The sequence below is a fragment of the Zea mays genome, chromosome 3, assembly GCF_902167145.1.
Source record: "Zea mays cultivar B73 chromosome 3, Zm-B73-REFERENCE-NAM-5.0, whole genome shotgun sequence".
NCBI classification, from domain to species: Eukaryota; Viridiplantae; Streptophyta; class Magnoliopsida; order Poales; family Poaceae; genus Zea; species Zea mays.
This window is the reverse complement of record NC_050098.1, coordinates 116,997,903-117,142,081: the sequence shown is the minus strand read 5'-3', so window position 1 is coordinate 117,142,081 and position 144,179 is coordinate 116,997,903.

The following is a 144,179-nucleotide window of genomic DNA, read 5'->3' as shown; positions in this document are numbered from 1 at the left end:
TTCGGATACTTCAGCTCCTGGGCATAGTGTTTGGCTTCAAAATTTTCTTCTTTGGATAATATTTTTCCCGAAGCATGTCGAATAATATAATCAAAATCTTCGGAGAGTGCTTCGGGAGCAAGGGATTCGGCTTCTTTGGCCACACTTTTCTCAAAAGCTATATTACTATCTGGAGTTATTCCTTTGGCCCTCTGCTCGGTTGTGGCAAGCTTCGTCTCAGCAGGCACTATGGGCCCTGCCTCGGTTTTAGCCTTGGTTATTATAGCTTCAACTTCTATTTGCTTAGTATCAGCTTTGGGTTGCGTTTTGTCAGCTTCGGCAACCTTCCCTGTGGGAGCGAGACTTATGGAGTCGATTGTTTCCAACACATCTAATACGTTTACCATTCTCCTCCTCTTAGGAGTTACGACAAAACCCATTTGTACCTTCGGTACTTTTGCCTTTATTGGAGGACTCAAAACCTCTGGCATCTTCGTTATTTCTTCAGTTTCTGGCTTTTCAGCCTTATCAACCTTCGTTTCAGCTACCTTGACTGTAGGCACCTTCGGCATTATAACCGGCCCTTCAGTCCTCTGCACGGGAGGAATAGTTTCTTTTGTTTTGGCAGCCGAGGAGGTCCCTTCGCCGAATTCAGGTATCGCGGCCGGTTCGATGTATCGCGGCCGGTGAGTTAGGATCTTCAACTTTTTCCCCTTCGACACAGGTTCGTCTGGGGTGGCCGAAGTAGCAGTTTTCCTCTTTTTCCCTTGACCCCGCAGCGGGTAGCGGTAGTCGGGGTAAACGAAGCCAATGGCATCAAAAACTCTATTCAATCTCTTTTTTCCCCGACTTCCGAAGGCTGTGGATAATGCATTATCTTCTGCCTTGGAATATGATCCAAGCAGTTCATCACTTGTAGCCTCGATGCATTTTAACCAGTCATCGTTTGGCTCATCGAACTTATCCCCATACCTGAATGTATACTTCAGCCGGACTAGTTCACCTTCGCTAGACTTGGTGATGGTCTCCTTTGGCATTTCCCAGCTCTCTACAAGCGACCACACTCTGAATGTTATATGCTCTTGAATTAAATCTCTTGTACCAATAAAGAATCAGATAGTACTAAACGCCTTCTGACACGCTTCGGCGGCATCATCAATTTCAACCTTCGACTTTCGGAGACCGAAGCGAGACCATATGGGCGCATGATAATCTCCTTAATGTCCTCCCTCGCCGTCAAGTCGTTCTTCACATAAAACCATTCTTCCATCCAAGTTCCGGGCCATCTCTTCCGAAATGTTGGCACTCGGTGGCTTGCATTGGGATGGGCGATAAATCCATAACAACCGAAGTTGTTGTGATACTGTTCTTTACCCATGGCCTTCGTCTCATACAGAAGTTTGTGCATGCTGCAGAAACACTTCGCACTTGGCTCTATCCCTTGGCTTCTTACTGCCCAGACGAAGACTCCCATCCTCAATATGGCTTCGGGGGTCATCTGATGAAGGAAGATTTGGTAGGTTTTCAACACTTCAACTACAAAGCTGCTCAGTGGGAACCGAAGCCCAGCCTTGAAGAAGCTTCGGTATATCACAACTTCGTTTTCCTCGGGGGCAGGGATGTTGTTGTCTCCACCAGCCCTTACAATAGACATATCCTGAAAGTATCTTCCTCTCATGTTCTCAAGGCGACTTTGTTTGATGGTCGATTTTCCGAAAATCGAATGACTTGGCCTCCAGGGCTGATCCTCAGAATCTTCGCCTCTGCTTTCCGCATCATAACTATCATTGTCACCAGTATCTTCAGATAGGCCTTCCAGTATCTCCTTAGTAATCTTCTCTGTATTTGTTTTTGCCATTGACTCGATAAATCCAGCAATGTAAGGATTCACAACCTTCTTCTCCTCAAAAAGCTTCTCCTCTTCAGTTAGCTTCGTCTCAGTAGCAACCTTTTTATCTTGAGACATTTCTCCTTCAGAAATGATGAAAATGCGTCTTTTAAACTGAAGCTCAGAAAGCTTGAAAAACTAGCAAGCGTTAGTGAGCAAGAGCTATGAAATTGAGAAAAAAAAGCAAGTGGCACAAGCAGTGTATCAAATGTGGTTGGTGTGAGTTCTTATTTATACGCTCAGCACACTCCAAATTGGGGGGCTCCGTCCGTCATTGACTGTTGTTATTCTAGCAAAGGGAAGGTGTTTTCTCGGACCTTTGGCTTAAGGCCTTTGTCCATATCGCAGTTTGAATTCGTTACCTTGAACAAATTAATACTGCGAGGGGCTACTGTTGGGGGCCTTCGTCCTTTGAAGGTCCTCAAAAATGTAATTTAACAATATCTTCCAAGTGTGACATATGTACAGGTACCTTCGGACTCGGGTTAAAAGCATATACGACGTGAAAAGCATGATCGTGACGAAGGTTGGAGTTGCTTCGAAGCTATGCGCAAGGGAGCTTTGGCTAAATAGCGGAAAAAGGAACCAACTTAAAGGGGAAAAGGCTATCTAGTCCTCATAGATTTGTCTATAAGTCAATAGTAAATGTAAAGGGCATGAATGTAATTTCTCACAGGCTGCATCCTGTGCCTATAAATAGATGAACAGTACCCTCGTACTGTTCACGCTGATTTGTACTCGCTCGTGCATCACGCTTGTACTATTTTCTTCCGTCAAGACGAAGGTACATATGTAATTCAATATTGTCTCTATTTTTCCATATTAATATAATGAGGATAAATTGATATGTTATGTGATCGTTCATGTTGTCTTTTATGTTTCATATACTTCTTCTCTTATTAACATATACTACGATTATGAAGGTATGTCCTTCATAACCTTCGTCTGAAGATCATTATATCCCAAGGGAGATAATGCTTTGAAGGACGAAGGGCATTAACGTTTAACATTCTATGTTTCCTTGTTCTTAATTCATAGCATTTGAGAACAAGTCCCCAACAAGCTTGTATGAACTTGTGAGCCTGAGCTGGGTCTAAGTGAGCTTGAGTGAGCCTGAGTTGTAACGTTGAGTGCCTCCCCTTTTATAGCTGAAGGGGGCACGTACAAGGGTGCTGAGCCCTGACATGCGGGCCCAGGGACATAACGGATGTAATACTTGGAGCAACTAATGCTGGTCGCTAGTGCAATCTCCTTGCGCCCTGATATCCGCAGCCTGCGTAGTATCGGCGTGCAGCGGAAGCTTCACGAGTGATGATGAGCACAGTGTATGCCATTGTACGGGTGTACTACCTGCCACCGGAGCGGACGAGCACGCCGCCTGCAGGATGGCCTGGTCGCCGCCCGTCAGCAGAGTGGACAGAGCACATTAAATGCTTAGACGGCACATCGCTCGTCAGTGGAGTAGACAGGGCGTATTTAATGCTGAAGCGGCACATCACCTGTCAGCTTGACAGGCGGTGCGCCTGTTCCGCAATAAATGCAGAGGTCACGCGGCCTAGAGGCCTTACGTCTGGCTCCGCCCGCTGGTTTACGTCACGGGTAGTAGGCCACATGGCAGCATCGGGTCTCCGCCTGAGCGGGGAGTGGGAGCGCTCGCGGTATGGTCCGGATACGTGTGAGCACCGGACCCCCGCCTGGCCTTGATACTTAGAGTAGCTCGGACCCCTCCTGAGGGGTCCGGGACCCGTCCCAGGGGTCTGGTTTGTACTTGTGGAGGTCTTGAACCTCGCCCGGAGGTCCGGGCTGTGCATCCAGGGGTTCGGCACTTTCCCGTGGGGGTCCGGACCCACTGTCGCCACCTTGGAGTATATCATCTCTTCTGGCCACATGGCGGCCCCGGAGCCGCCCATGTGGAGGGGTCAGGTGTTGTTCATCGTGCGACTAGAGATAGTCGTGTGGGCACCGTGTCTTCATACTGTAGTAAGGGGTACCCCTGATTCAGGGTACCGACAGTGGCCCCCGGGTCCGCCTCAGGGGAGGATACGAGCCTGCAGGTGGGGCCAAAGCTTGACCGGCGATTGGCGCGCTGCTTCCATGCGCTTGCTGGCGTAATCCAGTCCGCCTTCGGTCACATCAACTGCCACGCCTATCCCCGCGGCTGACTGACCTGTGGTCTCCGCACTTGATGGCTTTACTGGGCCATGCGCGGGGTGCCTTGATACCGCTGCGTTGGTTTTGAAAATTCACCTTCTTTGTCTTCTGCGGCGGCCCCGAGGAGGCACAGTACTGGCACGAGCGGCGGTTTAACTTCTCTACACCCAGGAACCGGTGCCCAAGGAGGATGACTCGTGGGTCCGGGCCCCCGCGTCAGAGACTGGGTTGTTGGTTTCGACGGAGGTGAAGAGGTGCACTACCGCAGGCGGTGGCGTGCTCCTCACGCGGCGGTTCGCCTTCTCCGCACACGGAGGCCGATGCCCGAAGAGTATGACTCGTGGGCCCGGGCCCCCGTGTCAGAGACTGGTCCGCTGCTTTCAGCGAAGATGAAGAGGCGCACTACCGCAGGCGGTGGCGTGCTCTTCACGCGGCGGTTCGCCTTCTCCGCACACGGAGGCCGATGCCCAAGGAGTATGACTCGTGGGCCCGGCCCCCCTCGCCAGAGGCTGGGTCACCCTGGCGCGCGTCGGGCGAGATCTTCTGTGGCGTCTCAGGATGTCAGTTGGGGGGATCTCTCTTTAAAAAGGGGACTCCCCCGAGTGCGGTAGCCATTCTCATCACTCGCAGCGCCCTATTGCCCTCGAGTTCTCCGCGCTCTTCTGCCGTCGTAGCCGCCATGGCCTTGCTAGACCCTCCCGAGCGCTTCCAGCCCGAGGTGGCACTCAACTTGGTGCGCAATCTGCTTGGATGGGGTGTGCTGGCATTTGCCGGAAGGATCCGAGTCGGCGCCTCTCCTCACGGCGACCTCGTCGCCGGGGACTTCGTGCCCTTCGTCTCCAACCTCTCTTGCGAGTTGGTGCTGCTGATCCCGTCTTTCTTTGTGCTGCTGCTGGAGGGGCTTGGCCTCCAGCCTTAACACTTTACGCCCTGCTTCATCCTTCAGGTGGCCATCATCGCCTACCTATGCAAGATGTCCGCGGGGGCGATGCTTCTTCCCGCTTCTTCCTCTAGCATTCGGAGGAAAGGATGTTCACTAGCCTTATGAAGGCGGGAAGCGAGCTGAGCTGCGACTCCATCTTTCGCGCCTCCATCTCCATGGGGTGGGAAGTGAGCCGTGCTGCGGCTCCATCTCTTTGGCTTTGATGGCTTCAGTGCCACCTCCAACGGTGACCGCTGGCCTGGTTGCTGAAGACGCCGCCCGGGAGGTCGTACAAGACGTCGTACGTCGTGGAGATGGCGGCCGCGCGCTTTCAGCGTGGCCCTACTGATGTTGAGTAGGTCATACCTATAGACATAAGGCTAGGGCCCCGCTTGAAGGCGGATGTAATAACTTTGTTTTTGTAAGGTACTTTTGAGTACTATTTATCGAGCAATATTAGCACTTATCTTCATACTATTTGTCCCTGTTGTGTGTGGCGTTGCCAACTCCTCCCTAATACCTGGCCCCCTGGGATGTAGGCTCGACGTGTCGAGACTGGATACCAGCATACCTAGAAGATTTGGGAATGGCCCCCAGGAGGCAGCCTTGACTGGGACCTAGACCTAAACACAGCTTCGGCTAGGGAGCGTTAGTAGTACACCCATAGGACCCATCGTCTGTCATTAGCCATCCTTTGATACATGCACGGGACCTGCAGGTTTTAGTCTGGGAAGCCAAGTTGTGTGTCTGGACCCCCTGGACCGCGGTTCCAGATACCAGGACACCCGTCGCAGAGCGGTGGAGCGTCTAGGCTTACGGTACGGGACCAGGCTAAGTGGCTACACGGCTCCGGACCACCCCAGGAGACAAGTATCCATTCTCTAGAGCTGGACCCCAGGTTGTCGGACCCACAGGACTATAGCTCCAAATACTAGGGTGCCTGTCACAGAGTGGTGGAGTGTGCAGGCTTTGGGTACGGAACCAGGCTAAGCGGCTACACTGCTCCGGACCACCCCATGGAACAAGCTCCCGTTCTTTAGGATCGCCCCCCAGGCTACCGGACCCCCTGCTTTCGTAGAGGGGTCCTAAACTACAGGCCTGACTGCTCAATTCAGATATCATCATACCGGAACAGATGGGAACTGCACGGGTGGGTTAGATAAAAAATAATATCCAGAAACTGTAGGATAAAACCATGGAGGCAGAAGGATAAAACTGTCATAGGAGTATATCTGAGGGGGTAAGTCTTCTCTTTATAACTTGACATGCATGGGTGCAGACCAACAGGCCGGGCTTATGAGGGCGGACCTCACCGGGCTGGCGTACACGTATGCACTACCTAGTTACAAAAGGGAGAGAAACTCAACCCCTCAGACTTGCTTCTATGGATAGAACTTACAGAGGTGCTCCAGCTGTAGCAAGGTGTTTTTCCCCCGGATCGGCATATTTCCGTCACCTTGAAGGGTCCTTCCCAACTGGGGGAGAGATTGCAGATCCCTTCTTGGTTCTGTACTCGCCGTAGGACTAGGTCCCGACCCGGAGCTCCCTACTATGCACGGACCGTTGGTGGTAACGCCTGAGCGCCTGGTCGCAATGTGCATTTTGGGTCACTGCTTGCCATCTGCGTTCGTCGATGGAGTCCACATCCTTACGCTGTGGCCGCTCCTGCACAGACTTATCAAAAGACTGGACCCGTGGTGAGTCCATAAGGGTTTTCGGGGAAAGACAGGCTTCAGCCCCGTAGACCAGGGAGTACGGGGTCCCCCTGGCGGTCTGTCTAGCTGTCGTCACCGGAGACAGAGCCTCCGGCGAAAACATCCTTCAGGTCCCCCTTGGGTGATTGATACCCGAGGTCTCGTTCAGCCGCGGCCACCTCATCGTCATCGACCCTTTCCTTGCCAGGTCGGTGGCGAGGTGGGGAGCCGTCCTTGGAAGACTGCTCGCACCGCCCGCTGACGCGCTTCGCGAGCTCAATGATCTCGCGACACTCTGCGGCGCTATGGCGACTGTTGGGGTGTACAGGGCATGAGCCGCTGTTACCCCTCTACGACCGTGGGCGCTTGTTGTGGTCGCCCCGACCCCCAGTCACAGCTGCGACGACTAGAGCGGTGGACTGCGGCTTCTTGTGGCCGTGGCCCTTCTTTTTCTTTTCCTCGGGGGACGACACCCGAGCCACCTGTCTGGGCGACCCCAGTGTGTGGAGCCAAGTGCCATGCCCGGCCCTCGGTGGCCCTGGCGCACTTGTCGGCCAGAGCGAAGAGTATGGTGACAGTCTCCACGTCATGCGTGGCCAGCTTCTCCAACATCTTCTCATCGCGTACTCCCTAACGGAAGGCCGTGATGATTGAAGCATCTGAAATACGAGGTATGGTGCCTCGTACCTTGGTGAAGCGGGAGATAAACATCCAAAGAGTATCTCCGGGTTCCTGCCTCACTACGTGGAGGTGGGCCTCCACGCCGTGTTGTTGGTAAGCGCTGGTGAAGTTCGTGAACCATGCACAAAGCTCTTCCTAGGAATAGATTGATCCTGAGGTAAGGTTCATGAGACAAGTCCGGGCAGGCCCAGACAAGGCAACATGAAAATACGTTGCCATTACGGCAGTGTCTCCACCCGCTGCTGTAATGGCAGTGACATACACCTGCAGGAATTCTGACAGGTTGGACGTACCGTCGTACTTTTCCGGCAGGTGCGACCGGAACTTGGATGGCCAGGTCACTGCGTGGAGATTATCCACGAGTGCGGAGCAGCCCACGCCGACCAAGGGGATACCCGCCTGGAATCGGGCGCCCACTGGGGGTTGCGGTACTACCGCAGCAAAGTCTTGATCGAGGTTGCGACCCTCGATGTTTTGCCGGCACTCACGCGCCCTTTCTAGAGAGACTCGAGCGTTTTCGCGACCCTCGAAGTTTTGTCGGTGCTCCCGCGCCCTCTCCAGAAAGACCCGGGCATCCTCTCCCGCACGCCTGCGGTTGAGCTCTGCCCGGAGGACGTCGGTCTGCGCGCCCCTCACAGAGGGTGAGCGCACAGACGCCGTCGCCTCATGTTGGCGCCGCGATGACCGTGGCCTCGATCTGGTCGAGCTAGAGTGCGCCATGCCGAGCAGTCGGTCGACATCGTCCCGCCACTGCTTCATGGCCCTGGTGAGGCCATGGAGCTTGGAGGGTGACGTTGCAACTCCCTGGCCGTAGACAATGCCCCCGGAGCCGCCCTCGACGGAGTCCGGGATGTCTGCGCAGTTGTATGCTGCTGTGCAGCGTGCGCAGCAGCAGCGCCCAGCACAGGGCGGTTGGGAACCTGTGGCGTGAAAGAGGCAGCTTCCTCCTCCACCAGGAAATCCACCGAAATCTCAGCGTGGTGCTCAACGATTTGCACCATCATGCTGAGCAAAAAAACAAGCAAAACCTAAAGCCTAGCCCCCTACTTGGCGTGCCAAATGTCGGAGAGGAAATTCTCCGGCCGGGTGGCGGAATGCACCCGCCCTAAATCCTAAGATGAGGAGGGGCCTAAGCGTTTTGCCTGTTTGCTAAGCGATGAACGAACACAAGAACACACAAGGGTTTAGAGTGGTTTGGGCCGCCGGAGCGTAATACCCTACTCCACTGTGTGATGTATTGAGCTTAAGTGAGCTTGTATGAACTTGTGAGCCTGAGCTGGGTCTAAGTGAGCTTGAGTGAGCCTGAGTTGTAACGTTGCGTGCCTCCCCTTTTTATAGCTGAAGGGGGGCACGTACAAGGGTGCTGAGCCCCGACATGCGGGCCCAGGGACATAACAGATGTAATACTTGAAGCAACTAATGCAGGTCACCAGTGCAATCTCCTTGCGCCCTAATATCTGCAGCCTGCGTAGTATCGGCGTGCAGCGGAAGATTCACGAGTGATGATGAGCATAGTGTATGCCGCTGTACGGGCGTACTACCTGCCACCGGAGCGGATGGGCATGCCGCCTGCAGGATGGCCTGGTCACCGCCCATCAGTAGAGTGGACAGAGCACATTAAATGTTGGGACGGCACATCGCTCATCAGTGGATCAGACAGGGCGTATTTAATGCTAGGGCGGCACATCACCTGTAAGCTTGACAAGCGGCACGCCTCTTCCACAATAAATGCAGAGGCCGCGCGGCCCAGAGGCCTTACGTCTGGCTCCGCCCGTTGGCTTACGTCATGGGCAGTAGGCCACGTGGCAGCATCGGGTCTCCGCCTGAGCGGGGAGTGGGAGCGCTCGTAGTATGGTCCGGATACGTGTCAGCACCGGACCCCTCCTGAGGGGTCCGGGACCCATCCCAAGGGTCTAGTTTGTACCTGTGGAGGTCTTGAACCTCGCCTGGAGGTCCGGGCTGTGCATCCAGGGGTCCGACGCTTTACCGTGGGGGTCCGGACCCACTGTCGCCACCTTGGAGTATATCGTCTCCTCTGGCCATGTGGCGGCCCCGGAGCCACCCATGTGGAGGGGTCAGGTGTTGTTCATCATGCGACTAGAGATAGCCGCGTGGGCACTGTGTCTTCATACTGTAGTAAAGGGTACCCCTAATTTAGGGTACCGACAAAGGACTTTGAGGAGTTTCAAGACTACGACGAGTTCTAGTTATCTTAGTGGCCCACCAATTGAACTAACCCTCATAGGTGGATACATGGGTGCTACTGTTATTGTGTGATTCTACCCATGATGCATTCACAAAAGAATGCATTGCTCCAGTATCAAATAACACATTTGCAGAATGGTACTCGACTGAGAACGTACCTAGTGCCACTCCTGGGGTCTTTTGGACTGTCGGCCTCCAGGTGGTTCACCTTTCCGTACTGGGTATGAGGCTGCCCACGATTGTTGTCTCCTTGTTGCAATGCATTCTGCCTGTTAGGGGCATTGGGAGTTGGCTGCTGCTGAGCTGCTTTCTTTAGGCAATGATTCGCCCAATGGCCTTGTTCCCCATAGTGGAATCATGCGCGACCTCCTCCTTGCGCTGGAACTGCTTGGTTGTTCTGGTTGGTTGCTAGGGCAGGAAGGCGAGGTGCCTGGTTCTTCTGACGCTGGTATGAATTTCCTCCTTGTGGGTTGTTCTGACGGTACTACTGCTGCTGCTGAGGAAACTGCCTCTGATACTGCTACTGCTGGTTCTAGCGCTGATGCTGGTGCTGGTGACCTTGCTTGAATTGCTGATGTGGGTTGCTTGAGTAGCAGGGACGACTGCTACTCCCGGCCTGAGGTCCACCAATCTTGTGCTTCCTATCCTCCATCTCCCGACGCTTCCTTTCAGTCATGATTGCTCTGTCTATCAAATGCTGGAAGGTGGGAAAAGTGTGGTTCATGAGCTAGTAATGGAGGGGATCAACCAATCCTCTCAGAAAGCGGTATTGCCTCTTGACATCCGTGTTGACGTCTTCTGGGGCATAACGCGATAGCTGCAGAAACTTGTCCATGTACTCACTGACGGACATGGGACCTTGCTTCAGGGCGAGAAACTCCTCCTTCCTCACTATCATCAGTCCCTCGGGCACATGGTAGCGACGAAAGTTATCCCTGAACTCCTCCCAAGTAATGGCTTCAGGGTTGGCATGGGTGGCGAGGTAGGACTCCCACCAAGACTGTGCTGCTCCACTCAGCTGTCGGGGACCATACAACACCTTCTCGCGGTCGTTGCACTGGGCAATGTGCAACTCACGCTCCACGGTACGCATCCAATCTTCCATGTCCATGGGATCAGCAGAGTGGGCAAAGACAGGGGGATGACCCCTCAAGAATTCTGCCCGCTTGTCTCTGGGCACTTGTGGCATCTAAACTTGCACTGGAGGCTGTGGTGGTGGTGGCTGCTGCTGAGCCTATTGCATCGCTGCTAATGTCTGACCAATTGCCTGAACTGCCTGGGTCTGCATCAGAAACATCTGCTCAATGGTCATCGTGGGTGGTGGTGGCAACTGCTGCTGCTGGGCCACTTCCTCTTGCGGTGCCTGCTGTTCTGGCTGAGCACGCCTCGCTCCTCTGCGCCTGTTCTCAGACATCTAAAGAAACGACACACATATCAGATCTGACTCTGCAGTCTTTCAGCATAAGAAGAGATGTATAGAAAATCTTCACAGCACTGAACAATTGACCATCTTCACTGACAGCTTCTCAGATAAAGAGGAAAGTGGAAATAAATGGATTACCCCATTAAATAACTTACTTTATTAATAACTACACCAAGTTGCAGAGTGTGGCGGAACCGCCCGAATTATTCCAACTTAAGTGCCTGAGCCCTGCCTTAGAGGCTAGACCACACTTAAATGGGAATAATCCGTCAATCCCTCGGATCTAGTCCGACACGGCCACTGACAGGATCAAGTACCACAATCTCACTCGAAGGTGAGTCACAGAGCAAATACAATAAAGCATAAAACCATACATGAAGGAGTATTAAATTATTACATCACCATCGGAGTTTTGCAAAAGTAGTCATCATTGTTCGAAGTGCAGCGGAATAAAACTAACGATAAATAAACAGAGAGATGGGGAAGCCTGTCCCATCACTCCTCATGCTCCTCCTCAGCCGAGGTAGGGTCCCACTTGACAGTCCAACCCGGTGGCAAGATGGACAGCCAAGTCACTCCAGCAACCATGTCCTCTAGAGAACCTGTAAAATTATGCCACAAGCAAGGCTGAGTATACTAATACTCAGCTAGACTTACCCGGTGTGAGGAGTCTACTCCTCTACCTCTAGACATGCAACTGTTTGGCTGTGGGGTTTGGTTGCCAAAAGCACTAGCTGAGTTTCTAAATCAAGTTTTTAACTTTGTCAAAATTACGTGTGACTCTCTTAAGGCTAAAGATGTACTAACTATTCAAACATAGTAGCAAACATTTTTAGCAATCAACATCTTGTATCATCTCAGCACAATTCCACTTGTTACTCAATGTAGCAGCATGGTTCAAGCAGTCTCATTAGCTGCGAGAAGCAGACGATTCGAATCGAGTTTTTATCCTTGCAAGGTAAACCTAAACACACGACATGTAGGGGCACTCCGTCCCCACACATATCAACCGTCCCCATCGATTCCCTGGCAACAGAAAGGGGCTCACCGCCTTGGCGTACAATGCCTCACTGACCCCGACTGCCGTCGTGCAGTGACCGCACTTGTACCCACCATAACCGGAATGGGAGACCACGTCTCAGGTCGCGTGAGGAGGGCAATCTGCGGGCAGGTTCACTCAGGTACTAGGCTTACCGATTTACCATATTTCTCGGTATGTGTTTAGTACGTTTAAACGCTTGACACACGGTACCACACCTTAATCCTTATTCCAATTTTTATCCCATGGACAACCAATCCCCATGGATTGTTGTCCACAAACCAGCACCATTATGATAGAAAGTGGATACAACCAATTTCCTGACCTCGTGCGAGTGCTAGAAAAATCACTCGACTTCTACCGAGATCCTACTTAATAAAGCAGCTACTCGACCTAGCATACTAGTATTCATCTCAACAGGATTCCTGAGATCATGCAACTAGGGTTTCAAACAATTCCTACACCTAAGTGCACAATCAATCCTACAATCATTAAGTGAAGTAAAATAGCATAAATAACAGGTTATGCATAAAACCGGGGCTTGCCTTCCAAAGCAGTGGCAGGCAGGTCCTCTGGTGCAGACTCTGGTGCTGGATCCGGGGCTACCTCCTGAGCAGCTCCTTGCTCCGGCACGAGGACGTACTCTCCGTCAGCAAGGTTACAGTCTATCGAATGCAATGAACATGTATGTCATGATCCCTGTTTTCTTAGATGGAAAACGGTAGACGGACGGTGAGGAGCTGTCTAAGGTTTAGACGTGTTTAGACGTGTTTAGACGGAATTAAACGGCCTAAACGGTATGTTACTGTAGCATAGTTTCAGCAGGATAAAAAGATTTTTTCCTAACCTTTTTTGAAGCAAACAGCAAACAAAGGATGGGGAGTCCCTGGCAACAAACATGAACTACTATGCATAATCTCAAACATGAACTACTATGCATAATCAGGAGCAAACAACAAACTATAAAATAGAGGAAGCAAGAGGCATCCATACCTGGCAACAAACAAAGGATGGGGAGTCCCTACTTCAGCTTCCTGCTAGTGCGCCCCCTCTATCCCTGGGCGTGTGTGCCTCTCTTCCACTGCAGAACCACTGCTGAGATGAGAGGAGATTGAGAGGAGAGGAGAAGGAGGAGCCCTGGGCGAGCAGAGGAGAGGAGGGAGGAGCCCTACCTGGGCGGCTGGGTGAGCAGAGGAGAGGATGGAGGAGGCAGCGCCGGCGGCTGGGCGCGCAGAGGAGAGGAAGCAGCGCCAGCGGCTGTCCCTGGCGGCCGTGCGTCGTGCAGATGGAAAAGACACCAGGGAACCCTAGCATTCGGCCAGAGGAGATGGATAAGGGTGCAGAGGCAAAAAAAAACACGAGGGAACCCTAGCTTTGGCGCGAAAAAGGCCCGCCAAAGAGGCCTGGTTTCAGTTTCCCCGCGTAAAATAACACCATACTCTAAACGGGCCTTAAAACGGCCTGAACGCCGTCCAAAAACGTCTACAAGCCGTCCCGTTCAGCCCGTTCAGGCCGTTTAGACGCCGAGTTGACCGTTTAGACGGTTGACCCGTTTAGGAAACCGCCCAGGCCCTAAACTGGACGGTGGGGTGCCGTTCACCGTTTAGACCGGTCTAAACGTCCGTTTAATACCGTTTAGGATAAAAGGGGTCATGATTATGCAGGATTTAATAACATTATGCTAAGAAGAAAACTAAGTTAAGGAGTAACTTAGGGTTTCTTAATCATGCGGGGCTTCCAGTGGGTTATGCTTATTACCTTTCAGGCTTAGGTTTTTATTGAGGATAAACATAGTGGATTTGTATTGTCTTTATACATTTCAGTGGGTAATTTACAACGGTTTTAGGATGACACTAATTACCCTTATTTATTTTCCTTTCTTTATTTTCCACTTATGGTTTCTAGTGTAGGTTTGAACTATGACAGTGGTTTACAAATTTCCAAAAATTTTGTAAAAATTACAGTGGGTTGCCATTTGCTATTCTAGCTTGTTTTAAGAATTTGAGGCTTAAAATATAAAGGCTATGCTTTAGATAAAAATAACAAGAGTGGTGTAAAATGGGCCATTTTACACTACACCTCTTAATTAGAGGTGGGGTCTGTCTTAAAGGTTATTTTTGTTGGCATCTAACAGTAATAATAGGCTTCTGTGTCAAAAACCACAGAAGGCTAAGGAGTGATTATTTAGTTATGATTTTCTAAAGTTTAATGTCAAAAAGGCACTTTCTACTACATTGTTATTTGAAAAATGTCAAACAGCAGATCTCATATTTTTCCTAAGTTCTTAATAACAAAACATTAGCTGTCCCAAGGGTGGGGGTGTTTTCACCTTGGGGTTATTTTTGTAGGGTTTTTCTAAGTTTCCCTTGTTTTATTAAAACAAAAGGTATCCCACTTATTTTATACTAAAACAGGGCATGACAAATTTTTCCAGTGAACTACATTGAATAAGTATCCTAACAAAAATAAGGGTGCCCTCTGGTTCACTATTTAACTCACATTTTCTATTTTCTTTAACCTTAAGCATATTGCAAAATAAGGGGCAAAAACTAACTTAATGGGGTGGACAGAGAGATTTAGCATTTTTAATTGGGTTAGTAGGTAGATATAAACTTCTCCAAATTTTGCTAACCCTAGTCAAACAATATTTCTATTTTTCCTTCTAATATTAAGTTTTTAGCAGTTTTCTTATTTAATTCGAAACTTCAGAAAAGAATACAGGAACTATGGGTTTTACTATTTTTATCTGATAGTTCATAATTCCCAGAGTCTAGCAAAATTGGTTTGACAATTTTTGGATGATTATTCTTCAAGTTATGCATTTATTAAGTTATCTGCCATATTAAAAGAAAAATAAATTCGAAAATGGAAAAGAAAACAGGTTTGCGCTGAGGCCCCTGGGTTTTATCTCCTTCTTCTCTCACAAAACAGTCCTCGGTCTACTATTGGCATGGGTCACTGACATTGCATAAAACCCCCTGGACCTAACCGAAATCTAACCCGCGCTCCCTGGCTGACTTAAACAGTACCCACGGCATAGATTACGGCGGCAAGGCTTACTGGCGGCAGTAGAGCTCCGGCGGGGTGGTCAGTGACGTCCGGGAGGTCACGACGGTCACGTCGGTGTGTGGGTCGGCGTCGGAGGTGGTCGGAGCTACCCTGGCCACGAACACAGGTGGCGGGGGTCGTCGGCGGCTCCTGTTCCGGCCAAACCATGACGATATAGCTCAATTAAGGTGCACGAGGAGCTCCACGGGGTGATGTAGAGGCCATGCACGCAACGAATTGGAAAATGGTGCAGAGGCTTACCCGGTCCACGTGCGCCGGCGGGTTTTTGAACTCCGGCGAGCACGATTGCGCTATTCCAGTGACGCGGGTCCTCGGTTCAAGCTTGGGTAAGCTTCACGGCCTCACCAGGAAGCTATCTGAGGGCTTGGATTGAACGGAGGAGGACGGGAAAGGGGCTGGCCACGGTGGTTGCTCTTGGGCGGCACTGGCGGGTCGCGGGGAGGTCGCCGGAGCTAAGGGCTGGCTCGGGAAAGTCAGGCGAGGTACAGAGGAGGCAACGGGGAAGGCAGCCGAGCACTGGGGCGGGCTTTATAGCCGTGGCACGGGCGTGGTCATGGGCGGCCGCGGGCGCGCGGGGGTTCGCGCACGGGCGTGCTCTGAGCGTGCCCCCGGATGTCAGCCCGCGTCGAACACGTGGAAGCTCGCTTCTGCCATGGTTCAACGGCGGATTTGAGCACCATAGCGTGCGTATCTTGGCAAAGTCACTGTGTACGGTCGCTTCCCTGCTCCATATCCTACCTTTTTGCTGTGAGTTCCAAGCCAAGATATGGTCGGGGTAGGGAGATAGAGGGGGGAGAAGTTGGCTGTGTCAACTAGGTCCAAGCCGAGACAAAAATGGTGTCAAGTCATGTCTAACGTCCTAGGGTAGGTGTCACCTCTCTCCAGGGTATTCTAGGGTTAATTTGGCGCCACTTTGTCAATTGGGTCGAAGTGTTTTGAAATTTGGATTAAGGTGAACATGTGGAATCTTTGTTCAAGGGTTAGTTTTTATACTTAGGCAAATTCTGAATTCTCCCTTGTGCTGAACCTTAGGTGAACTTTTTGGGGCTTTTCTGAAAACTTTTTGGGGGTACTTCCTTACTATTAATTGTAGGTCATGAAGTATATTACAACTTTTATATTTGGCCCAAGCCATGATCACAAGATTTACATAACCTTTTGATCCTAGCTTCAATTAGGGTTCCTATTGCCCAAGAGGGGTTTGCTTTAGGGTTTTGGGAAATTCCCCACTTAGATGTGCATGACAAGCTAGGGCATGATATTCAATATGGTTTGCACTTGCTTAGGACCTTGAATTCCAAGTTTGATGCACATTGCCCAAATAAATCCTCATGTGATAAGAGGTTAAAAGGGGTAGTCCTGGGTGGACACCCAGAGTAACACCTGGGGTGTTACACAGAGGATACCCACACCTTGGTGACAATCACTACAAAGATCCAACTTCATTACATGTTCATCATAACAAGCATCCAACAAAAGATAACCAAACTAACTCTAACTAAGACCGATTAGACTAAGACACTGAATTTAAGCATTATTACAGACTCGTACTCCATCGATCTATGGATCTAAATCTATGCGGGTCCTGCAGTCTGGGGTACCATAGTCGAAGCGACCACGGGGCGGTGAACGGTAAGGGTGCTGAATCCCAACAGGGGCGGGAGAACCACCATCAAGATAGTGGCGTGCCGCGCATTCAGCACGCAATTCCGGAACCTCCACCCGAACCTTGCCCAACTCGTCAAGGGCGTGGTCCAACTCTGTGTTGAGCACGACGACCAAGTTGACCATGCTGCTCAGCCTGGGATTGCCCTCACCTACTGGCGAGACAATCACACCTCCAGCACTGCCGGTCGAACGACGAGGGTAGTACTTCAGGTCAAGGCCATCAGCTACCCCGCTGAACAACGAGTAATACTAGGAAAGTGCTCATCGTGCTGCATCTTGCATGGCTGCCTCAGCAGTATCCCTCTCAGTGATAGAATAGTGCTCTGAGAAGGCCTCTACACCATGGAGATCATCGTCCGGACGGCGCACCAAGCAAGTAGCCTCCCACTGGTCCGGGTATAGCCCTCGACGATGCTGGTAGATTACACAACGATACTCGATAGACCAAGTGTGTCGGTCGAAGGCCCAGCTGTGAATCATCTAGGCCCCTTGGTGATGTTTTGGTAATTAATGACAACTGGTTGTGGGCTAACGATTCTTGGAGAAATAAGAATGCAGGGTTGGACCACATAGAACAGGAAATATTGGAGATTCATAAGCATTGGTTGTGGATCAAGTGAAGGCAAAGGTATAACATAGGTTTCGTTTTTGCCGGTCTTGAGGAGTTTAGAGAAGATACTTGACCGTATTAGTAGGCTAGATAGCCATACTATTAAGAGGGGTCAATGACTTTGATCTGTGTAAAACTTAGTGCCTCATAGAGCATCTAGTGATTGCATTTGCATGAGGACTAACAACGCTTCAAATTTTATGAATTAAAAATTCTTTCAAAAGCTTGTTTGAAAAGTGCAAAGTCTTGGATGCGCGGACCGTCCGGGTCTTGAGGGCGGACCGTCCGCGATCCACTAGGGGGGTCTGAAGTCTGACCACTTCGGACCTATCTTATTCCTTTGCACTGTGGACCGTCCGGGCCTTAGGGCCGGACCGTCCGCAGTCCTGACCAGAGAAGGCTGCTTTCGGGACAGTCCCTGAATTATAGTGCGGACCGTCCGGCTTTGATGGGCGGACAGTCCGCAGGTGCCAAATATGGTTTGGGCAGGGATTGTGTGATTTTTAGGATTTGTACTACGGACTGTCCGGAGGATAAGTCCAGACAGTACTGTCTCAGGTCTCGGACCGTCTGACCTTATAGGCGGACGGTCCGCCCGTGTTAACTACTCTTGGTCAGAGGTCCGGGTGCTTCAAGTTGCCAGGTCGCGGACGGTCCGGCCATGGTGGGCGGACTGTTTGGACCTAACTTTTCTGACAACTCTGACAGATTTCAAACGGGAATTATAGCCGTTATGCGTACGGCGGACCGTCCGGCCCTAGGGCGCGGACCGTCCGCGTGTGCGCAGAACTGGTGCTTTTTACTCATAACGGTTGGAATTTGGTGGGGGACTATAAATAGAAGGGTATCTCGTGTGTGGGAGGTCTCTTGGCCATTGCTTGCACACATTGAGCTCATTTGTGATCCTCTAACTCACTCTCTCACACTCTTTGCTTGAGATTGCATTCTAGTGAGAGATTGAGGGTTCCTAGTGCATTTGCATCCTTCGATGATTCTTGAGGCACTAGGTGATACACCGAGCAAGCGTCATCGGCTTGTTACTCTTGGAGGTTGCCGCCTCCTAGACGGCTCGGGTGATTGTCTCCGTCGAGCTCTCCAAGAAGATTGTGGAGAAGCCGCAGTGTTGATTGTGAGGGGTTCACGCCTACCTCGCCGGAGCGGCAAAGGTGACATTAGTGGAATCGAGGTATTGAGTGATTTCTTGTCCACTTGGCTCAAAGATCAAGCCGTGTCTTGATAGAGGAGTAAGTGAGAGCTTGAAGTCCACCTCAACGTGGATTAGGGGTGATCGACAAATCATCGATACCACGAGATAAAATTCAGTGTCTTTACTTTCTTGCATTACTTATTGCCGTGCAAGTGATTAGTGTTTTGCATATTGTTCTTCAAGTATTCAATCACCTTAGTTGATTCTCATAGATTATTTACTTGTTATCACTAGAGAATTTATTCCTCTTGTTATATTGATTAAATTTCCCTAGTGTTTTTTTATTTTAGTCAAAACCGTCTATTCACCCCCCTCTAGCCGGTGTCCTAGATCCTACAAGTGGTATCAAAGCCGAGGACTCCATTGTTTGTGGATCTAATCATCCCGGAGTGGGACAAAATGGCTAGTAACAACAATGTGCACATTGGGAAGCCACCACATTTTGATGGGAATAACTACGACTATTGGAAAATAAGAATGTCAATGCATCTTAGAGCAATGGGTGGAAAAATTTGGCCAATTGTCAGGGATGGATTTGTTGTGTTGAAAGAAGATGAACCATCCGTTAGTGACAATGAGAATATCCTTACAAATGATCAAGCCATGAATGTCTTCTATGATGCTCTTGATATAAATGAGTTCAATCGCATCAAGAATCTCACCACTGCTCATGAGATTTGGATCAAGCTAATGGAAATTCATGAAGGAACTACAATTGTGAAGAGTGCCAAACTATATGTGTGCAAAGGGAAGTTTGAGCAGTTTATTATGAAAGAAGATGAGAGTGTATCCGATATGTTCAACCGGTTAAATGAGATAGTGAATGAACTCAAGGGACTTGGTTTTAATGTACCGGATGTGGATTTCACTCACAAGTTCCTTAGATCACTTCCGGAGAAATATGAGACCATTATGACAATGTTAGTAAGGAGTGATCTATCTACAACTTCTCCAACCAAAGTATTGGGAGAAATTCTTACTCAAGATATATTCAAGAAGTCTCAAGCCGATGCTTTAAGTTTGGCAAAGAAAGTGAAAATAAATTAATTGCTCTCAAAGCTAAAGCCTCAAAGGCAATTGAAAAAGAAGATAGTAATGATGAAGAAAATGAAAGTGAGAGTGATGGTGATATGGCTCTATTTGTAAGGAAATTCAATAAATTCATGAAGATGAAGAGAGGTCAACCTAGAAGAGGTCAAACATCAAGAAGAAATGCTTTCAATGATAGAAAGTGTTTTGAGTGTGGGGAACCCGGTCACATTGCCATGAATTGCCCAAGCAAGAAGAAGAAGGGCAAAGATGAAAGCGACAAGAAGAAAAAGAAATTCTACAACAAGAAGAAAGATGGCAAAGCCTACCTAGTTGAATGGGACTCGGATGATAGCTCGGATGATGATGATGATGACACCTCATCCAAGCTTAATGCCGGAATTGCCATCAAGGAAGCTCCCTCGCTCTTCTCATCCCCCCATTGTCTTATGGCAAAGGGAGATGCTAAGGTGAACTACAAGGCGGGAGGGAATCATTGGGTGTTAGATAGTGGATGCACTCAACACATGACAGGAGATATGAAAATGTTCACCCAAATGAGTGAGGAAGATTGCTCAAATTATGATAGTATCACATTTGGAGATAATCGCAAAGGAAAGGTTAAAGGATTGGGTAAAATTGCTATTTCAAATGATCATTCCATATCAAATGTGCTCTTGGTTGAGTCTTTGAATTTTAATTTACTATTCGTAGCTCAATTATGTGATTTAGGATTTAGTTGCAATTTCACGGTTGAAGATGTTATTATCTCTAGTGTTGATGGTAGCAATCTTAAGTTTAAAGGTTTTAGACATGAAAATCTTTATCTTGTTGATTTCTCATCTAATGAGGCAAAGCTCACAACTTGCTTATTCTCGAGGGCTTCACTAGGTTGGTTATGGCATAGAAGACTTGGTCATGTTGGAATGAAGCAACTAAATCGGTTAACCAAGCATGACTTAGTTCGAGGCTTAAAAGATGTGAAGTTTGAGAAGAACAAATTGTGTAGCTCTTGTCAAGCCGGGAAGCAAGTGGCAAATACTCATCCAAATAAAAGTCAAATGTCCACTCATCGACCTTTGGAATTACTTCACATGGATTTATTTGGGCCCACATCTTTTGTGAGTATTGGTGGTAATTCTTATTGTCTTGTGATTGTGGATGATTATTCAAGATTTACTTGGGTTTATTTTCTTCGAAATAAATCTAATGTGTTTGAAACATTCAAGTCATTTGCTATATTGGCTCAAAATCAATTTAATTTTGATATCAAGAAAGTTAGAAGTGATAATGGGTCGGAATTCAAAAATGCAAGAATTGATGAATATTGTGATGACAAGGGTATTAAACATGAACTCTCTTCCAAATATACCCCGGAACAAAATGGTATTGTTGAAAGAAAGAATAGGACTCTCATTGATATGGCTAGGTCTATGTTAGCGGAATATAATATATCAGATTCTTATTGGGCCGAGGCAATAAACACCGCTTGTCATTCATCAAATAGACTATATTGTCACAAGCTTTTGAAGAAAACTCCATATGAATTGCTCATTGGTAGAAAGCCAAATATCTCATATTTTAGGGTATTCGATTGCAAATGTTATATTTTGAGAAAGGGAAGCCGGCTTTCTAAATTTGAGAAGAAATGTGATGAGGGTTTTCTTCTTGGATATTCATCAAATAGTAAGGCTTATAGAGTCTTCAACAAAACTCATGGTATTATTGAAGAAGCATATGATATTGAGTTTTATGAAACAAATGGGTCTCAAGATGAGAGTGATAATCTTGATGATGTTGGTGGAACTCAATTGATAAATGCAATGAAATCAATGGCCATTGGTGAAATAAAGCCAAAGGAAGATGATGATGAAAATAGTGTGGTTGTCATTCCTTCATCTTCAACTCTAAATGAAGAAGATCACCAAAGCCAACAAAATGATGAAACTATGGATACTCATAATCAAGGTACTTCAAGACATTCGGTTCCTCCTAATGCTTCAACTAGCAATTATCAAACAGTATCAAGAATTCATCATTCTATTGTGAAGGATCACCCGGTTGATCAAATTGTGGGTGATATTAGTAAGGGTGTTCAAACTCGCTCTCGCATAGCTTCATTTTGTGAACATTTCTCTTTTGTATCTTGTATGGAACCTAACCGTGTAGATGAAGCTCTACTTGATGTTGATTGGGTGAATGTAATGCATGAAGAATTAAATAACTTCACTCGAAATGAAGTTTGGGAGCTTGTTGAGAGACCAAAGAACCACAATGTTATTGGTACAAAATGGGTGTTTCGCTACAAGCAAAATGAAGATGGTGTAGTAGTAAGAAACAAGGCAAGATTAGTGGCACAAGGATATACTCAAATTGAGGGATTGGATTTTGGGGAGACATTTGCTCCCGTGGCAAGATTAGAAGCAATCCGGATTCTTCTTGCTTATGCTTGTGAACATAATATTAAGCTCTACCAAATGGATGTAAAGAGTGCCTTTCTAAATGGTAAGATTAGTGAACTAGTGTATGTTGAACAACCTCCCGGTTTTGAGGACCCCAAAAGACCTAACCATGTATTCAAGCTTTCTAAAGCTCTCTATGGGCTTAAGCAAGCTCCACGCTCTTGGTATGAAAGGCTTAGGGATTTCTTGCTTTCCAAAGACTTTAAAATTGGGAAGGTTGACACTATTCTATTCACTAAAAGAATTGACAAAGACTTATTTGTTTGTCAAATCTATGTTGATGATAATATTTTTGGATCTACTAATGAATTATTTTGTGAGGAATTTGGAAAAATGATGTCAAAAGAATTTGAAATGTCTATGATAGGAGAATTGAGCTTCTTTCTTGGTCTTCAAATCAAACAATTGAAAGATGGAATTTTTATAAGTCAATCAAAATATTTGAAGGACATGCTCAAGAAGTTTGGTTTAGAAAATGCAAAGCCTATCAAGACTCCAATGGCAACAAATGGTCATCTAGACTTAGATGAAGGAGGTACTATGGTTGATCAAAAACTTTATCATTCAATAATTGGTAGTTTGCTTTATATTACCGCATCTAGGCCCGATGTTATGTTTAGTGTTTGCATGTGTGCTCGATTTCAAGCTTCACCTAGAGAGATTCACTTGAAGGCCTCAAAAAGAATTCTAAGATATTTGAAGTATACTCCCAATATTGGTCTATGGTATCCCAAAGGTGCTCAATTTGAATTAATTGGATATTCGGACTCGGACTATGCGGGGTGCAAAGTTGATAGAAAAAGCACCTCCGGTTGTTGTCAATTTCTTGGTAGATCTCTTGTTTCATGGTCTTCTAAAAAACAAAATTCAGTTGCTCTCTCTACCGCCGAGGCGGAATATATATCGGCTGGAAATTGTTGTGCTCAACTATTATGGATGAAACAAACTCTATTGGATTATGGGATTATTTTCAAGAATGTGCCTCTCATGTGTGAAATGAGAGTGCGGTAAAATTGGCTACAAATCCGGTCCAACACTCAAGAACTAAGCATATTGATATACGACATCACTTCTTAAGGGATCATGTTGGAAAGGGAGGTATCTCTATTTATTCCATTGGTATGGATGATCAATTAGCCGACATTTTTACAAAGCCATTGGATGAAACGAGATTTTGTACTCTAAGAAGTGAAATGAATGTGATCGATCTCTCAAATGTGGCTTGAAGTTGATCGCACATGTGTAGTATTGCATTTCGGTTCTAAATATGCTCTCTATGCTATTTATTTGGTATTTTTGATGCATTTTTCATCTTAAATTGATCTAAGTAGTTTGATATGAAAAAATTGCATTACTCAATTACATAATGTGTATATGCATGCATACTAACCCTTGGATTGGTCGAAATGTCCATATATGAGCACCAATTCGGATTTGAAATTCAAAATCAGAAAGTGGTCAGACATTGGAAAACTGAGTATCAGGCCGTGTTGGGGGCCTTCGGCTTCTGAAGGTCTTCAAAAACATGTTTTAACAATGTTTCTGGAGTACAATGTGTGAATAGGTATCTTCGGACCTGAGTTAAAATCACAACGTGAAGAAGCACAGAAGGGGTACGAAGGATGGCGCGAAGCCGAAGCTGTTTGTAGAAGAGCTTCGGCATGATAGCGGAAAGGGAAACCGACTTAAAGATGAAAAGGCTATTTAGACCTCGATGAATTATTTTGCTTTTGATGATGCTTCTCCTCCGTCAGCAGAACTGCAGGCTACACCTTGGCCTCCGTCTTACAAGCCACCCCAGCTCCCCATGTATGATGGACACTCAAATCCGAAGTAGTTTCTGATGAGTTATGAAGCAACAATATCTTCCTATGGCGGCAACACAACGGTCATGGCGAAATCTTTCGTCATGGCAGTCAAAAATGTTGCACAAACCTGGTACTGCTCTCTTCGGCCAGGAACAACCACATCATGGCAAAAGCTGAAGGACATGCTGGTCACCAGTTTTCAAGGGTTTCAGATGAAGTCAGTTACCACTCAAGCTTTGTTCCAGTGCACGCAAGATCAAGAAGAATACCTCCAAGCCTATGTCCGAAGGTTCTTGCGCCTGAGGGCACAAGCGCCAACAGTGCCCAATGAAATTTTCATTGAGGCCATGATTAAGGGGCTTCGGCTAGGACCTTCAGCCCAATACTTCACCAAGAAGCCCCCTCAGACCCTGGAGAAACTGCTTCAGAAGATGGATGAATACATCCACGCTGACAATGACTTTCGACAGAGAAGGGAGGAAGCTTACAGGTTCTCCGAAATGGCCAGGGGCTTCGGAGGGAGAATCCATCCTAGGCATGTCAGATCAATTCATTTCACTCAGAATGACGACAGGGGAAGTCAGCAGCAGAGGCCGCAATATTCCTCCCAGGCTTCGGGGCAGCAACAGAGTTATCCTTGGCCCCCAGCTCCAAGAGGCAGAGGCGCTAGGGGCTTCAGAGGAAGGTTTGGGGATCAACCCAGAAAAATTTATTGCCTATTCTGTGGTGAGGACAAGGGCCACACTACCAGGATGTGCCATGTCACCATCCAGAAACAGAAAGAGATAGCAGAAGCTGCAGCCCAACAGAGCCAGCCGAAGCAAGTTATGCATACTGCTTCGTACCACTCACCGTATATTCCAGAGTATGTGGGTAACCACCCTGCAGCTTCTGTTGCTTCGGCAAGCCAACCTCAGGCATCTTGGCAACAGCCTCCACCTCCACCACCAATGCAACGAGGCCAGCAACCAGAAGGGAGTCAGCACACTCACCACCAACGAGACTTCAGAGAGGAGTCCGAAGCTCGCACAGTCAATAGTACTGTGCCAGAATCGAAGCATATCTACTAGCAGATATCCTACCTCGGCAACAATTTTCGCATTCAGTATCATTTTCTTTTTAATAAGGAGCAATTATTGAAAGCCTAAGTGTTTTTTGTCGTTTTCAATTTCTTGTAATAGCTTCGTTTTTGCCATAGTAAAAATATACATTCTCCACAGAATAACGAAGTTCAAAAAAAAGTTGCCGAAGCATAAGAACTTATGGTTACAAGGAGAATCTCCGAAATAACAAAAAGTCGTTCTAAGGAACGCAGCGTAAGTTTCCTGAAGCAACAAAAAGTCGTTCCTAAGGGAGCGCAGCGTAAGTTTTCTGCTCAAAAGTCGTTCCAAAGGGAATGCAGAGCTTACAGCGAAAAATAAATGCTGATACCGCCGAAATAGAAGGTGAAGAAGCTCCTAAGGGAGGCTTACAGCGAAAAATAAACGCTGATACCGCCGAAATAGAAGGCGAAGAAGCTCCTAAGGGAGGCTTACAGCGAAAAATAAACGCTGATACCGCTGAAATAGAAGGCGAAGAAGCTCCTAAGGGAGGCTTGCAGCGAAAAGTCAGCGCTGATCTTCGGCACAAATATCATTTTGCATAACATCACATCATCACATCATTTGCATAGCATAACATCATACATCATATTGCATCAATGACGCAAGAAGGGGGTTCAATGTTGATCTTCGGAGATTGTTTCGAAGAAGCAGTGCCAAGGCACAAAATAATTATTGAAGAAGCATACCTTCGTCATGAAAAAAATCTATTGCTTACTGATTTTACGAAGATTGGATGTTTTTATGAAATATGGATATTCTTCACGAAGCATGAAAAGAAGGGAAGGTGTTTTTTTTCGCCGAAGGCTCAAAAACGGTATGTACGTAAAGTTTCATGCATCGTAAAGAATTAAGTTACAAGCAACTTATATATTACATTCAAAATTATAAAAATATTATACACTTTGTTCAGCAAATATTACATTCCAAATGTTTTTACATTAACAGCTATTCTTCTTTCAAAACTGCTTCCGCAGCTTCGTTCAACAGTTAGGAAACAACTTCATCTAAAATAGCTTCGGCCATTTTAGTGATTTCTTCCTCTCTCTTTGCTTCTGGGTCGGCCATTGGCTCGAAGGGCTCTGGGGAAGGAGATAGCTCAGCTGTGATAGAAACCGTAAATAAGTTCGGAGTGGCACAAAATAAAACATAAAGTTAGAAGTTATTAAGCAATACCTATCCTCCTTTCTAGTTCCGCAGTTTTTTCAGCTGCCTTCATCGCTTCTTTTGCATCATGAGAATCTTTTTCACTCTTTTTTATTATCTCGTGCGCCATCTTTCGGCCACCATTCTCCCAGATGTCAGTAAAGAATTTTCCGCCCACTAAGCTGGCTTCAGCCAAAGGGTCTTTTGTATCTTCAATACTTAAAGTAGCTTCGGCTTGAGCCAAAGTTTTCACATGGTCGCAGCCTAATTTCTCCAAAATAGCCACGATTCCTCTGGCACCTGAGAACGCGCAGATATCCCCGCGACCACTCAAAACTTCCTCAAAAGCTTCAGCTTCGTTGCCGATCCAATCAATTGGGCCTTCAGGATCACCTCTTACGAAGTTGTCTTCATTAGAGAGTGCGCCAACATTGGCGAAGCTGGTTTTTATTTTCTTAACACACTCTATAGACTTTTCATAACACCTTTCCTTGGATGCACGAAGTTCTTCAACGTTTTTCTGTAAATGATTTGTCCATTGTTCACTAATTTCTCGTTTAGCTTCTGCAACTGCGCATTTTTCTTTAGCTTCGGCTAGCTGTTTCCGAAGATCCTCAATTTCGCGCTTCTGGGCCTCAGCTTGTGCTTTGGAAGCAGCTTCGTCTTCTTTTATTTTATTCACCAATGAATTTAATATTTTATCTTTCTCAAGACCTTTGTTCCTTAGCTCAATCACTTCAGAACGAAGGTTGTTTAAAGCTATGGTGCACCCTTCATCTTCGGCACTTTTTTGCGCTCTGAGGGCATTGCTGAGAATAAGGCCCTGCAAAAGGAATGTAATATTAAGAAATAAACACATGAATTTTTAACCACGCAAAAAATGTATTTTCTCACCTTTAAGCTGTTGTATGCTAAGCTGTCAGCCAATTCATCTTTTGACAAAACTGAAAGCCCATCTTCTAGAGTTGGGAATCCGAAGCTTCTTGCCATCTCCCGGTAGACAGAGATCTCCTTGTTGTCTGGGAGACAATACAAGAAGTCTTCTTCTCCGCTGCCATTGAATATCAACACCCCTTTCGGATATTTTAATTTCCGGGCATAATGATGAGCTTCTCGTTTTTCTTCTTCAGATAGTATTTTGCCCGAAGCATGTCGCACAATATAATCAGGCAATTTGGAAGGTGCTTCGGGGGTTGAAGAAAGAGTTTTTTCAAACAGAATTTGCTCTAAAGTTTCCTTTCTACTTTCTCCTTCGGTTTCCAAGGATTTTTCTTTGGCAAACTCTGAAGGTCCAGTTTTGATTTCAGTCTGGTGCTTTGTAGTTTTGCCTCCAGAGGCTGTTGTTTCAATTTGTGCTTTTTGAGCTTCGACAACTTTTTTCGGCGTAGAGCTTGAAGACTTTATTGTCTCCAGTACATCCAAAACATTAACCATCCTTTTCCTTTTGGGGGTCACAGCCGGACCCTTCTGGGCTTGTGGCACTCCAACTTCTGCCGAAGGGCTTAAAATTTCTGATATTTTTGTCCCTTCAGCTTTCGACTCTTCAGTTCTTTCAGCCTTCGGTGTTGCAGATAGCTCTTCAGCTTTCTGCGCAGGTATAGGTTTTTTGGCTTCAGCAGCCGAAGAAGCCTCGCCGACAAACTCGGGCACTGTGGCCGGCTCAATATAGCGTGGCCGGTGTGTAAGAACCTTCATCTTTTTTCTCTTCGGCGTTGGCTCACTAGGAGCGGCCGAAGCAACTTCCTTCACAGAAGCTGTACCTTTTCTTTTTTGACCCCGTATTGGGTAACGGTAGTCAGGATAGACAAATCCGATAGCATCGAAAACTCTGTTCAGTCTCTTCTTTTTCCGGCCTCCGAAGGCCGCTGATAGCGCAGTATCTTCTGCCTTTGAGTACGGGCCGAGCACTTCATCACTTGTAGCTTCAACGCATTTCAACCAATCGTCGTCTGGCTCGATAAATTGGTCTACGAACCTGAAGGTATATTTTAGTCGAACCAGACCACCTTCGTGTGGGTTGCTGATGGTTTCCTTCGGCATTTCCCAGTTAGCTACCAATGGCCATATCCTGTAGGCCACGTGCTCTTGAACTAAGTCCCTAGTCCCGATGAAAGAGCAGACTATGCCGAAGGCCCTCTGGCATTCTTCGGCTGCTTCATCCATTTCCACCTTCGGTTTCCGGAGGCCAAAGCGTTGCCAAATAGGACACATGATGATATCTTTAATATCTTCTCGTGCCTTTAAATCATTTTTCACATAGAACCATTCCTTCATCCAGTCTCCAGGCCATCTCTTCCGAAATGTTGGCACGGGACAGCTCAACCCAGAGCAGGCACCGAAGCTATAGCAGCCAAAATTGTTATGATATTGCTCTTTACCCTAGGGTTTCGTCTCATATACTAGCTCATGTAAATTACAAAAGCTTTTTGCATTTGGCTCCAAGCCTTGGCTCCTCACGGCCCAGACAAAGATTCCCATTCTTATGATTGCTTCGGGCGTAATTTGATGTAGGTAGATTTGATAAATCTTTAAAACCTCAACCACAAATTTGCTTAATGGAAACCGAAGCCCAGCCTTAAAAAAGCTTCGGAAGATCACAACTTCATTCTCTTCGGGAGTAGGCATAGTCCTCTCTCCGTCATCAGCCCTTACAATAGACATGTCCCGAAAATATCTTCCCCTCATATTATCAAGATGACTCTGTTTAATAGTTGATTTTCCAAAAACTGTATGGCTTGGTCGCCAGGGTCGATCTTCGGAGTCTTCTCCACCACTTTCCACATCATAACTGTCGCTATCACCAGTATCTTCAGACAAGCCTTCCAAAATCTCCCTGGTAATCTTCTCTGTATTTGTCTTTGCCATTAATTCAAGAAAACCAAGATTCTTCTCTTCAGAAAGGCTCAGTTTCGCTTCAGCAACAACTTTTTTTATCTTCAGACATCTTCGGAGGTGCTGAAAAACTGGTCTCGAATATGAAGCTTAAAAACTTAGAGCCAGGAAAGTGTTGGTGCGCAAGGGCTAAAAATTGGGCAAGCAAAAGCATACGGCAAGGGAGTGTGTCAAATGAATCCACGATGTGCTCTTATTTATATGCCGAGTACGTCGAAAACTGAAGGGTCCCGCTTGTCAGTGGTTGTTGCTATTCTAGCAAAGGGAAGGTGTTTTTTCGGACCTTCGGCTCGGGGCCTTCGTCCATATCGCTATCTGAATTTATCATTCTAACAAATTAATATTGCGCGGGGCTACTGTTGGGGGCCTTCGGCTTCCGAAGGTCCTCAAAAACATGATTTAACAATGTTTTTGGAGTACAATGTGTGAACAGGTATCTTCGGACCTGAGTTAAAATCACAATGTGAAGAAGCACAGAAGGGGTACGAAGGATGGCGCGGAGCCGAAGCTGTCTGTAGAAGAGCTTCGGCATGATAGCGGAAAGGGAAACCGACTTAAAGATGAAAAGGCTATTTAGACCTCGATGAATTATTATAGAGTTATTAGCAGATGTAAAGGGCATAGGTGTAATTTTACATGGGTTGCGTCCCGTGCCTATAAATAGATGAACAGTAACCCTGTACTGTTCACGCTGACTTGACATTTGCTTTTGCATCACGCTTGTACTTTTACCTTCTTTCAAGTCAAAGGTATATTTGTAACCCGATATCATTTCTATTTTTCCATAGCAATAAAATAGAAATGAGTTGATAATAATACATCACTATTTATGTTATCTTTTATATTCCATGTAATTCCTTCTTTATCATGATATGTAATGTTTATGAAGGTATGTCCTTCATAACCTCCGTCCGAAAATCATTATATCTCAAGGGAAATAATGCTTCGAAGGACGAAGGACTTTAACGTTTAACATTTTATGTGTTGCCTTGTTCTTAACTCTTAGCATTTGAGAACAAGTCCCCAACAGGCCGCGGACCGTCCGCCCATGGACCGCGGACCGTCCGCCGTATCAGGAACTGGACAGTCCGGTTAGCAATGCAGACAATCTGAATTCATCAGGCTGCAGACCGTCCGCCGCCCCTGCGCGGACCGTCCGCGACAGACAGTAAAAGTCGGGCAGAGGCAGCAGACTTGTTATTTCCGCTCTTTGCAACTCCTCTCTCGCTCTCCACTCGCCAAAAAGGTCTCTTTTGTCGATTGTGCGCGGACGGAGAAGGGAAGTTACGCACGGACAGTCCGACAGCTTGTGAAAAGTTCAACCAACATGTCGTCATCACGGTATTTCATAATCTTTTGGATTTCATCAAATCTCTTCAATTTTGGGATTATTCGGATTTCCTCTCTGATCTAGAATTGAGCAATAGTTTTACAAATCTGATTGGTGGGATTGTTAGTGCTACTCGCTATGAATGTTGTGCAAAAATTTGAATGCGTTTGGATGGATATTCTATGTGGAATCATCATTGCAACGATTGAGGCGACTAGGGTTCTAGGGAGTCGCCCCTGGCCAGTCGCGGACCATCCGCCTGGTGGGCGCGGACCGTCCGGACCTGTGGCGCGGACAGTCCGGCCCCCTAGCGCGGACAGTCCGGACCCTGACAGAGCAATGCACTTCTTTTCTCTTTGATTGTGGTGATTGGTATCAACTATTCATCTCTGGTTGTCTGTCACACTTATTGCAGTGGTTTGGGTGGTCTCCGCAAGAAGCTTGCAGGTCGCTTCAAATCAAAGCGCCCTTGTGTAGATAGGGATGTTCCTAAAACATCCGACTTGTATCACAAATCTAATATTTTAGCATAGATATACATAGAATTTAAAGCTAATTTTTGGCAATATTATTAAGAATATTATGAAGTATTTAAATTAATTTGTATATAATTTTTTATGTATATTATTTTTTTCCTACAACAAAAAAGGTGAAAAAACATCCGAATCCGTATTCGAATAGACATCCGAAGTCTATATCAATTATTTAAAAATATATAGAATGAATTTAATGTTTATTTTTTGTGAAGATTAATAGCCTCAATGCTAAAAACAAGAATATAAGTTTACATAGCAAATTCTATATGTTATTTGTTCATAATAAAAAAAGACCAAAAATTTGACATCCGAATAAATATCCGGATCCATCCCTACGTGCAGATGATGCTGACTACACTCCAACTACTGATTCTGAGGCCCAATCTTCAGCTAGGGGCACTGAATCTATGGACACAGAAGACATTCCTCATATACATCCTGACTACCCAATTGATATCACAGGATGGACATTTCCAAAGAGGAGGTTTTCTATGGCTGAATACTGCTCAAGGAGAACTGTGAATCAATACACTTTGCCATCTGACACCAATGTTCAATTTTTGCACACTCAGCTCCAATTTGATGTTTTTTGGGGCACATTGATGGATACCAATTTTCGTAAACATCAGGTGATTGATTGGTCCTTCATGCTGGGACAATCAGTCATGGAGGATCTGATTCCTAAGTTTGAGACATGTGGTCTGTATCAATTTATGGGGCAGAGAACTGACTTCAGTGAGATGACAGTCAAGCAATTCCTGGCCACAGCAGACATTGATATAGAAGAGGAATCCATCACTTGGATGACTAGATTCAAGAGATATTCTGCAACTTTTGCTGATTTTGCTGCTGCCAACAGTCTGAATTATGGCATCATTTCAGCTGGGCTAGATCTCTACACTGAAGATAATTTTGAGGACTTTGTGCAATTCTATGAGCCAGCAAGGCTGGGCATACCTAGGAGGTTTGGAGAGACAGCAGGACTGAGGCATCATCCTGCAGTGATCAACAAGATTGCAAGAGTCACTATTCTTCCCAAGAGTGGGGATAAGAGCAAAATTCGAGACAAATTTTGGAACATTATCCACCATGTCATGAATGGTGAGGTAATGAATATTGTGCTCTTCATGATGAGACAACTCAATGATTTGAAAATGGACAAAAACCAGAACCTAGCCTATGCGCCTTATATTATGGCTCTCATCAAAGCAAAGACAAGATTTGAGGGACCCTGCGAGATAGTTCATACACCGTTCAGACCCTTTAAGAATGAAATTGGGTTCCTCACCAGGCCACTCACTCCCTTCCCAGATGATGAGGAAGACCCTGGTTATGATGCAGCAGCAGCTCATGATGCTGAGGCAGAGCAGATGCCTCCTCCTCCCCCTCCCCCTCAGCCTCAGCAGTATTGGCAGCCTGGTCCAAGCTACTTTGACCCATATTTTCAAAATATGCAGCAAGGGCTTTAGACCCATCTTGATACTCGTTTTGAGGGAATGATGACACATATGGATCAACGTCTGGATGTCATGCAATCCAGTTTTGACAGTAACTGGGATGCGCTCAACGCTGAGTATTCTGAATTTCGTGATCACATTCAAACTAATGTCACTGATCCTATCATGACCAGACTTAACAATATGCAACAGAGTTTTCAGGATAACATGGGAGCTCTGTCTAGTCAATTTGACAACCTCTCTACCAATGACAGCATGCATGAGATCAGTCAGAGGCAGCAACAACTCCAGCAAGACTTTGGCCAGTTCTCCTATCTTTTTGACACCTTCAGCACTCACTACTATAACATGCATCCTCCACCAAGTGATCAGTGAAGCCTCTCCTCTGTGGCAATTGATGCCAAAGGGGGAGAGAAGTGAAGAAAGAGAAGAGCAGTTGTCACATTCAGGGTATTCAGGGGGAGTTGGTCTATGTGGACATTGAAACCGTGCATGTGCATGTTTACCATTTTATGTCGCATGCATTGTTTTATGTCTTATGCACTTAGTAGTGGCTACTACTATTTGAACTTTGAACTCTATGTCTCATGCCTGTGGACAATTATTTGTAATATTCCGTGGGTTGAACTATGTTTAGTTCAAATTACTCTATGTATGGTTAATCAAGGAGTGATTATAATTGCTGCGCTTACTCTACATATCATCTCTTGTACGCCTCGATAACCATGACTGTAGGAAGGTCTCCATCAAAACTCCGATCTATTATGTGTGTTATATCTTCAGCTTCAAATAATCCTGCACACACATAGGGAGAGCCTTTCTTACATTCTGAGTTTTAATTGGGATTTATCTATCTCTCGGACAGAACTTCAAATCAAGATAGGTCCTACGAAACTCATCTCCAAAATCCATCTTATACCTAAGGTATGAGGGATATTTGGAAAAACTAAACTTCTCTTTTGTCGGCGTTTCGAGACCGGGGGGTCCCTAAGCCGACGAGTGAGTGTGCTGCGTGCCCCAGCCCAGATGGGTCGAGCGCGTGGGCGAGCGCGAAGGGGGGAGAGGCGAGGTGGCCGGAGACGGGCGTGAGAGAGGTGGAAGTCCCGCGGCCTTCGTGTTCGTCCCGCGCCCAGGTCGGGTGCGCTTGCAGTAGGGGGGTTACAAGCGTCCACGCGGGTGAGGGAAGCGAGCGGCCCCAAGAGAGCGCCTGTCCCGTCCTCGGTCCCACGCGGCCAACCTTCTCTGAGAAGGCCCTGGTCCTTCCTTTTATAGGCGTAAGGAGAGGATCCAGGTGTACAATGGGGGTGTAGCAGAGTGCTACGTGTCTAGCGGAGGGAGAGCTAGCGCCCTAAGTACATGCCAATGTGGCAGCCGGAGAGATCTTGGCACCCTGCTGGTGTGATGTCGTGGCTGTCGGAGGAGCAACGGAGCTTGGCGGAAGGACAGCTGTCGGAGCGGTCGAGTCCTTGCTGACGTCCACCTGCTTCCGTAAGAGAGCTGAGAGCCGCCGCCGTCATAGAGCTTGGGAGGCGCCATCATTGCCTATCTGGCGAAGCTGGTCAGATGGGACACCGGTCTTGTTCTCTGCGGCCCGAGTCGGCTCGGGGTAGAGTGATGATGGCGCTCCCTGTTGACGTGGCGGGCCCGCGCCCGAGGCCGGGCGACGTGGGGGCTCCTCCGAAGCTGGGGTCGAATCTGTCTTCCATTGCCGAGGCCGAGCCCGAGCCCCTGGGTCGGGCGAGGCGGAAGTCGTTCGGCAGAGGCCAGGGCGGAGTCCGAGCCCTGGGGTCGGGCGGAGCGGAGTTCGCCGTCTTCCGGGTCTTAGCCCGAGTCCGAGCCCTGGGGTCGGGCGGAGCGGAGTTCGCCGTCTTCCGAATCTTAGCCCGAGTCCGAGCCCTGGGGTCGGGCGGAGCGGAGTTCGCCGTCTTCCGGGTCTTAGCCCGAGTCCGAGCCCTGGGGTCGGGCGGAGCGGAGTTCGCCGTCTTCCGGGTCTTAGCCCAAGTCCGAGCCCTGGGGTCGGGCGGAGCGGAGTTCCCTATGGTGCCCCTGGCGAGGCCTGACTGCCTGTCAGACTCACTCTGTCGAGTGGCACTGCAGTCGGAGTGGCGCAGGCGGCGCTGTCCTTCTGTCAGACCGGTCAGTGGAGCAGCGGAGTGACGGCGGTCACTTCGGCTCTGCCAGGGGGCGCGCGTCAGGATAGAGGTGTCAGGCCACCTTTGCGTTAAATGCCCCTACAACTCGGTCAGTCGGTGCGGCGATTTAGTCAGGGTTGCTTCTTAGCGAAGCCAAGGCCTCGGGCGAGCCGGAGATGTGTCCGCCGTTAAAAGGGGGGCCTCGGGCGAGACGGAAGTCCCTCGAGGTCGGCTGCCCGAGTCCGAGGCTAGGCTCGGGTGAAGCGTGATCGAGTCACTCGTATGGACTGATCCCTGACTTAATCGCACCCATCAGGCCTCTGCAGCTTTGTGCTGATGGGGGTTACCAGCTGAGAATTAGGCGTCTTGAGGGTACCCCTAATTATGGTCCCCAACAGTAGCCCCCGAGCCTCGAAGGGAGTGTTAGCACTCGCTTGGAGGCTTTCGTCGCACTTTTTTGCAAGGGGACCAGCCTTCCTCGGTTGCATTTTATTCCGGTGGGTGCGCGCGAGCGCACCCGCCGGGTGTAGCCCCCGAGGCCTCGGAGGAGTGGTTTCACTCCTTCGAGGTCTTAATGCCTTGCGTAACGCTTCGGCTGGTCTGGTCGTTCCCTCATGTGAACTGGCCGTAGCCCGGGTGCACGGTCGGGGTCCAAGTTCTCGGGCTGGTATGTTGACGCTGTCAACGGTTCGGCCGGAGCCGGGTTTGCGAGAGCAGCCCCCGAGCCTCCGCACAGGGCGAGAGGACGATCAGGGACAGACTCGACTTTTTGCATACGCCCCTACGTCGCCTTTCCGCAAGGAGGAGGGGGGGAGTGCGCCATGTTACCCTCGATGGGCACCGAACATGGTGTCTCCGGTGAGCTGCAAGCGGGTAATCCGAGTGGACGTCCGTGCCCCGTTCGTTGGGGGTCGGCTAGGGGCCCAGAGGCACGCCCAAAAGTACCTGCGGGTGATCTGCCGGACCCGGTCCCCTGGCGACGCGGTCCGAGGGCTCGATGCCTCCCTCCGATGGGATTCCATTACAAGATCGCTCCCGCTGGTCTCGGAAATGTCCTAGGGTACCTCGGGAGCGCAGCCCGAGCCTCGGTTATGTATCGAACGTACCCCTGGTCATCCCTCGCTCGGCGTCTGAGGCGACTGTGAACCCTTCGGGGGCCAGCCTTCGAACCTCTGATCAGTAATGGGCGCGGAGCCCGAGTAGCCTGAGGCGGCCATGGAGCCCTTCGGGGGGCTGGCCTTCGAACCTCTGACCAGTAGTGGGTGTCGGACCCACGCGATCTGAGGCGACTGTTGAACCCTTCGGAGGGCCAGCCTTCGAACCTCTGATCAGTAGGGGGGGCTCGGAGCCCGGTTCCTTCACAGGGAAGGATCCTTTTCGGGGTATCCCCCTTTCCCGGTCCCTGTTGCAAGAGATGGAGAAAGAGGAAAAAAGGAAAAGGATACGAAATCGAACGACGTGGCGTACCTTTTTTGGCGCGGTTATTACGGCGAAGGCGAAGCGTCGTCCGCTTCTCCTGCCAGAAGCGCCGCCTGTCCCGCCGCGGAGTTAATGCGACGGGGCGAGTGGTTGGCGGGGCGGCCGTTGCGCGTGCGTGAGCCGTTCGAGGAACGGATCACGGGCGCACCGTCTTCACGCCGTGGGAGGAGGCTCTCTTGCTGTCCCTGGATGGGACGTGAGCCTGGCTAACGACGTGACTGCTGCTCCCGTCCGCCTGCCACCGTCATTACTGCCGGCCCACTTTCGGCCGCATTGACCGTCGCGCCAGGCTGGCGCCGCTGGGTCGTGCGCTGGGTCGCCTCGAGTCGTGGCATAGGCTCCGCAACCGAAGAGGTGCGACGGTGGCACAAGTGGTGGCGCGGTTGCTTGCATGCAGCAACTGGCGCGCTGGTTGCGTGACGCGTGGGCCTGGGCCTCCAAGCTGGCGTGTCAGAAGTCGGAGAAGCGCGTCCACCTGCCGCGGTTGCATGCCGCCTGCATGGCTGCCCGCCCCTCCCGCCCGTTGGTCTGGGCAAAAGTGGGGGGTCGCTTGTAACCGCTAGGCGGTTGTGCGCACCACGCGCGGCGGTTTGGCTTCTTCTGCTCTGAGCCGGTCTGCATGACATGCGGGACCCAGCCCCCGAGTCGCAGGGGTGGGCCTTGGAGCGTGTTGGAGAAGACTCAGCCCGCGGCGTTTGGGGGCGCACGTAGGGAGAGTTGCCTTTAAAAGGAGGACGACCCCTTTCGGAAGGCAACCATGTCTTCTTCCTCCCTCATGCGTCGTGTCTTTCCATCTTCCAAGCCCCCGGATGGGGGGTACCCACCGTCTTTCTGCCTCCTCGTTGGAGGAACGCAACTCCGTGGGAGTTGGTACCTTTCAGCCATCGTTCGGCTTCAAGGATTTTCATCACGCAGCCCGGCCGCAACCCTCGACCGGCGGTCACCCAAGATGGTGACCTCCAGTTCGACGGTGGGGAGAGCGAGCCAGGCTGCGGCCTCTACCCCTCCCTCGGCCTCAAGGATTTTCGTCATCCAGGCCAAGATGAAGGATGAGGCGAGTCGGGGGGCTGCCCCCGCATGGGTCGGCTGCCTTTTTCTTCCCCCGCGCCTGGGGGAGAATGGCATCCTTCCGTCCCACGGGGACTTCCTCCAGCCATGCCGGGATAGGTAGGGCGCTAGTAGCCCTGGGTCTCCGTCTCCCGGCCTGAATGGCTGGTTCTCGTCCTCTGTGGGTGAGAGCCCTCCTGTCGTAACACCTGCCCCGAAGCTGCTGCCTAAGCCGCTTCGCCGCCCGGGGCGGGGGTGGTTGTTGTCGTAGTCAGAACGGGCGGCGGCGAGCCGCTCGTCAGTCTTCTGTTGCTCCGCAGGCCTTCCCCCATGGAGTGGGGTTGTTCGTACCTGCGGAGGGGGAACCAGAGTTCCATTTGTAACGGCACTTCGAATGCCAGGGTTTTTGTTCATTGTGGCTGTCGAGGCCTGAACATGTATGTAATTTCGGCACGGAGCCGTGTTTTTTCCTCATTTTCGAGCACTAAGTCTCGCCTGTTGATTATCTGTACCGCTTCACCAAGCATGAGTCGCCCCGTGTCAAGGTGACGAGTGAGGTATCCGTATCCCGGAGGCGTAGGAATCCCTCGGCTCGATCGACCTTGTTGTCTGAGGCTCCTCTAGCTTAGTTAAAGAGACCCCTCGGCCGCTCTTCGATGAGCCGAGGCCAGGGGTAGCGATATCAGTACGAACAGAGGCGGAGTTGGCTCGAAAATGGGAACCTGGTTGGCCGAAGCCTAGCCGGGTTGTCCGTCAGTGGATCCGACGCCGGAGTCGATCAGTCGAGGCCTCGGGTCGGGCTAGCGCCCTTGGAAGATGGTTGGCCGAGGCCCCGGGGGTAGCCGGCCGAGCCGCCTGCTCGGGCCGGATTCTCGGAGAAGTCCCTGGACCGCGCTGCCGTCCGAGGCTGGGTCGGACCTTGCTGAAGACGTCGTCGATGCCGAGGGTGCTACGGCCCCCTTCAGCGTGAAGACCCGAGCCTGTAGGATCAGATCGTCTTGTAGCGTGTGCCTTCTGCGGCCGCTGAGGCCAGAAAACACACCCTCGCTGCGCTTGTAAAGCTGCGTCTCTTTTCCTCTTATTCCGAGCATCTGGACTTTTTTGTCGGTAACAGGGATGTTTGTGCGGGCGAGAGTTGCTTCTCGCGGAAGGTGATGAGTGAGGTATCCGTATCCCGGAGGCGTAGGAGTCCCTCGGCTCGGCCGGCCTTGCCGTTTACGCGTACTTTCGCCCGTCCATGAGGCCCTGTTTCCGACTTAGTCGAGAAAGCTTGAAGGACCGCTTTGGCAGAAGAGCTTCCGAACGTGAAGACTTGTTCGGTCCACGGAGTCGCTTTATCCGAACGCGAGTTACTTATCGCAGAAGGTGATGAGTGAGGTATCCGTATCCCAGAGGCGTAGGAGTCCCTCGGCTCGGTCAGCCTTGGCTGCTTACGTGTACTCCGTCGTTTCCAGGATCCGCTTTTCGAAGTAGTCAAAAAGCACGAAAGAAATTCTGCTAAAAAGAGATCTTTTTTCGAGGAAAAATTCGACGTAGAGGGGGTCTCCCCCCTTTTAGCCCCCGAGGGAGGGTTGGGCTCTGCCGAGGCGAGGCCGACCCTTCCTTGATGACTAAACTTTGCGTGGGTGCGAGGTATACGAACAACTTGAAAACATCTTAAGGGTAGAAGCGACGTAGCTGTTTGATGTTCCAGGCGTTGCCGTAGATCTCGCCTTGATTGTTGGCCAGCTTGTATGTTCCGGGCTTCAGGACTTTGGCGATGACGAATGGCCCCTCCCAGGGGGGCATGAGCTTGTGCCTCCCTCGGGCGCCTTGCCGCAGCCGAAGCACCAGATCGCCCACCTGGAGGTCTCGGGACCGGACCCCTTGGGCGTGGTAGCGTCGCAGGGACTGCTGGTACCGCGCCGAGTGTAGTAAGGCCTTGTCCCGAGCCTCCTCCAGCTGGTCCAGCGATTCTTCTCGGCTAGCTTGGTTGCTTTGATCGTTGTAGGCCCTCGTCCTCGGGGAGCCGTATTCCAGGTCAGTGGGCAAGATGGCCTCGGCCCCGTAGACCAGGAAGAACGGCGTGAAACCCGTGGCCCGGCTTGGCGTTGTCCTTAGGCTCCAGATCACCGAGGGCAGTTCCTTCATCCACCGCTTGCCGAACTTGTTGAGGTCGTTGTAAATCCGAGGCTTGAGCCCTTGTAGAATCATGCCGTTGGCACGCTCCACTTGCCCATTCGACATGGGATGAGCCACGGCGGCCCAGTCCACCCGGATGTGGTGATCTTCGCAAAAATCCAAGAATTTTTTGCCGGTGAACTGGGTACCGTTGTCGGTGGTGATGGAGTTTGGGACCCCAAAGCGATGGATGATGTTGGTGAAGAACGCCACCGCCTGCTCGGACCTGATGCTGTTCAGGGGTCGGACCTCGATCCACTTGGAGAATTTGTCGATGGCGACCAGCAGGTGCGTGTAGCCCCCGGGCGCCTTCTGCAAGGGACCGACGAGGTCCAGACCCCATACAGCAAAGGGCCAGGTGATGGGTATCGTCTGTAGAGCCTGAGCGGGCAGGCGGGTCTGCTTCGCATAGAATTGGCACCCTTCGCAGGTGCGGACAATTCTAGTGGCGTCAGCCACCGCCGTTGGCCAGTAGAAGCCTTGCCGGGAAGCATTCCCGACAAGGGTTCGGGGTGCTGCATGATGGCCGCAAGCCCCCGAGTGTATTTCTTGCAGGAGTTCCTGACCTTCGGCGATGGAGATGCATCGCTGGAGGACGCCCGAGGGGCTGCGGTGGTAGAGTTCCTCCTCGTCGCCCAGCAAGACGAACGACTTGGCGCGTCGCGCTACCCGCCGAGCCTCGGCTTGGTAGAGGGGTAGCTCTCCTCGGCGGAGATATTGCAGGTACGGGGCCTGCCAATCTCGATCAGGCGTGGCCCCACTCTGCCCTTCCTCGACGTCCAGTGCCTCGCCCTCGGGGGCCGAGGGTACCTCGGGCTGTGCCGAGGGTGCCTCGGGCTCGGGAGCGTCGTCGATCTTGACAGAGGGTTGATGCAGATCCCGGGAGAAGATGTCCGGGGGAACCGTCGTTCGCCCCGAGGCTATTTTAGCCAGCTCGTCCGCAGTTTCGTTGTAGCGCCGAGCGATGTGGTTGAGCTCGAGCCCGAAGAACTTGTCTTCCAAGCACCGAACCTCATCGCAGTAGGCCTCCATCTTCGGGTCGCGGCAGTGGGAGTTCTTCATGACTTGGTCGATGACGAGCTGTGAGTCACCGCGGGCATCGAGGCGTCTGACCCCTAGCTCGATGGCGATCCGCAACCCGTTGACCAGAGCCTCATACTCGGCCACATTGTTGGACGCCGGGAAATGGAGGCGGAGCACGTAGCATAGGTGCTTCCTAAGGGGTGAGATGAAGAGCAGGCCCGCGCCGGCTCCCGTCTTCATCAGCGACCCGTCGAAAAACATGGTCCAGAGCTCCAGTTGGATCGGAGCCGTCGACAGCTGGGTGTCGACCCATTCGGCCACGAAGTCCGCCAACACCTGGGACTTGATGGCCTTCCGAGGGGCGAACGAGATTGTTTCGCCCATGATTTCCACCGCCCACTTTGCGATCCTGCCCGAAGCCTCTCGGCACTGGATGATCTCCCCCAGGGGGAAGGATGACACCACAGTTACCGGATGAGACTCGAAGTAGTGTCGTAACTTCCGCCTTGTCAGGATCACAGCATACAGCAGCTTCTGAACTTGCGGGTAGCGGATCTTGGTCTCGGACAGTACTTCGCTGACGAAGTAGACTGGCCTCTGAATGGGCAACGCATGCCCTTCTTCTTGCCTCTCGACTACAATCGCGGCGCTAACCACCTGAGTGGTAGCGGCGACGTAGACCAAGAGGGCTTCTCCATCAGCTGGGGGCACCAAGATAGGCGCCTTTGTAAGGAGCGCCTTCAGGTTCCCGAGGGCTTCCTCGGCCTCAGGGGTCCAAGCGAAACACTCGGCCTTCCTTAAGAGGCGGTACAGAGGCAGACCTCTTTCGCCGAGGCGTGAGATGAAGCGGCTCAGGGCCGCAAGACATCCCATGACCCTCTGTACGCCTTTTAAGTCCTTGATGGGTCCCATGCTGGTGATGGCTGCGATCTTCTCTGGGTTGGCTTCGATGCCTCGCTCGGAGACGATGAACCCCAGGAGCATGCCTCGGGGCACCCCGAAGACACACTTCTCGGGATTGAGCTTGACTCCTTTCGCCTTGAGACATTGGAATGTCACTTCAAGGTCGGAGAAGAGGTCGGAAGCCTTCCTTGTCTTGACTACGATGTCATCGACGTAGGCCTCGACTGTGCGACCGATGTGTTCGCCGAACACATGGTTCATGCACCGCTGGTACGTCGCGCCCGCATTCCTCAAACCGAACGGCATGGTGACATAGCAGTACATGCCGAACGGCGTGATGAAAGAAGTCACGAGCTGGTCGGACTCTCTCATCCGGATTTGGTGATACCCTGAGTAGGCATCAAGGAAGGACAGGGTTTCGCACCCAGCAGTGGAATCCACGATTTGATCGATGCGAGGTAGAGGGTAGGGAACCTTCGGACATGCTTTGTTGAGACCAGTGTAGTCTACACACATCCGCCATTTCCCCCCTTTCTTCCTCACAAGCACAGGGTTGGCAAGCCATTCGGGATAGAATACCTCTTTGATGAACCCTGCTGCCATTAGCTTGTGGATCTCCTCGCCTATCGCTCTGCGCTTCTCCTCGTCGAATCGGCGTAGAGGCTGCCTGACGGGTCGGGCTCCGGCCCGAATATCCAGCGAGTGCTCGGCGACATCCCTCGGTATGCCGGGCATGTCCGAGGGACTCCACGCAAAGACGTCGGCGTTTGCACGGAGAAAGTCGACGAGCACTGCTTCCTATTTGAGGTCGAGCCCGGAACCGATCCGGATCTGCTTGGAGGTGTCGCCACGGGGGTCGAGAGGGACGGCCTTAACCGTCTCCGCTGACTCGAAGTTGCCGGCATGACGCTTCACATCTGGCACCTCTTTGGAGAGGTTCTCCAGGTCGGCGATGAGGGCCTCGGACTCGGCGAGGGCCTCGGCGTACTCCACGCACTCCACGTCGCATTCGAACGCGTGTTTGTACGTGGGACCGACGGAGATGACCCCGTTGGGGCCCGGCATCTTGAGCTTCAGGTAGGTGTAGTTGGGGACGGCCATGAACTTCGCGTAGCATGGCCTTCCCAGTACCGCGTGGTAGGTTCCTCGAAACCCGACCACCTCGAACGTCAAGGTCTCCCTTCGGAAGTTGGAGGGCGTTCCGAAGCAGACGGGGAGGTCGAGTCGTCCGAGGGGCTGGACGCGCTTCCCAGGGATGATCCCGTGGAAGGGCGCAGCGCCTGCTCGGACGGAGGACAGATCTACGCGCAGGAGCTTGAGGGTCTCGGCGTAGATGATGTTGAGGCAGCTGCCCCCATCCATCAGGACCTTGGTGAGCCTGACGTCGCCGATGACGGGGTCGACGACGAGCGGGTATTTTCCCGGGCTCGGCACGTGGTCGGGGTGGTCAGCCTGGTCGAAGGTGATGGGCTTGTCGGACCAGTCTAGGTAGACTGGCGCCGCCACCTTCACCGAGCAGACCTCCCGACGCTCTTGCTTGCGATGCCGAGCCGAGGCATTCGCCGCATGCCCACCGTAGATCATGAAGCAGTCGCGGACCTCGGGGTACTCTCCTGCTTGGTGATCTTCTTTCTTGTCGTCGTCGTGGGCCCTGCCACCCTCCGCGGGTGGCCCGGCCCTGTGGAAGTGGCGCCGAAGCATGACGCACCCCTCGAGAGTGTGCTTGACGGCCCCCTGATGGTAGGGGCACGACTCCTTGAGCATCTTGTCGAAGAGGTTTGCACCTCCGGGGGGCTTCCGAGGGTTCTTGTACTCGGCGGCGGCGACAAGGTCCGCGTCAACGGCGTCGCGTTTCGATTGCGACTTCTTCTTGCCCTTCTTCTTGGCGCCGCGCGGAGTAGACGCCTCGGGAGCCTCTTCCGATGGGCGGCCCTGGGGCTGCTTGTCCTTTCGGAAGATAGCCTCAACCGCCTCCTGGCCAGAGGCGAACTTGGTGGCGATGTCCATCAGCTCGCTCGCCCTGGTGGGGGTTTTACGACCCAACTTGCTCACCAGGTCACGGCAGGTAGTGCCGGCAAGGAACGCGCCGATGACATCCGAGTCGGTGATGTTGGGCAGCTCGGTGCGCTGCTTCGAGAATCGCCGGATGTAGTCCCGGAGCGACTCTCCCGGCTGTTGCCGGCAGCTCCAAAGGTCCCAGGAATTCCCGGGGCGCACGTATGTGCCCTGGAAATTGCCAGCGAAGGCTTGGACCAAGTCGTCCCAGTTGGAGATCTGCCCCGGAGGCAGGTGCTCCAACCAGGCGCGAGCAGTGTCGGAGAGGAACAGGGGGAGGTTACGGATGATGAGGTTGTCGTCGTCCGTTCCACCCAGTTGGCAGGCCAGGCGGTAGTCCGCGAGCCACAGTTCCGGTCTCGTTTCCCCCGAGTACTTCGTGATAGTAGTCGGGGGTCGGAACCGGGTCGGGAATGGCGCCCGTCGGATGGCCCGACTGAAGGCCTGCGGACCGGGTGGATCGGGCGAGGGACTCCGATCCTCCCCGCTGTCGTAGCGCCCCCCACGCCTGGGGTGGTAGCCTCGTCGCACCCTTTCGTCGAGGTGGGCCCGACGGTCGCGTCGATGGTGCTCGTTGCCGAGGTGGCCCGGGGCCGCAGGCGCGGTGTTGCGCGTGCGTCCGGTGTAGACCGAGGCTTCCCGCATGAATCGGGAAGTCGCGGCATGAGGTTCCGAGGTGTATCCCTGCCTTCGGGAGGCAGTGCTCTCGGCCCGTCGGGCCGCAGCGCCTTCCAGGAGATTCTTGAGCTCTCCCTGGATCCGCCGACCCTCGGTAGTTGATGGCTCCGGCATCGCGCGGAGGAGCATCGCTGCGGTTGCCAGGATCTGACCAACCCCGCTGGATGCGGGCGGCGGCCTGACCCTGACATCGTTGGCGACGCGGTGCTGGAGACCTTGGGGCAGGTGACGTATTTCTCCGGCCGGGGGTTGGCCCGCCCATACCTGCCCGACGTCCCGTCGGATCGGCTCAAGCGCTCCTGTTCCCTCGTCGAGCCTGGCCTGCGCCCCGCGGACTTGCTCGAGCTGTGGGTCGTGACCCCCCGCCGGAACGGGGACCACAGCTAGCTCCCGCGGGATGTCGGCGCGAGGCACCGGCCTAGGAAGATCACCGTCCACCGGCATGCCGAGATGGTTGCCTTCGGAGGGACCCCCTAGCTCGATGTGGAAACATTCGCGGCTTGGGCCGCAGCCCTCGTCGTCAAGGCTACGGCTACCGTCGGAACAGTCGGAGAGGCAGTAGTCACATGCGGTCATGAAGTCCCGCATGGCACTGGGGTTGCCAAGTCCAGAGAAATCCCAACAGATGCTGGGATCGTCATCTTCCTCGGACCCAGAGGGCCCGTAGGTCGAGACGTCCGTCAACCGGTCCCAAGGCGACCGCATATGAAACCCCAGTGGGGTTGCACTCGCCTCAATGAGAGCGCCCGCCAAAGCAAGGTTGCTAGGCGGGTTGAGGCCGAGTTGAAATGACGTAAGATGGGAATTAGTCAGTACCTTTTGGTCGACACGGAGCGACGTAGTCACATCGGGGACTGGTTGCGCCGTCATCTCAGGTACAAGGGCGACGTCCTGCAAGCTCTCCGCGAGCGCGCTGGCGTCGTCTTCTCGCTCGGGATCGGCGTGTCGCGGGGGGACGGCGCTTGCCTTCGTCTCGAACGCGAGGTCGACGCCCGGCGTGCCTTCCGTCGGGGCGTCGGGGGCGTCGATTCGCTCGACGGCCGACGAAGCGCGGCCTCCTGCTTGGCCTTGGTTGCCCCGCCTCCTCCTCCGTTGGCGGGGGAGAGGACGGAGCGAGCTCGAATGTTGTTCTTCCACCACGCGGGGAAGATGTCATCGATTCCGCCGCCGGCGGGCGGGTTGTCGGCCGCCATTGTCGTTGTCGCACGGCGGTGGAAGGAGTATCATGTCGTAGCTGCCGTCGAAGGACATGAACTCAAGACCCCCGAAACGGAGCACCGTCCTGGGCCGGAGAGGTTGCTGGAGACTGCCCATCTGGAGCTTGACGGGAAGCTGTTCGTCAGCACGCAGCAGGCCCCTACCTGGCGCGCCAACTGTCGGCGTTTCGAGACCGGGGGGGTCCCTAAGCCGACGAGTGAGTGTGCTGCGTGCCCCAGCCTAGATGGGTCGAGCGCGTGGGCGAGCGCGAAGGGGGGAGAGGCGAGGTGGCCGGAGACGGGCGTGAGAGAGGTGGAAGTCCCGCGGCCTTCGTGTTCGTCCCGCGCCCAGGTCGGGTGCGCTTGCAGTAGGGGGGTTACAAGCGTCCACGCGGGTGAGGGAAGCGAGCGGCCCCAAGAGAGCGCCTGTCCCGTCCTCGGTCCCGCGCGACCAACCTTCTCTGAGAAGGCCCTGGTCCTTCCTTTTATAGGCGTAAGGAGAGGATCCAGGTGTACAATGGGGGTGTAGCAGAGTGCTACGTGTCTAGCGGAGGGAGAGCTAGCGCCCTAAGTACATGCCAATGTGGCAGCCGGAGAGATCTTGGCACCCTGCTGGTGTGATGTCGTGGCTGTCGGAGGAGCAACGGAGCTTGGCGGAAGGACAGCTATCGGAGCGGTCGAGTCCTTGCTGACGTCCACCTGCTTCCGTAAGAGAGCTGAGAGCCGCCGCCGTCATAGAGCTTGGGAGGCGCCATCATTGCCTATCTGGCGGAGCTGGTCAGATGGGACACCGGTCTTGTTCTCTGCGGCCCGAGTCGACTCGGGGTAGAGTGATGATGGCGCTCCCTGTTGACGTGGCGGGCCCGCGCCCGAGGCCGGGCGACGTGGGGGCTCCTCCGAAGCCGGGGTCGAATCTGTCTTTCGTTGCCGAGGCCGAGCCCGAGCCCCTGGGTCGGGCGAGGCGGAAGTCATTCGGCAGAGGCCAGGGCGGAGTCCGAGCCCTGGGGTCGGGCGGAGCGGAGTTCGCCGTCTTCCGGGTCTTAGCCCGAGTCCGAGCCCTGGGGTCGGGCGGAGCGGAGTTCGCCGTCTTTCGGGTCTTAGCCCGAGTCCGAGCCCTGGGGTCGGGCGGAGCGGAGTTCGCCGTCTTCCGGGTCTTAGCCCGAGTCCGAGCCCTGGGGTCGGGCGGAGCGGAGTTCGCCGTCTTCCGGGTCTTAGCCCGAGTCCGAGCCCTGGGGTCGGGCGGAGCGGAGTTCCCTATGGCGCCCCTGGCGAGGCCTGACTGCCTGTCAGACTCACTCTGTCGAGTGGCACTGCAGTCGGAGTGGCGCAGGCGGCGCTGTCCTTCTGTCAGACCGGTCAGTGGAGCAGCGGAGTGACGGCGGTCACTTCGGCTCTGCCGGGGGGCGCGCGTCAGGATAGAGGTGTCAGGCCGCCTTTGCGTTAAATGCCCCTGCAACTCGGTCAGTCGGTGCGGCGATTTAGTCAGGGTTGCTTCTTAGCGAAGCCAAGGCCTCGGGCGAGCCGGAGATGTGTCCGCCGTTAAAAGGGGGGCCTCGGGCGAGATGGAAGTCCCTCGAGGTCGGCTGCCCGAGTCCGAGGCTAGGCTCGGGTGAAGCGTGATCGAGTCACTCGTATGGACTGATCCCTGACTTAATCGCACCCATCAGGCCTCTGCAACTTTGTGCTGATGGGGGTTACCAGCTGAGAATTAGGCGTCTTGAGGGTACCCCTAATTATGGTCCCCGACATCTTTAAAATATTATGTAGTGTTGTCATCAATTACCAAAAAGGGAGAGATTGTGAATCATCTAGGCCCCTTGGTGATGTTTTGGTAATTAATGACAACTGCTTGTGGGCTAACAATTCTTGGAGAAATAAGAATCCAGGGTTGGACCACATAGAACAGGAAATATTGGAGATTCCTAAGCATTGGTTGTGGATCAAGTGAAGGCAAAGGTATAACATAGGTTTTGTTTTTGCCGGTCTTGAGGAGTTTAGAGAAGATACTTGACCGGATTAGTAGGCTAGATAGCCGTACTATTAAGAGGGGTCAATGACTTTGATCTGTGTAAAACTTAGTGCCTCATAGAGCATCTAGTGGTTGCATTTGCATGAGGACTAACAGCGCTTCAAATTTCACGAGTTAAAAATTCTTTCAAAAGCTTGTTTGAAAAGTGCAAAGTCTTGGATGCGCGGACCGTCCGGGTCTTGAGGGCGGGCCGTCCGCGATGCACTAGGGGGGGTCCGAAGTCTGACCACTTCGGACCTATCTTGTTCCTTTGCACTGCGGACCGTCCGGGCCTTAGGGCCAGACCGTCCGCAGTCCTGACCAGAGAAGGCTGCTTTCGGGACAGTCCCTGAATTATAGTGCGGACCGTCCGGCTTTGATGGGCGGACAGTCCGCAGGTGCCAAATATGGTTTGGGCAGGGACTGTGTGATTTTTAGGATTTATACTACGGACTATCCGGAGGATAAGTCCGGAGAGTACTGTCTCAGGTCTCGGACTGTCCGGCCTTATAGGCGGACGGTCCGCCCGTGTTAACTACTCTTGGTCAGAGGTCAGGGTGCTTCAAGTTGACAGGTCGCGGAGGGTCCAGCCATGGTGGGCGGACTGTCCGGACCTAACTTTTCTGACAACTCTGATAGATTTCAAACGGGAATTATAGCCGTTATGCGTACGGCGGACCGTCCGGCCCTAGGGCGCGGACCGTCCGCGTGTGCGCAGAACTGGTGCTTTTTACTCATAACGGTTGGAATTTGGTGGGGGACTATAAATAGAAGGGTACCTCGTGTGTGAGAGGTCTCTTGGCCATTCCTTGCACACATTGAGCTCATTTGTGTTCCTCTAACTCACTCTCTCACACTCTTTGCTTGAGATTGCATTTTAGTGAGAGATTGAGGGTTCCTAGTGCATTTGCATCCTTCGGTGATTCTTGAGGCACTAGGTGATACACCGAGCAAGCGTCATCGGCTTGTTACTCTTGGAGGTTGCCGCCTCCTAGACGGTTCAGGTGATTGTCTCCGTCGAGCTCTCCAAGAAGATTGTGGAGAAGCCGCGGTGTTGATTGTGAGGGGTTCGCGCCTACCTCGCCGGAGCGGGAAAGGTGACATTAGTGGAATCGAGGTATTGAGTGATTTCTTGTCCACTTGGCTCAAAGATCAAGCCGTGTCTTGATAGAGGAGCAAGTGAGAGCTTGAAGTCCACCTCAACGTGGATTAGGGGTGATCGGCAAATCACCGATACCACGGGATAAAATTCGGTGTCTTTACTTTCTTGCATTACTTATTGTCGTGCAAGTGATTAGTGTTTTGCATATTGTTCTTCAAGTATTCAATCACCTTAGTTGATTCTCATAGATTTTTACTTGTTATCACTAGAGAATTTATTCCTCTTGTTATATTGATTAAATTTCCCTAGTGTTTTTGATTTTAGTCAAAACTGTCTATTCACCCCTCCTCTAGCCGGTGTCCTAGATCCTACACCGACGCAGCAGGGTATCGAGAGCGTCGTGGAAGTGACACCCGCGAGCGGCGTCACAAGTGATGGGTCTAGCGATCCATTCCTGCGGCTCTGGCTCCTCCAAAAGCTCCGTGTCGTGGCTTGAACTGCCACCGGCGTCGTCGTCGTCTCCGTCTCTGTCAGGGTCTCCTCCAGCAGCCGGGATGCCTTGAGGTGGTGCAGGGGGCATCTCTGGCTGAGGTGCAGGGGAAGGAGACCTCTCAGACTCCACTTCTCGTTGAGGCAAGGGGAAGAGTCCTGCTGTTCCTGCTCCTGGCGTAGGCGCTCCTGCTCCTCATGCAGACGACGATGCAGTCTCTCCAAATGACTGGACTGACCTGACACCGTGCGACGCGGGGGACGCTCCGCTAGGCAAGAAGGCAAAAATGGGATCACAGATGTGGTGGAACCGCCCGAATTATTCCAACTTAAGTGCCTAAGTCCCGCCTTAGAGGCTAGACCACACTTAAATAGGAATAAACCGTCAGTCCCTCGGATCTAGTCCGATAAAGCCACTTAACCAGGATCGAATATAACCCAAGGTACCTAAGGAAACAACTTCCAGGTTCAGCTTACACAACTCGTCACACAGAGTGGCGACCTTGGAGTCCATAGTGACATAGTTGCACTGGGCCTTTCGACTTAAGGCATCTGCCACAACATTGGCCTTGCCCGGATGGTAATGCACTTCTAAATCATAGTCTTTGATCAATTCCAACCATCTTCTCTGCCTCATATTAAGATCAACTTGAGTGAAAATATACTTGAGACTCTTGTGGTCAGTATAAATATTACAATGTGCTCCCATCAAATAATGTCTCCATATCTTCAGAGCATGAACTACGGCTGCTAACTCCAGATCATGTGTGGGGTAGTTCTGCTCATGAGGCCTAAGTGCTCGGGATGCATAGGCAATAACTCTATTGTCTTGCATCAAGACACATCCCAATCCAGTGCCTGAAGCATCGCAATAAACCTCAAAGGGTTTGGTGTTGTCAGGCTGAGCTAGCACGAGTGTTGTTGTCAGATGCTGCCTCAATGCATGAAAGGCATCCTCACATTTCTGACTCCATTCATACTTTACTTATTTCTTCAACAATTCAGTCATTGGCTTGGCAATCCTGGAGAAATCCGGAATGAATCGCCGATAATATCCTTCTAATCCCAGAAAACTCCGAATCTGCCGTACAGTGGTAGGAGGCTTCCAATCCATCACTTCTTGGACTTTCTCAGGATCAACTGATACCCCATCCTAAGAAATGGTGTGACCCAATAATTTTATTTCCTTCAGCCAGAAATCACATTTGGACAACTTAGCATATAAACGATGATCGCGCAGTCTCTGAAGTACTGTATGCAAGTGCTTGATATGATCGTCTTCATTCTTTGAGTATACCAAGATATCGTCAATGAAGACCACTACAAACTTATCCAGCTCTGGCATAAATACTGAGTTCATCAAATACATGAAATAGGCCGGGGCATTGGTCAGCCCGAAAGACATCACCAAGTACTCATAGAGTCCATATCTGGTAGAGAAAGCCGTCTTCGGGATATCACTAGTCCTGATCTTGATCTGATGATAGCCAGAGCAAAGGTCTATCTTGGAAAACAACTTGGCTCCCACCAACTGATCAAATAATACATCAATGCGGGGCAACAGATACTTATTTTTGATTGTCACTACATTGAGAGGGCGGTAATCAACACACAACCTCAGACTCTCATCTTTCTTCTTCACAAACAAGGTTGTACATCCCCATGGTGAAGTACTTGGGAGAATGAATCCCTTGTCCAACAATTCTTGTAACTGCTTTTGCAATTCTGCCAATTCTGCTGGAGGCATCCTATAGGGTCTCTTGGATATAGGTGCAGTTCCGGGTTGCAGCTCAATCACAAACTCTATGTCTCTGTCAGGTGGCATCCCTGACAATTCATCTGGAAAAACATCTGGGTACTGACAGACCACTGGAATCCTTTTGACGGGTGACTCTATCATGGTGAAGGCACAGGAACGGGTACAACCCTGGTTAGGCAAATATAACGAAATTTCACCACAAGTAGGTGAGTGTATCTCAATGGCCCTTGCTGCGATATCAATTACTGCATGATGCCTTGATAACCAGTCAGTTCCTAAAATGATATCCACACTATCCAATCCCAAGATAAGGAGGGTGGTTTTAATTACAAGACTACCAAATTTTATATGCACATGCCTGTTGATTTGATAGGTGGCAACCCTGCCTCCTGGTGTTGAAATTGTAATGCCCCCATTTGTGTGATGGAAAGGTAACTGGCATTTTGCACTAAATTTTGCACTGATAAAACCGTGTGATGCACCAGAATAAAAAAGAATGACTGCGGGATAATTCAAAACGGAAAAGATACCAGTCATGACGGGTGCTCCCTCTGGAATGTCAGCCATAGTGGTGAAGTTCAGCCTGCCTTGCCTCACTTGCACATTCTGCCTCTTGCCTTGGTTTTGATTGGAATTTTTCCCCTGCCTCTGCTAGTTCTTAGGGAAATTCTTAGCGTAGTGTCCCGTGCTGCCATAAGTGAAACATCTGTTGTCATTGCCCTGACGGTACTGCTGCAGTGGCTGGTTGTTGTTCCTCTGAACTGGGGGCTGAGAGCGGTTGGGTGTCTGCTGCTGCTGTTGTGGTCGGATCACCCACCGTCCTTGCTGCTGAGGTCCCCTACTCTGAGTGTCGGACACAATCCTGAAGCACTGAGGCTGAGCTGAAGGTCCTGCCATAGGGTTCTTCCTCTTCTTTTTTGCCTAGCGGGCTGTGATGCAGTCTTCCTGAGAAATGGCCATGTTGACTAACTCATTGTAGCTGTTGGCCCTAACTGTGTTGAGGCGGTCGTGGAGCTTAGTACTGAGGCCCCTCCTGAACCTGTCCATTTTCTTCTCATCTGTGTCAGCATGATAGCCTGTGTACTGACACAGGTCATTGAAGGCCTAAGCGTACTTCAACACAGTATGATTCCCTTGAGTAAGTGCCAGAAACTCATTAAGCTTGCGGTCCATGATGCCCGCCGGTATGTGATGTCCTCTGAATGCTGCCTTGAATTCTCCCCATTCCACCACGTGGTCTGGCTGCATAGCGAGGAAGTGATCCCACCACGTCCGCACGGGTCCGCGAAGCTGCTGGGTGGCAAAACAAACCTTGGCCACATCTGAACAAACTCCATTAATCAGTGGGAATTTGGATTCCACCACTCTGAGCCATACATCAGCATCAAGGGGATCCTCTAGCCGAGTGAACAACGACAGTTGAGTGCTGAGGAACTCCTGATAAGTGGCCGCTGCTGGGGGACGCTGATGGTGATCACCACCACCATAGTGCTGAGGTGGTGGCTGACGCTAAGCCAACTGTCGCAGAATCTCATTCTGCTGAGCCATCAGTTCTTGCATGGTAGGAGGCGGCGGCGGTGGTGGAGGAATGCGCTCATTCTTTCCACGGCGCGCTCTTCCTGCCATCTGAAAATTTAGGATGCTCTTAATATCATACTTTTGACATCAGGGTTCGTACACGGTAAAAGATTTGAAATGACAAAGTTTGTAAAATGCCAAACATTTCCTTGCATTTTTCATAAAATATACCACATGACATAAAACTTTCTTCATAACTTAAAGTTGACATCATCCATCATTCACAAATCCAAAAGAGTTTTCTAACGGTTACAGCAGTGCTCAAAAGACTCAACTCTTCCTAGCCTAGTACCCCAAAGGTGCAAAAGCTAAGATAGTTTTGAGGAGTTCTACTGCCGCACAATTCTATCCAAATTTCCAAAACCTAATGGGAAAACGAGGCAACACTGGACTCGGGGGATGGTGGTCTCCCTGAGCTAGCGGTGTCCAAGCTAGATGCAGGCTCCGGCTCCTCTCCTCCCTCGATATCAACATCCTCGTCGGCTTCTTCGGCCTCCATGTCTTGGATTTCCTGACGATGCATATCCAGGTGCTGGTTGGCTTCCTCAAGTTGCTGCTGAGTGTTTAGGAACTGATCCTCGAGAACCTCGATGGTGTTCTCCCTGGCTCCTACTTGCTCCTCAAGCTCTTGGATCTGGGTGGCCATCTGCTCCACCTGGAGGTCCTTCTCCACCAGCTCAGTGGACAGGTCTACCACAAGGTCCTCCCTGTTATCTAGGGTGATCTTGGTAGCCTCCACCAGGCCCATCAGCTGGGACATTGCCTCACCTCACACTACTTGCAGACGGTACAAGGCATTCATGCATCGCACCGTCAGGTGAGCAGTCTGCCCTGGGTAAAGAGCCCACACATCCTTGGCATTCTCCACTCGATCCTTCCACATTGGGTCGTCCTCCTTTTCAGCGGGGAACAAGCCAATGGGATGAGTGGACAGCTCCAAGGGGTGAAAGCCACAAAAGGTCGTCAACCCATGGAGAGCAATGGCCTCGATAGTGTCTTCAGCCCGGTATCCGAAAGACTCGGAGTCCAACGAACGCCAGCCCGGCTGCAAGGGATGAGGCTCCAAGGTCATTCTCACCCTACAGCGGGGTACCCGGTGCTCCTCGAACAACTGCACCGCATACTGGGGAGGCGTCGTATAACCGGCTCCCTGCAGCACCTCCCACAAAATGTGGGGAAAACCCTCTCGCGCAAGTCTGTCCGTGTGGGAATGTGTGTTGCCTCCTTCTGAGGACTCGTGAGAAGTCATCTGTGTAAGGGTAAGGGTAATCGTAAGCGAAAAAGAAAAATAATTAAGAAAATAAAAGTGGATTGGGGCTTGGCTTTCCCAGGGTTATGTGGATATGCGAGAGATACACTTAATCTTTTATTGCCGTGTCGCATAGTTTTTAAATTTTTTGACCACTTACTAAGTAGTTTGATTAAAATGATGCATGCATGCTCGTCCTAAGCGGCCCTACATCAACTCATAGGGGTAGAGTAATCTCCATCCCTTATTACAGTAGCCCGTAGGGCACATTCAAATAGCCATCTAGCTACTCATCTAGTATCCTAAGGCTTCACGCTTTATGTCCATCCCTATCGCCTTACCTATCTATCCAACATTGGTTTCTAACAAGTTTTACCTTTTGAAAAGGATGGTAATTACAGTTTATTGATTCCTATGTGGTGGTACAAGCTCCGATACCAGCTGTGGCGGAACCGCCCGAATTATTCCAACTTAAGTGCCTAAGTCCCGCCTTAGAGGCTAGACCACACTTAAATAGGAATAAACCGTCAGTCCCTCGGATCTAGTCCGATAAAGCCACTTAACCAGGATCGAATATCACTAGCTCACATGAAGGTGAGGCACATAGAAATACAATAAAGCATAATACCACAAAATTTAATAAGTATCATTAGTGATTATATTATCGGAGTTTAAGAAATAATAACCATAAATTTTAATGCAGCGAAAATAACTAACGGAGAAAACCGAGTAACATGGCGAAGCCTGGCCATGCTACTCCTCCTGGTCCTCTCCTGCGGAAGCAATAACCCTCTCGACCGTCTATCCCAGTGGCAGGGATGGAGGCCAAGTCACACCATCATCCAATCATCCTAAGGAGTACCTGCAAAAATTGTGCCACAAGCAAGGCTGAGTATACTAATACTCATCTAGACTTACCTGGTGTGAGGAGTCTACTCCTCTACCTCTAGACATGCAACTGTTTGGCTGAGGGGTTTGGTTTGCCAAAAGCACTAGCTGAGTCTAAAATCAGGTTTTAGCTTTTCAAGTTTTAGTATGATCCTTTTAAACTAGATGAGTACCTAGCTATTCATACATGGTATCAAACATTATATCAATCAACATCTTTTGCCAGTCACCTCATTTCCACTTATTACTCAATGTAGCAGCATGGATCAAGCAGTCTCATTAGCTACGAGAAGCAGATGATTCGAATCGAGTTTTTAAACCTTGCAAGGTAAACCTAAACACACGACGTGGCGAGGCACTCCGTCCCCACACACATCAACCGTCCCTATCGATTCCCTGGCAACATATCAGGGCTCACCGCCTTGGCGTACAATGCCTCACTGACCCCGACTACCATCGTGCAGTGACCGCACTTGTACCCACCATAACCGGAATGGGAGACCACGTCTCAGGTCGCGTGAGGGGTAAAGTCTGCGGACAGGTTCACTCAGGTACTAGGCTTACCGATTTACCATATTTCTCGGCATGTGTTTAGTATGTTCAAACGCTTGACACACGGTACCAAACCTTAATCCTTATTCCGACTTCCGTCTCATAGACAACCAATCCCCATGGATCGTTGTCCACATACCATCATCATTACGATATGAAAATGGATACCACCAATTCCTGACCTCGCGCGAGTGCTAGAAAAATCACTCGACTTCTACCGAGATCCCTAATTAGTAAAGCAGCTACTCGACCTAGCATACTAGTATCCATCACAAGGGAAAACCTGAGTTCATACAACTAAGGTTTCAGTCAACTCCTACACTTAAGTGCACAGTACAAGCCTACAAACATTAAGTGCAGTAAAATAACATATAGAATAGGTTATGCATAAAATCGGGGCTTGCCTTCCAAAGCTGGGGCAGGCAGATCCTCGATGGCAGGCTCTGGTGCTGGCTCCTGGGCTACCTCCTGAGCAACTCCTTGCTCCGGAACGAAGATGTATTCCCCGTCAGCGAGATTACAGTCTATCGAATGCAATGAATAAGATATATGCATATTAATTATATGGCAATTTGTAAAGGCTATGCATAGTAAAACAGTACTAAATCTAGTGGTACTCTAGGGTTTCCTTTGGTTATCCTTAAGGATTCTATACCTTCATTCTTGGGGTTTTGAATGAACTTACAATTTTTAATTACATCTTTAGGTTTCATGAGATTCTTAGAAGGTTTTAGTTGTACATTATCTAGTTCTCCCAAAATTCCCCTTTTTCTTCTTATTGTGCTTCTTATTAAGTATTTTTGAACTATCATGGCAAGTAGGGATGGCAACGGGTTTAAAACCCACGGGTATAAAGATTACAAACCCGTACCTGCGAGATTAATGTTAAACCCGTACCCGCACCCGCTACCCGCGACGGGTAGCGTATGTTACCCAAACCCGCTACTCGCGGGTTTATGGCACCCGCGGGCACAGTCATATAATAAATATTTATTAAACTGATAGCACATAATAATAAATATTTATTAAACTGATAAAAACATGTATCGATGTTAGCCAAAAGTTCTATGTGTTCCCTGGCGCCTGTAGTCTTCTTTTATATCATTTGATTGGCTCCGCTTGCTCAAAGCTTTCAAGGTGACACTAAATTGAGATGCATGTGCTCTACAGTCTACACAGACACACACGCGGGTATGTGGGTTTGCGGGCATGGGTACAACATTTTCATACCCACGAGAAAAACCCCGTCGGGTTGAGAATCAAACCTGTACCCGTACCCACGGGTACAAACTCACACCCAAACCCGCACCCTATAGGGTTCTTACCCGCGGACACGCGGGTAAAATGTGCCCGTTGCCATCCCTAATGGCAAGTTAACATTTTTCCAAAAATGTTATAAAAATTACAGTGGGTAAACATTGACCTCTGTGGGTTATCCTAAAAATTTGAGGTTGAAATTAATTCAGATACTATTTGTGCAAAATTAACAAAAGTAAGGGTAAAAGGGCACTTTACACTTGCTCTGATTTAGGTGAGGTTTCTGGGTCAACATTTATTTTTGCCAAGATTCCTAGGGGATAGTAGGTCTTTGTGTTAAAAATCACAGATAAAGACCTACTGGATATTTAGTTGTGATTTTCTAAAGTTTAATGCCAAAAATGTACTTATAACTAACTTGTTGTTTGAAAACTATCAAACAACAGAACTAACATTTTTTCCTAGATTGATAATAACATATTATTAGTTATCCCAAGGTTTGGGGTGGTTTCTCCTCAGGATTATTTTTCTAAGGTTTTCTAAGTTTTTATTGTTTTCATGAAATAAAAGGTAGTGCATTTCTTTTGTACTAACAGAGGGTCTAACAAAATTTTCCAGTGAACTATATGAAATAAGTGAGCTAGCAAAAATGTGGTTGCCCCCTGGTTCTTATTTTAAACTTCCTTTTCTATTTTCTTTAACTTTGAGTCAAAATGAGTTTAAATGGTAAACCCTTCCCTAACCTAGTGTACTGAGGGGTTTATTATTTTTAAACAGGCTAGGTAGTGGTTTAGTACCTCTCTGATTTTTTTAACCCCAGTCTAAGAGTGTAGCTATTTTTCCCTTCTTTATTTAGCTTTTGGCCAGTTTACTATTTAAATCAAAACTTTAAAATTTCCTGCAATACTTAGGGTGTTTTGTATTTTTCCTAAGTAGTTCATATTATTTAGAACCTAGCAAAATTGGTTTGACCAAATTTGGTTGAATAAAACTGAAGTTATGAATTTTACAAGCTCTGTTTACATTTAAATGAATAATGTTTAAAAGGTTTTATGAAAAACCAGTTTACACCGAGACCCTTGTGCTTTTCCTAAACCAAGTCTTCAACTTATGCCCCTGCGGAACTATTCATATGAGTCTCTGACACTTCAAAAACCCCCCGACTTCTTCTTCTTTCTCCCCGAGATCCCTCCCCCTTTGAAACAGTAACCGTGGAAGTAAACAGGGCGGCGCGGCTTACCGGCGGCGAGGGAGGTCCGACGAAGGATGGGGTTAGCTTTGGGAGGTCCTGGCGGTCACGTCGAGGTACGACTCGTCGACGGTGATGGCCAGAATCGGTTGGGCCACGTGCGCAGGCGGGCGGGCTCGTCGGTGGCGTGTGCTCCGGCCTGCTCATGGAGGTAAAGTTTAATCCAAGGGCACAAGGAGCTTCACGGGGTGCTAAGGAAACTATCCGTGCAAGGAATCGAAGAAAGACTCACCGTGGAGCTCGGTCTACGTGCGTCGGCGGTCGGTTGAAGTCCGGCGACGTCGATCCGGTGTCTCCGGCGAGGTAGAGTTTGATTCCTGGCTCTGGATGCTTCACCGAGGTACGTAGAGGCTATCCCGAGGGTCGGACGGGGCGGGGAATGGCTAGGGTGGCCGGTCTATGGTGGTCGGATCTCGGGCGACCGCTGGCACGCCGTGCGCAGAGCGATCGCTGGTGATCTTGCGCTCCGACGAGGTTGAGAGCAAGCGGGGCGTACGGTCGAGGCCTCGGTCGGCTTTATAGGCGCGGGCGCGGGCGTGGGCACGGGTCTGGCTTGGCGCGGCGCGGCGCGCGCGGGGCCGAGCGCCGTGGCGTGCTCTGGCGTCGCCAGGGCGCGTCGAACACGTGGCTGTCTTATTCTGCCCAAGTTCTTGCGCCTGCTGAGCACCCAAACGTGCGAATCTTGCTATATGGCTTGTGTAAGATTTCTTCCCTGCACTTAGAGCTACCTAGTTCATGTGAGTTCCACAGGGAGATCGGGTCTGGCTTAGAAGATATGGTGGCGCCAAGTCTTGTTTGTCTGCACTGTTCAACCCGAGACAAAACAGGTGTCAACTCATGTCAAACGGTCTTGGCTTTGGTTCAAACTTTTCCAGGGTGTTCCTTAGGTAATTTGGCTCCTTTTTGTTATTTATACCATGTGGTTTTGGCGCCATCAAATAGGTGAACACTTCTGATCTCTAGATTAGGTTGATTTTTGACTTAGAGAAAATGTGGGTTACTCTATAGTGTCCTCCACTTGGGGGCTGATTTGGGGTCTTTGAGGGGTCTTTTTGTAATATTTCCCTTACTATATTTTGTAGATATATTAATGTACTTAAACTTTGGTAAAGGGTTTAAGTCATGAAATGTTCATTTGCTTATCATTTCCATTAATCCAGTGTTTGGGGACTAATGGCTCAAGAGGGGGTCTAGGGTTTGAGCCTCTTTTCCCCAAGGTTTCCAAAGTTTTGGTGCTCCTTCTCCTCCACTTAAACACATGTGATAACATGTCATGAGTGCATGTATTGAGCCAGGGCCTTGGGTAACACCTGGGGTGTTACAATAGACTTACGTGCAGTGCACCTGATATGGGCCATCTACAAAAGACATCATAAGCACAAGAGTAAGAGTAGAACTATGAGACCAAAACAGAAAGATAAGTGAGACAAAACTTTTTTGAGATGAGTAAATAACATAGAGTTGGTCAAGATGACCAACTTTTGAAAGAACTCCAAGGTCAAGGTAAGAGTAAGGGTCTATAGTCCTTAGGGCGACCATTCTAGTCTAGGGTAGTGGTCCTACAGTCAGCAAGGCTTTGATACCACTTATGTCACACCCGGTTTTGGAAGGCAAACCAAATGCGAACCATGTACGTGCCAGGATCAGAACTCACGTACACAGCGATTACATAATTGGACATCATCACACAATGCTTGAATTAAATAGTGGAAATGTACTTTATTACATCAAGATGTCCAAGACATCCACATAGTCTATTACATAACCATTGTTCAACATAATCATTAAAGTGCGGAAACATGAAACGTAGATGCTAAGCCTACACAGGCAGCTGACTGGGGGTTTGCCACTAAGAAAGAACTAGAACTCGTCATATTCCTGGAACTCCTCGAAGTCATCCATGTTGCCAGCATCACCTCCTGAGCACTGAGCACACTGGAGACAACCTAGGGTGGGGGTGGTGTGTAAAGCAAGGGTGAGTACACATCAACGTACTCAGCAAATGTCCCGTTTGGCTAAAGTGGACTAGCTGTATGTGGAGTTAAGGTTAAGCAGATGCTTTTAGTTGGTCAAGTTTTATTACTATAAGTAGAGCCAAGTTTTAGTAATAACCCAGTTGTTACCTAGAAGTACCTCCTCAAAAGAGGAAATACCAGAGATTAGAATTATAATCACCACTCTTAATCATCATCATAAAAGTAACCATTGTTCTTCTAATCAAAGAGGATCCCAAGGCTGCTCATAACCGTGAGCACAACTGATATACCAGTTTCTAACACTCTGCCGAGGTCGCACACTTTACCCACAAGCTGTGATTCCCATTCTGCCCGGGGTTCTAGCCTCCCCATTGATCACTACCAAGGTGACCTAGCAGGGTCTCACTACGTAGCCTTTACAAAGATTTTCCAGAGGTCATAGCCGCCCGTTAGGTTTCTCCAGTTTTATAAACACAGTACATCTCCCCAAAGAAAGGGTGACTAACAAAACCAAATCAAAGAACCTCTACAACCAACCTCGGCAGAGCAAGTACTGTACCCGGACCCCATTGACGGCCCTACGATGAAGCCAACTACTCCTCTGGTTCCTCTAATTATTCAGCTAAGGGCGTCCCATTCCACCCTCATGGTTGCACTGTTATCCCGGGTTGTCACTCCCCAAACAGGTCCTTACGGAGAGGCACTCAGGAAAGAGCCTGAGCCCTCTAAAGCAATCACAAGTACCTCATCAGGATAACATCATCGGGATAACATCATCGTATCATAAAAGATCACATCATGTTCATTGATTAAGTTTAAGCAATAGCATAAGCTAACCATGATTAACCCAAAAAGGTAAACAAGGGTAAGGGAAATACAAACTAGTCAATCCTTAGGTTTCAATAAAGTAATGCGGGACAGTGAATTATAAAGTAAAGTAGGACATGATAGGTTTGAGGACACTTGCCTTCACCAGGTTGTTGCTCAAGGAGGTCTCCAACAACACACTCAGGAACTTCGCACTACTCGTTGTCTAAATAAAGCGAGCATGCATTCAATACATTTGGAAAGTACAAATGAACATCACACCAAACATGTACAAACATTGGAACACATCTTAAAAATACACAAAACTACATAAGGGACAAATGCATTCAAAATGGGACATGAACTATAATATGAATTAACTTCATTTGGAAGTAGATTATTATTTCCCTAAGTGTTATTTACATGTACATAATCATAAATCAATTTATTTTATGGTGACCTATAATTTAAAACAGAGATGGACTCATTCAATACCTATCATTAATCTCACAAGTTTAACATGATTAAATCTCTAAGGTTCGCCTTTTATTTATTTTATTAAATAAATAAAACATACATCTACATTAGTTCATATCCAATCCTAAAAATTAGAGTGTGCAGACAGTAAGTGAAACCATTTTATTTAGACAGAGAATAACTCTATGATCATTTTGCAATTTGAATCACTAAATTTGGAGTTCATATGCAAAAGTTATGAAATAAACAAGTTTGAGAATTTAAAATATGAAATTAGGGTTAGTTCTGTGATTAAATAAAAGTCCAGGGGTCTAATTAAAACAAACTAGGGACCTATGCGCTAAAACAGAGGACGTCAGGTTGATTTCCTAAAACCAGGGGGTTTCTTAAGCAAAACAGCCACGCGAAGGGGTATCGGGTGAATCTAACCGCTAGATCAGAAACCGGCGGCCGAGATTAGATCTGCGGCCGAGGGCGCGCGGGTTCGTGCGGGTGAGCGCGGCTGATAGGTGGGACAAGGAGTGTCAGCGACAGAGGGGGAAAGAGAGCACGCTGACCGAGCGGGCCCAACGCCAGAGGGGAAACGGATGGCTACAGGGGTCTGAGGGGGTCCGAACCGTTCGATCAAGATCGGACGGAGGGAGGGGTCCGAGCCGTTCGATCAAGATCGGACGGGGGAAATCAGACCGAGGGGGTTGAATGGCTGCAGGCGGCACTGACAGGCGGGCCAGGGCATCAGGCGCGCGTGCGCGAAGCGGTATCCCGCTGTCCGGGCCGTTCGATCTGAATCGGACGGAGGGGATCAGACCAGGGAAACAGACGGCTGCGGGCGGCACCGCTCCTCTCCGCGGCGGTGAGGTCGCCAGCGTTGAGGCTGGCGCGAGCTAGAGTGGCTCCGGGGTCACCGGAGTTTGGCAGAGGGGAAGAGGGTGCCACGGCGAACTCGATGGCGGGGAAAGGGCCATGAATCCACGGGCAGAGAGGGGAGAACAGCGGTGAGAGAGTCTCGGGCGGGCCGGAGAAACTCCGGTGAGCGATTCCGGCCACGGGGAGGGGACTTAAGGCGCGCTAAGGCCTTGGCTGGCTTCAACAGAGACATGAGTAACACAGGGAACTACTCCGGTGAACTAGACCGGGCTGAATCGGCCGGCCACCACGCGAACACGGCGGACCGCCGCGGCCGAGCACCGGTGTTGGGGGCCTTCGTCCTCCGAAGGTCCTCAAAAACATGATTTGACAATGTTTTCCAAGTGAATTATATGAACAGGTATTTTCGGATTCAGAATTATGGATATGGAGCACGACCAGGACGAAGGCTGAGCCAGACGAAGGTCGGGGGCAGCCGAAGCTGTACGCAGGGAAGCTTCGGCGCGATGGCACAAGGGAGAACCGACCTTAAGATGAAAAGACTTCGGGGTCCTCAATAGATTTCCATAAACCGTTAACAAATGTAATGGACATGGATGTAATTTTACGTGGACTGCGTCCCGCGTCTATAAATAGATGAACAGTACTCCCGTACTGTTCACGCTGACTTGTCATTTTGCTTTTGGCGCCACGCTCGTACTTTCCACCTTCTCTCAGGATCGAAGGTACATTTGTAATTTGGGATCATTTCTGTTTTTCCATGTTAATAAAATAGAAATGATTCTTTGATGATGCTTATATCATATTTCATGCTTTATGTGAGTCCTTCGTCATTACTTGTTATGTTTACGAAGGTATGTCTCTCATGACCTTCGTCCGAGACTCATTATTTCCCGAAGGGATATAATGCTTCGAAGGACGAAGGACCCTAACACTTAACACTTTTTATGTTGCCTTGTTCTTAACTCTTAGAATTTGAGAACAAGTCTCCAACATTGGCGCCCACCTCCGGTGAACTCACTTCCACTTCGAGTCTTCGTGAACACCTTCGGAAGCTATAGACCTTCGCCATGGCGCCGAAGAAAGCTTCAGCGGCTGGGGCTACAGCACTACAACCGCTGGACCACAACCAGGAGACCGTCTCTCTTCGGGAGGCCAGAAGCCAGAAGAGAAAAGCTGTTAGCCCGACGCTTGAGGAAGAAGAGCTAGACCAAGAAATCAGAGAGATGGAGATGCTACATCAACAAGTGCAGAGGAAGAAGGAGAAGATGGCCCGCCTAGCTGAGTTGCAAAGGCAAATTGACGAAGCTTCTGAGGAAGTTCGTCATCTCACTCACGATGAGCAGAACAGAAGGCCTCATCAGAAAGACCTTCATCAGGAGGGCTTCGTCAACGAAGACGACTGGTATGATAATTTCCATCAGGGAAATTTCGTTTTTGATGATGCTTCTCCTCTGTCTGCTGAGCTGCAGGCTACTCCTTGGCCTCCATCCTATAAGCCACCCCAGCTCCCCATGTTTGACGGCCACTCCGACCCGAAGCAATTCTTGATGAGCTACGAAGCGACAGTGTCTTCGTACGGGGGCAACGCTGCAATCATGGCGAAGTCTTTCGTCATGGCCGTCAGGAATGTTGCTCAGACCTGGTATTCCTCCCTTCGGCCAGGAACAATCACTTCATGGCAGAAGCTGAAGGATATGTTACTGACCAGCTTTCAAGGATTTCAAACGAAGCCGGTTACAGCTCAAGCCCTCTTCCAGTGTATTCAGGATCACGAAGAATACCTTCAGGCGTATGTCCGAAGGTTCTTACGATTGAGGGCGCAGGCACCAACGGTGCCCAATGAAATCGTTATCGAAGCCATGATTAAGGGGCTTCGTCCTGGACCTGCAGCTCAATACTTTGCTCGGAAGCCTCCTCAGACTTTGGAGAAATTGCTCCAAAAGATGGATGAGTACATTCGTGCCGACAATGACTTTCGCCAAAGAAGGGAGGAGGCCTTCAGATTTTCTGAGATGACCAGGGGCTTTGGAGGAAGATACTACCCGAGGCATGTCCGTTCCATTCACAGCACTCAGAATGATGATAAGGGGAGTCAGCAAAACAGGCCACAGTGCTCCTCACAGGCTTCGGGGCAACAACAAACTTCCTTTCGGCCACCAGCTCCAAGAGGCAGAGGCGCCAGGGGCTTCGGCGGAAGATTCGGAGATCAGCCAAGGAGACTGTTTTGCCTATTTTGTGGAGAGGGCAAGGGCCACACCACTAGGTCGTGCCATGTTACAATCCAGAAGCAAAAAGAACTAGCCGAAGCTGCATCTCAACAAGCTCAGTCGAAGCAGGTTATGCATACTGCTTCGTTTCATCCGCCTTATGTCCCACAATACATAGATAACCACCCTGCGGCTTCTGTAGCTTCGGCAAGTCAACCTCAAGCTTCCTGGCAGCAGCTTCCACCTCCACCTCCATTGCAGCAAGGTCAACAGCCAGAAGGGAGTCAATACGCTCCACAGCAGAGGGACTTCAGAGAACAGTCCGAAGCTCGCACAGTCAACAGCACTGTGCCAGAGTCGAAGCACATTTATTGAAATATCCTACCTCTGATAGCAGTCTTTTCTATTCAGTTTTATTTTCTGTGAAGCAAAAAACATTGATAGTTTCCATGTAATAATTTCGTTGTCTCCACGAGAAAAATTTATTTGATTCACAGGCCTAAGTTGCCGAAGCCTAAAATTTCTTCCGTTACCAAGAAGGACCTTCGGACTAAAAATCCTTCGGAGTAACAAAAAGTCGTTCTAAGGAACGCAGAGTAAGTTTATAAAGTCACAAAAAGTCGTTCCAAAGGGAGCGCAGCGTAAGTTTTCTGCTCAGAAGTCGTTCCTAAAGGAATGCAGAGCCTACAGCGAAAAATCAACGCTGATACCGTCTAAGTAAAAGACGAAGAAGCTCCTAAAGGAGGCTTACAGCGAAAAGTCAACGCTGATACCGTCTAAGTAAAAGACGAAGAAGCTCCTAAGGGAGGCTTACAGCGAAAAGTCAACGCTGATGCCGTCTAAGTAAAAGACGAAGAAGCTCCAAAGACGTTCCTAAGGGAATGCAGAGCTTACGAATATATTTTATGTGTATCTTCGGAACAAATGTCACATGCATAACATAACATCATCACATCATTTTGCATAGCATAAGCATCATACATCATATCGCATTTGGCAAGAGAAGGGGACACTCTAAACCTTCGAAGGGATGCTTTGAAAAAGTAACATTGAAATTGTATAGCTTCGGAATACAGTTTCGGGGAATATTTTCACGAAACATGGGCGAACTTTATCAGATCAATATCAAAGTTGCATAGCTTCGGAAAATAGCTTCGGAAAATGTTTTCACGAGGCATCGATGTCATTCATCAGAATAATTTTGACGAAGGCTATCTTCTTCACGACGCATGAAAAGAAGGGAAGGTGTTTTTTCGCCGAAGGCTCAAAAGTGGTATGTATTTAAAGTTTCATGCATCGTAAAGAATTCAATAATGAAAAGAGACTTGTATATTACATTCAAATCTACAAAGTGTTGCATAGATTACACTTTAAATGTTTTTTCCAAATAGCACCTAATCTTCCCTCAATACTGCTTCGGCGGCTTTATTCAGAAGTTGGTCAACGACCTTGTCCATGATAGTTTCGGCCATCTGATTAATTTCTTCATCCCCTTTTGTGTGGGGAGATCGTCCAACAGCTTCTGAGCGTAGAGAACACTTCTTCAGTACTTTTACAAATCGCGAGCAAAGTTTAAAATGAAAATTACAGCGCAACAAGAACGACTAGTTGGTACCTAACTGTCTTTCGGGCTCCCTACTCCTTTCGGCAGCGTCTGCTACTCTTCTAGCATCGTGAATGCCTTTTTCGCTTCTTTCAATGATCTCTCGTGCCATTCCTCGGCCGCCGTCGTTCCAGATATCAGTAAAAAATTTGCCTCCAACTGCGCTCGCTTCGGCCGAGGGGTCCTTGATGTCTTCGGTAGATAAGGTAGCTTCGGATTGAGCCAAAAATTTTACATGTTCGCAACCTTTCTTCTCCAAGACGGAAGCAATTCCTCTGGCGCCCGAAAAAGCACATATGTCGCCGCGACTGTTCAGAATCTCTTCGAAGGCCTCTGCTTCGTGGCTAATCCATTCCAGCGGACCTTCGGGATTGCCTCGAGAGAAATTCTCTTCGCTGGAAAAAGCGCCTACGCTGGCGAAGCTGGATTTAATTTTATTAACACATTCTACAGATTTCACATAATATTTCCCCTGAGATGTGCGAAGCTCCTTAACTCTTGATTCCAATTTGCTGACCATGAAATCACTAAGTTCTCGTTTCGTTTCCTCAAGAGCGCGATCCTCTTCGGCTCTGGCCAGCTGTTTCTGAAGATCTTTTATTTCGAGTTTTTGAGCTTCGGCCTGGGCCTTTGAAGCAGCTTCGTTTTTTCTCACTTTATCTACCAGTGTAAGCAGAATCTTATCTTTTTCCAAAGCTTCGTTTCTCAGTTTGATAACTTCGGAGCGTAAATTATTAAACGCAATTTCATAACTTTCATCTTCGGCGCTCTTTTGCGCTCTTAACGCGTTGCTTAGGATCAGGCCCTATATGAAAAAAGAATTCATATAAGAAAAAAGGAATGAGTTGCGTAAAAAAAAAGGGGGGTTTTTTCTCAAGTGTTTAATTCCCGTACCTTCAGGCTGTTGTACGCAAGGCTGTCTGCGAGATCCTCTTTCGTCATGGCACTTAACCCAGCTTCAAGCTTCGGAAAGCCTAGGCTTCTAGCCATCTCTCGGCAGACGGATAGCTCTTTGTTATCAGGCAGGCAGTATAAGAAGTCATCTTCATTTGTTCCATTGAATATTACTGCCCCCTTCGGATATTTCAGCTCCTTTGCATAATGATTAGCTTCATGAATTTCTCCATCAGATAGCTTTTTTCCCGAAGCATGTCGTATGATGTAATCACACATGCTGGCAGGCGCTTCGGGGATGGCAGTGTCAGTCTCTTCAACTAAAATTGGTTCTGGTATTTTTATCGCTTCGGCTTCCAAAGTTTCTTCCTTGAAGGGCTCTGAAGGCCCAGCTTCAGCTTCAGTTTGTTGTGTCGGAGCTTCAGAGGAAGCTTCAGCAATTTCAACACTCTTTTTTGGAGTTGTGCTTGAAGACTTAATTGTCTCCAAGACATCTAGTACATTTACCATTCTTTTCCTTTTTGGGGTCACCATTGGAGCCTTTTGGATTTTTGCTGCTTCAATATTTATTGCAGGACTTAAAATTTCTGAGGTTTTTTCCTTAGTCACATTTTTCGCTTCTTCCATTTTTTCTGTCGATGGTGCTTCGGCCATCTCTGCAATTTCTGGCAATAAGAGTGGCCGTTCAGCTTCAGCGGCCGAAGGAGTTCCTCCAGTATACTCAGGCACCGAAGCTGGTTCAATATGGCGTGGTCGGTGTGTGAAGACCTTCAACCTTTTTCCTTTTGGTTCTGGCTCGCTAGGAGCGGTTCCAGCTTCTTCTTTTTCAGAGGTTATGTTTTTCCTTTTTTGCCTTCGGATGGGATAACAATAATCAGGGTAGAAGAACCCGATTGCATCAAACACTCGGTTCAGTCTCTTCTTTTTTCGGCCTCCGAAGGCTGCTGATAGTGCAGTATTTTCAGCCTTCGAGAATGCCCCAAGTAATTCATCACTTAATGTTTCAATGCTTTTCAGCCAGTCATCATCAGGTTCAATAAATTTATCTGCATATTTGAATGTGTATTTTAATCTGACTAGTCCGCCTTCGTCGGACTCTTTGATGGTTTCTTTCGGCATTTCCCACTTTTCTGCAAGTGGCCATACCCTGAAGGCAATGTGCTCCTGGACCAAGTCCCTTGACCCAATGAAGGAGCAGACTGCGCCGAAGGCTCTTTGGCATTCTTCGGCTGCCTCATCCATTTCAACCTTCGGCCTTCGAAGCCCGAAGCGTTGCCAAATTGGGTACATAATGATACTTTTGACATTATTTTGCGCTGTTAGATCATTTTTCACATAAAACCATTCAGACATCCAGGCTCCGGGCCACCTCTTCCGAAAGGTTGGCACAGGGTAGCTTGACCCGGAGCGGGCGCCGAAGCTGTAGCACCCAAAGTTGTTGTGGTATTGCTCCTTTCCCCAGGGCTTCGTCTCGTACAATAACTCGTGTATGTTGCAGAAGCTTTTAGCGTTTGGTTCCAAACCTTGGCTTCTCACAGCCCAGACAAAAATCCCCATTCTTATAATAGCTTCGGGAGTGAGTTGATGAAGGTAGATTTGGAATGTTTTCAGTACCTCAACAACAAAATTGCTCAGGGGGAATCGAAGCCCAGCCTTGAGGAGGCTTCGGAAAATCACAACTTCATCTTCTTCAGGGGTGGGAGAAGTCTTTTCCCCGGCATCAGCTCTCACAATAGATATGTCTCGGAAGTATCGCCCCCTCATATTATCAATGTGACTCTGCTTGATGGTTGTTTTCCCAAAAACTGAGTGACTTGGTCGCCACGGTCGATCTTCGGCCTCTTCCCCATCACTTTCCACATCATAGCTGTCGCTGTCATCAGTATCTTCGGACAAACCTTCGAGAATCTCCTTCGTGATTTTCTCTGTATTAGTCTCTGCCATCGCTATCAGGAACCCCAGATTCTTCTCCTCCTCGAGACTCAGCTTCGTCTCAGCAGGGATCTTCTTGTCTTCAGACATCTTCGGAAACACTAAAAATTTGTTCCCGAGGCCGAAGCTTTGAAATCAAAAAGACCAGCAAATCTCAATGAGCAAGAGCTAAAAATTTTTAGTGGGCCGAAGCAAAAGGCAGGCGTGTGTACCAAATGAATTCACGATGTGTTCTTATTTATACGCCTAGGGCGTTAAAAGTTAAAAGGCCCCGCTTGTCAGTGAATGTTGCTATTCTAGCAAAGGGAAGGTGTTTTTTCGGACCTTCGGCTCAAGGCCTTCGTCCATATCGCAATCTGAATTTATTATTTACAAATTAATATTGCGAGGGGCTACTGTTGGGGGCCTTCGTCCTCCGAAGGTCCTCAAAAACATGATTTGACAATGTTTTCCAAGTGAATTATATGAACAGGTATTTTCGGATTCAGAATTATGGATATGGAGCACGACCAGGACGAAGGCTGAGCCAGACGAAGGTCGGGGGCAGCCGAAGCTGTACGCAGGGAAGCTTCGGCGCGATGGCACAAGGGGGAACCGACCTTAAGATGAAAAGACTTCGGGGTCCTCAATAGATTTCCATAAACCGTTAACAAATGTAATGGACATGGATGTAATTTTACGTGGACTGCGTCCCGCGTCTATAAATAGATGAACAGTACTCCCGTACTGTTCACGCTGACTTGTCATTTTGCTTTTGGCGCCACGCTCGTACTTTCCACCTTCTCTCAGGATCGAAGGTACATTTGTAATTTGGGATCATTTCTGTTTTTCCATGTTAATAAAATAGAAATGATTCTTTGATGATGCTTATATCATATTTCATGCTTTATGTGAGTCCTTCGTCATTACTTGTTATGTTTACGAAGGTATGTCTCTCATGACCTTCGTCCGAGACTCATTATTTCCCGAAGGGATATAATGCTTCGAAGGACGAAGGACCCTAACACTTAACACTTTTTATGTTGCCTTGTTCTTAACTCTTAGAATTTGAGAACAAGTCTCCAACAACCGGCGAAGGCAAAATTGGATGAACACATGACACAATAAGGGAAATTGGACACGGGGACAGTTATCTCACCTCGGGGTGGAGCTCGAGGAGGCTTGGAGCGGTCTCCGGCGAGCTGGATGCTCGGGAACACGGGCACGGGTCTCCGGCGGCGTCTGGCGGCGAGAGCAGTGTTGGAACTTGCTCTCCTGGGCAAGATGATCCAATGGGAGAGTGAAAGTAATGCAAACAAGGTTTTAACTCGAGATGGCGATTGCTCTATTAATCCGGCCTCTGAAGGGCACTGTACGGGGGTATTTATAGGTGCCTGAGTGCCCAACGTCTCGATGTAAGGACGCATGTACCCTCAGGCACCTGGAATATCCTCGAAATATTCCCATAAAGGAGGGTTACAGACTGTCATTACAGAAAAGCCATTACAAATTGGGCCCGTAACACACTTCTCCGTGCGGGGCCTATTACAATGGGCCGAATCCCACGTGGGCTTCTAGGTCGGGTGAGGACGTGGGACGGGGCGACGTCGTTGTAGGCCTTCGTCTCGTAGTGTAGAGGACGAAGGGTGGACCCCGCCTGTAACACCCCTGGTGTTACTATAACTAAAACTTGAGCATGACATCATGAGCATTGGCATTGCATATGTTTGACACACCTAGAGTGCATTCACTAGGCAAAAATTTCAAACAAGTTGTATTGTTTAAAGTGTTTTGCAAAAAGAACCCTGGTTAAAGGACTTAACCCTAAATAATGGTTAAAGGGGGTAAAACTTAACCCAAGTTAAGAAAACCTAAAGCTTTAGGGTAAAAGTCATGAAATGACCTTAAGAATAAACTTGAATCACTTTTATACCCCTGGGATACCAGAAACCCTAATTGAAACCCTGGGAAACCCTAAGTCTAAACCCTAGGGGCTTATGTGCAAAAGTGATGAACCTTTGGACAAAAATGTAAAAACTACTATGTTTAAGCATCTAAAGCCAATTGGTTCACAAATATGTGAATTTACAAGCCAAACCCTGAGATTTGGACTTAAGTGCAAAATGGACCTCATTTGAGTTCTACACTAAGTCTGAAATACAGTGTTAAAGGCTCCACTTTAGGGCTTTGTAGCTTGCAAAGCATAGGGTTTTTGCCCTAGGTCACCACATCAACTATGTAGATCTATCTTAGGTGAACAACTTTGCTTAAGGTGGTAAGCTCACTTGTTAAGAAAAATCCAGAGATAAGTAAGCCCAAAGTTGGACTGTCAGGCTGGTGGAATTCTGAAAATTCAGAACTTCAGTGAAACAGAGCTAACTTTGGACTTGGATTTAAACATGATCCAGTGCAAGTTTGGGTATGATTCCCATAACAAATTTATAGATGGTATATTACTCTACAAATTTGCTGCAGAGTGTGGATCACGTTGCCATAGAAAATCTGGAGAAAAAGAGTTCTGAAGTTGCTCTGTCAGGCATGTAGCAAGAAACTGAAACTGAACTTCTGATGGTACAGTAACTGAAGAAGAATCTCAGGTTTCTTTCCCCCGCCGTCGATCACTCCTCCGCCGTGATTCACGTCGCCGGCGTCACGATTCGTGCTCGGGGATGTGGATAACTTTGCGGCGTTAAAAGATCTTCACCGCCCGTGCGCTGGCGATCACTCCGGTGACCTCCGTGGCTCTCTCTTCTTCCTTGCGGCCGAGTGGATTACCTCGCCGGTGACCGCCGCTTCCCGGCATCGCGCCGCGTGGCTCAACCCTTTCACCGTGTCGCCGTGACCTCCTTTGGACTCCCCGTGGCTCACCGGAATTACTGCCACGCTATGAGACACGTACTCCGCGCGCCAAGCTTCTTCTCTAGCTCCGACCGCCAGCACTGCTCGGTCAAATTCGTCACCGCCGCTTACCCTCGCTATAAATTGACCCCTCCCCGAACTCCGTAGGCTAGTAAGCTGTCCAGCCACCACGAATCAGCCACAGTCATTCACTGGAATCCGCGAATTTGGAGTTCTCCCCAAATCAAGTTTCTGCCACCGCAAGAAACTGCTCGCCGCGGCCAGTCCTTTCTAGGTCCGTTCAGCCCTCACCCTCCCTTGTTTGAGCACTCTTGTCACCCTGTGATGCTTACCGAGCCTCCAATTTGAACTAAGAGACCCCCACTCGTTGGGAACACGATCAAACGATCATGGTCTTCGCGGTTCTCGTGGGTAGGCTAGAATAGGGCACCAATTGTGCAATTAACTTGGGGGAATTACTCGGGGTAGCTTGGATTTGGTGTCCGCCGCTCGGGTGCGCCGGTCACCACCTCAATCGGCCGGTGCAGTGGCTCGCCGGAGTTCCTCCGTGCGCCACCGTCGTCGTGGACCTGGGTCTGCGAAGAAATAGATCATGGAGGGCTTATCTGCAAGTTGTCAGCGACACAGTAGAATAGTGATCAAACCTGTCTGCAGATAGATAAAACCGCGTGGTCCTTTCTGCAAAGCTGCCAGGGCGCGCGCGCGCGGACGCTTTCTTCTCTGGACCTGGGCCGATGGGCTGAATCCGGCCCAGTTCTATTAATTCTTTTCCTTTTTCTTTTTCAGCAGAGATTCAAAAATATGTAGAAAAATGTAGAAAAATGCTAAAATGGTGAAACTAATTTTCCTAGAATTGTTATTTTCCATAGTATTTAATAAAAATAAGTTTATGATTTTTAGTGGAAGTAAGAAATTTTAAGGTATTTAAAGTAGTTAAAAGTATTGGTTATAGATTTTTAGAAAATAATTGGTAAGTCCTAAAATGCCCAAAATTTTTATATGAGTGTTATACAATATTTAGAAGCCTTGGGTAAAGTTTGAATTGATTTAGACCTTGTTTGATCACCAAACCCCAAAACACCCCCCCTGCCCTATGAACTCCTTTACCGACTCCGGAAACCCTAAGTTCCCGGAACTCCGTGAAGGCAAGTTGTATTCAAGACATAAATAATAAGTTGGTGTTATCTTTGCATCCTCATGAGCATCCCATGGCATTCATTCTTATACTTATGTATGGTTATGAGTAGAACGTGAAGAAGAGGTAGAAGTCCCCGAAGAGCAAGTACAACCACCTTTGGACACTCAGGTCGGGAATAGTTTCTACTTCGACATTTGTGGATCTGAGCCTGAATCACCTGTTAACGAAGGCAAGCCCCGGTGCATTTGCCACCTTCCTTGCTATTTTAAAATCTTTCTCACTTGATTGCTGCATTAGGTGATAGGAGTTGCTTGATAAAACCATTCCTGCATTACCTTCCTTGAATTGGATTACCTTCCTTAATCACCTGTTTTACAAAAGCTTTTTAATGCTTAGCTTTGCTTTAGAAAAACAAAAGGTTTTGTTTTTACCAAATATGATGTGGCAAAAGTGGGTGGGATGTTTTCAAAAATAAAACTTGATGGTGGATTCATCATGGCCATGATGGATTCAACATCGGAAAAGATGTACCTCTGCCAGGTACCAAGTTTTGGGTTAAATGATTAAGCTGAGACCGGGCGGGTGACTTGCACGAGAAGAGAGTCTCGGTGTAGTGTCTCCGTCTGAGTCGATTAAGGACCGTCTCGATGTAGGCTTGATGATCGAGGACCCTTTAACTGGTCACATGCCTCGTCATGGGTAAGCCTTGCCTCGGGCAGACTAAGGCCGGAATAAGACAACACGAGATGGGCGTGGAGCGGTGGCGAGAGTAGCGTGTACCCTCCGTGGCAAGAGGCTGGACGATGGTGTATCTGTGCTCTCGGTCTGCATGAACCTGATCCGGTCTTAAGAACCCCGGTGGCAGGTTGACATATGCAAGGGTTAAGTGCTACATATGTCGTGTGATTGGAGATCCTCAGCTGAGTATAATCGATTCGGATCGCCGTACCTTCGCGGTTATGAAGACTTGGTCACTGCCCTACACGTAGCATTCCACTAAAGACAATGGGCTTTTGTAAAAAAATTGGCTAGTGCAGGCCCAGTGATTGAACTAGGGTAGAAAGAACTCTAGTGCAGGTAATTTTACCTAACTTGACAAATAAAATTGGATTTTTAAGGATCCACTTTAGTAAGCATTTCTGCAAAAACAGAGTCTTTGAATATTGAAAAGCCTTACCTTGACTCCCATATAACCAGCATACCCTTGAGAGTCTTTTCTTTAGTCGGGTAAGACTTGCTGAGTATTCCATACTCAGGGTTTATCCCTTCGTTGTTTTTAGGTGAGGAAGTAGCAGACTTTTGCTGCTTCTGTGCCAAGGTGGTTCCAAAAGAAGAAAATCAAGACTGAAGTGCGGGAGGACTCGGTCCTCCACCTAGGATCTTTTGCGATTTGTCTTCTCGGGAGGAGTTTGTGCCTCCCTGGTTTGTATAATATTACTCTATGCACTCACTTTTAGTCTGGTCTGTAATAAAAATAACTCAAGCTTGCTTTTGAAATAAAATGTAAGTTTATGTAATTCGCTTCCGCATTTCTTCATCTCCGATGTTCTGTAATGTCTACAAGATGGGTGAGACGTTCCTGGTAAGGTAAGGAAAGATACCGAGCTTGTCAAGTAGTTCAGGGGCACCTACAGGGTTGTCTGATGTCCGTTGGACAAGGACAACTGTAGGTGGGCCTAATTACTTGGGAGGTTCCGTCACAGCTGGTATCGGAGCGTAGCCCTTCTTGGCAGATATTATGAGGCATCTTCAAAAGGATTTTTAAGAGTCTTACCTAAGAATTCTTTTCTCCTCTTACCTAAGTATTCTGAAGAGTCTATCTTAAAGACCAGATAGGAAGAGTGCAACATATAGAAGGTTGAATCGACTAAGGTTGATTCTGTAATTATACATGCATCATGCTAAGAATCTTACTAATAACATTTTCCCCCTTAGAAAAGATGCCGCCACGTACCAGGCTAACGGCACGCAAGTCCACGGGACCAATTGGGGTGCCTCGGCATCAATTGGCTCCCCGACATGAAAGTAGCAGCAGTGGAAGCAACGACCCTATCGGAGACATTGAAGCTCGTGTGAGTCGACTTCAAGCAGCGCTTCAACATAGGACTGATGCTTGGGTCGCTGACGGTGATAGAATCAACGAACTACGAAGGGACATCCGACATCTGCAGGATCAACTCGCTGATCGAGACTTAGCTCTTGACTGGGCCGTCCAGTCTCGTTTGCTAATGTGTGCTAAGGAAGCAAGGGCTCAGGCCCGAGTTAAAGAACTTAGCTCGACTGTTGATAACCTGCAGGTTTACTGCAATACCTTGCACGAGGAAGTCCATGTATTATACTCACAACTACACCCAAGTGAGCCTGCACCACCTGCTGAGGCAGAAGCTGGACCATCTCACGTTGCGGGACGTGCGCTGGGTGGGGAGTTAGACCTTTTTGAGCCCCCTCCTTCTTTGAGGTTGGTTGATGTCTGGACTCCCACACCTGAAGATGAAGCCGCCAAGACCGATGGCAAGCAGGAATAAGGGTGTAATAGAAGTAGAGTAGTGTATTGTAGGGTATTGTAGGGTGTACTGTTGTATAATGGGTATTGTATCCTGTTAATAGGTTGAACTTTTGTATAATGGGTATTGTATCCTGTTATGTAATATCGAGTCTGTATCATTACTTTTTATAGTAATGTAAAATGGAAGGTTTTCTCTGGCACATTATGTTTACTTCAAATGTTTTTGCCACAGATGCCGACCAGGACTCGAGGACAGGATGCAGCAGGAACTTCTGGGGGACGGGATGCTACCCCAAACCCACCTCCAGTTCCTCCCACGTTAGCCGAGGCGATCGCCGCCTTGGTGAACGCCACCGCCGATAATACCCGCTTCCTTAGGGAAATGGCGGGTCAGCAGCAGTTCCAGCAGCAAGCAGCAAGAGGTTATCCGCAGGGTCCCCGTGAGACCACTTATCTGGATTTCTCGGAAACTCGTCCACCTCTATTCGTCAAGGCAGAAGATCCCCTAGAAGCTGACGAGTGGATTCGGGTTATCGAGCAAAAATTTGGTCTTCTTCGTTGCTCAGAGACGCAAAAGCCGTTGTTCGCCGCACAGCAACTCCGTGGTCCTGCCAGTACCTAGTGGGGAAATTTCATGGCTATTCAACCTGATAACCATCAAGTCACCTGGAATGAGTTTAAAGCAGCTTTCCGTGAACACTACATCCCCGAAGGAGTGCTGCACATGAAACAAGAGGAGTTTATGAAGTTACAACAAGGCGGAGACACCATTACTCAATATCTCAACAAATTCAATCACCTGTCACAGTATGCTATCGATCAGGTGAATACAGATTTGAAGAAGAAGAACTGTTTTATGCGGGGACTGAATGATCGGCTACAAAGGAAAATGGCCACATGCATAGACCTCACATATGGAAAGGCTGTCAGCACGGCCTTATCTGTTGAAGCCAAATACACAACTTCTGGGAAGAACAAGGGATTTGGTGGTGAGAGGCCTAATCAGGGCCAGGCGAAGAAACCACGGTTTGTGATTCGACCCTCAAACCAAAATCGCACTTTTTCTCGTCCACCCTCATTTCCCTTCAAACAGCCTATCATTATCCGCCCCAACAATACCCCCACTACCCCAAAACAGCCGGGTGCCCCAGGCACTCGATTTCCTGCCTTGCCTAGTTCTTCAACTGGGTGCTTTAATTGCGGCAAGTCGGGACACTTCATCAAAGACTGCCCATATCCTAGGCAAAATCAATCTAATGCTTCGCAAGGATCTGGGAAATCAGCTCAGCCTAAAGGAAATGCTATGGGGAAGAATATGAAGAAAACGGGGCGTGTGTATTACACTCAAGTGGCTACTACACCGGAAGGAGAGCCGGTGATGATGGGTACGTTTCCCGTGGCCAGTCACCCAGCAATTATTCTTTTTGATTCTGGTGCTTCACATACATTTATTAGCAAGAAGTTTGTGGAACAACATCATATTGCATACCATGAATCAAAGGAGGGATTTAAAATACATTCACCTGGGGGACACATTTATACTAAAGAAGTGGCCTATGGAGTGCCAGTAACAATGGCCGGACGGAACTTTCCTGCTAACATGATTGTTCTGAAGGGCCAGGATATAGATGTAATTTTGGGTATGAATTGGTTAACCCAACACAAGGCAATTCTCAACACTGAACTCAGAACCGTCAGGTTGAGCTATAACCAAGAAGAGATTTTCTTGACTCTCCCCGCAACCAATCCAGCCAAAGCTTCTGGTAGAGTCTATGAAGCCATTGTACCGGAGATCAAGAACATTCCGGTAGTATGTGAGTTTCCAGATGTATTTCCGGAAGATTTGCCTGGACTACCCCCTGAAAGAGATGTAGAATTCGTAATTGAGCTAAAGCCCGGTACGGCTCCCATCTCCCGAAGATCGTACCGCATGCCCCCTAATGAATTGGCGGAACTGAAGATTCAATTGCAAGATCTATTGAATAAGGGATTCATCCGGCCAAGCTCGTCCCCGTGGGGTTGTCCCGCCATTTTTGTTAAGAAGAAAGATCAAACCTTGAGAATGTGCATGGATTATCGACCCCTAAATGAGGTCACTATCAAGAATAAGTACCCCCTTCCCAGGATCGACATCTTATTTGATCAACTGACTGGGGCGAGGGTATTTTCCAAAATTGATCTCAGGTCGGGCTATCATCAAATCCGTATTCGGCCCGAGGATATACCGAAGACCGCGTTTACTACGCGGTATGGATTATTTGAATACTTGGTAATGTCTTTTGGGCTCACAAATGCTCCTGCCCATTTCACTTATTTAATGAACTCGGTGTTCATGCCCGAGTTGGACAAATTCGTGGTAGTCTTCATCGATGATATCTTGATATATTCTAAGAATGAAGAGGACCATGCTCAGCATTTACGGATTGTATTGACGCGCCTCAGGGAACATCAGCTTTATGCCAAGTTCAGTAAGTGCGCATTCTGGCTGGAAGAAATTCAATTTTTGGGGCACGTATTATCAGCTAAAGGAATTGCGGTAGATCCTAGCAAGGTCAAAGATATTCTGGAGTGGAAACCCCCAACAACTGTTCACCAAGTTCGGAGTTTTCTTGGACTAGCTGGGTATTATCGCAGATTCATACCAGATTTTTCTAAGCTTGTGAAGCCAATCACAAGTTTGTTGAAGAATGACATTAAGTTCAATTGGTCTTCTAAGTGCAATGAAGCCTTTGAGCAACTGAAGACACTATTGACCACTGCTCCGGTATTAGCTCAACCGGACATCACTAAACCTTTTGACGTATATTGTGATGCATCTGGCAGTGGGCTCGGCTGTGTACTGATGCAAGAGGGCCGAGTGATTGCGTATGCTTCAAGGCAGTTGCGCCGGCATGAGGAGCACTATCCAACTCATGATCTGGAGTTAGCTGCTGTGATTCATGCCCTAAAGATTTGGCGTCACTATCTGCTGGGAAATATCTGTCACATATATACAGATCATAAAAGTTTGAAGTACATCTTCACCCAGTCAGAGTTAAATATGAGGCAAAGACGATGGCTTGAGCTCATTAAAGACTATGAATTGGAGATCCATTATCACCCAGGCAAGGCCAATGTGGTGGCAGATGCATTGAGTCGTAAGACTTCCTGCCACTATCTTATGGCGAAGATCTTCGAGAACGCTTTGTGTCAAGAAATGGAAAAGCTAAACCTGGGGATCATTCAACAAGGAACTCTAAATCAGTTAAGGCTTGAGTCAATCATTTTGCAAAGAATAATTGATGCTCAAAAGGATAATCTGGGTATGAAGCACATACGAGAAAAGATAAGGGCTGGAACAGCCAAGTGTTTCAAAGAAGACGATCAAGGTGTGATATGGTTTAAAAACCGCATAGTTGTACCAAAGAACGAAGAGCTCCGCCAGCAAATTCTGGATGAAGCACATCTTAGTCGTTATTCTATTCATCCCGGAAGCACTAAGATGTATCAAGACTTAAAGCAACATTACTGGTGGACAAAGATGAAGATTGAAATTGCACGCTATGTGGCTAAGTGTGACACCTGCAGACGTGTCAAGGCCATACACATGAAAACTGCTGGTCCATTACAATCTTTGCCAATCCCAACATGGAAATGGGAAGACATCAGCATGGACTTCATTGTGGGATTGCCCAGAACCGCAAAAGGCTTTGACTCCATCTGGGTTATCATCGATCGACTTACAAAGATCGCCCACTTTCTCCCGGTCAAAGTTAAATATCCCGTCATTACCTATGCGGAGTTATACATTACCCGTATTCTCAGTTTGCATGGTGTTCCAAAGACTATAGTGTCGGATCGTGGACCTCAATTCGTATCTAAATTCTGGGAAGAACTTCATAAATTCCTGGGTACTAAACTGCTCCACAGTTCGGCCTATCATCCTCAAACCAGTGGACAAACTGAGAGAGTGAACCAAATACTTGAAGATATGCTACGGGCATGTGTCCTGGATTTCTCACTAAAATGGGATGAATGTCTACCTTTAGCGGAGTTTTCATATAATAATAGCTACCAAGAAAGTATCAAGATGGCACCCTTTGAAGCTTTATATGGACGACGGTGTCGGACTCCGCTAAATTGGTCTGAACCTGGAGAAAGATACTTCTTTAGACCTGATATGGTGAAAGAGGTTGAAGAAAAGATTCAGAGAATTATCCATAATATGAAGAAAGCTCAAGCACGACAAAAGAGTTATGCAGACAAACGGCGAATGCCCTTATATTTTCTTGAAGGAGACTATGTCTACTTGAAGGTCTCACCAATGAAGGGCGTATCGCGTTTCAGAGTTAAAGGAAAACTTGCACCACGATATATTGGTCCTTTTCTTATTCTAGAAAGATATGGGCCAGTGGCGTATCGACTTCAGCTCCCCGAAACATTGTCTGCTGTGCATAATGTATTCCACGTGTCACAATTGAAGAAGTGTCTTCGGGTTCCTGATCGAACCGTTGAAGTGACTGATGTTGTCCTGGAACCAGATTTAACATACTCGGAACATCCTATTCGAGTTCTGGATCAAAAGGACAGGGTCACCCGAAGAAAGACTCTCAAGTTCTACAAGATACAGTGGAACCAGCATTCGGAAGCTGAGGCTACATGGGAAACCCAAGACTTCTTGAATAAGAATTTCCCAGGCTTCCTAGCCTCATGTAAATTGTAAAGCCTGTATAGTTGTTGTAATAAAAAAATAACCCCCACATTACCCCTGTTTTGTACCAAAATTAAGGAAATAAAAATGTGATGTGTTTCCTTTACCATTACCTACCCTAGGATTTTTAATCTCGGGACGAGATTCTTTTATGGGGGGAAGGATGTAACACCCCTGGTGTTACTATAACTAAAACTTGAGCATGACATCATGAGCATTGGCATTGCATATGTTTGACACACCTAGAGTGCATTCACTAGGCAAAAATTTCAAACAAGTTGTATTGTTTAAAGTGTTTTGCAAAAAGAACCCTGGTTAAAGGACTTAACCCTAAATAATGGTTAAAGGGGGTAAAACTTAACCCAAGTTAAGAAAACCTAAAGCTTTAGGGTAAAAGTCATGAAATGACCTTAAGAATAAACTTGAATCACTTTTATACCCCTGGGATACCAGAAACCCTAATTGAAACCCTGGGAAACCCTAAGTCTAAACCCTAGGGGCTTATGTGCAAAAGTGATGAACCTTTGGACAAAAATGTAAAAACTACTATGTTTAAGCATCTAAAGCCAATTGGTTCACAAATATGTGAATTTACAAGCCAAACCCTGAGATTTGGACTTAAGTGCAAAATGGACCTCATTTGAGTTCTACACTAAGTCTGAAATACAGTGTTAAAGGCTCCACTTTAGGGCTTTGTAGCTTGCAAAGCATAGGGTTTTTGCCCTAGGTCACCACATCAACTATGTAGATCTATCTTAGGTGAACAACTTTGCTTAAGGTGGTAAGCTCACTTGTTAAGAAAAATCCAGAGATAAGTAAGCCCAAAGTTGGACTGTCAGGCTGGTGGAATTCTGAAAATTCAGAACTTCAGTGAAACAGAGCTAACTTTGGACTTGGATTTAAACATGATCCAGTGCAAGTTTGGGTATGATTCCCATAACAAATTTATAGATGGTATATTACTCTACAAATTTGCTGCAGAGTGTGGATCACGTTGCCATAGAAAATCTGGAGAAAAAGAGTTCTGAAGTTGCTCTGTCAGGCATGTAGCAAGAAACTGAAACTGAACTTCTGATGGTACAGTAACTGAAGAAGAATCTCAGGTTTCTTTCCCCCGCCGTCGATCACTCCTCCGCTGTGATTCACGTCGCCGGCGTCACGATTCGTGCTCGGGGATGTGGATAACTTTGCGGCGTTAAAAGATCTTCACCGCCCGTGCGCTGGCGATCACTCCGGTGACCTCCGTGGCTCTCTCTTCTTCCTTGCGGCCGAGTGGATTACCTCGCCGGTGACCGCCGCTTCCCGGCATCGCGCCGCGTGGCTCAACCCTTTCACCGTGTCGCCGTGACCTCCTTTGGACTCCCCGTGGCTCACCGGAATTACTGCCACGCTATGAGACACGTACTCCGCGCGCCAAGCTTCTTCTCTAGCTCCGACCGCCAGCACTGCTCGGTCAAATTCGTCACCGCCGCTTACCCTCGCTATAAATTGACCCCTCCCCGAACTCCGTAGGCTAGTAAGCTGTCCAGCCACCACGAATCAGCCACAGTCATTCACTGGAATCCGCGAATTTGGAGTTCTCCCCAAATCAAGTTTCTGCCACCGCAAGAAACTGCTCGCCGCGGCCAGTCCTTTCTAGGTCCGTTCAGCCCTCACCCTCCCTTGTTTGAGCACTCTTGTCACCCTGTGATGCTTACCGAGCCTCCAATTTGAACTAAGAGACCCCCACTCGTTGGGAACACGATCAAACGATCATGGTCTTCGCGGTTCTCGTGGGTAGGCTAGAATAGGGCACCAATTGTGCAATTAACTTGGGGGAATTACTCGGGGTAGCTTGGATTTGGTGTCCGCCGCTCGGGTGCGCCGGTCACCACCTCAATCGGCCGGTGCAGTGGCTCGCCGGAGTTCCTCCGTGCGCCACCGTCGTCGTGGACCTGGGTCTGCGAAGAAATAGATCATGGAGGGCTTATCTGCAAGTTGTCAGCGACACAGTAGAATAGTGATCAAACCTGTCTGCAGATAGATAAAACCGCGTGGTCCTTTCTGCAAAGCTGCCAGGGCGCGCGCGCGCGGACGCTTTCTTCTCTGGACCTGGGCCGATGGGCTGAATCCGGCCCGGTTCTATTAATTCTTTTCCTTTTTCTTTTTCAGCAGAGATTCAAAAATATGTAGAAAAATGTAGAAAAATGCTAAAATGGTGAAACTAATTTTCCTAGAATTGTTATTTTCCATAGTATTTAATAAAAATAAGTTTATGATTTTTAGTGGAAGTAAGAAATTTTAAGGTATTTAAAGTAGTTAAAAGTATTGGTTATAGATTTTTAGAAAATAATTGGTAAGTCCTAAAATGCCCAAAATTTTTATATGAGTGTTATACAATATTTAGAAGCCTTGGGTAAAGTTTGAATTGATTTAGACCTTGTTTGATCACCAAACCCCAAAACACCCCCCCTGCCCTATGAACTCCTTTACCGACTCCGGAAACCCTAAGTTCCCGGAACTCCGTGAAGGCAAGTTGTATTCAAGACATAAATAATAAGTTTGTGTTATCTTTGCATCCTCATGAGCATCCCATGGCATTCATTCTTATACTTATGTATGGTTATGAGTAGAACGTGAAGAAGAGGTAGAAGTCCCCGAAGAGCAAGTACAACCACCTTTGGACACTCAGGTCGGGAATAGTTTCTACTTCGACATTTGTGGATCTGAGCCTGAATCACCTGTTAACGAAGGCAAGCCCCGGTGCATTTGCCACCTTCCTTGCTATTTTAAAATCTTTCTCACTTGATTGCTGCATTAGGTGATAGGAGTTGCTTGATAAAACCATTCCTGCATTACCTTCCTTGAATTGGATTACCTTCCTTAATCACCTGTTTTACAAAAGCTTTTTAATGCTTAGCTTTGCTTTAGAAAAACAAAAGGTTTTGTTTTTACCAAATATGATGTGGCAAAAGTGGGTGGGATGTTTTCAAAAATAAAACTTGATGGTGGATTCATCATGGCCATGATGGATTCAACATCGGAAAAGATGTACCTCTGCCAGGTACCAAGTTTTGGGTTAAATGATTAAGCTGAGACCGGGCGGGTGACTTGCACGAGAAGAGAGTCTCGGTGTAGTGTCTCCGTCTGAGTCGATTAAGGACCGTCTCGATGTAGGCTTGATGATCGAGGACCCTTTAACTGGTCACATGCCTCGTCATGGGTAAGCCTTGCCTCGGGCAGACTAAGGCCGGAATAAGACAACACGAGATGGGCGTGGAGCGGTGGCGAGAGTAGCGTGTACCCTCCGTGGCAAGAGGCTGGACGGTGGTGTATCTGTGCTCTCGGTCTGCATGAACCTGATCCGGTCTTAAGAACCCCGGTGGCAGGTTGACATATGCAAGGGTTAAGTGCTACATATGTCGTGTGATTGGAGATCCTCAGCTGAGTATAATCGATTCGGATCGCCGTACCTTCGCGGTTATGAAGACTTGGTCACTGCCCTACACGTAGCATTCCACTAAAGACAATGGGCTTTTGTAAAAAAATTGGCTAGTGCAGGCCCAGTGATTGAACTAGGGTAGAAAGAACTCTAGTGCAGGTAATTTTACCTAACTTGACAAATAAAATTGGATTTTTAAGGATCCACTTTAGTAAGCATTTCTGCAAAAACAGAGTCTTTGAATATTGAAAAGCCTTACCTTGACTCCCATATAACCAGCATACCCTTGAGAGTCTTTTCTTTAGTCGGGTAAGACTTGCTGAGTATTCCATACTCAGGGTTTATCCCTTCGTTGTTTTTAGGTGAGGAAGTACCAGACTTTTGCTGCTTCTGTGCCAAGGTGGTTCCAAAAGAAGAAAATCAAGACTGAAGTGCGGGAGGACTCGGTCCTCCACCTAGGATCTTTTGCGATTTGTCTTCTCGGGAGGAGTTTGTGCCTCCCTGGTTTGTATAATATTACTCTATGCACTCACTTTTAGTCTGGTCTGTAATAAAAATAACTCAAGCTTGCTTTTGAAATAAAATGTAAGTTTATGTAATTCGCTTCCGCATTTCTTCATCTCCGATGTTCTGTAATGTCTACAAGATGGGTGAGACGTTCCTGGTAAGGTAAGGAAAGATACCGAGCTTGTCAAGTAGTTCAGGGGCACCTACAGGGTTGTCTGATGTCCGTTGGACAAGGACAACTGTAGGTGGGCCTAATTACTTGGGAGGTTCCGTCACAGCGCCGGTCGTCTTGCCTCCGTTGGTGCAGCGAGATTGACGAAGGTTGGAGCGAAGGGTAGTGTCTTCGCCTTCACCCCAACATTTGCCCTCCGAGGGACCAGTTCGACTAAGTCATCTCGTGCTGAAGACGTCGCTAGATGGTGGAGACGCTGCCCTCGCTCGAAGTGGTTCCGCGGGGGTTTTTGATGTGACCGTTGACGGACGCGGTACTGTTGGACTGCAGGTTTCCTGAAGCGTCGCGTCCTGTGTATAAAAAGGGGTGGGGCGGCGCGGGTCAGGTTCTCTTTCTGTGCGCCGCAAAACCCTAGCCTCCTTTTGAAACCGTTCACCCGCTCGCCTGCCCTCCTTGCTCCTGCTCGTCGAAGATCTGGCCCGCGTCAAGCAGACCGCTCGCCGCCGCCGACGGTACGTAGGCATGCCGTCTTCTTCCTCGTCTGCTTCAAACACGCCGCCGGGCGACGCATCGTCCGAGGATACCTTGAGCAATGTGGCGGCGGAGGAGCTACATCCGGGTGATACGGTGGAGTTCGGCGTTTCGCGGATTTCCTCGGTCCGCATTCAGGATATGCAGCAACTTGGGTATTTTGGCAGCGGAGTGGGACGTGTCCCGGGGGCGGAGGAGGTTCCCGAGCCTGAGGGCGAGTTGGTCGTGTTTGAGGCATTTTTCACCGCTAGCCTTCGTCTGCCTGCCCATCGCTTTGTGGGGAGGTCCTGCAGAGATTTGAGGTCCAGGTTCACCAGCTGACGCCGAATGTCGTGGTGGCCATGGCGAAGTATGTCTGGGCGGCGACTTCGTATGGTGGTCAGCCTTCTATGGAGGTCTTCGCCAAACATTACTGTCTGCATTGGCAGAAAAGGAAAATTGGACACAAGATTGCACAGTTTGGATCGTGCACGTTTACGCCGAGGACCAGAAAGACTTCGATGGAAGTCATGGAGTTAGTTCCCTGTGCCCGCAATAAGTGGGGCAACTGGTGGGATTTCTGGTTTTATGTTTCCGAAGGTGAAGTCGAAGACCACCCAGGGCTCCCCGTGGCCGTGATGTGCTCCCATTATTATGTGGCGTACCCGCAATTTGAGGTGGCAGAGGATGATGAAGACGAAGGAGCCCTTCGGTGCGCTGCCCGCATGAGTAGCGGGCGCGATTTAGTTGAGGAATTCATCGGGTATGGGGTATGGCCCTTGGCACATGGCTGGGCGTTGAGCGAAGTATGCCCTCGCGAGATGCCCTCCCTGGGCGGGTAGAGGGTGCGAAGTCCAGCCTTCGTGTTGGATCTGCATGGCCAGGATCCCACCGCATTCGTGCGTGAAGCGGAAGACGGTGTGGTGAGGATTGTGGGGCGCTATGTGCCGAGGACAGAGGGTCTGCGGAGCTGGGATATCCGTGGGTCCAACGTTAGATTGAATCGGGTCTTCAAATTAAACTGCTTGCCATACGGTGGCTATCCCGGGGATGACGCTGCCGACCGCCACGGGAAGAAACCGGTGGACGTGACCGAGGAAGGGCCTTCGCAGGAGGCTGCCCCGGCCACTAAGAAGAGAAAATTAGGTACTGCAGTGGGGGATTGGGGGTCTCTGATAGTTTTGCTGTGGATTTGATGGGGACGTGCGCAGCCCTCGGGGGAAGGATGTCTTCGCCCGAGCTCCGGGAGTCTTCGGCGCGAATGCTGGAGGTTACCGGGGGTCGATGGCACAAGAATGTTCCAATCCCCCGCGTAGCTGGTGAAGACTTCTTTACGTCTCACATGGCTCGCGACTTGAAGGTTTTTCCTTACGGGCGGAATATTGCTGCTGTTGTATCGGCAGTGATGGAGAGGGACCGTCAAGACGCTGCACAGAAACGCCGGGCGGTGGTCAGGATCGCAGATCCTATGCGCGAGGTGAAAAAGGCGAGGGGGAGCGCGAAGGCTGCTTCCTTTGGCGGTAGCAAACCGGTTCCGGTTGCGAAACCGGCCACCCCCAGGCACAACAAGGCGTCGGCGAGTGCGAAGGCTGCCGCCTCTGGCGGGAGCAAGCCACCCCAGGGCGGGCTCGTGAAAGGACGAAGGCCGCTTTCGCCGGCGCGACGTATTGCCGACTTCGGCACGGACATCAGTGTCGAGGATTATCTTGTTGGTAAGTTTAAACCTTTTTGTTTTTTGTTTTTTTGCTCGACGAGGTCTTTAACCAGTATCATGGTGCAGGTTCGGGTGAGGGGCAACTGGCTGTTGTCCCGCCTCTGGTGGCGACCACTTCACCAACGGCGGTGGTGGGGGCGAAGGGTGCCGCGCGGGACCCATGGGCCACATTCTGCGCGAGCGGCGAGATTCTGTCGGCCGCTGCCGCTAAGGACGTGGCGGGCTCCATGTCTCGGCGACTTAGGGAAGCATCGCAGCAGCTGTCACAGCAGCTGAAGCAAGTAAGTTGTGTTGGACTTCGATGTTTGTTGTTTTTATGAGGATTTGGGTCTCATGGGTTTATGTGTCAGGCGGCCGACTTCGCCGACCTCGTCGCATCGGGTGCCTTGACTGCGGACGTTGCTGCCGAGGTCAAGTGTCTCCAGCCACAGCATGCGGATGCTATGCGGGAGAAGTCGGCTACGGAAAGCAAAAACCGCAGGCTGTCGAAGAAGGTGGCCGCCATGGAGGCCAAGAAGACAGATCTCTGGCGCCAGCTGGCGGAGGAGAGGAGGGAGGCGAACAAGGCCATCGCTGATGCGCAAGCTGTGCAGTCCGAAGCCAATGTGGCGCGGGCGGATGGCAGTCTCGCCTACCAACGCGCCGAGGAGCTGGAGGCGAGGTTCAACGCCCTGCGCAGCCGTGTGTACAAGGCCGAGTCCTCGACGCGCTCGGAGGTCGAGCGAACGCGCGCGCAGTTCGTGGACGCGTACCGCGAGCTGAGTGCACGGACTGCTGACTTCGAAGTGCCCGGCTAAGAAGCGGGCCTTCGCTTCCTGGAATGGTTGCAGGAGGAGCTGCTGGTGCTCCCGACCATTGTGACAGGTTTCATGTCCTTCGCCTCCCTCGTCACCTGCGAGGGGGCCGTGAATGCTTTGTCCCACGAGGGGTGCAGGCATTACAAGGTCTTCGACCAAGCAGACGAAAACTTTGAACGTGAAATCTTCAAGGTCGAAGACCCTGTGGTGAAGCAGTTGGCGGGGGCACTCTTTGATAGGATGTGGGGTCCGCACGGTCGAGAGGCGGTCAGGGAGCAGTCCGACCGGGCAATAGAGCAGGTAAAGGTTATTTTTTGTGTGGTTATATGTGTGGGTATGTGTGGTTTTTGCTGAATGAGTGTGTTGTTGCTGTAGATGGCGCATGCCGAAGACGTCGAGGACCTTGTTGGTCTGGACGGCGCGTTGCCCGAGGCCGCGGAGGTCGATCCGGTGCCGCCCTCGGATGCCGGTGAAGGCCCCTCGGCGACCCCTGCGCCCGCTGCGGCCAGCGAAGACCCCGCACCGGCCCCTGCACCGACGGGCGAAGACACTCTAAAGGTTGTGGCCGAGCCGGCAGCCGAGGACCCCACAGCCACGGCCGGGCCTTCGCAGGTGGCTGAATAGGTGTTGAGGAGTTTGTAAATTTTGTCTGTGTGATATTGAACCTCGGTTGCTGCGCAGGTTCTTGGGTTTGGGCCTGCACACGCAACCGCTACTGATAATGCTATTTTTGTGGCGGCTTTGACCGTGGCTGCTGATGACGATTCATTTGGCTCTGTGTCTAAGTGTTTTGAGTCTGATGATTCTGGGAGTTCGATTGCATGGACGGAGGAGTCTTCAGATGAGGACTTGGATTATTTTGCGGCGCTGGATGTGGCTGCAGTGGAGCCTTCGCCGTGCACGGAGGGTTCCGAGGAGCTCCCGGGCGCGAGTACTGGGCATAGGCGGCAAAGGGCGATGGCGAAATGGAGAGTGAGTGAATTGTCGTGAAGTGGTAGGCGTTATCGTAGTGAGATGGAGAGTGGTCGTCTTCGCGTGGACGGGACTGGTAAGCGAGAATTGTTGTCCTCGCCGATTGGGGTGAGTGTAGGTGAGGGGGAGCTGCGAAATCTTTTTGAGGGTGAGGAATTGAGGATAATGTTGTTCAACTACAGGGAGATGGGTATCATCCCGAAGGTTGATCCAATGTAATATATGATGCCCTCGCTGTGTGTATGTAACCGCTATTTGTATGATAAGGCTGCGCGCCTTCGTTGATTCGGCCGCGCCCGTGGGCAACTTCTGTACGAAGTCTTTTGGAAAAGACTTCGATTTTGCGCGCCTATTATTCCGGCTGCACCCTTAGGCGACTTTTGCACGGAGAGTCTTTTGGGAGAGACTTCGATTTTGCGCACTTGTTGTGCTATTCCGGCTGCACCCTTAGGCGACTTTTGCGTGAAGAGTCTTTTGGAAAAGACTTCGATTTTGCGCACTTGTTGTGCTATTCCGGCTGCACCCTTAGGCGACTTTTGCGCGGAGAGAGTCTTTTGGGAAAGACTTCGATTTTGCGCACTTGTTGTGCTATTCCGGTTGCACCCTTAGGCGACTTTTGCGCAGAGAGTCTTTTGGGAAAGACTTCGATTTTGCGCACTTGTTGTGCTATTCCGGCTGCACCCTTAGGCGACTTTTGCGTGGAGTGTCGCACGCGAGGGTAGTCAGCGCTGCCCCTCGCGGTGACTTCGGTGTGGTCGAATGCCGAAGACCGTCGATGCGGTCTTTTTTGACATATTGTGTCTTAGTTTTTGCTGGGGATTTTTGCGGTTATATTACATGGCTCCGCCTCATTAAAAACCTCACCCCCGGGAGGAAAAGAGTGCGGGCCAGAATGATACTGGTTGGTGAATTACAAGGGTGTGTTAGCCCTGAGGATTCAAACAAAAAATTTGCGGAGATTATCGATATTCCAGGAATGCTTTAGGTTCTCGCCGGATGGCGTGGTTAGCCTGTACGCGCTGGGGGACGCCTTCGTCTTGACGATGAAAGGACCCTCCCACTTTGGCTCCAGCTTGCCCCGTGACTCTGTCCGAGTTGTCTGGACGAGTACGAGGTCCCCTTCGTTGAATTCTCTTGGGACGACTGCGTGGTCGCGCCAGGCCTTCGTTTGAGCTTGGTATTTGTTGAGAGCCTGCAGGGCGAAGACATGGTCTCCGTCGATGAGGTCTTTGGAGGTTGGTTCGTCTACGTCGGGGACGGCTGAAGCGCTTGTCTGTGGTGGCCCATGTTTGATTTCCTGCGGGTCATGGCCTCCGATCCGTATAGCAGGAGAAAGGGAGTGAATCCAGTCGCCCGTCATTCGGTCGTGTTCAGCGCCCAGACTGCTTCAGGTAGCAGGTCGACCCATTTACCCTTCTTGTCGTCGAGAAGCATTTTCTTGATGGCAGTGAAAATCTTGCCGTTGGCGCGCTCCACGACACCGTTGGATTGTGGGTGATATACTGAGGCGAAGGCTAGCTTGGTGCCAATGGAGAAGCAAAAGTCCCTGAAGTCCTGACTGTCAAACTGTTTGCCATTGTCGATTGTGAGCTCAGACAGGACTCAGAATCGGCAGATAATATTTTGCCAGAAAAATTTCTGGGCAGTCTTCGACGTTATTGTGGATACTGCCCTCGCCTTGATCCGCTTGGTAAAATATTCGACGGCAACGAAGGTGAACTTGAGGTTCCCTTGAGCCGTGGGTAGTGGCCCGACAATGTCTAGCCCCCAGCGTTGAAGTGGCCATGTGTGGGCGATCAGCTTTGTGAATTGCGAGGGGTTGCCCAAACGGGGAGAGAACTTCTGGCAGGCTTCGCACGACCTCGTGACTCGATTTGCGGCATAGATTATAGCGGGCCAGTAGAAACCTTGACGGATCACGCAGCGAGGGCCCTAGGCCCTGAGTGAGAGCCGCAAGTGCCGATGTGGACTTCGTGCAGGATCTGGAGGCCTTCGGTCTCTGTGATGCATTTGAGAATGGGTTGACTGATCCCTTTCTTGTATAGCTGGCCCTCAATAAGTGTGAAGTCCTGACTTTGGTGTTTGAGGTGCTTGGCCTCGTTGACATCACCTGGATGGTAATATCCTTGCAAGAACAGGGTTATTGGGGCCCGCCAGTCTTCGACCATGATGAGGTTGACAATGCGATGGCCCTCGGCGTTGGTGGTTATTTGCAGACCCTCTGGGCTGCAGACGGCTGGTGTGCCTATGACATGGTAGAACACGTCGGAGGGCAGGGCTTCGCCTCTGGCTGCTGCTTTGGCCAACGCGTCGGCTTCTTTGTTTCTAGCGCGGTCCACATGCTGCAGGGTGAAACCCTTGAATTGCTTCTCAAGACTGCAAACGGCCGTAAGATACTGCATAAGTGCAGGGTCTTTTGCTGAATAGTCTTTTTCGATCTGGCCAGCAACGACTTTGGAGTCTGTCTTGATTATGCAGGTGGTCACGCCGAGTGCTTTCAGGTTGCGAAGGCCCAGGATAACGGCTTCGTATTCTGCTATGTTATTCGTGCACCTGTCGGATTCCAGAGCGAAGCTGAGGCGTGTTGCGTATCTGTGCTTGACGCCGATGGGTGATGTGATGATTGCAGCCACGCCTGCCCCCGCATGGCACCATGCGCCGTCATAGTGGATGGTCCACACCTTCTCTGAAGGCTCTTCTTGCAGGCGCGCGGCCTGGCTGGGCTGACTTGGGCCAGTTGGGCTGCTTTCCCTTTTCTTTTTCTCTAGATTTTCTAATTCCTTTTCTATTTCTTTTTCTATAGGGTTTTCAAATCCAAATTCAAACTAGGTTTCAAATTCAAATCAATTCAAACTTGTGCAACACTTCAAAGAATATTTTAAGCTCAACATGATGCAACATGTCATGACTCATAAGGTTTTGACAAAAATAAATAATTAATCTCCACTAGTTTAAGCTATTTCTAATCAAAAGGAAAAAAGAGAAAGAATCTAGAGAGAGAGAAAAAGCCTAGAGTGAGAAAAGGAAGAGTAACACATGATTTTGGGTGATAATTAGAAAGAAATTTTATACCCCCAAAATCAGGGTGTTACAGTTGCGTCTCCCAGTTGACTTTCTGGCGCCAAGGATGGATTTTAGATCCTTTTACATTTATAATTTATTTTGTAAGACTTCCGCTATGTAATAAATACTCTGATTATTGTGACATTTATCTCTATACACTCTGTTATTATATATGTTGTCTTCTTTGGCGCATATATGAGATGCACCCGGCTTTGTCCCTTAAAGCCCGGGTGTGACAGAAGTGGTATCATAGGAATGTTGACTGTAGGATCAAACCTATATAGAAATGGACAAACCTTTACCTACTTACCTTACTCTGATTCTTTATCTAAACTTATCTTAATCTTTTCTCATATATTTCCGCTTTACTCTGATTCTTTTCTAAACCTATTTGTCGGTGGGAGAAATCCACCGGCCGGGTGGCGGAATGCACCCGCCCTAATCCTAAGATGAGGAGGGGCCTAAGCGGTTTGCCTGTATGTTGGAAGGTGGATGAACACAAGAGGACACAAGGGATTATAGTGGTTCAGGCCGCCGGAGCGTAATACCCTACCTCCACTGTGTGTAAGCTATATTGAGTATGTGATTGAGTCTGTGAACTTGTCCCCTGTAACATTGTGTGCCTTCCCATTTATAGTTTAAGGAAGGCACATGCAAGGATGCTGAGCCCCGACATGCGGGCCCAGGAGCATAATGGTAGGAATACATTATGTGGATAGTAAATGTTGACAGTATACAAAGATCCTCCGCCTTAGTAACGCACGAGTAATCAGCGGGAGTCATGATGACCGCAGTCCATGCCGCATTGATAGTCAGTAACGTGTGAGTAATGGCACGACCCGCGTATCATGGACTGGGCTCGCCGCCAGTTAGTGAACAAGCGCACGTCTTATCCGTAATGAATGTGAAGGCACTCACAGCACAGAGGCGTCATGCTAGGTTCCGCCCGTTGGCTTATGCCGCGCGCAGTACGCCACATGGTAGCATCGGGTCTCCGCCTGAGCGGGGAGGACGAGTGTACGTGATAACCAGATCAGGTTTGGACATGTGTTGGCACCGGACCCCCACCTGGGTCCTGATCAAGGCACGAGTATGTTCTGTCTTGGAACCTTGGGACCCCATTGTGGGTGGCCCGGACCCCATACAGGCAGGTCCGGATCCCATTCTAGGGGTCTAGCTGAAAGGGAAATAGGCTTACACCTCTTTCTAAATGATTTTGGTGGTTGAATTGCCCAACACAAACAATTGGACTAACTAGTTTGCTCTAGATTATAAGTTCTACAGGTGCCAAAGGTTCACAATAAACTAATACAAAGTTCAAAGAAAGGGTTCAAAAAGAAAGAAGCAAAGCAACCGAAGGCTGCCCTGGTCTGGCGCACCGGACTGTCCGGTGTGCCATCGGATAGTGTCCGGTGCACCAGGGAGAATCACTCTGAACTGCTCACCTTCGGGAACTCGGGGAAGTCGCTCCTCTATAATTCACCGGACTGTCCGGTGTAGCACCGGACTGTCCGGTGTGCCAAGCGGAGCAACGGCTACTCGCGCCAACGGTCGTCTGCAGAGGAACAGTGAAACGCTACAGTGCGCGCAGAAGTCAGAGCAGGCGCAGAAGGTGCACCGGACAATGAATAGTGACTGTCCGGTGCACCACCAGACTGTCCGGTGGCCCCGTTGTCAGAAGCTCCAACGGTCAGAACCCAACGGCCTGGTGACGTGGCTGGCGCACCGGACTGTCCGGTGCGCCATACGACAGAAGCCTTCACCAACGGTCATTTTCGTGGTTGGGGCTATAAATACCCCCAACCACCACACTTCAAGGCATCCAAGTTTTTCAGCCATCAAACCTCATACAAGAGCTCAAGACTTCATTCCAAGACACAAACAAAGAGATCAAATCCTCTCCCAAGTCCAAAATCACTCCAAACAAATTAGTGACTAGAGAGAGAGACTTTTGTGTTCTTTTGAGCTCTTGCGCTTGGATCGCTTTTCTTCTTCCTCCTTTCTTGTTCCCAAGATCATTGTAATCAAAGCGAGAGACACCAATTGTGTGGTGGTCCTTGTGAGGACTTAGTGTCCCGTTTGATTGAGAAGAGAAGCTCACTCAGTCTAAGTGATCGTTTGAGAGAGGGAAAGGGTTGAAAGAGACCCGGTCTTTGTGACCACCTCAACGGGGAGTAGGTTTGCAAGAACCGAACCTCGGTAAAAACAAATCACCATGTCATTCTGTAACGCCCCGAATTTTGCAGTTGAATTTTTTCTTTTCTTTACTCGCCAAAATTCGGGCGTTACCTTTTCTTTTTCTTTTTTCCCTCGCTAAACCTTGACCTTTTCCAAAAGTTCTAGCGGGATTCGGTTTGGATTTCCCGTGTAAGAAAAACCCTAAATACTTTATGTTGTTTGATGCACCATGCCGAACCTTGCATTTCTTTTGATTGCTTTGAAAGTGCAAATGCATTCATGTAGAAAGATCGGATTTCGAAAATGAGGAGAAGATCTTTTCTTTCTTTTTCTCTCTCCTTCTCTCTCCTCTTTTTCTCTCTCTCCCGCGCCGTGGGCCGACCCCGGCCGGCCCAGCCGCCCCTGGCGCCCCCTCTTGGGCCCAAAAAGCCCAGCCGCCCCCCACCTCCCCTTTTTCCCTCAATTCCTCTCCCTCTCCCTCTCATTTTCTCTCTCTCTCTCCCTAGCGCCGCCCCTACCCGCCCCTGCCCTAAGCCGCCGCCGCCCCCTGCCGGCCGCCCCTCGCCGTCGCTCCCCAACGCCGGTGAGTCCCCCCTCCTCCCTCTCTCCCTCCTCCCTCCCTCTCCCCTCTCCCCTCCTCTCTCCTCGGCCACCACCCCAGCCGCACCCCCTGGCCGCGCCCTGGCCGCGCGCCGCCCGGCCGCCTGGCTCGGCCGCCCGCTTGGTCGCGTGCCCGCCTGGCCCCGGCCGCGCTTGGCCCCTGGCCGCGCCCTGGCCGCGCCCCCCTGGCCGCTCGGCCGGCTCAGCCGCCCCGGCTCGGCCGCCCCTGCGCGCCCTGCCCCCGGCCGGTTCAACCGCCCCTAGGGCCGGTTCAACCGCCCCCCCTCTGTTTTTTTTATTTTTTTTATTTTATTTTATTTACTTTCTGTGCTCGTAGCTATTTTATTTTAGGTAGGCTAATCATTGTTCATGCCATTGAAATAGGAAGTTTAATTTAAAATTCCGTTATGCTAGTTGATTCATGTAGTTAATTGTTTACCTCGTGCAATGTTGATCAACTTAAAATGATTAGGTTTCCATTAGTGTATATGTAACAGAATTCTTTTGTTAAGAACCAATTGTAATTGATCGTTAGTGCATAAGATTTAACCCCCTGCGAGACCCTTTCCCGTTTCTTTCTAACCATAACAAATGCGATATCGAATGTCATACTTGATGCATACTCACTTTATTTGTTCCCTTGTATGGTGTACTGTTCTTTTGTATTAAATGTGGATGGATGTATGTATGTTTGCAATCGCATAGAGAACGATCCGGTCGAAGAGCCCGAGGAGCTCGCAGGAGAAGCCCCTGAGCAGCAGTCGTTTGGTGGAGGCAAGTGTCCTTTGACCTATCTCTGTCCTATTCATTATTTAATTCACCTCCCGCTTACACATTTATGCCTAAGGATTGACTAGCTTTTGTTATCCATGTCCTTGTTTACCTATTCGGGTTGGATTATTACTGTTTAGCTCTATGCTATTGCTCAACTATAATCAATGAACATGATGAGATTATCTATGATACGCTGTTTTCCCTTCTCTTATGATGATGTGATACTTGTGGTCTTCAAGGGGGCTTGAGCGGTTTCTCGAGTGCCTCTCCGTAAGGACCTGTTCTATGGATGACCGCCCGGGAAAACAGTGCAACCATGAGGGTGGAATGGGGTGCCCTTAGCTGAATAATTAGAGGATCCGGGATGTAGTTCACTTAGCCGTCGTGCCGTCAATGGGGCTCGGTGTATGCGGCTCGCTCTGCCAAGTTTGGGTTCGCCCCTTGGGGAGGAGTGCGGTGCATTTAGGAAACCTAACGGGTGGCTACAGCCCCGGGGAATCTTTGTAAAGGCTACGTAGTGAGACCCTGCCAATTCACCTTGGTAGTGTTTAAGGGTTTGATCGGCCCGAGGCAAGGGGGAATCACGGCTTGTGGGTAAAGTGCACAACCTCTGCAGAGTGTTATGAAACTGATATATCAGCCGTGCTCACGGTTATGAGCGGCCAAGGGAGCTCCAGTGATTAGTGATACTTGATCAGAGATACTTTGGTACAGGTGGTTATGAGATCGATGATTCTGGTTATGACTATGGTGCTGGTAAGTGGTACTCTTTCCGTTTGGAAAGGAGTACGTTTGGGTTAATAACTTGGGTTAATGCTAAAACTTGGCTTTCTACTAGTAAGTAATAATCTGACCAATTAAAAGCAACTGCTTGACTTATCCCCACATAAAGCTAGTCCACTACAGCCAAACAGGATACTTGCTGAGTATGTTGATGTGTACTCACCCTTGCTCTACACACCAAACCCCCCCAGGTTGTCAGCATTGCAACCACTGCTCAGGCGAAGATGAAGCCGTGGAAGGAGACTTCCAGGAGTTCCAAGACTACGACGAGTTCTAGGTGTGGGTTAGCGGCAACCCCCAGTCGGCTGCCTGTGAAGGCCGCGGTTATCTACGTTTCTTTTCTGCACTTTGATTTATTGTAAGACCTATATGGACGTCTCAGACGTATGATGTAATCGACTATTTCCCTTATTAATACTATTTTGAGCACTGTGTGATGATGTCCATATTATGTAACTGCTGTGTACGTGAATAACTGATCCTGGCACGTACATGGTTCGCATTCGGTTTGCCTTCTAAAACCGGGTGTGACATAAGTGGTATCAAAGCCATGCTGACTGTAGGACCGCTAACCTAGAGTAGAATGGTCGTTCTAAGGACTATAGACCTCTGTCTCTGCCTTGACTTTGATATCCCTTCAAAAGTTGGTCATACCGACCAAACCTATGTTCTACTATATATTATACCTTGCTGAAAATCATGTTTTATTCTAATCCTTCATTTACTTATGATTCATTATTTGCTGGTCATATTGATTCTGTTCTTACCCTTTTGCTTGCGATGTCTTTTGTAGATGGCTCGACTTAGACACACTGCACGAAAGTCAGTCATCCCCTTCTTACCCTCCCGCCTTGCTGAGCGTCCGCTTCGCCGTCCCGTGGCCGGACAGTCCAGCCACTTGGAGAGACTACACCACCGCCTGCGTGAGGAGCAGGAGCGTCGACGACAGGAGCAGCAGGGCTCTTCCTTCTCGCTCCACCAGGAGATAGAGTCTGTGAGGAGCTGCTCCCCTGTGCTTCCTCTGGAGCCGCCCCCTGCACCACCACTGGGCGCCCCAGCTTCTGGAGTAGCTGCTGGAGGAGACCCAAACGACGGAGATGGCGACGACAGCTCGAGCCACGACACCAACTTCTCTGCTAACCTTGAGCCGGAAGGATGGGTTGCTCGACCCATCACTCGCGACGCTGCTCGCGGGTGTCACTTCCACGATGCGCTCGACACCCTGCTACGTCGGGCATTTGACCGGCATACTTGGTCCGTCGAGTATCGCTGTGTGGTCTACCAGCATAGTCGCGGGGTCTACCCGGACCGCTGGGAGGCAACTTGCTTGGTGCGCTGCCCGGAGAACAGTCTCCAGGGTGCAGAGGCCTGCTCAGAGCACTATTCTATCTCTGAGCGGGACTCAGCTGAGGCAGCCATGCAAGATGCTGCACGGCGTGCGCTTTCGCACTACTGCTCGGTTTTCGGTGGGGCAGCTGACGGTCTTGACCTGAAGTATTACCCCCGCCGTCCATCTGGCAGCACAGGAGGCGTGATTGTCTCACCTGTCGGTGAGGGCAATCCTAGGTTGAGCAGCACAGTCAACCTAGCCGCCGTGCTAAACACGGAGCTGGACCATGCATTAGATGAGCTGAGTAGGGCTCGTGCTGAGATCGCCCTGCTGCGGGCTGAGCGCGCGGAACGTCGTTATTTGGATGGTGGTTCCCCCGCTCCCGTTGGGACTCAGCACCCGTACCGCTCACCTCAGCGTGGACACCAGTCTTATGGCAATCCCGCCTGCAAGACCAAGATAACTCTAGAACCATAGATCGTTAGAGTTGGATCTTGTAATTAATACGAAATATATACGTAGAAGCTTCAGTCTTAGCGTTAGTCTCAGTCTTAGTTAGTCTTAGTTAGACAGGGTAGTTTGCTATATCCTGTGCATCTATGTTTGTCATGATGAACTATGTTTGGTTTGGATCTTTGTAATGATTGTCACCAGAGTGTGGGTATCCCCTGCATTTTGGTTTATCTATTATGTTAATGGAGTTAGTTATATAGTTGGGAAACCCCTTTTATTCCACTTTCCTTTCTATCTGAGAAGCTGTGTGGCCTGTGTTGGAGATCAGTGAAGATGCTCACCTGTTCAGTGCTGTTGAGGAATTCTCTTCTCTTCTCTTATGCTGCAAGATTTGCCAGATCAGTTCTGATGTGTGGTTGCATTCTGCAGATGTCAGAGAATAGGCGCAGAGGAGGAAGGCGTGCTCAGCAGGAGCGAGCCGCTCAACAGGAGGAGGTGCCCCAGCAGCAGCACCTGCCGCCCCCGCCCCCGATGTCGATCGAGCAGATGTTTATGATGCAGACTCAGGCAGTTCAAGCCATCGGTCAGACTTTGGCCGCCATTCAGCAGCAGCAGCAGGCCCCACCTCAGCCTCAGATGCCTCAGATGCCCAGAGACAAGTGTGCTGAATTCATGAGAGGTCATCCACCAACGTTCGCTCATTCTTCTGACCCTATGGATGCTGAAGATTGGCTGCGCACTGTGGAGCGGGAGTTGCATACCGCTCAGTGCGATGACAGGGAGAAAGTTCTGTATGGTCCCCGTCTGTTGAGAGGAGCAGCCCAATCATGGTGGGAGTCTTACCTCGCCACCCATGCCCATCCTGACGCCATCACCTGGGAAGAGTTCAGAGGTAGCTTTCGTCAGTACCATGTCCCTGCAGGTCTGATGACAGTGAAGAAGGAGGAGTTCCTGGCCCTCAAGCAAGGGCCATTGTCTGTCAGTGAGTACCGAGACAAGTTCCTGCAATTGTCTCGCTATGCTCCTGAAGATGTCAACACCGACGCCAAGCGACAGTACCGTTTCTTGAGAGGCTTGGTTGACCCTCTGCAGTACCAACTGATGAATCACACCTTCCCGACATTCCAGCACCTGATTGACAGAGCAATCATGACGGAGAAAGCGCAAGGAGATGGAAGACCGTAAGCGCAAGATCAGTGGACCCCAGCCTGGAAGCAGCAGCCGCCCTCGTTTTTCAGGCAATCAACCCCAGCAGTTCAGGCAGAACCAGCGTCCACCTCAGCAGCGTCAGCAGCATCAACAGTTTCAAAGGCAGTACCCTCAGAATCAGTACCAGAACCGTCAGAGCAATCAGTCAGGAGGTCAGTTTCCGAGGCAGAATCAGCAGGCACCTCGTCTTCCTGCCCCAGCAAATCAGCAGAACAGTCAGGCAGCACCAGCTCAGGTTGGAAACAGAGCGTGTTTCCACTGTGGAGAGCAGGGCCATTGGGTGATGCAATGTCCGAAGAAGGCAGCCCAGCAGCAGTCAGGCCCCAATGCCCCAGCAAAGCAGAATGTGTCTCAGCCTGGAGCAGGCAACCGCTCTCAGCCGCGCTATAATCATGGAAGATTGAACCACTTGGAAGCTGAAGCAGTTCAGGAGACCCCCGGCATGATAGTAGGTATGTTCCCAGTCGACTCCCATATTGCAGAAGTGTTATTTGATACTGGAGCAACGCATTCTTTCATTACTGCATCATGGGTAGAAGCACATAATCTTCCAATTACTACCATGTCAACCCCCATTCAAATTGACTCAGCCGGTGGTAGAATTCGAGCCGATAGCATTTGTTTGAATATAAGTGTGAAAATAAGGGGGATAGCGTTTCCCGCCAACCTTATAGTAATGGGTACTCAGGGAATAGATGTCATCCTAGGGATGAATTGGCTAGATAAGTATCAGGCAGTTATCAGTTGTGATAAAAGGACAATCAAGTTGGTGTCCCCACTAGGAGAGGAAGTGGTGACCGAGTTAGTCCCGCCTGAGCCAAAGCAGGGAAGTTGTTATCAGCTAGCTGTAGATAGCAGTGGAGCAGACCCAATTGAGAGTATCAAGGTTGTGTCCGAATTCCCAGATGTGTTTCCAAAGGACTTACCGGGTATGCCGCCAGAGCGGAAAGTTGAGTTTGCTATAGAGCTTCTTCCTGGAACCGCCCCTATCTTCAAGAGAGCTTACAGAATATCTGGACCAGAGTTGGATGAACTTAAGAAGCAAATTGATGAGCTGTCAGAGAAAGGTTACATTCGGCCAAGCACCTCGCCTTGGGCCGCCCCTGTCCTGTTTGTGGAGAAGAAAGATGGCACCAAGAGAATGTGCATCGATTATCGAGCTTTGAATGAAGTCACGATCAAGAACAAGTATCCTTTGCCCAGAATAGAAGATCTGTTCGACCAGTTGAGAGGAGCCAGTGTGTTCTCCAAGATTGATCTGAGGTCAGGTTATCATCAGCTTAGAATCCGACCTTCGGACATTCCGAAGACGGCATTCATTTCCAAGTATGGTTTGTACGAGTTCACAGTGATGTCTTTTGGTTTGACCAATGCGCCAGCATTCTTCATGAACTTGATGAACAGTGTATTCATGGATTACCTTGATAAGTTTGTGGTGGTATTCATTGATGACATTCTGGTTTATTCTCAAAGCGAAGAAGAGCACGCAGATCATTTGAGGATGGTATTGCAAAGATTGCGAGAGCACCAGTTGTATGCAAAGTTGAGCAAGTGTGAGTTCTGGATCAGTGAAGTCCTGTTCTTGGGTCACATAATCAACAAAGAAGGATTGGCTATGGATCCGAAGAAAGTGGCAGACATTTTGAACTGGAAAGCGCCAACAGATGCTAGAGGAATCAAGAGCTTCATTGGAATGGCCGGATATTATCGGCGATTCATTGAAGGGTTTTCGAAGATCGCGAAACCAATGACAGCGTTGCTAGGCAACAAAGTTGAGTTCAAGTGGACCCAGAAATGCCAAGAGGCCTTTGAAGCGCTGAAAGAGAAGTTGACAACAGCGCCTGTCCTAGTCTTGCCTGATGTGCACAAGCCCTTTTCGGTGTATTGTGATGCTTGTTACACAGGTTTGGGATGTGTGTTGATGCAAGAGGGAAGAGTTGTGGCTTACTCGTCCCAACAGCTGAAGGTTCATGAGAAGAATTACCCAATCCATGATCTAGAGTTGGCAGCAGTGGTTCACGCACTGAAGACATGGAGGCACTATTTGTATGGGCAGAAATGCGATGTTTACACAGATCACAAGAGTCTGAAGTACATATTCACTCAGTCAGAGTTGAACATGAGGCAGCGAAGATGGTTAGAGTTGATCAAAGATTATGAGTTGGAGATTCATTACCATCCAGGCAAAGCAAACGTAGTGGCAGATGCTTTGAGCAGAAAGAGCCAAGTCAATCTGATGGTCGCTCGTCCGATGCCTTATGAGTTGGCCAAGGAGTTTGACAGGTTGAGTCTCGGATTTCTGAACCATTCGCGAGGAGTCACAGTTGAGTTGGAACCTACCTTGGAGCGCGAAATCAAAGAAGCGCAGAGGAATGATGAGAAAATCAGTGAGATCCGGCGACTGATTCTAGATGGCAAAGGCAAAGATTTTCGAGAAGATGCAGAAAGCGTGATATGGTTCAAAGACCGCTTGTGTGTTCCCAATGTCCAGTCTATTCGGGAGTTGATTCTTAAGGAAGCTCATGAGACAGCTTATTCGATTCACCCTGGCAGTGAGAAGATGTATCAGGATCTGAAGAAGAAATTCTGGTGGTACGGAATGAAGAGAGAAATCGCAGAGCATGTGGCTATGTGCGATAGTTGCCGAAGAATTAAGGCAGAACACCAGAGACCTGCTGGATTGTTGCAACCGTTGCAGATCCCTCAGTGGAAATGGGATGAAATTGGTATGGATTTCATAGTCGGATTGCCTCGCACTCGAGCCGGCTACGATTCCATTTGGGTAGTAGTGGACCGTTTGACCAAGTCAGCCCACTTCATACCTGTCAAGACCAACTATAGCAGTGCAGTATTGGCAGAATTGTATATGTCTCGGATCGTTTGTCTTCATGGTGTGCCAAAGAAGATAGTGTCAGACAGAGGAACGCAGTTCACCTCTCATTTCTGGCAGCAGTTGCATGAAGCTTTGGGCACGCATCTGAATTTCAGTTCAGCTTATCATCCGCAGACAGATGGTCAGACCGAAAGGACCAACCAAATTCTTGAAGATATGTTGAGAGCCTGTGCGTTGCAAGATCAGTCCGGATGGGATAAGAGATTGCCTTATGCAGAGTTTTCCTATAACAACAGTTACCAGGCCAGTTTGAAGATGTCACCATTTCAGGCGCTTTATGGAAGGAGTTGTAGAACTCCGTTGCAATGGGATCAGCCTGGAGAAAAGCAAGTGTTTGGGCCAGACATTCTGCTTGAAGCCGAAGAGAACATCAAGATGGTCCGAGAGAATCTGAAGATAGCGCAATCGAGGCAGCGAAGCTATGCAGACACAAGAAGAAGAGAGCTGAGTTTCGAGGTCGGAGACTTCGTCTATCTGAAAGTGTCACCGATCAGAGGAGTCAGAAGATTCGGAGTGAAAGGCAAGCTAGCACCCCACTACATTGGTCCGTACCAGATCATCTCAAAGCGTGGAGAAGTGGCTTATCAGCTCAGCCTGCCAGAGAATTTGTCTGCTGTGCATGATGTCTTTCATGTGTCTCAGTTGAAGAAGTGCTTGCGTGTGCCAGAAGAGCAGTTGCCAGTGGAAGGTCTTGAGGTCCAGGAGGACTTGACCTATGTTGAGAAGCCAGCTCAAATTCTTGAGGTTGCAGACAGAGTCACCCGAAGGAAGACCATCAGAATGTGCAAAGTCAGATGGAATCACCACTCTGAGGAAGAAGCAACCTGGGAGCGTGAAGATGATCTAGTGGCTAAGTACCCAGAGCTCTTTGCTAGCCAGCCCTGAATCTCGAGGGCGAGATTCTTTTAAGGGGGATAGGTTTGTAACGCCCCGAATTTTGCAGTTGAATTTTTTCTTTTCTTTACTCGCCAAAATTCGGGCGTTACCTTTTCTTTTTCTTTTTTCCCTCGCTAAACCTTGACCTTTTCCAAAAGTTCTAGCGGGATTCGGTTTGGATTTCCCATGTAAGAAAAACCCTAAATACTTTATGTTGTTTGATGCACCATGCCGAACCTTGCATTTCTTTTGATTGCTTTGAAAGTGCAAATGCATTCATGTAGAAAGATCGGATTTCGAAAATGAGGAGAAGATCTTTTCTTTCTTTTTCTCTCTCCTTCTCTCTCCTCTTTTTCTCTCTCTCCCGCGCCGTGGGCCGACCCCGGCCGGCCCAGCCGCCCCTGGCGCCCCCTCTTGGGCCCAAAAAGCCCAGCCGCCCCCCCACCTCCCCTTTTTCCCTCAATTCCTCTCCCTCTCCCTCTCATTTTCTCTCTCTCTCCCTAGCGCCGCCCCTACCCGCCCCTGCCCTAAGCCGCCGCCGCCCCCTGCCGGCCGCCCCTCGCCGTCGCTCCCCAACGCCGGTGAGTCCCCCCTCCTCCCTCTCTCCCTCCTCCCTCCCTCTCCCCTCTCCCCTCCTCTCTCCTCGGCCACCGCCCCAGCCGCACCCCCTGGCCGCGCCCTAGCCGCGCGCCGCCCGGCCGCCTGGCTCGGCCGCCCGCTTGGCCGCGTGCCCGCCTGGCCCCGGCCGCGCTTGGCCCCTGGCCGCGCCCTGGCCGCGCCCCCCTGGCCGCTCGGCCGGCTCAGCCGCCCCGGCTCGGCCGCCCCTGCGCGCCCTGCCCCCGGCCGGTTCAACCGCCCCTAGGGCCGGTTCAACCGCCCCCCCTCTGTTTTTTTTTATTTTTTTTTATTTTATTTTATTTACTTTCTGTGCTCGTAGCTATTTTATTTTAGGTAGGCTAATCATTGTTCATGCCATTGAAATAGGAAGTTTAATTTAAAATTCTGTTATGCTAGTTGATTCATGTAGTTAATTGTTTACCTCGTGCAATGTTGATCAACTTAAAATGATTAGGTTTCCATTAGTGTATATGTAACAGAATTCTTTTGTTAAGAACCAATTGTAATTGATCGTTAGTGCATAAGATTTAACCCCCTGCGAGACCCTTTCCCGTTTCTTTCTAACCATAACAAATGCGATATCGAATGTCATACTTGATGCATACTCACTTTATTTGTTCCCTTGTATGGTGTACTGTTCTTTTGTATTAAATGTGGATGGATGTATGTATGTTTGCAATCGCATAGAGAACGATCCGGTCGAAGAGCCCGAGGAGCTCGCAGGAGAAGCCCCTGAGCAGCAGTCGTTTGGTGGAGGCAAGTGTCCTTTGACCTATCTCTGTCCTATTCATTATTTAATTCACCTCCCGCTTACACATTTATGCCTAAGGATTGACTAGCTTTTGTTATCCATGTCCTTGTTTACCTATTCGGGTTGGATTATTACTGTTTAGCTCTATGCTATTGCTCAACTATAATCAATGAACATGATGAGATTATCTATGATACGCTGTTTTCCCTTCTCTTATGATGATGTGATACTTGTGGTCTTCAAGGGGGCTTGAGCGGTTTCTCGAGTGCCTCTCCGTAAGGACCTGTTCTATGGATGACCGCCCGGGAAAACAGTGCAACCATGAGGGTGGAATGGGGTGCCCTTAGCTGAATAATTAGAGGATCCGGGATGTAGTTCACTTAGCCGTCGTGCCGTCAATGGGGCTCGGTGTATGCGGCTCGCTCTGCCAAGTTTGGGTTCGCCCCTTGGGGAGGAGTGCGGTGCATTTAGGAAACCTAACGGGTGGCTACAGCCCCGGGGAATCTTTGTAAAGGCTACGTAGTGAGACCCTGCCAATTCACCTTGGTAGTGTTTAAGGGTTTGATCGGCCCGAGGCAAGGGGGAATCACGGCTTGTGGGTAAAGTGCACAACCTCTGCAGAGTGTTATGAAACTGATATATCAGCCGTGCTCACGGTTATGAGCGGCCAAGGGAGCTCCAGTGATTAGTGATACTTGATCAGAGATACTTTGGTACAAGTGGTTATGAGATCGATGATTCTGGTTATGACTATGGTGCTGGTAAGTGGTACTCTTTCCGTTTGGAAAGGAGTACGTTTGGGTTAATAACTTGGGTTAATGCTAAAACTTGGCTTTCTACTAGTAAGTAATAATCTGACCAATTAAAAGCAACTGCTTGACTTATCCCCACATAAAGCTAGTCCACTACAGCCAAACAGGATACTTGCTGAGTATGTTGATGTGTACTCACCCTTGCTCTACACACCAAACCCCCCCCAGGTTGTCAGCATTGCAACCACTGCTCAGGCGAAGATGAAGCCGTGGAAGGAGACTTCCAGGAGTTCCAAGACTACGACGAGTTCTAGGTGTGGGTTAGCGGCAACCCCCAGTCGGCTGCCTGTGAAGGCCGCGGTTATCTACGTTTCTTTTCTGCACTTTGATTTATTGTAAGACCTATATGGACGTCTCAGACGTATGATGTAATCGACTATTTCCCTTATTAATACTATTTTGAGCACTGTGTGATGATGTCCATATTATGTAACTGCTGTGTACGTGAATAACTGATCCTGGCACGTACATGGTTCGCATTCGGTTTGTCTTCTAAAACCGGGTGTGACACATTCGCTCTTATTCGCTTGTGATTTGTTTTTGCCCTCTCTTTCGGACTCGATTATATTTCTAACGCTAACCCCGACTTGTAGTTGTGTTTAAGCTTCATAAATTTCAGATTTGCCTATTCACCCCCCTCTAGGCGACTTTCAATTGGTATCAGAGCCGGTACTTCATTAGAGCCTAACCGCTTGAAGTGATGTTGGGAGCATCCGCCATGAGGGAGATCGGGACCGGCAACAAGTCCGCAAGCTTGGGGAGAACACATTCAAGGGAGTCCGCCCACAAGCACAAGGAGGAATCCTCTTCCTCCATCAAGTCCCAACGGAAGGGTGACAAGAAGAAGAAGATGAAGAAGGTGGTCTACTACGAGACTGACTCTTCGTCACCCTCCACCTCCGGCTCGGAATCGGCATTCTCCACTTCTAAGCGCCATGAGCGCAAGAAGTATAGTAAGATGCCCCTACGCTATCCTCACATTCCTAAACATGCTCCTTTACTCTCCGTTCCATTAGGCAAACCACCCGTCTTTGAGGGTGAAGATTATTCTATGTGGAGTGCTAGAATGAAAGGTCATCTAACCTCACTCCACAAAAGCATATGGGAAGTTGTTGAGTATGGAGCACAGGTACCACAGGTGGGGGATAAAGACTATGACTCGGATGAGGCCGACCAAATACGGCACTTTAACTCCCAAGCAACAACTATACTCCTCACCTCTTTAAGTCGAGAGGAGTATAACAAAGTGCATGGGTTAGAGTCCACCAAAGATATTTGGCACGTGCTCAAGACCGCGCACGAAGGAGATGAGGTGACCAAGATCACCAAGCAGGAAACGATCAAGGGGGAGCTCGGTCGATTCATGCTTCATCAAGGGGAGGAGCCACAAGCGATGTACAACTGGCTTAAGACCTTGGTGAACCAAGTGCGCAACCTCGGGAGCACCAAATGGGATGACCATGAAATGGTCAAGGTTATTCTAAGATCACTTGTATTTCATAATCCTACTCAAGTACAATTAATTCGTGGTGATCCAAGATATAAACTAATGTCTCCAGAGGAAGTGATAGGAAAGTTTGTGAGCTTTGAACTAATGATCAAAGGCTCCAAACAAATCATCGAGCGAGGCGCCACCTCCACACCCGATGTGCAACCCGTTGCATTCAAAGCAACGGAGGAGAAGAAAGAAGAGTCTACGTCAAGTAGGCTCCCCATCGACGCCTCCAAGCTCGACAATGAGGAGATGGCGCTCATCATCAAGAGCTTTCGCCAAATCCTCAAGCAAAGGAGGGGAAGGACTACAAGCCCCGCTCCAAGAAAGTTTGCTACAAGTGTGGTAAGCTCGGTCATTTTATTGCTAAATGTCCATTATCTAGTGATAGTGACAGGGGCGACGACAAGAAGGGAAAGAGAAGAGAAAAGAAGAGGTACTACAAGAAGAAGGGCGGTGATGCCCATGTTTGCCGGGAGTGGGACTCCAACGAGAGCTCCATCGACTCCTTCTCCGATGAGGACGCCGCAAACAACACCGTCAACAAGGGCCTTCTCTTCCCCAACATCGGCCACAAGTGCCTCATGGCAAAGGACGACAAGAAGAAGAAGGTAAAATCAAGATCCTCCACTAAGTATGCAACTTCTAGTGATGATGAGGACAACTTGCTTACTCTTTTTGCCAATCTTAACATGCAACAAAAGGAAAAATTAAATGAATTGATTAGTGCTATTCATGAGAAGGATGAACTCTTGGATAGCCAAGAGGATTTCCTTATTAAGGAAAACAAAAAGCATGTTAAGACTAAAAATGCTTATGCTCAGGAGGTAGAGAAAAATAAAAAATTAACTAGTGAGCTTAGCACTTGCCATGACAATATTTCTAACCTTAGATTTGAAAATCATAAATTGATTGCTAAAGTTGAGAAATTAAATGTTAGTGATGATTCTCTTGTCAACCTTAGAAATGATAATGCTAATTTGATTGCTAAGATTGACAAATTGAATGCATCCCTCTCTAGCCTTAAAATTGAGAATGAAAAATTAATTGCTAAGGCTAAAGATCGAAATGTTTGCAATGTTTCTATTTCCAATCTTAAGAATGAAAATGCTATTTTACATTCTAAGATTGATAAATTAAATGCATGCAAACCCTCTACATCTACCGTTGAGCATGTTACTATTTGTACTAGATGTAGAGATATTAATGTTGATGCTATTCATGATCACCCAGCTTTAATTAAACAACAAAATGATCACATAGCTCAACTTAGTGCCAAAATTAATGAGCATGACTTAGAAAATGAAAAATTTAAACTTGCTAGAAGCATGCTCTATAGTGGGAGACGCCCAGGCATTAAGGATGGCATTGGTTTCCAACAGGGAGACAATGTCAAGCTTAATGCCCCTAAAAGATTGTCTAACTTTGTTAAGGGCAAGGCTCCCATGGCTCAGGATAACGAGGGTTACATTTTATACCCTGCCGGCTATCCCGAGCACAAAATTAGGAGAATTCACTCTAGGAAGTCTCACTCTGGCTCTCATCATGCTTTTATGTATAAGAGTGAGGCATCTTGTTTTAGGCAATCCACTCATGCTAAATTGCCTAAGAAGAAAACTCCTATTGCATCAAATGAACCTAATATTTCATTTAAGACTTTTGATGCATCTTATGTTTTAGCTAACAAATCAGGCAAATTAGTTGCCAAATATGTTGGGGGCAAACACAAGGGGTCAAAGACTTGTGTTTGGGTACCCAAGGTGCTTGTTTCTAATGTGAAAGGACCCAAGACCGTTTGAGTACCTAAGAACAAGGCCTAAAATTGTTTTGTAGGTTTATGCATCCGGGGGCTCAAGTTGGATCATTGATAGCTGGTGCACAAACCACATGACTGGGGAGAAAATGATGTTCTCCTCCTACGAGAAAAACTATGATCCCCAAAGAGCTATCACATTCGGGGATGGAAATCAAGGTTTGGTCAAAGGACTTGGTAAAATTGCTATATCACCTGACCATTCCATTTCCAATGTTTTTCTTGTAGATTCTTTAGATTATAACTTGCTTTCATTTTCTCAATTATGTAAAATGGGCTACAACCGTCTTTTTACGGATATAGGTGTTACTGTCTTTAGAAGAAGTGATAATTCAGTAGCATTTAAGGGAGTGTTAGAGGGTCAGCTATACTTAGTTGATTTTAATAGAGCTGAACTCGACACTTGCTTAATTGCTAAGACTAACATGGGTTGGCTCTGGCATCGCCGACTAGCACACGTTGGGATGAATAATCTTCATAAGCTTCTAAAGGGAGAGCACATTTTAGGACTAACAAATGTTCATTTTGAGAAAGACAAGGTTTGTAGCGCATGCCAAGCAGGAAAGCAAGTTGGTGTTCATCATCCGCACAAGAACATCATGACGACTGACAGGCCGCTTGAGCTACTCCACATGGACCTATTCGGCCCGATAGCTTACATAAGCATCGGCAGGAGTAAGTACTGTCTGGTTATTGTGGATGATTATTCTCGCCTCACTTGGGTGTTCTTTTTGCAGGATAAATCTCAAACCCAAGAGACCTTAAAGGGATTCTTGAGACGGACTCAAAATGAGTTCGGCTTAAGGATCAAAAAGATTAGAAGCGACAATGGGACGGAGTTCAAGAACTCACAAATAGAAGGTTTCCTTGAGGACGAGGGCATCAAGCATGAGTTCTCTTCTCCCTACACGCCACAACAAAATGGTGTAGTGGAGAGGAAGAATAGAACTCTACTTGACATGGCGAGGACCATGCTTGATGAGTACAAGACTTCGGACTGGTTTTGGGCGGAAGCAATCAACACCGCTTGCTACGCCATCAACCGTATCTACCTTCACCGAATCCTCAAGAAGACTTCATATGAACTCCTAACCGAGCAAGTTGATCTTGATGAGCTAGATGATGAAGAGGCTCCGTGCATCGCGCTAAGGAACATGTCCATTGGGGATGTGTGTCCTAAGGAATTCGAAGAGCCTCCACAAGCACAAGATCAACCATCTTCCTCCATGCAAGCATCTCCACCAACTCAAGATGAGGATTAAGCTCAAGAGGATGAAAATGAAGATCAAGAAGATGAGCCACCTCAAGAAGGGGACACTGATCAAGGGGGAGATGCCCATGATCAAGACAAGGAAGATGAGGGTCCAAAACCGCCACACCCAAGAGTCCACCAAGCAATACAACGAGATCATCCCGTGAACTCCATCCTCGGCGATATTCATAAGGGGGTAACCACTCAATCTCTTGTTGCTCATTTTTGTGAACATTACTCCTTTGTGTCTTCTATTGAGCCATACAGGGTAGAAGACGCATTAAGGGATTCAGATTGGGTGTCGGCAATGCAAGAGGAACTCAACAACTTCACGAGGAATGAGGTATGGCATTTAGTTCCACGTCCTAATCAAAATGTTGTAGGAACCAAGTGGGTCTTCCGCAACAAGCAAGATGAGCATGGTGTGGTGATAAGGAACAAAGCCCGACTTGTGGCCAAGGGATATTCACAAGTCGAAGGTTTGGATTTCGGTGAAACCTATGCACCCATAGCTAGGCTTGAGTCAATTCGTATATTACTTGCCTATGCTACTTACCATGGATTTAAGCTTTATCAAATGGACGTGAAAAGTGCCTTCCTCAATGGACCAATCAAGGAAGAGGTCTATGTTGAGCAACCTCCCGGCTTTGAAGATAGTGAGTACCCTAACCATGTTTATAAACTCTCTAAGGCGCTTTATGGGCTCAAGCAAGCCCCAAGAGCATGGTATGAATGCCTAAGAGATTTTATTATTGCTAATGGCTTCAAAGTCGGCAAAGCCGATCCTACTCTCTTTACTAAAACAATTGCCAAAGATTTGTTTGTATGCCAAATTTATGTTGATGATATTATATTTGGGTCTACTAACAAATCTACATGTGAAGAGTTTAGTAGGATCATGGTACAAAAATTCGAGATGTCTATGATGGGGGAGTTGAAGTATTTCTTAGGATTTCAAGTAAAGCAACTCCAAGAGGGCACCTTCATCAGCCAAACAAAGTACATTCAAGACATACTCACCAAGTTTGGAATGAAGGATGCCAAGCCCATCAAGACACCCATGGGAACTAATGGGCATCTCGACCTCGACACGGGAGGTAAATCCGTAGATCAAAAGGTATACCGGTCGATGATAGGATCTTTACTCTATTTATGTGCATCTCAACCGGATATTATGCTTTCCGTATGCATGTGTGCAAGATTCCAAGCCGATCCTAAGGAAGTTCACCTTAGGGTCGTGAAACGAAGTTGAGATATTTAGTTTATACTCCTAAGTTTGGCCTTTGGTACCCCAGGGGATCCACCTTGGATTTAATAGGATATTCAGATGCTGATTGGGCAGGGTGTAAAATTGATAGAAAGAGCACATCAGGGACTTGCCAGTTCTTGGGAAGATCTCTGGTGTCTTGGGCTTCAAAGAAGCAAAATTCTGTAGCTCTTTCTACCGCCGAAGCCGAGTACATTGCCGCAGGCCATTGTTGCGCGCAATTGCTATGGATGAGGCAAACCCTTAGGGACTATGGTTACAAATTAACCAAAGTTCCTCTCCTATGTGATAATGAGAGTGCAATCCACATGGCGGATAATCTCGTTGAGCACAGCCGCACTAAACACATAGCCATTCGTTATCACTTTTTGAGGGATCACCAACAAAGGGGGGATATCGAGATTGCATATGTTAGCACCAAAGAACAATTAGCCGATATCTTTACCAAACCACTAGATGAGAAAACTTTTACCAAACTTAGGCATGAGCTAAATATTCTTGATTCTAGGAATTTTGATTGATATTTTGCACACATAGCTCAATTATATACCTTTGATCATCTCTCTTTCTTTGCTATGACTAATGTGGTTTTTAAGTGTATTTCATGCTAAGTCATAGATTGAAAGGGAAATGGAGTCCTCGGCGAAAACAAGGCTTCCACTCCACTCCATCGAATTATTCATCCTTCGCCGACACTCTGCATCGCTCTCCAATTTGGTATAATCTTCACTCCTATATTATTTACCAAAGGGGGAGAAAGTTTGAAGAAGGGCTTATATTTCACTCACAAGTATCCGTTTTTGGCGATTCATGCCAAAGGGGGAGAAAGTATTAGCCCAAAGCAAAAGGACCGCACCACCACCAATTTCAAAAATGAAGTCTTTCAAAATTTTATTAAAAGAAGGTTTTTCAAATGGTATCTTATTTTTGATAGAATTTTCAAATTGGCATAACCCCTTTCAAAATTAATATCTAAAACCGTCTTGAACACTAAGAGGAGAATTTCATTGAGGGGGAGTTTTGTTTAGTCAAAGGAAAAGCATTTGAAACAGGGGGAGAAAATTTCAAAACGTGAAAATGCTTCTCAAAATCTTATTCATTTACCCTTGACTATTTGCAAAAAGACTTTGAAAAGAATTTCCAAAAGAATTTGCAAAAACAAAACAAGTGGTGCAAGCGTGGTCCAAAATGTTAAATATGAAGAAAGCATCCATGCATATCTTATGAAATGTAATATTGGTTTAAATCCAAGTAACCTTTGCACTTACATTATGCAAACTAGTTCAATTCTGCAATTATATATTTGCTTTGGTTTATGTTGGCACCAATCACCAAAAAGGGGGAAATTGAAAGGGAAATAGGCTTACACCTCTTTCTAAATGATTTTGGTGGTTGAATTTCCCAACACAAACAATTGGATTAACTAGTTTGCTCTAGATTATAAGTTCTACAGGTGCCAAAGGTTCACAATAAACCAATAAAAAGTTCAAAGAAAGGGTTCAAAAAGAAAGGAGCAAAACAACCGAAGGCTGCCTTGGTCTGGCGCACCGGACTGTCCGATGTGCCACCGGACAGTGTCCGGTGCACCAGGGAGAATCACTCTGAACTGCTCACCTTCAGGAACTCGGGGAAGCCGCTCCGCTATAATTCACCGGACTATCCGGTGTAGCACCGGACTGTCCGGTGTGCCAAGCGGAGCAACGGCTACTCGTGCCAACGGTCGTCTACAGAGGAACAGTGAAACGCTACAGTGCGCGACTGCGCGTGCAGAAGTCAGAGCAGGCGCAGAAGGCGCACCGGACAGTGAATAGTGACTGTCCGGTGGCCCCGTTGTCAGAAGCTCCAATGGTCGGAACCCAACGGCCTGGTGACGTGGCTGGCGCACCGGACAGTGTCCGGTGGCGCACCGGACTGTCCGGTGCACCATACGACAGAAGCCTTCACCAACGATCATTTTGGTGGTTGGGGCTTTAAATACCCCCAACTACCACACTTCAAGGAATCCAAGTTTTTTAGCCATCAAACCTCATACAAGAGCTCTAGACTTCATTCCAAGACACAAACAAAGAGATCAAATCCTCTCCCAAGTCCGGAATCACTCCAAACAAATTAGTGACTAGAGAGAGAGACTTTTGTGTTCTTTTGAGCTCTTGCGCTTGGATCACTTTTCTTCTTCCTCCTTTCTTGTTCCCAAGGTCATTGTAATCAAAGCAAGAGACACCAATTGTGTGGTGGTCCTTGTGAGGACTTAGTGTCCCGTTTGATTGAGAAGAGAAGCTCACTCGGTCTAAGTGATCGTTTGAGAGAGGGAAAGGGTTGAAAGAGACCCGGTCTTTGTGACCACCTCAACGGGGAGTAGGTTTGCAAGAACCGAACCTCGGTAAAAAAAATCACCATGTCATTCACTCTTATTTGCTTGTGATTTGTTTTCGCCTTCTCTTTCGGACTCGATTATATTTCTAACGCTAACCCCGGCTTGTAGTTGTGTTTAAGCTTCATAAATTTTAGATTTGCCTATTCACCCCCCTCTAGGCGACTTTCACCGGCTTGCACACATGGAGGTCCTGGACCAATCTTGGAGGTCCGGACTGTATATCCAGGGGTCCGACACTCTCCCATGGGAGTCCGGACTCACTGTTGAGGCCTTGGGGTCTATCACTTTCTCTGGACACGTGGCGGCTTCGGACCCGCCCATGTGGTGGGGCCAGGCGCTGTTGTGGACCCAGAGTAGTCGCCCTAGGCTGGGGCGTGTCATGGCTTGGTCCCACACACATCACCTTTACCACGTGACTAAGAGATAGCCGCGTGGGTACTGCGTCTTTATACAGTAGTAAGGGGTACCTTAGTTTCAGGGTACCGATAGTGGCCCCCAGGCCCACCTCAGGGGAGGATGCGAGCCTGCAGGTGGGGCCAAAACTTGTAGTTTGCTTCGACATGGCTTGATTGGTGATTGGCGCGTCGTTTCAGCGCGTCTGCTGACGTACCCTCTGTCAATCTCCTTCGGTCACGCCTACTGCCATATCTGTCCCCGCGGCTGACTGACCCATGGCCCCCACGACTGGTGGTTTCATCGGGCCACGCGTGGGGTGCCTCGTTACCGCTGCAATGGTTTAAAAAATTACCTTCTATCTTCTGCTGCGGCCCCGAGGAGGCACACAACCGGCGCGTGCGGCGGTCCGCTTTTTCCGCACCCGAAATCCGACTCGCAATGTGTATGACCTATGGACCCAGGCCCCCGAGTCATAGACTGGGCTGCTTGGATCTAGGTGTGGCGGAACTGCCCGAATTATTCCAACTTAAGTGCCCAAATCCCGCCTCAGAGGCTAGACCACACTTAAATGGGAATAACCCGTCAATCCCTCGGATCTAGTCCGACACGGCCACTGACAGGATCAAGTACCACAATCTCACTCGAAGGTGAGTCACAGAGCAAATACAATAAAGCATAACACCATTCATGTCGCAATGTTAAGTTATTACATCACCATCATCATCATCTGAGTTTTTGCAAAAGTATCCATCATTGTTCGAGGTGCAGCGGAATAAAACTAACGGTAATTAAACAGAGAGATGGGGAAGCCTGTCCCATCACTCCTCATGCTCCTCCTCAGCCGAGGCAGGGTCCCACTCGACAGTCCAACCCGGTGGCAGGGTGGTCGGCCAAGTTATCCCAGCAACCATCTCCTCCAGAGAACCTGTAAAAATTTATGCCACAAGCAAGGCTGAGTATACTAATACTCAGCTAGACTTACCCGGTGTGAGGAGTCTACTCCTCTACCTCTAGACATGCAGCTGTTTGGCTGTGGGGTTTGGTTGCCAAAAGCACTAGCTGAGTTTCTAAATCAAGATTTTAACTTAGTCAGAGTTAAGTGTGACTCTCTTAAGGCTAAAAGTGTACTATCTATTCATACAAGTAGCAAACATTTTAGCAATCAACATCTTATATCATCTCCGCATCATTTCACTTGTTACTCAATGTAGCAGCATGGATCAAGCAGTCTCATTAGCTGCGAGAAGCAGACGATTCGAATCGAGTTTTTATCCTTGCAAGGTAAACCTAAACACACGACATGCAGGGGCACTCCGTCCCCACACACATCAACCGTCCCCATCGATTCCCCGTCAGCAGAATAGGGCTCACCGCCTTGGCGTACAATGCCTCACTGACCCCGACTGGCCGTCGTGCAGTGACCGCACTTGTACCCACCATAACCGGAATGGGAGACCTCGTCTCAGGACGCGTGAGGGGTAAAGTCTGCTGCTAGGTTCAATCAGGTACTAGGCTTACCGATTTACCATATTTCTCGGCATGTGCTTAGTACATTCAACGCTTGACTCACGGTACCACACCTTAATCCTTATTCACATTTTATCCCGTGGACAACCAATCCCCATGGATTGTTGCCCACAAACCAGCATCAGTACGATATGAAAGTGGGTACAATCAATGTCCTGACCTCGCGCGAGTGCTAGAAAAATCACTCGACTTCTACCGAGATCCTAATCAAATAAGCAGCTACTCGACCTAGCATACTAGTATTCATCTCAATGGGATTCCTGAGATCATGCAACTAGGGTTTCATACAACTCCTACACTTAAGTGCACAATCAACCCTACAATCATTAAGTGAAGTAAAATAGCATATATAAACGGTTATGCATAAAACCGGGGCTTGCCTTCCAAAGCAGTGGCAGACAGGTCCTCCTGTGCTGGCTCTGGTGCTGGATCTGGGGCTACCTCCTGAGCAGCTCCTTGCTCCGGCACGAGGATGTACTCTCCGTCAGCAAGATTACAGTCTATCGAAATGCAATGAACATGTATGTCATGATTATGCATGATTTAAGAACATTAAGTTAAAGAAACTAAGTTAAGAATTAACTTAAGGTTTTCTCAGTTAAGCGGGGCTTCTAGTAGTACCTAGATAGACTTATTACTCTTTGGACTTAAGTTTTCCTTTAGGATAACATAGTGGATTTGTATTGCCTTGATACATTTGAGTGGACAGCAAAAAAAGTTTTTAGGGACAACCTTTATTCATATCTTTTATTTCTCTTCCCTTAATTTCCATTTAGGTTGTCTAGGGTAGATTTGAACTACAACAGGGTTTTAATAATTTCCAAAAATTCTATAAATATTACAGTGGGTTGTTACTGGCTATTTTAGCTTATTTTAAGAATTTGAGGCTTAAGGTATAAAAGTTAGGCCTTAAACAAAAATAACAAAAGTTAGGTAAAAAGGGGCACTTTACACTATACCTCCTAGTTAGGGGTAGGCTCTGTCCTAAAGGCTATTTTTGTTGACATCCTCTGGTGATAATAGGTCTTTGTGCTAAAAATCACAGGAAACTAAAGGGTGGTTAATTAGCTATGATTTTCCTAAGTTTAATGTCAAAAAAGGCACTTTCTACTACCTTATTATTTGAAAAATGTCAAACAGCAGATTTCCTATTTTTCTTAGGTTCTTTCTGATAAAACAATAGTTATCCCAAGGGTGGGGGTGTTTTCACCTTGGGGTTATTTTTGTGGAGTTTTTCTAAGTTATCCTCATTTTATTAATTTAAAAGAGATCTTAATTATTTTACACTAAAACAGGGCATGATATATTTTTCTAGTGAACTACATTAACTAAGTATCTTAACAAAAATAGGGGTGTCCTCTGGTTCAATATTTTTGTCACCTTTTCTATTTTTCTTAAACTTAAGCATATTTGGAATAAGGGGTTTAAAACTAACTTAAAGTGATGGACAGAGGGGTTTAACATTTTTAAACAGGTTAGTAGGTGAATATAAACTTCTCCACATTTTCCTAACCTTAGTTAATTAGCATAACTATTTTTCTGACTATTATTTAGCTTTTGGCCAAAACTAACATTAAATCAGAACCTTATATTTTTCTCTAGTGCTTATGGGGTTTTATATTTTTCTTAAGTAGGTTATATTAATTTGAGTCTAGCAAAATTGGTTTGACCAAATTTGGATAAACCAAACAGAAGTTATGGGTTTTTAAAGTTTCTGTTTGAATTTAAAACAGATTTTAATTAAGTTTTCCTGGAAAAACAGTTTGCGCCGAGGCCCCTGGGTTTAAAACAATTCAAACCTCGCAGATCTACCCTTAAGGCACTATTCACTTGAGTCTCTGACCTTTCACTTAACCCCCTGGGTTTCTCTCCCTCTCACCCGCAGTCCCTCCCTCAACGGAAACAGTAGCCGCGGAAAAAGAAAGGGCGGCGCGGCTTACCGGCGGCGAGGGAGTTCCGGCGAAGTGTAGGGTTGGCTCGGGGAGGGTCTGGCGATCACGTCGAGGTACGGCTCGTCGTCGGAGATGGCCGGAATCGCCCGGTCCACGCGAGCAGGCGGGCGAGCTCGTCGGCGGCGTGTGTTCCAGCCTATCCACGGCGGCACAGTTCAATCCAAGGGCATAGGGAGCTTCGTGGAGGTCTAATGAGTCTAACCGTGCAAGGAATCGAAGAGAGGTGCACGGTGTACCTCGGTCCACGGTTGCCGGCGGTCGGTTGAAGTCCGGCGACCTTGGGCCGGCCTCTCCGGTGAAGCAGAGCCCGATTCCTCGCTTGGGAAGCTTCACGGAGACGCGCACAATCTTCTCCGAGGGCTGGACGGGGCTAGGAAGGGCTGGGCTGGCCGGTCTACGGTGGCAGGGGGCTCGGGTGTCCGCGGGCGCGTCGCGTATGGGCAACCGGCGGCGAACTGAGCTCCGGTGAGGCTTGAGTGCGTGCGGAGGGGTACGGCCAAGGCTCCTGGGCGTTTTATAGCCGCGGACACGGACCAGGGCGCTGGCTCGGCTTGGGCGCGGCGCGGGCACGCGCGCGGGCGTGCTCTGGCGCGGCAGACGGCGTCGAACACGTGGCGGTTTGTTTCTTCCAGTGTTCAAATGTCGCCAGAGGTCGCATACGTGCGAATCTTTGCAAAAGTCCGCCGCAGACCTCTTCCTGGCACCTAGGGCTGTCACTCGACTGTGAGACGCCGGGGCAGATACGGCCTAGGGAGGAAGATCTTCGGGTGCCAAAACAGGTGTGTCATACTGGGCATAACACGACAAAAGCCATGCCATGGCATGTCAAACGTCCGCGTCTCGAGTTCGACTTTTTCCAGTGGGTGCCCTAAGTGGTCTTGCACATTTTTGGTATAGAACCCAAGTGGTTTTGGCGCCATTTTTGAAGTGAACACGGCTGATCTTTGATTTAGGGTTAAAAAGGGACTTAGAGTGAATTAGAGAGCTCTAGCTCTCTCTCCACTTGGAGATTTGAAATGGGGTTTCCCTAGGGGCCTTTTTGCAATTATTCCCCTCCCTAATTGATGGTTACAATGTTGCTTAGGGTTTGGGTAAAGATTACCCATGTTTTGCACCTTTGCTCACTCTCTTTCCCCTCTTTTCCATGGTTTTGGGAGATAGGGTTTAAGAGAGGCCTAGGGTTCTTTCTCCCTCACCCAAGGTGATAGTTGCACACAATTAGGGTAAAGCCTTTGGTCATTCCCAACTCTTGGTAAAAACTTAGTTTCCAAAGCCCCTTATACTCTTGCTCCTTAAGTTCTCCCACATGTGATCATAGTCTTGAGTACCAAGGTGTGTTCCAGCCATGGCAACACCTGGGGTGTTACAGCCCTCCCCCCTTAAAGGAATCTCGCCCCGAGATTTTAGATAGAGTCCCTTGGAGGGTGCCGGAAGGTGTGTTGGTGTTGCGCTTTCTTTATACTCAAGTTTCTCTTGTTAACTGCTCTTCGAATGTCATTCTCTTTGCAACTTCAGAAGGAAGCCCTTCTTAAGTTAAATCCACAACTTAGACTATTCTTATTATCTAAGTTTTTCTTATGATTGGATTCAAAGGGCAGGTGGGGGTGGGGTTTTGGGGTTACATACCGACTCCTTTGGGTAGAAAGTCGGGGAAGCGAGAGCATAGAAAATCCTCAGTCTCCCATGTAGCTTCTTCTGCTGAATGGTGACTCCACTGAACTTTATACATTCTGACCGACCTTGCCCGAGTTGATCTCTCTTTTTGATCTAACACCTTGACGGGGTACTCTTGATAGGACAAGTCTGGTTCTATCTCAATGTCTGGTTCCGGGAGTACTTCAGTGGGTAGACGAACGCATTTCCGCAGTTGAGATACGTGGAACACATTATGAACTGCTGACATGTGAGGTGGCAATTCCACTTGATAGGCTACGGGTCCACAAGCCTCCTTGATCTCGTAGGGTCCAATATAGCGAGGAGCTAACTTGCCCTTGATCCCAAATCTCTGAACACCCTTGGTGGGTGATACCTTAAGATAGACATGATCTCCCACCTCAAACTGTAGAGGCTTCCGCCTCTTATCGTGATAGCTCCTTTGCCTAGCCTGAGCAGCTTCCAAGTTCTTGGTAATGACCCTGACCTTTGCCTCTGCTTCGAGTACTAAGTCTGGCCCAAAAATTTCCCTTTCTCCTGCTTGAGACCAATTCAGTGGGGTCCTACACCTTCTCCCATACAATGCCTCAAAAGGTGCCATCTTCAGACTGGATTGATAGCTATTGTTGTACGAGAATTCTGCCAAAGACAGACACTTATCCCAATCCTTTCCATAATGTAGTGCACAGGCTCGCAACATATCTTCCAAAATCTGATTCACCCTTTCTGTCTGCCCATCGGTTTGGGGGTGGTATGCTGAGCTTCGGATGACATGGGTCCCAAGTGACTCTTGCAATTGCTCCCAAAATCGTGCCACAAATGGTGCTCCTCTGTCAGATACAATGGTCTTGGGAATACCATGCAACCTTACTATCTGATCAATATAAATTTCAGCGTACTTCTCTGCCCTGTGGGTGGTATGCACTGGCAAGAAATGAGCAGTCTTGGTCAGCCTGTCCACGATAACCCAAATAGAATCATGGTGCCTGGAGGTATTGGGTAATCCCACTATAAAGTCCATGCAAATGTCCTCCCATTTCCAAGATGGTATGGGAAGGGGTTGCAGAGGGCCTGCTGCCTTCAAGTGACTAGCCTTTATCCTTTGACAAGTATCACACTCGGATATGTACTTGGCAATTTCCCTTTTCATTCTAGTCCACCAATATAAAGATCTGAGATCATGATACATCTTGTTGCTACCAGGGTGCATGGAGAATTTGGAAAGGTGAGCTTCGTCCAGTATCTTCTTTCTGAGCTCAGGGTCCTTAGGAACAACCAATCGATCTCCAAACCATAGAATTCCCTTGTTGTCCTGTCGGAAACACTTGTATTTTTCTGCCTTTTGCTTGATCATATCCTTGATAACCTGAACACCCTTATCCTCAACCTGAGCCCTTACTATCTGTTCTTGCAATGTGGGCTCCACCGAGATATAGCTTAGGTTACCCGAAGAAACAACTTCCAGGTTCAGTTTGCACAATTCATCACACAGGGTGGTAACTCTCACATCCATGCTCATGCAATTACACTGGCCCTTTCTGCTTAAGGCATCTGCCACAACATTGGCCTTACCAGGGTGGTAATGCACCTCCAGATCATAGTCCTTAATCAACTCTAACCATCTCCTTTGCCTCATGTTCAGATCTGCCTGAGTGAAGATGTATTTGAGGCTCTTGTGATCAGTGTAGATGTTACAGTGAGCTCCCATCAGGTAGTGCCTCCAAATCTTAAGAGCATGAACTACAGCTGCCAACTCTAGATCATGTGTAGGGTAGTTTTGCTCATGGGGCCTGAGTGCCCGAGAAGCATAAGCAATCACTCTGCTCTCTTGCATCAAGACACATCCCAAACCAGTACCAGAAGCATCACAATACACTTCAAACGGCTTGGTGTTGTCAGGTTGAGCTAGCACTGGGGCTGTTGTCAAGTGCTGCCTCAAGGTATGAAAGGCATCTTCACACTTCTGGCTCCACTCAAATTTGACTCCCTTCTTTAACAGTTCAGTCATTGGTTTGGCAATTCTGGAGAAATCCGGAATAAATCGTCGATAATATCCTGCCAATCCCAGAAAACTCCGAATTTGCTTTACTGTGGTCGGGGGTTTCCAATCCATCACTTCTTGCACCTTCTCAGGATCAACTGATACCCCATCTTGAGAAATTGTGTGACCCAAGAATTTGATCTCCTTCAGCCAGAACTCACACTTAGACAATTTAGCATAAAGATGATTATCGCGCAGCCGTTGAAGCACGATGTGTAGGTGCTCAACATGTTCGTCCTCATTTTTGGAATAAATCAGAATATCATCAATGAAAACGACCACAAACTTGTCTAACTCTGGCATGAATACTGAGTTCATCAAGTACATAAAATAAGCCGGGGCATTGGTCAGCCCAAAAGACATCACCAGAAACTCATACAGTCCATATCTGGTAGAGAAAGCTGTCTTGGGAATATCACTAGCACGGATCTTTATTTGATGGTATCCTGAGCGAAGGTCTATCTTGGAGAATACCTTGGCTCCAACCAACTGATCAAACAGAACATCAATGCGAGGCAGCGGGTATTTGTTCTTTATGGTCACCGCATTGAGAGGGCGGTAGTCAACACACATCCTCAAACTCTCATCCTTTTTCTTCACAAATAATGCTGGACATCCCCATGGTGAAGTGCTTGGACGAATAAATCCCTTGTCCAACAACTCTTGCAGTTGCTTCTTCAATTCTGCCAATTCCGCGGGAGGCATCCGATAGGGTCTCTTGGAGATCGGAGCAGTCCCGGGTTGCAGCTCAATTGCAAACTCAATGTCTCGGTCAGGTGGCATTCCTGGCAATTCATCCGGAAAAACATCTGGATAGTCACAGACCACTGGGATCTTTTCCACCGGGGATTCTATCATAACAAAGGCACAAGATCGGGTACAACCCTGGTCGGGCAAATACAGTGTGGTCTCACCACAAGTTGGTGAGTGCACCTCAATGGCTCTGGCTGCGACATCCATAACTGCTTGGTGCCTGGTCAACCAGTCAGCTCCCAATATAATATCCACACTATCCAACCCCATGATCATTAAGGTAGTTTTGATTACGAGACTACCCAGCTTAATTGGTACGTGCCTACAGATCTGATAGGAGGCAACCCTGCCTCCTGGTGTTGAGATGGTAATACCCCCATTGGTGTGGTGGAAAGGCAATTGGCACTTGGAACAAAATTTGGTACTGATAAAACTATGTGAAGCACCGGAATCAAAAAGAACAATAGCAGGAAAATTTAATACTGTAAAGATACCAGTCAAGACGGGTGCTCCCTCTGGGATATCAACCATGGTGGTGAAGTTCAGCCTGCCTTGCCTCACTTGCACCTTCTGTCTCTTGCCTTGGTTCTGATTTGCATTCTGCCCCTGCCTCTGCTGGTTCCTGGGGCAATTCTTGGCATAATGCCCAGTGTTGCCACAAGTGAAACATCTGTTATCATTGGCTTGGCGGTACTGCTGCTGCTGATTATTCCGCTGTGCTGGAAACTGGTTGCGGTTGGGTGCCTGCTGCTGCTGCTGCTGCTGAGGTCGGATTACCCATCGCCCTTGCCGCTGCTGGGGTCCCCTACCCTGGGTGTCAGACACAATCCGGAAACGCTGTGGCTGAGCTGAGGGTCCTGCCACAGGGGTCTTCCGCTTTTTCTCTGCCTGCCTAGCGGTAATGCAGTCCTCTTGGGAGATTGCCATGTTGACCAACTCATTGTAGCTGTTGGCCCTGACGGTGTTGAGACGATCCCGGAGCTTAGTGCTGAGCCCCCTTCTGAATCTGTCCCTCTTCTTCTCATCTGTATCCGCATGATATCCCGCATACTGGCACAAGTCATTAAAGGCCTGGGCATATTGCAACACTGTCCTGTTGCCCTGAGTGAGTGCCAAGAACTCATTGAGTTTCCTGTCCATGATCCCTGCTGGTATATGGTGTCCTCTAAAAGCTGCCTTAAACTCCCTCCACTCCACCTCTCGGTCCTCTGGCTGCATAGCTAGAAAGTGATCCCACCAAGTCCTTGCAGGTCCGCGAAGCTGCTGGGTGTCGAACCTGACCTTGGTGACCTCTGAGCAAACTCCATGGAGCAGTGGAAATTTGGACTCCACCACTCGCAGCCACACATCTGCGTCAAGTGGGTCTTCTGCCCATGTGAACAGTGGAGGCTGGGTGCTGAGGAATTCCTGATAGGTGGCCACCGCGGGGTGACGCTGGTGGTCTCCACCACCATAATGCTGGGGTGGTGGCTGACGTTGAGCCAGCTGCCTCAGGATCTCATTCTGCTGAGCCATGAGCTCCTGCAGAGTGGGAGGTGGGGGTGGTGGCGGAACGTGCTCGTTCTGGCCACGACGCTGCCTCCCAGCCATCTGAAAAACCACATACATACTTAACACCATAGTTCCGAAATTCAAAATTTTATCACGGGAAAAAAGTTAAACAGCGGGAATTTAAAAAGGCATAAATTTTTCCTTCCTTCCAAGATTAAGCTAATAACAGCATCCATCCATCAAGCTCCCAAGAGAGTTTAATACGATTACATCAAAATGTTCCAAAATGACTCAACTCTACCTAGCCTAGTACCCCAAGGGTGCAAAAGCTAAGCTAGTGGCGAGGAGTCCGACTGTCCGACTTCTAAGCCTACCCTGGACACCTAGTGAGCGAACGAAGCAACACTGGACTCGGGGGAAGGTGGTCTTCCCGAGCCAGCAGTGTCCACACTGGAGGCAGGCTCATCTCCTCCCTCAATGTCGACGTCCTCGTCGTCCTCTTGGTCCTGGATCTCCTGGTGGTGCATGTCCAGGTGCTCATTTGCTTCTGCCAGCTGCTGCTGAGTGTTGAGGAGCTGATCCTCTAGGACCTCAATGGTGTTCTCCTGGGTGCCCACTAGCTCCTCCAACTCATGAATCTCACCAGACAGCTGCTCCACTTGCAAATCTTTCTCGACCATTTCCTGCGACAAGTCGACCAGAAGCTCCTCTCGGTTATCCAACATGATCTTTGTGGCTTCCAGCAGTGCCATCAGGTGGGACATGGCCTCACCGCGCATCACCTGCAGACGGTACAGAGCATTCATGCACCGTACTGTCAAGTGCGCAGTCTGTCCTGGGTAGATGGCCCAGATGTCCTTGGCATGTTCCACCCGATCCTTCCACATTGGGTCGTCCTCCTTTTCAGCGGGGAACAAGCCAATGGGATGGGTAGCCAGCTCCAAGGGATGGAACCCGCAGAAGGTAGTCAATCCATGCAGCGCGATTGCCTCGATCGTGTCCTCCGCTCGGTATCCGAAAGACTCGGAGTCCAAGGAGCGCCAGCCTGGCTGCAGGGGATGAGGCTCCAAGGTCATCCTCACCCTACAGCGGGGCACTCGGTGCTTCTCGAACTGCTGCACCGCATACTGAGGGGGTGTCGTGTATCCAGCCCCCTGAAGTACCTCCCACAGAATGCGGGGAAAACCCTCTCGTGCAAGTCCGTCCGTGTGGGTCAGTGCATTTCCGTCATCGGAGGATCCATGGGAAGTCATCTGTGTACGGTTAAGCGTAAGTAAAAGAAAAGAATTATAAAAAGAACAAGAAAATAAAACTCAGCCTCTCTCTAGTTAAGTAAAAAGGCACTAAGGACCTAGCTGGGTGTTATCTTGTTTTTAAGTCCTTACTTTAGTTATCCATTGCTTAATTATGAATGCATGCATGCTCGTCCTGAACGACCTCACAACAAGATAGAAGGAATAGGGAGGAACTCCCATCCTGTAAAAGTGGCCTGTAGGGCCTAGTCACTTAGCCACCTAGCTACCCTTCTAATAACCTAAGGCTTCACGTCCTAGGTCTATCCTGCTCGTCCTACTATCTATCCAACTTGTTTCTATCAAGTTTTATTTAGAAAATTAATGGTATTTACATTTTATTGATTCCTCTGTGGTGGTACAAGCTCCGATACCAGCTGTGGCGGAACTGCCCGAATTATTCCAACTTAAGTGCCCAAATCCCGCCTCAGAGGCTAGACCACACTTAAATGGGAATAACCCGTCAATCCCTCGGATCTAGTCCGACACGGCCACTGACAGGATCAAGTACCACAATCTCACTCGAAGGTGAGTCACAGAGCAAATACAATAAAGCATAACACCATTCATGTCGCAATGTTAAGTTATTACATCACCATCATCATCATCTGAGTTTTTGCAAAAGTATCCATCATTGTTCGAGGTGTAGCGGAATAAAACTAACGGTAATTAAACAGAGAGATGGGGAAGCCTGTCCCATCACTCCTCATGCTCCTCCTCAGCCGAGGCAGGGTCCCACTCGATAGTCCAACCCGGTGGCAGGGTGGTCGGCCAAGTTATCCCAGCAACCATCTCCTCCAGAGAACCTGTAAAAATTTATGCCACAAGCAAGGCTGAGTATACTAATACTCAGCTAGACTTACCCGGTGTGAGGAGTCTACTCCTCTACCTCTAGACATGCAGCTGTTTGGCTGTGGGGTTTGGTTGCCAAAAGCACTAGCTGAGTTTCTAAATCAAGATTTTAACTTAGTCAGAGTTAAGTGTGACTCTCTTAAGGCTAAAAGTGTACTATCTATTCATACAAGTAGCAAACATTTTAGCAATCAACATCTTATATCATCTCCGCATCATTTCACTTGTTACTCAATGTAGCAGCATGGATCAAGCAGTCTCATTAGCTGCGAGAAGCAGACGATTCGAATCGAGTTTTTATCCTTGCAAGGTAAACCTAAACACACGACATGCAGGGGCACTCCGTCCCCACACACATCAACCGTCCCCATCGATTCCCCGTCAGCAGAACAGGGCTCACCGCCTTGGCGTACAATGCCTCACTGACCCCGACTGGCCGTCGTGCAGTGACCGCACTTGTACCCACCATAACCGGAATGGGAGACCTCGTCTCAGGACGCGTGAGGGGTAAAGTCTGCTGCCAGGTTCAATCAGGTACTAGGCTTACCGATTTACCATATTTCTCGGCATGTGCTTAGTACATTCAACGCTTGACTCACGGTACCACACCTTAATCCTTATTCACATTTTATCCCGTGGACAACCAATCCCCATGGATTGTTGCCCACAAACCAGCATCAGTACGATATGAAAGTGGGTACAATCAATGTCCTGACCTCGCGCGAGTGCTAGAAAAATCACTCGACTTCTACCGAGATCCTAATCAAATAAGCAGCTACTCGACCTAGCATACTAGTATTCATCTCAATGGGATTCCTGAGATCATGCAACTAGGGTTTCATACAACTCCTACACTTAAGTGCACAATCAACCCTACAATCATTAAGTGAAGTAAAATAGCATATATAAACGGTTATGCATAAAACCGGGGCTTGCCTTCCAAAGCAGTGGCAGACAGGTCCTCCTGTGCTGGCTCTGGTGCTGGATCTGGGGCTACCTCCTGAGCAGCTCCTTGCTCCGGCACGAGGATGTACTCTCCGTCAGCAAGATTACAGTCTATCGAAATGCAATGAACATGTATGTCATGATTATGCATGATTTAAGAACATTAAGTTAAAGAAACTAAGTTAAGAATTAACTTAAGGTTTTCTCAGTTAAGCGGGGCTTCTAGTAGTACCTAGATAGACTTATTACTCTTTGGACTTAAGTTTTCCTTTAGGATAACATAGTGGATTTGTATTGCCTTGATACATTTGAGTGGACAGCAAAAAAAGTTTTTAGGGACAACCTTTATTCATATCTTTTATTTCTCTTCCCTTAATTTCCATTTAGGTTGTCTAGGGTAGATTTGAACTACAACAGGGTTTTAATAATTTCCAAAAATTCTATAAATATTACAGTGGGTTGTTACTGGCTATTTTAGCTTATTTTAAGAATTTGAGGCTTAAGGTATAAAAGTTAGGCCTTAAACAAAAATAACAAAAGTAGGTAAAAAGGGGCACTTTACACTATACCTCCTAGTTAGGGGTAGGCTCTGTCCTAAAGGCTATTTTTGTTGACATCCTCTGGTGATAATAGGTCTTTGTGCTAAAAATCACAGGAAACTAAAGGGTGGTTAATTAGCTATGATTTTCCTAAGTTTAATGTCAAAAAAGGCACTTTCTACTACCTTATTATTTGAAAAATGTCAAACAGCAGATTTCCTATTTTTCTTAGGTTCTTTCTGATAAAACAATAGTTATCCCAAGGGTGGGGGTGTTTTCACCTTGGGGTTATTTTTGTGGAGTTTTTCTAAGTTATCCTCATTTTATTAATTTAAAAGAGATCTTAATTATTTTACACTAAAACAGGGCATGATATATTTTTCTAGTGAACTACATTAACTAAGTATCTTAACAAAAATAGGGGTGTCCTCTGGTTCAATATTTTTGTCACCTTTTCTATTTTTCTTAAACTTAAGCATATTTGGAATAAGGGGTTTAAAACTAACTTAAAGTGATGGACAGAGGGGTTTAACATTTTTAAACAGGTTAGTAGGTGAATATAAACTTCTCCACATTTTCCTAACCTTAGTTAATTAGCATAACTATTTTTCTGACTATTATTTAGCTTTTGGCCAAAACTAACATTAAATCAGAACCTTATATTTTTCTCTAGTGCTTATGGGGTTTTATATTTTTCTTAAGTAGGTTATATTAATTTGAGTCTAGCAAAATTGGTTTGACCAAATTTGGATAAACCAAACAGAAGTTATGGGTTTTTAAAGTTTCTGTTTGAATTTAAAACAGATTTTAATTAAGTTTTCCTGGAAAAACAGTTTGCGCCGAGGCCCCTGGGTTTAAAACAATTCAAACCTCGCAGATCTACCCTTAAGGCACTATTCACTTGAGTCTCTGACCTTTCACTTAACCCCCTGGGTTTCTCTCCCTCTCACCCGCAGTCCCTCCCTCAACGGAAACAGTAGCCGCGGAAAAAGAAAGGGCGGCGCGGCTTACCGGCGGCGAGGGAGTTCCGGCGAAGTGTAGGGTTGGCTCGGGGAGGGTCTGGCGATCACGTCGAGGTACGGCTCGTCGTCGGAGATGGCCGGAATCGCCCGGTCCACGCGAGCAGGCGGGCGAGCTCGTCGGCGGCGTGTGTTCCGGCCTATCCACGGCGGCACAGTTCAATCCAAGGGCATAGGGAGCTTAGTGGAGGTCTAATGAGTCTAACCGTGCAAGGAATCGAAGAGAGGTGCACGGTGTACCTCGGTCCACGGTTGCCGGCGGTCGGTTGAAGTCCGGCGACCTTGGGCCGGCCTCTCCGGTGAAGCAGAGCCCGATTCCTCGCTTGGGAAGCTTCACGGAGACGCGCACAATCTTCTCCGAGGGCTGGACGGGGCTAGGAAGGGCTGGGCTGGCCGGTCTACGGTGGCAGGGGGCTCGGGTGTCCGCGGGCGCGTCGCGTATGGGCAACCGGCGGCGAACTGAGCTCCGGTGAGGCTTGAGTGCGTGCGGAGGGGTACGACCAAGGCTCCTGGGCGTTTTATAGCCGCGGACACGGACCAGGGCGCTGGCTCGGCTTGGGCGCGGCGCGGGCGCGCGCGCGGGCGTGCTCTAGCGCGGCAGACGGCGTCGAACACGTGGCGGTTTGTTTCTTCCAGTGTTCAAATGTCGCCAGAGGTCGCATACGTGCGAATCTTTGCAAAAGTCCACCGCAGACCTCTTCCTGGCACCTAGGGCTGTCACTCGACTGTGAGACGCCGGGGCAGATACGGCCTAGGGAGGAAGATCTTCGGGTGCCAAAACAGGTGTGTCATACTGGGCATAACACGACAAAAGCCATGCCATGGCATGTCAAACGTCCGCGTCTCGAGTTCGACTTTTTCCAGTGGGTGCCCTAAGTGGTCTTGCACATTTTTGGTATAGAACACAAGTGGTTTTGGCGCCATTTTTGAAGTGAACACGGCTGATCTTTGATTTAGGGTTAAAAAGGGACTTAGAGTGAATTAGAGAGCTCTAGCTCTCTCTCCACTTGGAGATTTGAAATGGGGTTTCCCTAGGGGCCTTTTTGCAATTATTCCCCTCCCTAATTGATGGTTACAATGTTGCTTAGGGTTTGGGTAAAGATTACCCATGTTTTGCACCTTTGCTCACTCTCTTTCCCCTCTTTTCCATGGTTTTGGGAGATAGGGTTTAAGAGAGGCCTAGGGTTCTTTCTCCCTCACCCAAGGTGATAGTTGCACACAATTAGGGTAAAGCCTTTGGTCATTCCCAACTCTTGGTAAAAACTTAGTTTCCAAAGCCCCTTATACTCTTGCTCCTTAAGTTCTCCCACATGTGATCATAGTCTTGAGTACCAAGGTGTGTTCCAGCCATGGCAACACCTGGGGTGTTACACTAGGTGTCCATCGCGCGTGATCTCCTACGGCGATTGAGGGGCGCGCGGAAGGGTTTCCCTGAACGAGGACTCAGGTTTCCTTGAAAAAGGATTCACCCCGCGTGCAGCAGTTACCCTTTCGCATTCTCTTCCAATCGATTGCGCATCTTTGCCTTCGTGCTCCTCTGCGCCCCTTTGCCTTCGTGCTCTTCTGCTCTACACCCGCGCCGCCACACAAACCATGACTTCGCTCGGCCATCCCGACCGCTTTCAGTCTGAGGAGGCACTCAATCTGGTGCGTGACCTGCTTGGGTGGAGTGCGCCAAGGCTCACCGGAAGAATCCGCGTCGGCGCCATCCCCCTCGGCGATCTCACCGCTAGGGAGTTCGTGCTATTTACCTCCTACATCTCCTGCGGGTTGGCACTGCCGATCTCGCCCTTCTTCTTGCTGTTGCTGGAGGAGTTCGGGCTTTAGCTTCAGCACCTCATGCCCCACTCCATCCTCCAGGCAGCCATCTTCGTCCACCTCTGCGAGATTTTCTTAGGTGTAGCTCCCTGCACTTCTCTCTGTCGCCACTTCTTCATGCTGGTCAAGTCCGGGAAGACTAGGGACCACATTGGTGCCTACTACTTCCAGACGAGGCCGGATCCAGCTATCGTCTACATCCCCACCCTTGGCGGTGCGAGATGGGAAAACTGGCGCAGCGACTGGGTGATTGCTAGCGCCGAGGCCAACGACCGCCTCTTCCTGCCAAGCGATGGGCCGGCGCTCGACCGCAAGCTGTGGAGGACCAAGCCGTCCCTGGCGCCGGAGTTTCTGCCCGTACTAGATAGGATGAAGGGCTTGGCTACGGGCGGCCTAACATCGATGCACGTGGTCGGCGACTTCCTGAAGCGCCGGATCGCGTCGCTGCAGAGGAGGGCGCGCATGTGTTGCTGGTTCACCAGCGCGAACGACATCGGTAGGATCCAGTGCGGGCCAGGCACCGACCTGTCCTGGGAGGAGTTGGCGGTCCTGGTGGGAGGGATACCGGGGAAACCTTCGTCCCTGAATCCCTAATCCTCCCCCAGAACATCCCTGCACTCTGCGACGACCCAGGGCTGAGGACGGCGATCTTGGCCACGCTGTCGACACTCGACGAGAGCGGCGTGGCGGTCCGCCAGACTAGAGGCCGGGACCCCCACCGCGGGATCCAGATCTCCAATGCACCGGCTGGAGGTCCCCAGCCCTCCGGTGCGGCTCCCAGCACCCCCGCCGTGGCCCCCAGCCCCTTGGACAAGGGTAAAGGGGCTGCAAGTAGCGCCTCCGCCCTAGGTGGCACCGGTGGGTCAGAGGAGGAGAGGCGACACCGGCTGCATCGCGCTGATGGGTTGCTCATTTCGGAGCCTCCCCAGAAGCGCCAGAGGATCGCAGGCGGGACCGAGGAGGCGAGCTCCCAGGCCCACGGCGCGCAGAGGCACGTCAGCTCTCCGGTCCCACCGCCACCACCACCATTAGGCCCGCCGCCACCACCACCATCGGGCCCGCCGCCACCGCCATCGGTCCCGCTGCCACCACCACCATCTAGGGGTGATCTTCCCCAAGGGCACCACCAGCAGCAGCAAGAGCGGTGATCTCGCTTCTAGGGTCACTAGAAGGTCCAGGGCTCCAAGTAAGTGTAGCCCCTTTTTCTTTGAGCTTAATCGTCATGCCGACAAGCCTTAACCCATCGTCTGTTTTTCAGGGCTTCTTCCCCCTCTGCTCCCAAGGTCACACCTCCTCCGCCAATTTCCAGGCCCACCGATGGGTCTGGATCTCAGCAGCAGGCATCTGCTAGGAGTGGTGCTGGTGATCCACCCCCGGCTGCTGCCGAGACAACGCCAGCAGCTTCCCATGCCCCAGCTCCAGGTGGCGTTACAGCGGCGGAGGAGGTCTCAGCTGGGAGATCTGCACCCCCTCCGGACACTGGGGGTGATGCAGGAGGCGCGTCCAGCTCCAACCCTCCGCCTGCTCCAGAGGAGATGGAGATGGTGTTCAGGTGACGCCTCCGGTCAGGTGCCGAGCAAGAAGCGACGCCAGTCCCGCTCCCTCGCATGTTGTCCTGTGCCCACCAGGTCCTTAGTGACACTGGGGCGGCAATCTTGCGGTAGTGGGAGGTGCTAGAGGCAGAGCACCAATGCCTCAGCGACTAGCGCACCCAACTGGAGGAGCGCACCAAGTCGGCGTCCCGACAGTTCCTCTCCAAGCGGTCCCAACTCGAGCGGGACCGCAAGGAGTACAAGAGGGACCTCCAGAAAGTGTGCGCCAGGGAGCTGGAGGCGTCCCAGAGGGAGAAGAAGGTGATCAGGAGGGAGGAGGCTGTGTCTCAGCGGGAGACCCTCGCAACAGAGTTCCGGGACAAGCTGAGTGCCCTAGACCAGACCCTGGAAGCCCAATGGGTCCAGCAGACCAAGGCTGTGGAGAGGCTGCAAAAGTGGCAGTAGGAGCTCAAGGGCAAGGCCAGCGACGCCGCCCTCGCCGAGGAGAAACTTAAAACGAAGGAGCAGTTCTTGGACAGACGGGAGATAGATCTCGCTATGCGGGAGACGGATCTCACCTTCCAGGAATAAATGCTCACCCGGCGAGGCGAGATGTTGGCTGAGCATGAGCTCGAGGCGGAGGAGAAAGAGAAGAAGCTGGAGGAGCGAATCCAGCAGTTCCAGGCAGCGCAGGCGGCGCCGGGTCCCCAGGCGATGGAGGCAACCAGGAAAGCACTTGAAGATCTCCAGGCGGAGCACCGCGCTAGGGTTCAGCGTATTGCCGCATGGGTCGGCGAGGCAAGCACGACGTTGGTGCCGCTAGGGATGAGCCCTATTCCAGTGTCGGAGCTGCCAGCGTCGATCTCCGACGCGCTCCCGGTGCTGGACTCCGCCGCCGATCGCCTCCGGCGCCTGGACCAGATTCTTGGAGCCCGCCTGGAGGCAGAGGGCGGCAAACTCTACTGGGCGGTGATCAAATATATCTTGACGTGCTTCCGGAGTCACGACCCGGCCATATCCTTGGTGCCCGTGATCGTTGGTCCGGTGGCCGCCACTGAAGACACCGCCCGGGAGGGCGTACAAGACGCCGTGGAGCTGGTGGTCGAGCGCTTCCAGCGGGATCCTGCTGATGACGAGTAGCCAAATCTGCAAAAACAAGGCAAGGGTCCCGCTGGGGAGCGACTTGTAATAACTTTTGGTAGTGTAACATACTTTTGAGAACCATTAATCAAGCAATATTAGTACTTATTTGTATGTTATTTGTCCTCGCTGTGTGTAGCGTTACCAACTTCTCCCTGGTACTTGCCCCCCTGGGATGTAGGCTCGACGTGTCGAGGCTGGATACCAGTACACCAAAGAAAAAGTTGGTGGTCCGGCCCCTAGGGGGTAGTATCTACAGTTTGAGACTACCTACCTCTGGACGGGGACCTGGACCTGCACACAGCTTCGGCTTTGAAATGTTAGTAGCACACCCATAGAACCCATCGTCTGGTATCTGCCATCCTTTGATTCATGCAACAGGGCCTGCAGGATTTAGCCTGGGAAGCCAAGCCTTATGCCCGGACCTACAGGATCACAGCCCCAAATACTAGGGTACCCGTTGCAGAGTGGTGGAGGCGCAGGCTTAGGGTACGGAACTAGGCTAAGCGGCTACACAGCTCCGGACCACTCCAGGAAACGAGCGCCCATTCTCTAGAACCGGACTCGCAGGTTGCCGGACCCCCTGTAGCAGTAGAGGGGTCCTGAACTACAAGCCTGGCTTACTCAATTCGGATGTCATCATACCAGCAAGGGTGGGAACTGTATGGGTGGGTTAGATTAAAAATAATGTCTGAAAACTGTAGCAGAATAAAACCATCACAAAAGCACATCTGGGGGGTAAATCTCTTCCTTATAACTTGATATACATGGGTGTAGACCAACAGGTCGGGTTTACGAGGGCGGACCTCACCAGATTGACGTACATATATGCGCAACCCAGTTACAAAGGAAGAAAAACTCAATCCCCCATTTTTGCTTCTATGGGTAGAACTTACGGAGATGCTCTATGTTCCAGGGATTGGGAAGAGGCACTCCTTCAGTTGTGGCAAGGTGGACACACCCGGGTCGGCATATTTCCGTCACCTTGAAGGGTCTTTCCCAACTGGGGGAGAGTTTGTGGAGCCCTTCTCGGTTCAGTACTCGCCTTAGGACTAGGTCCCCGACCCTGAGCTCCCTACTATGCACGAACCATTGGTGGTAGCGCCTAAGCGCTTGGTTGTACCATGCATTTCGGGTCGCCACTTGCCATCTACGTTCGTCGATGAAGTCCACGTCCTCACGTCGTAGCTGTTCCTGCATAGACTTATCGAAAGATTGGACCCGTGGGGAGCCCATAATAATTTCCGAGGGAAGATAGGCTTCGGCCCCGTAGACCAGGAAGAACGGGATCTCCTCGGTAGCTCGGCTGGGTGTGGTCCGGTTCCCCCATAGTACGGACGGAAGTTCGTTGACCCAATTTGCACCATGCTTTTTCAAGCAGTCATAGGTGCGTGTCTTGAGCCCCCTGAGGATTTCTGTGTTCGCTCTCTCAGCTTGGCCGTTGCTCCTGGGATGAGCCACAGACGCAAAGCAGAGTTGGGTGTCGATGCCCTCGCAATACTCTTGGAAGAGCTGACTTGTAAACTGGGTCTCGTTGTCCGTAATGATACGGCTTGGGACCCCAAATCTACAAACAATCGACCTGAGGAAAGCAACAGCAGCACCCTGGGTGATATTGACCACAGGGGTGGCCTCTGGCCACTTTGTGAACTTGTCGATGGCGACGAAGAGGAAACGGTACCCACCGACGGCCCTGGGGAATGGTCCCAGGATATCCACCCCCCATATGGCGAATGGCCAGGAGGGTGGAATCATCTGCAGAGCTTGAGCTGGTGTGTGTATCTGCTTTGCATGGAACTGACACGCCTTGCAGGACTTTACCATCCCAGCTGCATCCTGGAGAGCGGTTGGCTAGTAGAAGCCGTGCCGGAAGGCCTTACCGACCAGTGTGCGGGATGACGAATGACTTCCGCACTCACCTCCATGGATCTCCATGAGCAACTCACGGCCCTCCTCCTGGGTGATGCACTGCATGAGAATGCCGTTGGCACCACGACGATAGAGATCCCCTTCTACCACCGCGTATCGTTTAGCCAACCGCACTATGCGCTCTGCGAACACATGATCTTCAGGAAGGATATTTTCCTTCAGGTAGTCCCAGATTTCGGAGATCCATGCATTGGGACCACTCTGAGATACTGGCTGTGGCGCTAAGAGGTTGGCAGGACCATGTGTAGCGCACACAATTTTTGGTGGGTTCTGTAGATGGTACGCCACCGGGACCGCTAGCCTCGAGGTGCTAGTCTCATCCCCTTCGCCCGGTTCGGCAGGCTGGGCGGTAGGTCTCAGCAGCCGTCTTTCGAAGACGCCTTCGGGCACGGGTGCCCAAGTTGATGCCCTCGTGGAGAGTTCATCTGCTGCTGAGTTGTTATCCCAAGGAACATGTTGCAGTTCCAGGGCCGTGAAGTCCTTTTCCAGCTTCCTTACGTGGAGGAGGTAAGCTGCGAGCCTAGGCTCGTTGCAGCTACATTCCCCGCGGACTTGTTTGATAATCAGCTAGGAGTCCCCCTTCACGAGGAGCTATCAGATCCCTAGGGATAGGGTCGTAGACAAGCCGAAGATCAGCGCCTTGTACTCCGCCATGTTGTTGGTGGCCTTGAACACAAGGTGCACCATGTACCTCACTTGATCTCCGCTTGGGTCAATGAGGACCACTCTAGCACCGCCGCCTTGCTGGCGGGCGGATCCGTCGAAGAAGAGCGTCCAGTGGGGCTCGGTGGAGACTGGGACCCTGGGCTTCGCAGGTATGGGGTCCAAATCGGGATCCGGACCCCCAGAAGTACTCAGGGGAGGGGTCCACTCCACGATGAAGTCAGCTAGGACTTGGCTCTTGACAGCGTGGCGAGGCTGGAAGTCTAGCTAGAATTCAGCAAGTTTCGCTGCCCACTTGGCGATGTTGCCTGTGGCGTTAGAGTTGTGGAGGATGGCCCTTAACGGGAAGGAGGTCACCACCACGACCCTACCTGGCGCGCCAAATGTCGGTGGGAGAAATCCACCGGCCCGGTGGCGGAATGCACCCGCCCAAATCCTAAGATGAGTAGGGACCTAAGCGGTTTGCCTGTCTGTTGGAAGGTGGATGAACACAAGAGGACACAAGGTATTATAGTGGTTCAGGCCGCTGGAGCGTAATACTGTCGGGGACCATAATTAGGGGTACCCCCAAGACTCTTAATCTCAGTTGGAAACCCCCATCAGCACAAAGCTGCAAAGGTCTGATGGGTGCGATTAAGGTCAAGGCTCAGTCCACTCAAGGGACACGATCTCGCCTCGCCCGAGCCCAGCCTCAGGCAAGGGCAGCCGACCCCGGAGGATTCACGCCTCGCCCGAGGGCCCCCTCAAGCAACGGACACACCTTCGGCTCGCCCGAGGCCCAGTCTTCGCCGAGAAGCAACCTTGGCTAGATTGCCCCGCCGACCGACCATATCGCAGGAGCATTTAATGCAAGGATCGCCTGACACCTTATCCTAACGAGCGCTCTTCAGTTGACAGAGCCGAAGTGACCGCAGTCACTTCGCCGCTCCACTAACCGACCTGACAAGAAGACAGCGCCGCCTGCGTCGCTCCGACTGTTGTGCCACTCGACAGAGTGAGGCTGACAGCAGCCAAGTCCGGCCTCGGGCGCCATAAGAAGCTCCGCCTCGCCCGACCCCAGGGCTCGACCCCCGTCTCGGCCTCGGACGATGGACTCCACCTCGCCCGACACCAGGGCTCGGACTCAGTCTCGACCCCGGAAGACGACGAACTCTGCCTCGCCCAACCCCAGGGCTCGGACTCAGCCTCAGCCCCGAAAGACGACGAACTCCGCCTCGCCCGACCCCAGGGCTCGGACTCAGCCTCGGCCTCGGAAGACGACGAACTCCGCCTCGCCCGACCCCAGGGCTCGGACTCAGCCTCGGCTCTGGAAGACGACGAACTCCACCTCGCCCGAGCCCAGGGCTCGGACTCAGCCTTGGCCTCGGACGACGGTCTCCGCCTCGCCCGACCCGGGGCTCGGACTCGACCTCGACCTTAGAAGACAGACTCGACCTCGACCTCGGAGGAGCCTCTGCCTTGCCCGACCCAGGGCTCGGACCGACCACGTCATAGGAGGGGCCATCATTACCCTACCCTTAGCTCGCTCAGGCTACGGGGGATAAGACCGGCGTCCCATCTGGCTCGCCCCGGTAAACAAATAATGATGGCGCCCCGCGTGCTCCATGACGACGGCGGCTCTCAGCCCCTTACGGAAGCAGGGAGACGTCAGCAAGGACTCGACAGCCCTGACAGCTGTCCTTCCGCAAGGCTCCAGCGCTCCTCTGACGGCCACGACATCACATGAACAGGGTGCCAAAAACCTCTCCGGCTGCCACGACGGCATGTACTTAGGGCTCTAGCTCCTCTCTGCTAGACACGTTAGCACACTGCTACATCTCCCATTGTACACCTGGGCCCTCTCCTTACGCTTATAAAAGGAAGGTCCAGGGCTCTTGTACGAGAAGGTTGGTCGCGCGGGAGAACGGGCCGGCGCGTACAAGCCTCTCGCTCTCTCTCTCTCCCACGCGGACGCTTGTAACCCCCTACTGCAAGCGCACCCGACCTGGGCGCAGGACAACACGAAGGCCGCGGGTTTCCCCTTTTTGCCTGTCTCCTTTTTCCCCCTTCGTGCTCCGTCTCGCGCCGACCCATCTGGGCTGGGACACACGGCGACAATTTACTCGTCGGTCCAGGGACCCCCCGGGGTCAAAACGCCGACAGTTGGCGTGCCAGGTAGGGGCCTGCTGCGTGTTGACGAATAGCTTCCCGTCAAGCTCCAGATGGGTAGTCTCCAGCAACCTTTCCAACCCGGGATGATTCTCCGTTTCGGGAGTCTTGAGTTCATGTCCCTCGATGGCGGCTACGACATGATACTCCTTCCTCCGCCGCGCGACAGCGACAATGGCGGCCGACAGCCCGCCCGCCGGCGGCGGAATCAACGACGTCTTCCCCACGTGGCGGAAGAACAACATTTGGGTTTGTCCCGTCACCTCCCCCGCCGACGGAGGAGGAGGCGGGGCAACCAAGGCCAAGCAGGAGGCGGCACCTCGTCGGCTGTCGAGCGAGTCGACGGCGCCGGCGCCCCAACGGGGGACACGTCGGGCATCGACCTCGCATCTGAGATGAAGACGAGCGTCGTTTCCCCGCAACACGCCAACTCCAAGCGGACGGACGACGCCAGCATGCTCGCGAGGGACTTGCTGGGGGTCACCCTCGTACCTGAGACGACGGTGCTGTCCGCCCCTGACACGACTTCGTCACCGCCCGTCGACCAGGAGGTACCAACCGATTCCCATCTCGTGCCTTTTAGATCCAGCTGCGACCCACCGAGCGACCTCGCTTTGGTGGACGCTTTTATAAAGGCATGTTCAAACCCTCCGGGGTATCATATGCGGTCACCCTGGGACCGGCTGATGGCCGTCTCGACCTACGAACCCTCGGGTTTCGAGGAAGATGACGAGCCCGACTTTTGTTGGGATTTCTCCGGACTCGGTAACCCCAGTGCCATGCGGGACTTCATGACCGCATGCGACTACTACCTCTCCGATTGTTCCGATGGTAGCCGCAGCTTCGGCGACGAGGACTGCGGCCCCAGTCGTGAATGTTTCCACGTCGATCTAGGGGGTCTTGGCGAAGGCAACCATCTTGGTATACCGGAAAACGGTGACCCCCCTAGGCCTGTGCCTCGCGTTGACATCCTTCGGGAGCTAGCTGTGGTCCCAGTCCCTGCGGGGGGTCAGGACGCACAGCTCGAGCAAATCCGCGAGGTGCAGGCCAGGCTCGACGAGGGAGCAGGAACACTTGAGCAGTTCCGGCGGAACATCAGGCAGGAATGGGCAGACCGAGCTCCGGCCGGAGAAGCGCGTCATCTGCCCTAGGGCATCCAGCTCCGCATTGCCAACGACATCAGGGCAAGGCCGCCACCGGTTTCCAGTGGGGATGGCCAGAACCTGGCTGCGGCAGCAATACTACTCCGCACGATGCCGGAACCATCGACCACCGAAGGGCGGCGTATCCAGGGAGAGCTCAAGAATCTCCTGGAGGATGCCACGGTCCGACGGGCCGAAAGCTCTGCCTCCCGAAGGCAAGGGTACCCCTCGGAGCATCGCGCCACGACTTCCCGATTTATGTGGGAAGCCTCGGTCCACACCGGGCGCACGCGCAACACAGCGCCTGCGGCCCCGGGTCGCCTCGGCAACGAGCACCACCACCGCGACCGTCGAGCCCACCTCGACGGGAGGGAGTGCCGAGGCTACCACCCCAGGCGTGGGGGATGCTACGACAGTGGGGAGGATCGGAGTCCCTCGCCCAAACCACCCGGTCCGCAGGCTTTCAGCCGGGCCATACGACGGGCGCCGTTCCCGACCCGGTTCCGAACCCCGACTACTATCACAAAGTACTCGGGGGAGACGAGGCCGGAAATGTGGCTCGCGGACTACCGACTGGCCTGCCAACTGGGTGGAACGGACGATGACAACCTCATCATCCGCAACCTCCCCCTGTTCCTCTCCGACACCGCTCGAGCCTGGCTGGAACATCTGCCTCCGGGGCAGATCTCCAACTGGGACGACCTGGTCCAAGCCTTCGCCGGCAACTTCCAGGGCACGTACGTGCGCCCTGGGAATTCCTGGGATCTCCGAAGCTGCCGCCAGCAGCCGGGAGAGTCTCTCTGGGACTACATCCGGTGATTCTCGAAGCAGCACACCGAGCTGCCCAACGTCACCGACTCGGATGTCATCGGCGCGTTCCTCACCGGCACCACCTGTCGCGACCTGGTGAGCAAGATGGGTCGCAAGACCCCCACCAGGGCGAGCGAGCTGATGGACATCGCCACCAAGTTCGCCTCTGGCCAGGAGGCGGTTGAGGCCATCTTCCGGAAGGACAAGCAGCCCCAGGGCCGCCAGCCGGAGGATGTCCCCGAGGTGTCCACTCAGTGCGGCACCAAGAAGAAAGGCAAGAAGAAGTCGCAAGCGAAACGCGACGCCGCCGACGCGGACCTTGTCGCCGTCGCTGAGTACAAGAACCCTCGGAAGCCTCCCGGAGGTGCCAATCTCTTCGACAAGATGCTCAAGGAGCCATGCCCCTATCATCAGGGGCCCGTCAAGCACACCCTTGAGGAGTGCATCATGCTTTGGCGCCACTTTCACAAGGCCGGGCCACCTGCGGAAGGTGGCAGGGCCCACAACAACGACAAGGAGGATCACAAGGCAGAGGAGTTCCCCGAGGTCCACGACTGCTTCATGATCTACGGCGGGCTAGTGGCGAACGCCTCGGCTCGACACCGCAAACAAGAGCGTCGCGAGGTTTGCTCGGTAAAGGTGGCGGCGCCAGTCTACCTAGACTGGTCCGACAAGCCCATCACCTTCGACCAAGGCGACCACCCCGACCGCGTGCCGAGCCCGGGGAAGTATCCGCTCGTTGTCGACCCCGTCATCGGCAACGTCAGGCTCACCAAGGTCCTCATGGACGGGGGCAGCAGCCTCAACATCATCTACGCCGAGAGCCTCAGGCTCCTGCAGATCAATCTGTCCTCGGTCCGGGCAGGCGCGGCGCCTTTTCACTGGATCATCCCCGGGAAACGCGTCCAGCCCCTCGGACAACTCGATCTGCCCGTCTACTTCGGGACTCCCTTCAACTTCCGAAGGGAAACCCTCACGTTCGAGGTGGTCGGGTTCCGAGGAACCTACCACTGTCACACCCGGTTTTAGAAGGCAAACCGAATGCGAACCATGTACGTGCCAGGATCAGTTATTCACGTACACAGCAGTTACATAATATGGACATCATCACACAGTGCTCAGAATAGTATTAAGAAGGGAAATAGTCGATTACATCATACGTCTAAGACGTCCATATAGTTCTTACAATAAATCAAAGTGCGGAAAAGAAACGTAGATAACCGCGGCCTTCACAGGCAGCCAACTGGGGGCTGCCGCTAACCCACACCTAGAACTCGTCGTAGTCTTGGAACTCCTGGAAGTCTCCTTCCACAGCTTCATCTTCGCCTGAGCAGTGGTTGCAATGCTGACAACCTGGGGATGGGGGGGTTTGGTGTGTAGAGCAAGGGTGAGTACACATCAACATACTCAGCAAGTATCCTGTTTGGCTGTAGTGGACTAGCTGTATGTGGGGATAAGTCAAGCAGTTGCTTTTAGTTGGTCAGATTATTACTTACTAGTAGAAAGCCAAGTTTTAGCATTAACCCAAGTTATTAACCCGATGTACCCTTTCCAAACGGAAAGAATACCACTTACCAGCACCATAGTCATAACCAGAATCATCGATCTCATAGCCACCTGTACCAAAGTATCTCTGATCAAGTACCACTAATCACTGGAGCTCCCTTGGCCGCTCATAACCGTGAGCACGGCTGATATATCAGTTTTCAAACACTCTGCAGAGGTTGTGCACTTTACCCACAAGCCGTGATTCCCATTCTGCCCGGAGATCATGACTCTCCATTGATCACTACCAAGGTGACCCAGCAGGGCATCACTACGTAGCCTTTACAAAGATTCCCCGGGGCTGTAGCCACCCGTTAGGTTTCCTAAATGCACCGCACTCCTCCCCAAGGGGCGAACCCAAACTTGGCAGAGCGAGCCGCATACACCGAGCCCCATTGACGGCACGACGGCTAAGTGAACTACACCCCGGATCCTCTAATTATTCAGCTAAGGGCATCCCATTCCACCCTCATGGTTGCACTGTTTTCCCGGGCGGTCATCCATAGAACAGGTCCTTACGGAGAAGCACTCGAGAAACCGCTCGAGCCCCCTTGATGACCACAAGTACAACATCATCATAAGAGAAGGGAAAACAGCGTATCATAGATAATCTCATCATGTTCATTGATTAGAGTTGAGCAATAGCATAAAGCTAAACAGTAATAATCCAACCCAGATAGGTAAACAAGGACATGGATAACAAAAGCTAGTCAATCCTTAGGCATAAATGTGTAAAGCGGGAGGTGAATTAAATAATGAATAGGACATAGATAGGTCAAGGGACACTTGCCTCCACCAACCGACTGCTGCTCAGGGGCTTCTCCTGCGAGTTCCTCGGGCTCTTCAACCGGATCGTTCTCTAAGCGGGTGCAAACATACATACATCCATCCATTGAAATTAGGAAACCAACAGTACACCATACAAGAGAACAAGTAAAGCAAATATGCATAGAATACCACATACGATAATGAATTTACCTTGGTTAGAAAGAAACGAGGGAAAGTTTCGCAGGGGTTGAGGCTTATACACGAGGAACACTACGGGTAAACGAAAGACTAGACGTCACGTGCTCTAGTTTTAATTAGTTCTAACAAAAGAATTAGCTACATGCACTAATGTAATCGCAACCACTTTTAGTAGATTAACATTGAACGAGATAGATGATTAGTTATACGAATTAACTAACGTAACCAATTTCCAAATTGAGACTCCTATCTTATTAATATAAACGACGTGATTAGCGCATATAGGAGACGGGGGGGGGGTAGACGGGGGGTTAGGGGGGTAGACGAGGCACGACGGGTCGCGCCAAGGCACACGCACTACGCGGGCACGCACGCGAGGCCGCACGCACACGCCACGGACTAACCGTACGCACGTCGGGGTCGTGCGCTAGCCGAGCTCAAAGCCGCGCGCCATAGGCACGCTGGGCCAAGCTCGAGGCTACGCCGGGGCCGACACGGCACGAGCAAGGCACGGCGGGGCGGGCGGGCAAGCACGCCGGGGCCAGCGAGCGCGAGCGCGAGCGAGCGAGGACGCGGCCGGACGAGGCCGAGCGCGGGGACGGGCGGTCGAGCCGGGGCACGGGGGCGGTTGAACCGGGGGGGGCGCCGAGCTCGCCGGGAGGCGGGCACGCGCGGGCGGCTCGCCGGAGCGAGCGCGAGGGCAGGGCCGACGCGGGCGCGGGGCTCGCCGGGGGCGAGGCAGCCGAGGGCGGCCAAGCCGGGGGCAGGGCCGAGGGGCGCGGCCGAGCGCGGGACGGGGCGGGGGCTCGCCGGAGCGGCCGGGCGCGGGCTCACCGGAGGCGAGGCGGGGCGGCGCGGGGCAGCCGAGCTCGCCGGGGGCGGGGTCGGGGACGGGCTGGGCGGCTCGCCGGGGGCGGCGGGGGCGGCGAGGCGGAGCGCGCCGGGGCGAGGGCGGGCTCGCCGGAGCGGCCGAGCCGAGCGGCCGGGGGCGGGGACGGGCCGGGCGGCCGGGGTCGCCTGGGCCGGGGCGGACGAGGGCGAGGGCGGCCGGGCGCGGGAGGCCGCGGGCAACCGGGGGAGAGGCGGCGCGGGCGGGGCCGAGCCGGGGGAGGTCGGGGCGCGGGCTCGCCGGGGCGAGGGCGGCCGAACCGGGTGGCCGGGCGGGCGAGGGAGGAGGAGGGAGAAGGGGGAAGGAGAGGGGAGGAGGGGGGCCTCACCGGAGGGGGGGCGGCGCGGCGGCGGCGCCGGGGAGGGGAGAGGCGGCGGCGGGGCTAGGGCAAGGGCGGCGCGGTTAGGGTTTGGGGAGAGAGAGAGAGCGAGAGAATGACGGGCGGGGCCCAAGGGGGGGGATTTTTGGGAAAAAAGAAAAGGGTGGGGGGCGGCTGGGCCGGATGGGCCCAAAGTGGGGGAAGGGGGGGCGCGCGCGGCTGGGCCGGCCGGGGGGCCCACGCGGGAGGGGAGGGGGGGAGGCGCGGCTGGGCCGGCACGCAAGGGGGGAGGGGGGCGGCTGGGCCGAAATGGGAAAGGGAGGGGGGAGAGAAAAAGAAAGAGTTTTCTTTTTCTAAAATCTAATTTTCTCGGGGTGAAAGCTTTTACGTTTTAAACAACCAAAAGTATGCATGGTTCGGCATGGTGCATCACACGAAATAAAGTGTTTTAAGGTTTTGCTTTACACGAGGTCTAAAGCCAAAACCCGCTGCGACTTTGGAAAAGATCAAGGCTTAGCGAGAAGAAAAGGGAAAAGGAAAGAGTAACGCCTGAATTTGGTGAGAGAAAAGAAGAAAAAAATCTACCCCCAAATTCAGGGCGTTACAAACCTATCCCCCTTAAAAGAATCTCGCCCTCGAGATTCAGGGTTGGCTAGCAAAGAGCTCAGGGTATTTGGCCATCAGATCATCTTCACGCTCCCAGGTTGCTTCTTCCTCCGAGTGATGGTCCCATCTGACTTTGCACATTCTGATGGTCTTCCTTCGGGTGACTCTGTCTGCAACCTCAAGGATCTGCACTGGCTTCTCAACGTAGGTCAAGTCCTCCTGGACTTCAAGACCTTCCACTGGCAACTGCTCTTCTGGCACACGCAAGCACTTCTTCAACTGAGACACATGAAAGACATCATGCACAGCTGACAAATTCTCGGGCAAACTGAGCTGATAAGCCACTTCTCCACGTCTTGCAAGAACCTGATACGGACCAATGTAGCGGGGTGCTAGCTTGCCTTTCACTCCGAACCTTCTGACTCCTCTGATTGGTGACACTTTCAAATAGACAAAGTCTCCGACTTCGAAACTCAGCTCTCTTCTTCTTGTGTCTGCATAGCTTCGCTGCCTCGATTGCGCTATCTTCAGATTCTCTCGGACCATCTTGATGTTCTCTTCGGCTTCAAGCAAAATGTCTGGCCCAAACACTTGCTTCTCTCCAGGCTGATCCCATTGCAACGGAGTTCTACAACTCCTTCCATAGAGCGCCTGAAATGGTGACATCTTTAAACTGGCCTGGTAACTGTTGTTATAGGAAAACTCTGCATAAGGCAATCTCTTGTCCCATCCGGACTGATCTTGCAACGCACAGGCTCTCAACATATCTTCAAGAATTTGATTGGTCCTTTCGGTCTGGCCATCTGTCTGCGGGTGATAAGCTGAACTGAAATTCAGATGCGTGCCCAAAGCTTCATGCAACTGCTGCCAGAAATGAGAGGTGAACTGCGTTCCTCTGTCTGACACTATCTTCTTTGGCACACCATGAAGACAAACGATCCGAGACATATACAACTCTGCCAATACGGCACTGCTATAGTTGGTCTTGACAGGTATGAAGTGGGCTGACTTGGTCAAACGGTCCACTACTACCCAGATGGAATCGTAGCCGGCTCGAGTGCGAGGCAATCCGACTATGAAATCCATACCAATTTCATCCCATTTCCACTGAGGGATCTGCAACGGTTGCAACAATCCGGCAGGTCTCTGGTGCTCTGCCTTAATTCTTCGGCAACTATCGCACATAGCCACATGCTCTGCGATTTCCCTCTTCATTCCGTACCACCAGAATTTCTTCTTCAGATCCTGATACATCTTCTCACTGCCAGGGTGAATCGAATAAGCTGTCTCATGAGCTTCCTTGAGAATCAACTCCCGAATGGACTGGACATTGGGAACACACAAGCGGTCTCTGAACCATATCACGCCTTCTGCGTCTTTTCGAAAATCTTTGCCTTTGCCTTCTAGAATCAGTCGCCGGATCTCACTGATTTTCTCGTCATTCTTCTGCGCTTCTTTGATTTCGCGCTCCAAGGTAGGTTCCAACTCAACTGTGACTCCTCGCGAATTGTTCAAAAATCCGAGACTCAACCTGTCGAACTCCTTGGCCAACTCATAAGGCATCGGACGAGCGACCATCAGATTGACTTGACTCTTTCTGCTCAAAGCATCTGCCACTACGTTTGCTTTGCCTGGATGGTAATGAATCTCCAACTCATAATCTTTGATCAACTCTAACCATCTTCATTGCCTCATGTTCAACTCTGACTGAGTGAATATGTACTTCAGACTCTTATGGTCTGTGTAAACATCGCATCTCTGTCCATACAGATAGTGCCTCCATGTCTTCAGTGCGTGAACCACTGCTGCCAACTCTAGATCATGGATTGGGTAATTCTTCTCATGAACCTTCACTGTCGGGACGAGTAAGCCACAACTCTTCCCTCTTGCATCAACACACATCCCAAACCTGTGTAGCAAGCATCGCAATACACCGAGAAGGGCTTGTGCACATCAGGCAAGACTAGGACAGGCGCTGTAGTCAACTTCTCTTTCAGCGCTTCAAAGGCCTCTTGGCATTTCTGGGTCCACTTGAACTCAACTTTGTTGCCTAGCAACGCTGTCATTGGTTTCGCAATCTTCGAAAACCCTTCAATGAATCGCCGATAATATCCGGCCATCCCAATGAAACTCTTGATTCCTCTAGCATCTGTTGGCGCTTTCCAGTTCAAAATGTCTGCCACTTTCTTCGGATCCACAGCCAATCCTTCCTTGTCGATTATGTGACCCAAGAACAGGACTTCATTGATCCAAAACTCACACTTGCTCAACTTTGCATACAACTGGTGCTCTCGCAATCTCTGCAATACCATCCTCAAATGATCTGCATGCTCTTCTTCGCTTTGAGAATAAACCAGAATGTCATCAATGAATACCACCACAAACTTATCAAGGTAATCCATGAATACACTGTTCATCAAGTTCATGAAGAATGCTGGCGCATTGGTCAAACCAAAAGACATCACAGTGAACTCATACAACCCATACTTGGAAATGAATGCCGTCTTCGGAATGTCCGAAGGTCGGATCCTGAGCTGATGATA